Source organism: Taurulus bubalis, assembly GCF_910589615.1.
Source record: "Taurulus bubalis genome assembly, chromosome: 6".
NCBI classification, from domain to species: domain Eukaryota; kingdom Metazoa; phylum Chordata; class Actinopteri; order Perciformes; family Cottidae; genus Taurulus; species Taurulus bubalis.
This window is the reverse complement of record NC_136594.1, coordinates 10,743,183-10,887,361: the sequence shown is the minus strand read 5'-3', so window position 1 is coordinate 10,887,361 and position 144,179 is coordinate 10,743,183. Positions and strand designations below refer to the sequence as shown.

The window sequence follows — 144,179 nt, the reverse complement described above, 5'->3', positions numbered from 1 at the left end:
AGTCATTTAGCCGAATACAACATATATCAATACATCACAAGCTTTACAAAACTGCTTGAGATGAGTCACTGAGCAAAGCTTTCCCTTGTTGGTGGAGTCAGAAAAACTGGAAAAAGAAATGTGAAATGAGCATGTATGTATGTAAGTATGTCAACAAAATCAATTCAGGAAGACAAGTGTTATGATTTAAGAAGGAAAAGGTACCTGTTGGATTTACTGAATTTCACTACCGAGGATTCCTGTCAGTTGCCTCTTCTTACAGCGTCTGTTTGGTCACAATCCCATGAGACGCCCATGTTCACTGGTCCATAAGGACGATCAATAAGTGGTGTAAAGATGTTGGTCAGCAGGCAGTGAGCAAAAGTGGAAACAACAGTTTCCTAAAGGCATAAACCCCAACCCATAACCAAAGTCAGCATCATGGTATTATCTTATCTGCTCTTACTGCAACCCTGATGACAGGTCTTTGATTTTAGTGTGAATGAGCTCTTCACCTGAGACATCAAACAGAATGTAAAGCAATGGGGATTTGAGACTAATGTCGACGCTATTAATCTTCTGCTTTCTTGTTAATTTTCTTATTTAACCACTGGCTCGGCACCAGAAACAGATTGTGTTTATGGCCCTGTACAATCCATTATTAATTTCTTACTGTTAAACTCAGGCCAAACAATGTTGTAAATAATGTTAATCGCAGATAAAACAGCGTGATTTCAGCATCAACATTTCCTCAAACAGCTCTGTATTTACCCCGGCTACAACAAGCTGTTGAGCCTTAAAGCCTTGGTACTACACTGCAAGGAGAAGGAGTAATTGTCTACATTGAATTGCATGAGTTCAAATGGGAACTTGCTCACATGTGTTTGGAAGCTAATTGGGAGTCAGAAAACAGCAAACAGCTTTGGTAAAGGAAGCTGGGTCAATGTAAATTCAAATAGCACAAATACAGTTTAAATAATACGGAATGCATCTATTCAGATGTGTGTGTGTGTGTGTGTGTGTGTGTGTGTGTGTGTGTGTGTGTGTGTGTGTGTGTGTGTGTGTGTGTGTGCATGTTGCCGAGTGTGGCAGTGGCCAATTCATGAATTAATGAAACAATCAAGTCAAACTGCTCATTCATTTAAAGTCACAATAAACATGTTTATCTTGTTTATCTGACACATTCAGCAAAAAGCTGCAGTTCACTGACGGCCTGCAGCAGCAAAAAGGCAGACGGTCACAGTTTACGACTAGCTGGTGAAGAGACAGATATTTACCTCTCGAGTTGGAGACCACAAAAGAGCTCACACTAGCCGTAATGCTAAATCCATAACCTACTTCCGGCTGTCTTGCTCAGGCCACACCCACACTCAACTACACACCTTTAAAATCCGTGACTGCATCTTGCATGGTTACGATGCCATCACGGTGATGACATCTATCAAAAGACAGAAATCTAAACACATGGACAGTATGATTTGTGCTATAGATGCAAATTGTGACAGGTAGAAAATGCCTAAATTCTACTTAAACAAGAGTTTTTTTTCAGATAAATCAACAGTTCTCAACAGACTCCTCCCCTCCCCTTCCCTATTATCCATGTGTGTGTGTGTGTGTGTGTGTGTGTGTGTGTGTGTGTGTGTGTGTGTGTGTGTGTGTGTGTGTGTGTGTGTGTGTGTGTGTGTGTGGTACCAGATGTGTTAAATGAAAGGCAGTGAGTGAACCAAATCTGATGCACTCGGTCTGTAGATTTCCCAGTTTGGGAGCGGATTAGAAACCGGTGAGCTGCACATCCATCTTTCTATCTCTGTCTAATTGGCATGTCATAATTGCTACTCCACAAAGCCCAGTGAAGTCTGGACTGAATGACTAAAAGTAGTTTTCTTTGCACCCCATGCTGTTCGGTAGCAATTTTGGTGAAGAATGTGGTGTTTGAGGCCTGCAATTCCATAGTTCTGGAAACCAAACTGCTCAGATCATGGTTACAATTCAACATAATTAACACCCATCAGCAGCCAGTGACTCACGATTCCTTAAACTAGAAACATTATACTTGCATGGAAATCTGAAGATAATCAATTGCAGGACTACAAAAAGGCAGCTTATATCCTCAGCACAAAAAAAGTGGTATGTAACTATAAGGGTGCAACACAACTTTCCAGGGAGTTTATACTAGTTTCACATAAGTCATATTTGAGCTTGGTCTCAAGTGCAGTTTCATGAACATGATGAAATGGCCTTTTAAAGTGCTCTCAGAGGAGCCAGCACTTCAAGGGCTTCTTAGAACCCGCACCACTGCCTTGTATCACCCCGGGAGAGGGAGAGAAAAGAGGGCCAAAGAGAAATAGAAATAGAACGCAGGAGACAGCGAGCAAGAGGGAGAATACTCTGAAGCCAAAATGCAAAAGAATCATACGGGCTGAGATGAGCAGAGAAAACCCTCACAGAGAAAAATAAACTCCAAATGAAAGAGCGATGAGGCCCAATTTTGTTTTTATTCTGAGCTTATCCTCAGATCAGATGAGATAAGAGCACAGTAAGTTCACTCTCTGCTTGCAGCTGAGTTCAGGAATTTCTTTTTCCAACTTACTGAATGTAGGACTAAAAGGAGGACCAAAGGAAGAAGGAGGCAAGAGCAGCATGAGCGTGCCCACTAGCTTTTAGTCAGGAAGCCTAATGAGTTCCTGTGGGATGGAGCCTGGCTGTCAATCTTCCTCATTCTTCTCCAACACTATGTTGTGTCGTCCTGTACATGTAGAACCAAGGGGCATGAAATAATTAGAGATGGCCAACCAGCCACGATGTGACTCGGTTGTCTGGCAGAGGAAGGACGTCCACGAGTGTCTCTCTCTCTCTCTCTCGTGTGAGGGGACATTTTAAATGTGTTGGATTGCAGCGTTGGAGCACACCGCATACCCGCCTCCACCACGACGCTAAAATGTGACAATGAGGTAATAGTGTTACAGCATGTTGCATAATGTCACCGTGATTCCTGACTTATTGTGAGGATGATGAAAGAAAAAGAATGGTGAGCAATGGATTCAGCATATGATGAAAGGGAGCCCCTGCTGATAGGGCAGCTGTGAGCCTTTTTTTTAAAGACGGGATGGCAGAAACTGAGCAGGGAAGAGGGAGAAATGGATGAGCGCAGAGAAAGAATATCAGGCCTATTGTTCAGCTGATTTCTTTTTCTTTTTTTTAAAGGGGGGGGGGGAGCTGCATAGAGCAGATGGGGGATGCTGTACATACAGCTACACGCCTACAATAAAATATTTATCAGTCGTCAACTATACAGTCACCCAGAGCGAGCAAGGGTTGATTATATAGAACATGCAACCAATTAACATTTCAGTACCATCCACATTTGGGCTTAACCTCATTTTTTTTAAACGCAAATAGGAAGACACACACACACACGGAGAGGGAGCTGTGGGAGGGGGGAGCCAAAACAAAATGAGCCATCCCCGGCAAAAACAAGAAGAGGATTTACTAACATCTGCATGTGAATAGATGCTGCCTAACATCGACAGCGGCTGTAAGGGCTTTATGTAATTGCTGATGAACAATGTCACAGAACTGGCACACTGGGGGAGGGACGGTTTAGAGGGTCATGTGACGAGAACTGTCTTTATATTAGAAGCAGCGTTTGAGCCGTATGACTGTGCAAATCTAAATTATACTGTTCCACCTTCTCAGACGATTCACAGGCTTCTCTGTGAGCTAAGGTAAAGGGGAGCCGTGTGTTTTTGTCCGAAATACAGTATGAATGGGGTTGCAACTAACCATTATGTTCATTATTGATTAGTCGGCCAATCGTTTTGTCTATGAAATAGTGATATATATGGTAGATTATGGTACCTTTGTCGCTATTGTTGCAGTCCTTGGTTAAGGTCAGGAAAGGTGGGGAAAGGAAACTAACGGTGGTATCTGCATCTGATGTTTTTTGACCCGTCTATCCATCTCAATCCTTTCTGGCGCCATGGACTTTGTGGCTCAATAAAATATGTAAAACTGTGCTCTATTTTGCTCCAGGTGGACAAAATCATCATTCTTATAGTAAGATCGTTGTCACTTGAACGTAAGCATTTGCCGAAGCGACAGATGCTCTTGTTTTTGTCAGGACAGTCGAAAGTTAACTATTTCTTCTGACCAACCGTCCAAAATTCAAAGAGATTAAGTTGCTATAAGACAGAGAAATGGAGCAAATCTCATACTTGAGGAGCTGGAACAAGGGAATATTTGGCTTAAAAAATGACTTAATGATCAAAATTGTGATGGATTAATTTTCTGTCAGTCGTCAAATCGTTGCAGCACTCAGTACAAACATGCATAATTTATATTGTGCTGTCCGTAGCTTACATTGCTGAGATCCATCCAGAAGCCCAGGCTGAGTGAGCAGCCAGTGAGCCTCAAAGGTTAATGGATGGCTTTTTAATTAATTTAGCCCCCCTCACGCTCTGCTAACATTCTTGACACTGGCTAAACTGCCTTCCGTAACTCTCCACAAGTCTTGACAGGGAGTAAAAACACCCATAGTCCGAGGTTAATTACACATCCATCTCTTAACAAAAACACTGCATTGTGTCCCTTTTGGTTTGTGTAAAAAGCTGGCAGGGCAGGGAAAGGAGCGTCTGTGCCACGGGTGGCGGGTTGGGCATCGGCTCTGGGGACGGAGTGCAAGGCTGTAGAGAGTAGCCAAGGTTGACCTACGAGGCGGGGCAGGAGAATTGGCCCGGGATCTGAGGCGGTGGTGTGAGGACGCTGGGGAGCCGCTCTATCTGTGGGCATCGAGCCAGCTGTGATCCACTGTATTTCCCTGTCAGACAGGCCAGTAACGCACTGATGCCAAGAGGAGAGGAGAGCATTTGAAGCTTACAGAGATGGGGACGTCATAAAGAAAAGATGTGATAATTATTAACAGGATACTAGTTAAAAAACAAACGAGAGAGAACAAGCATGAAGACAAAACATACACAGTGGACACATAGTTGAAATGTATTCTGTCATATTGACCCTTCGTAGCCCGTTCCTCCTGATCTATCACAAAGTTAGATCAGATTGTTTGACTCGCCATAAGTCTGGTATGTCTACTCTGGATGAGTGTTCCCTCTGCTGTTGCTCCTCCATTTCTCCATTTTGAGGGGTTTCCTTATTTGGTTTTAATTTGGTTTTATTTTCTGGGGGGGGGGGTGTATTTGGTTCCTTTTTATTTGAATCCAGGGTCAAAAGGGTAGAAGGTGTCGTATGTTGTTCACACCCAAAGTCCTGAAAAATATCCTGCGCACACAAGATAATAAATAATGTGACTATTATCTATATATTATCTACCAAGTTGTGTATCAACTTTATCTTTTGTGCAAAGATAATAACTTGTCTGCACAACTAATAATAAACACAATTCTAAAGTTCCAGGATTTTATTCATGTTTTTTTTGTTGTGTTTTTTGGCACTCCAATATTATCCCTGAAAATGAAATTGTCACTTTGAACTTTGGGTATGATTTAAGCTGGTCATCCGTAACACTGCATGCTATGTCGGGGCTCCAATCGGCTGGGACGCACCACTATCTACTACACTTTCTCTCCATCACTCAGAGGAACAGTTCATAAATGCTCTTAAACTTACAGCAGCTCACGTTGTCTTCTCCTCTACAACCAACACTTTTTTCTCCCTTTCCAATATACCCTCTCGGCTCCTTCCCATTCTCTTCTCCCGTCATTTCTCCATTTCTCTCCCCTTTCTCCTCGGCCTCTGCTGTCCCCAGGGGGTATGAGACAGGCTAGAAGACTCGCTGTAGTGCCGCTGTCATGGCCTGAGCTCCCTACTTGAGGACCCTTTGATGGTGTTGGGGATTATTCATCCTGTTCGTTGGGCGGTATGCCGCTGTCACACAGCAGCAGCAGCATCACATGCATACACAGACATACACATAACTGCACCAATATTTCCTGCTCAGGATTTTTTTTACTTTTTTCATTCCCACACTTTGATGTTGGAACTGCCGTTGTTATCAAGATACTGTTATGTTATGCAGTGGTGATGGTGCAATCATTATTAAAACATGTTTTTAACTTTTATTATGAGGCATAAAAGAGAACTTCTGTTCTGTTTTGTTTTGCTCTTTTTTGTGAGAAAAAGAAAAGTCTCATAATATTAAAAACAGTTCCCACAAAAAGGAATCGCTACATCTACACATGTGTGGGAATCTTTTAAAACCAATAGCATTAAAACTAGAGTTGTTTTGCGTAACACTTGAGATGGGATGAGAGAGGAATTGAAACATGAAACCTCTTTAAAAAAGAAGAAATTATATATTTTATAGTAAATATTCAACAACACACTCACAGCGACCAAAATGTCTATTTTGGAAACGCAGCCCTCATCTGCTCCTACAGAACAACATCTACATAACAATGTGTGACAAAGATGTTGATGACCCAGAACCTCCACAGTTACTGTACAGCAAATGAGCCAATCCAACACATAGGTGGAGGGAGCTGGACATTATAAAGTTAGTTTTATTAGTAAGTGAGCTCTATCAAAGCCCCTAGGTCAACTGCTCGGCCCACTCTTTGTATTAATTAAAGTTGTGCTGATGCCCATATTATCCCTGAGTGGAAGTTGTGAATGTATTGTGTTCAAGTGAAAGATTATAAGATATCAAAATAGTTCAAGGAAGTTGATAATGCTGGGGTCAGTGATCTTGAGAAATTAGCAAGAGTATGCTAGATTCTAAGAATTGTCCAACCGAAAAACCCAGCCCACTATTGCCAACTCTTTCCAATGAAAGCAGCTAGTTGCTAAATCTAGCAGGAAAGTCACCAAGTCGGCAACACTTGGTTCCTCCAGAGCCACTCCCACCCAAATTATCATTCTGAACATAAACAACGAATATGGCTATTGTTAGTACTCGCAGCTGTGTCAAAAATATTTTTAAAGAGGATTACCAACCCGATACCTTTATTTTACCTTTAGAGTAAAGTACCATATGGAGTATTCTATTGTCATTTACACATTAGGTAATGGTAACAGCATAAAGACTACATTAGCCATAATGCCAAAGACCAGGAAAAGCTGACACTAAGGCCGCGGTTCCACTTATTTTTTCTTTGTGACTTTTGTCATCCGATCATGCTAGGACACATTAACTGTCAAGTCTGTCCACTATGAGATCAGATCTGGCATTATCTGTCATTGGGATCCAATCAGATTAGATCAGCATATGTCAATGAGGAGTCAGAATTTGGGCCGAATAATCTCCCTGATCATTTTGTGTGTCAGTTCTAAACATAATCATCTATGTCTAGTACATTCGTGATTGAGAGTAATACATTTCAATATGTAAAATCCTGAAAAAATGTTGAACTTTGCATTGGATATCATGAAACGCATCTCAACTGCAATCTGTTCCAAATACGTAAGAACCCGGGATTTATTATGGAGCATATTTATTGATTTGTGAGAGCAAAGTGAACCCACTGCGCTATCATCTTCATCACTGCATATGAATGTGTTAACATGTGTCACTTCAACTGGTGCAATATAAACACATGTTTAAATACATGGCATTCTGTCTGTATATATAATATTGCTATTGTGGATTCTTTACTGTTTTTATTACTGTACTACTGTTTATTTATATTACTTGTTTTTTTTTCAATTTAATTTTACTATGTGTCTCTTGTCTGCACTTTACCTGTCTGCTGCTGTAATCCTGCAATTTCCCCTCTGCGGGTCTAATAAAAGAATATCTTATCTTATGTGAATGTTTACATTATTGCAGACAGGAGCTCAGGCTCAAAAGTGCTCGGCTTTACAAAAGACAGTCGTGATACAGAACAATATTTGCTCTCAAGTGTGAGGAAGCATTTTCCTGCAGCATGCAACGTAGTCATTAGAGCTAAACCGACTTGTTGATCAATTACTCTTCTGACATAAAATGTATCTGCCATTATTTGGATAATCCTTTCATTGTTTAGGTCGCTCAACATTCTCCAGTTTCTGAAGTCAGGATTTGCTGCATTTATTTATCAGATTAATTCCTCTTGGTTTTGGACGGTTGGTTGGACAAAAAAAGCAATTTGGAGACGGACCCTTAATCCTGTTGGATTTGTAAAGAGAAATCTTCACTATTTTTGGACACACTAAAGACTAAAATATTGATTCATTGAGGTAACAACAGACAGACTCACTTCTGTAAAACATTGAACGGTGAACATTCAACTTTAGGTATAGAATATGAAAGTTTTCTTTGACCCTTTCACCAAAACATCTGCCCATTTATATCCAATTCATTTTTACGGTTGCTCAAACCTGCTGAAAATGAAGACCAAGAAACAGAACGCAATCAGAAGCAGAACTTAGCAAATCTAAACGACACCCGGCCCTGTCTCAGCTGATCTTATATGCCCCGCCTGGCATCATTCACCTCACTGGAGCAGACAGATGCTCCAGTTACTGCTGAGTGTTGGTCAGGAATACGTGTGCATTGAGTGAACGCCTGTGTGCTGGCTGTAGGGTGTAGCTGCTGGCAACTGGAGCGTACTTCTCACCCAAATGCCTCCGGTTTGCCAATCTTGATTTTTTTTTTTTCTTCATTCTTTTCTTTCAGGGTCCCTAGAGGAATTTGGCAGCATCTCCTTAATGATCCTGAATGGTGCAGCGGTGGCAGTATGTGGGCTGCTGGTGTGTAGGCGATGGAGCAGCGCAGCTCCACAGCACCTCATTAGGCCCAGGACTCCAGAGCTGGAGCCACATTAAAGAGCAGCCATGCCTTTCAACATGTGCCGGCTGGTCTCCCTTCCGCTTTCTACTCTGCTGGAGCAGTCTCTCACAATTCAGACGCATCCACACGTACACAAAATGTAAAGGGAAGAAGGAATGATATGGCACAGAATGAGGAAGAAGAGACCAAGGGGGACGGCATGAGGGAAAAAGGGGAGGGGATTTGATCCTGGCTCTTCTGGTGTTTGGTGTTATGATTGCTTTTGTGCTGTAGGATTAAAAAAAACATCATTCAGATCTTCAGCATACCCGCGGCCAATGATGCTCACATTCAAATAAAAAAATGTACAAAAAAGATGACATCAGGAAAACAATGATGGCAGCGATGGGTCCTCCTCATATCTCGACTTTCAACTAAGAGAGGCTCTTGCGTGCGCTTGCGAGGCAGGGATCCCAATAATCCAGCAAAGCCCTCCACCTCTTCACACACTTAACAGAAGTGGAGGGAGCTCCTCCTCCCTCTGTGAAGTTTGGCTACGGAGGCTTCAGGAGGTCACACCGTTGTTGTCGTTGTTGTATTGATGAAACACACTCATCTAGCAATCGACTCGCAGCCCGCAAAGATTTCAGCTGATAACCCGGCTCGCCTCTAAGGGGACAGAGATTAGGTTGCATCCTCCGCAAGTGCATGAAAAGAGTAAAAAGGGGTGTTTGCTGAGGATTGGTGTTCAAATTGCTGTGGGAGTTTAGCATGCATGTGTTTGCTATTTTGTGTTTACGATTTAGCAGGGTTTCGCTGTAAACAAGCAACCAGCTGTTTTGATGATTTGATAGAACGCGTGTCTCTTTAAAGTGCTGAAATCAATATCCCATATAATCATAAACAAGAGGGCATTAGAGAGCGATGTTCTTTTTTTGGTTGGAAGGACATAGAGTAAGTCATATTAATGCAGTTTAATTCAATTAGTTCTTTGCTGGGCGTGCCACGGAGGCCCAAAGGGATACTTTGTTGTTGGTGTGCAGCGAGCTAAAAGTGAGCCAAGAGAGGATTGCCAGTTAATATGATGATATGATGAGAACATTTGGTGCCATAACAAGCAACAAACTGAAAAGTTTTAATTAATGCCAAAACAAGTCTGCGATCTTTCACACACAAAGTCGGCTACAGTGAGTAGTAAGAGAAAGGAGGAGTGAGAAACCCCAAAGTTTTACAAAGGGCTGAAAAAGGGGTTTTAGATGGAAGCAATAATTAAAATCAGACTCTCCGTCTGTCTGTCTGTTAAACAAAGAACTCATTTTAAGGATGAAACTCTTTGTGCAAGCAAATTCAGGCAAAAACAGTGATCGTCAAAAGCATAAAAATACACTCAGGAGAGCCCAAAGGTTTTTCCTATGCAGCGAGTCCCTGTCACAAGTGACACAAGCACTTATTTTTCTATTTTCACTGTATTTCATTTAATTTTCCATTCGGTGAAATGAATATTTGATCTTTTCCCCCTGAACCTGTCACCGATGGCCCTTTGAAGCTCCGAGACATTGCATTGTGTTTGTGACACTGCGGGATATACAGGAGAAAAAGATCAAACTCCTCCGCAGAGAGAAAACATGAAATGGTAAACACTGTGTCCTGGCAGTTTACCTGTTTAGAGGCTTTGTTTCAAATGTTTTGACCACAAATGTTTCGGGGCAACAGTGTTGTACAATGTTGGCTTTTCTGGAAATGATCGTCTGCTTTAATGTTCTTTTTCCTGACTTGGACCGTTTGTTCTGTGAATGCTGCTGCAGTCGGCAGAAAAACTTTCTCTTTGAGATTTTCACTGTTCTTTATGTTCGGTTTGACTTTTCTTGTGTTTCTATGTTATGTACTGTGCATGCATATGCCTGTGTGTGTGTGTGTGTGTGTGTGTGTGTGTGTGTGTGTGTGTGTGTGTCCTGTTTTCTCTGCATTATGTTTTGATCCTTTTAATGGTTTTATGTGAAGCACTTTGAATCACCTTGCTGTTGAAACGTGCTATGCAAATACACTTGCCTTGCCGTGTGTGTGTGTGTGTGTTTGCAGTGGCAGAAACAGCAGCACTGGAGGTCTGCGCATTAGCAACTTGTGGAATTCCCCTATTTAAGATCAAATAGAGAGAAAAGATATATGGGCTCAAACTGCTTGCCAATTAATACTTCACCTGCGACGGTGAGATGAAATGTGATAAACAGAGATGGGGACAGCCAGGGGTTGAAAGAAAGTGTGAAACAGAGATGGCAGGAGCTTTAGAGTTTTTTTGGGAACCTTGAATGTGCTCTCATGTTGATCAGTAACACTCCAACATAACAGGTGTGGAGGAAATATACTCGAAGGTGTGTAACAAAAATGTTGATTCTATGCCCCAGATTATAGGCCTATGTAAAAATAGAGAAAGATATGATAAGCACGGTCTCACAAAAAAGTGCAAATTGAGCACACTAGTTAGTCATAATTGACTAATTTTGTTTGTAAGGTCACGATAGCACTTGAAGCCTCTCTGGATCCCTTCCCGCAGAAATGCAACACAGGCAACCCTTTTGTGTGCCAGCGAGCACTGATGTGCTTTCTGTTTCCATGCCAACTCACTTTCATCTTTCATCTTTCTTACCAGCTCATCCTACGCTTCAGATGAATTAGGTTTGTTTCAAATTCTTTTGAAGTGCACACACACACACACACACACACACAGCCCCCCTATACCACCCCACTTCAGCGAAACAAAACAAAAACACTGAGGAGCTACAAATGTAAGCCAGTAATCTTGCTCGTTTCGGCTCCTTGGCTAACCAATGGCACCACGGACAGAGAATTTCCACTTCATTTCAATTTGGAATACATCCCTCGCTCCATCTACCTCTTGGCTTCCATTTTCTGCTGTTGTGAGCTGCCCTGCGCCACACAATTCATTTCCATTATGAGACGGTCCCTAAGAGGGTTGCATTGTAGGTTGGTAATGATCTTCAATTACACTGATGCCTGTACCTAAGGGGTAAGAGAAAGGTGGGGGTCTCTTGAGGATCAAAGGTTTACACCTGAAGAGGACGTCTGTGCCCTTGCAGATGCACTTTCTCAAGATGCTCCAGCGAATTCTGCCTCTGGACACAGAAAGGCAATTTCCAGGCCCCGGGCTGTGTGTGTCAGTAATAGAGGTGCTGGAAAGTCTGGTATCGGCTCAAGCCCTGGCCTTTGAGATATCTGCGATAATTACGTCAACTTTGCCTCCATCTGCTCCTGCATTTCTGCTTTTATTTTGCGATTAAAGTTGATCATATTAAAGCTACGCAGCTGCTTTTTAAAATGTTGTATTATGAACGGCTTAAATGACGATGTGCATTGTGAAAAGTCTCATGTTTAGTGGCAGATCTCGACAGAGCATTTTAACTTCTGCCAGCTTATTGTTTTGGTTTTTACGGCAAGCAACTTTACAGAGTAAGCTTTTATTTTCCGGGTCTTGCAGTTTCTTAATAATTTCCTAAGAATGAGAGATAACTGGTTGCTCTGTGTAGTAAACTGTAGACCAAAATGTGGCAAGCGCTCTTGGAAAACTGGAGAAAAAAAATCAGGCTAAACAGGAAAGTCATCCAGGCACGAAAATAATCGAAGAAAAATGAGGGATGAAATATTAAAGTGTCTTTATTATAGTAGCTAAAACATTAAAAGAGCAAATGTGTTTTGACCCATGTATGTCTTTGTCAGGGCATTAAATTAAACATTCATTTTATTTTATTTTTACAGGAGAAAAAAAAATAATTCTAGTCATTTGTTAAATGGTTTGCTTGTCCCTAAATTATAAATACACATTAAGACACATTTTACACTCATGCAAACTCAGCTGACCTGCTAAAATACTATTAATATGTCATGTTATAATTAATTGGAATTAATAATTGAAAGGCTAACAATGAAACACCATTTTCACTGTCATACATGTCATGTCAGAAACTATACTACCGTGTAAATAAAGTGTTACCCTTTGTGATTTTTGGTCACTCCCACCGCTGCAGTGACAAAGCACTAAAATCTCTCTGTAGTTACCTTCACTGCAGCAAACAGCAAATAGACAAAGGGTGCGACTAGATGGTGAACACAGGGAAGCATTCAGCAGCTAAAGAGACATGCTTGAGTGAAGGCCAATAGTGGAGCTCAAAGGAAGAAGATTGGATTCATATTCATAGTGTCCAGAAACATGAATGCTATTAATACTATATTTCTGAAAAGTGTAAATATACAACTTGCTTTAAAAAAAAAGAGGCGGTAATATGTTTGTGTTGTGTTGACAGCTTGTTCTGCTGCCCCCAGGTGGACACAAATCTATTAATACTGCTTTAAGGAGAATCCATGATCATCTTTCAAAGCTTTGCATGTGTGTGAGTGTAAGTGTGTATTTAATTTATAGAGCCAGAGCTTTATTAGGAATAATTAAAACGTTCTACATGTGGTGTTCATAGCCTGTTGTATAGATTTACAGCACCATGACACACAATCATCAGTTCAAGAATTTAAAAAATGAAACTCCAGTGGTTGCAACTGATCAAATCTGCCTTTGAAGCAGAGCAAAAGTCATGGAACACTATTAAATTAGCAATCAAAAGCCACATAACTCTATTTTATGGAAGTTCAAACAGGAAACCTATTGCCAGAAAGCCCAAACACTCTCACAGCCTTCATGCCCACAGCCATCAGTCTTTATAAAGCGACATAGACGTCTATGTAAGTCAGTGTTTTGTCACTGATGACAAACACACAGAGGCACACAGAGGCTTATTTCTCAGCTAAATTCAATGATATTATGAATTGAATCTAAACTCTCATTTCAAAACACAAAGACACCATTTTGCCACATATGATGTACAAGCCCATCGTCTCTCTCATATTGAGCTTCTTAGCACACCTTCTCCCAACTTTACATCAGTCCCAGCTGCAGTGTTTGTCCCTGCTGACATCAAACGTGCTTCACACTATCTGGGTGTTTGTTTGAAGTTTCCTCGACTCAAGGAAAAGAAGGAGAAATAAAAAATAAAAAAAACTTGCTTTCTGGAGTCTGAATGTATCTAGAAATGAAGGTGCTGATTTCCTTTGCTCGGATGAAAATAGAGAAGAGACCAGCTTTGAGTAACTGAAGTTTAAGAGAGAAGTGAAGGGAAACAAATAAAGTCTTCAGGTTATCTCCGAGGTGAGCCAAAACAAAAGGAAAAGAGAAGAGAAGCAGTTGAGGAGAAAAATCTATCTGTACAAAACTTTTGTTTGCTTGCAGCAAACTCGTGCAGGTCAACAAATCACAGCACACATTGTAAAAACATTTATAGTCTCCCAGCCAGAGAGACTGCAATCTATTCATCAACGCCAATGTTGGCAAAGCAGTTTGCGTCTTGGTTGTCGTGACTGGACCCGCCTGCTTCTCTGTGATTTATTCTACCCATAATGTTCAGCCTCTCATTATTTTCCTATTTGTTTTAAAACACAGGCAGCATATGACCAGGATGGAGAAGCACGAACACGAGAGAAAGGGTAGATTGAGATTAATACAAAAACTAGAGTTGTAGTTTGCATCCATGTCTGCCATCACTTCATAATTGTATCCTATTAGACATGTGTGTGAATTTGTCATAGTTAGCATAACAGTTCTTGAGTCCTTGAGAGGTCACAGTGACCTTGACCTTTGACCGCCAAAATCTAATCAGTTCATCCTTGAGTCCAGGTGGATGTTTGTGCCAAATGTGAAGAAATCTGCTCTAGGTTCCCTTGAGATATTACGAGAATGGCGTGGACGTGAGGTCACAGCAACGCACAACCCGAAAACATCCTCCAGCCATGGCCGTCATAAAGACGGCGCAGTGACGGCTGCCAAAGCACGCAAAAGGCCCACAAAGAGAGATGTAAACCAGCTAAAAAGAGCATGTTGTCCAAACATCAGCCCATCTAACGCTTGATAACGCCTCATAGCGTGAGAGGAAATTAGAGGCACTCAACTTCCTTGGTCAGCCTTTCAAAACGGTGATGCTGTGGTAATTTACTTGATTGGAATACAATCTTGAGGTTCAATTAATTCCAAGCTGATTTAGGAATACATTACAGGAAGACTGATTTATTTAGGTTAAGCTTCCATCGGTGCCGTGCGGAAGAGTAAGGAGGCTTTAACAGAACGATATTTCATAGTACAGAAGTGAAAAATATTCATGCCCCTTGAAAAGGCGTTAAAGGAGCATGAAAGGAGCCAAGGGTGATACTATACCCCTACAACATTTGGTTAATTGGAGATTGGTCACGGGCTGTAATATTTGACTGTAATCTGAAAGGCCTGTGAAAGCAGGAGTGTGCAGCGAGAGAGAGAGAGATCAGCACAAGCTGTGAGGAGCAGCCAGTGATAAGATTAAACCCATTCACATCCTATAATGAAAAATGAGCGGCACCGGCTCCTTTTTATCGGCCTCATTTCTTACGTCGTCACTCCTCTCGCTCGTTTTCATGTAAATGACTGAAGAAGAGGCGCCACAGCAACGCGTTACATACTCGTGCTCCGGCATAACACGCAACAACATACATTCAATATGGTGTCGGGAAAAAAGCGGGAGGAATCAGAGGTGGAGAAATAACAGCGTAGATATCAGCCCTGGCCTTATTTTCTCCCTGTTCCTCCGCGTAACCAAACTGACTCATTATGAACTTCAAAGACACAGATAGGAGTTTTAATTAAGAGAAATGCTGCGGAGCAGTGGAGATAAGTAACACCCCCCCCCCCCACTCCCCACCCCCTCCATCCTCCTCCGCGTCCCCCCACATCTCCACCTCTCGGTGCTCAGACAACATCATTAGGACAGTACAGAGGCTGGTGGTGCGCAGCAGCCAACCGACGTCCCACCGCATGAAACCAAAAGCGTCGCGTGGCTTGGATGTGGTAATCCTAACATCACAGGTTCTTTGTAGTGATGTGGAGTGACACTGTGCATGTTTCAGGATATACACATGCAAACATAAACACAGGATTATCTGCCACCAGCAGATGCAGCGGCGTTTCCACCGGTACTGTCAGTCAGCTGTACCGTATACGTGAAACAGAACCAAGGTTTTTCCAGAGCAGCATCCTTTTTTTGGGGAGGGTTCTTGATTAGATTATGTAACTCTGCAAAGGTCGCTGCTCATCCATAATGCCAACCTTTTACCACAGGTTGGTAGAAGGTTGGTAAAAGGTAATAAGATCAGATCACTGGATTTTTTTTTGCCAGTGGCAAGTTGATGAGATTTTAGTGACCATGCTCTTGTCAGTGTTTGGTTACCAGCTGTATCTTGGAACAAGAGCTGGACAAATTAGTAGATTAATGCATTTAAAGAAAAATTATTAGGGACAAGTTTGATCATCAATTCATCGTTTCAGGCCACTCTTGTGTCAGCCTTGTAAATGTGCTGGTCTTTATCGTCTTCTATGAACTGTTTGACTAAACTTCATCTAATTTTTTTGTCTGTAAAACATTGAAAGGCAGTTTGTTCAACAAACAATCCAAAACCCAATAATATTTGATTTGCTAAAATGTAATGCAAGAAAAGAAGGTTAACAAAGTTGGTGCAAATACATTTTCTGGCAATCAACAAATCGATGAATTGAATAATTCCTGCAACTCAAACAAACAATTTCAATTTGGTTGGTCCCTGTGAGCTAGTGATGTCATTTCAACTTTCTACATTTATCAAATACCGATTTAATTCTAAAGCTTTGTCAAATATAAACGTGTGTGTAATGTACAAAGTATAATAGATGAAATATACTGTACAAATACCGACAACTATATTTATATCTCTTGTCTTCCTTTGCTGGTTTTTGAAAACTGTGTGGCTCCACTCCTGGTGGTTCTCATGTTGTCAGATCATTTAAAGAAAAAGAGAAGAGTTGAGACCCCATCCAGCTCTGGAGGGACTCCTAAAAGCCCTTTTTAAACCCATCGGATAATGTCACAATGCATCGTCATCAAAGCAAAACCCACAGTGTTTGACGTACATCCTAAAAAAAAGAAAAGTCGTTCTTTGAAGAGACAAAGTTTTCACTTTACAATAATAATGTATTTATTATAGTTCACGAATGAAACTTTTACTTTCCCCATGAGGTCAGACAAAAGAGCAGATAGTTATAACGACAAAAGGCTGCATGGGAAGAGGATAATGACGAGGAAAATAAACGTGTCATGACATTGCTTAACTTGCTTTCTTACGCTTAATTAGCCAACGATCACAACTAATCTAACATCACACTATCTCCCCTGCCAAGCCAGGTGAGCTGTGCCGTGGCTCGCGTCTCAGGTGGATCCCCCTCCTGCCTGAGTAGACTGGGTGAGCTCCCAGACCGCCCACACGCCCCCGGGCCCGCCGCGCGGCGGAGATCAGTAGCAGCAGAGAGAAATCTGCCCCCTCTGGGGGAAGGCCTGATGTCGGAGAGATTAATTGCAGACTACGAAGCTGCAGCATGCTGGGAGCACACATCGCTCGCAGGCTCAAATATATTCATCTGCTCACACACACACACACACACACACACACACACACACACACACACACACACACACACACACACACACACACACACACACACAAACACTGCCTCTCCCCCTCACAGGCAGGATCCATCAGCATGTTGAATCCCAGATGAACATCAACCCCCCCCCCAGAGGTGCTGCTCCTTTGTCTCCAGGTAGCGCTGCCTGGCGCTCTGCCCACCGCCTCCCGCTTTCATGTGGCCGAGGGAATTATCCCTCCTTTGGTGTGTGCGTGCGCAAGTGTCGGTGTGTATGGTTTTGCACTCGAGTGTGACGCCTTCACAGGTACTCTCTTTCATATCTGCTTTCTGTTTTGGCAACAGGCCAGCCAGCCTACCTCACAGGTGGCTGGCCGGCTGTGTTGTCCCGCAGGCTTCTGAGCAAGGCAAGCGCGGTGGCTGAGGCCGCAGCCAGCCGACAATTACGAGAAGAGCAGCCAGAGGAGGGACATAACTCTCAGGCTGCTACACTCTAGTTAGCGGTGGAGGGTTAGGAAGTGGTTTGCCATGTGTGTGTTGTGTGTGTACGCGTGTACAAGTACAGTAAGTCACTGAGGCTTTTTTTCATGTATACAGTGTGCCCCTGAATCTAAAAGAGTTTTCCTGTGTGCTCATGCATGGCTGTGTGTGTTTGCGTTTCCCCCATGTTTAGTTTTATTTGTACAAGGAGAAAAATTGAAGGTACAAACCCACAGTGTGCTGCTCTGCTTATTTTGGGGAAGCATAACAACTGGTATTTCCCACTCTTCAAAGAAAGCTATATAATACTTGGTTTTGCCGTCTTCTGAGCGTGCTTTGCGGAGATCCCCACTGTGAATCCAGCTTAAATGCTTTTCCATCCCGCAAACTCCTCTCTGAGCACAGCGGCTGACTGAACCTTGAAGATGGCTCTAGAGTCTGAGCTAACTTTTCACAACAAAGATCATCGGGAGCTTTGGCAGTGCCATTAGGTGTGTGTGTGTGAGCTTTAGTGTATATCTTTGGGCCTCGACAAGTCTGTCTCTGTGTGTGCGTGTGTGGGTGCGTGTGTGTGTGTGTGTGGTGGCTGCAGTTATTTGAATCACTCCATAAACTGATTCAGGTGATTAAGACATTCTGACGAAAGGGGAAAAAAGACAGATCTCATCACCACGAAGAAAAGTGTTGTTTTTGTTGAGCCATTGCAAGTTAATTGTTGACATATATATCCTGGCCGTGACTTGAACATAAAAAATGAAGTGCTAGCTAACTGCACATTAAAAAAGGAGTAAAATACTGGGCCGCCAGTTCAGCGTTTCCTGGCAGTGTGCGTGACTCACCAGCTCTTCTCACCACAGAGTCTTTACTGGAATCCAGCAAAGTGGATCCTGACACAAGCTGTCAGTATAACCAGTACCTGTAGGCCTCATGAAACTGGTCCTGTGCACTGTGTGTGTGTGTGTGTGTGTGTGTGTGTGTGTGTGTGTGTGTGTGTGTGTGTGTGTGTGTGTGTTTGGCCTCTCCTTGATGACCCAGTCCCAAAGTGCAGGTATGTTTCTGCTGCCGCAGAATGGGCCTGCAGGATCAGCAGCAGGATCAGCAGCAGGTGGACCCGTCTCTATAGTGACTAGAGCTGGGTCCCGTTTGATTGATACTGGGCCGCAGCATCCAGCCTCTCAAACTCAAAATCCCTACATTTAAACATTTAAGTACAGAGTTTGAAGTGTGTGTGAATACATTATATATATATATATATATATATATATATATATATATATATATATATATATATATAATGTATATAATATAATGTGTGTACATTATATATATATATATATATATATATATATATATATATATATATATATATATATATATATATATAATGTATTCAGCCCTGCAGGAGGCTGGTTTGGCCCTTCCACGTTAAGTACACTTATTCCAGTACTAAATGTGGAAAGAAAAAGTAGTCACATGTTGAGGCACTTGTCTTGAGTCATTATTTTTACTCCACCACATTTCAGAGGGAAATGTCATATTTTTGACCTCACTACATATATCTGAAAACTATAATCACAAGATGCTTTGCAGATAGACTTACGTAAAATTATTATGATCATCTCATCGTATATGATGCATTGTTGTAGTTTAAACTGTCAAACAGTCAGGAAAGTAGTTAAATCAGGTTGATCAGCTACATTGCAATTGTGTGAATGCATCAGTAAAAGCAATCCAGTAATAATATTTAAATTAATATAATAAAAACAGGAGCAACTCTGCATAATGAGTAATTTTACTTTTGATACTTTAAGTGGATTTTGTTGACCCTATTTCTGTACTTTACTGAATACTTTTGTTGTATTACTACTATTACTAAATTGAAAGGTTCAAATACTTATTTCACTACTGCTTATATGTTAAGAAGGGCTGCTCTTTTATGTTACATATCATTGGGAATTCATATATATATATATATATATATATATATATATATATATATATATATATATATATACACATGAATATATTAGTAATTTAAATATGGTCAGGTTTTGGACTATTGGGCAGACAAATTATCCAATTTGATCTTTGGCTCTTGGAAATTGTGACAGGCAATTTTAGAAAAAGAAACAGATACATTTGCAGATCTTTAAAAATACCCAGATGTAACATGAAAACAACCATTGATTGCAGCCCTGAAAGAAACCCAAATATCGTTTAACATCCGTACTGGTGAGCTATAAGCTCAGAGCGTACAATGAGAAAATAAACCCATTTAGGCTCGATCTCAGCCATTCAGTAGAAAGTAGCAGGTAATGCAAAACAGATCCAATACTTGTTTTGGCAACTACAAACACTATACCTACCCCATGATAGTTTCATTTAAAGAGAAAAATCAATTTTTAGATTCTGTAATATCACATAGGATTACGAAAAGCTGGACGCCTCATCACTTTAGTGCCGAAAGTCAATATTTCTTCCAAAATAGAAATCCATTCTCCCACCCCCCGCTCCCTTTGATGTGAGGGTGTCTGGGTCTTACATCAGACATCAGGGTCAAAGCCTGAAAAGGCAAGTCAATTTACAGACGCACATCAGAGGGAGAGGCTTCTCCTGCGCAGGTAGTGCCGAGAGAGTCGGGGCTGCGGCTCCACAACCTCCTCATCTGTCAAATTTGAACGGAACAGACAGCTCGGACAGCACGGTTAAAGCAGCTTCATTGTTACGTTTGTTACACACATCGATTTACGAGCAAGAGCGCAAACAGTTCAGCTTGGGGTCCCGGAGCGTGGATTGACGATGGTGTTGTCTTCACCAGCAGCCATAAAGGTTTGTATGTCGGTACATCAAAGCCCCACGAGAGCGTCCTCCAACAGCCTGTGAACTGCTTCATGGTATTAGCAATTTGCCCATGTGCCTTTATCTTCATGCTCTTAAATATCACTTTCACAGAGGCATGAGAGGGATATGATAGGAAGTGAGAGCTCACTATGGCAACAGCAGTTGGTCCAGAGTGGCTGATTTCTAACTTGATGTAGCATAAGGTACATTACACAAACAAAGCAAATCTTGTTTACATGCCTGTGGGTATATGGGAATTTGAGTTTGACCAAAGTCAAGATTTAACTTTTTCTGCTTTGATCTGCATGAGGAGCATTCAAACCACTGTAAGCCAGAAAGAAATACATATTTTGCTTTGAACTGCATTGAAGTCAAATGTAATATATGTTTTTGTATGAGGAGTTGTCAGACATCAAATAAATGCAGGAGCTAGTAATAATACTTTTTGTTTTTTTCTCGAATCAGCTTCAGTAGAATGTTTTAATCTGAACCCCACAGGAATGGAGTCTGTTTCAGAGAAGTAATTGCTTTGACGGTTAAAACACATTTAATTTCTTGACCAGCTTTGAAAATATGAAATGTGCATGCACAAAAATCTCTGAAGTGTTTGGCAATATCTAATTTCAGCGCATAAGAAAACTCAATTACACACTGATAGTTAAACACACTGCGTTTCATTTTGCTGCATTTATTTATAATTTCAATTTGTTGATGCACCCAAAATGAGATTGCATTAACGTTTCAAAGATTGTGTGCACATGTCTTTTATTCTGAATAAACTGTGGCATGAAATCTGAATGTCTCAGTGTTCAAAGCAGTTTGTCCACACTGTCTCTGTTCCTGGAGGGTCGAATGGGCATAGTTCTCTTGTAGCTGATGCAAAACAAATATGTAATATTACTGGCCAGAGGCCTCAAATAAATCTATTGATCGCAGTTAACATCAACACATTTAAAGTCTTCTTTAACACGCTTTACTTCTGAATTCTGTGTGATGCATATTCTACTATATACAAAGGAGGAGAGCAACATATGTACAGGACCTCAAATAAACAACTCTCCCTGCAATATAATGATCTGGCACGCACACATCAAATACACACATGGATGAAAGACAGAGGCAAAGCACCTCCAACACAGCTCCTGTATGTGCCGTTACATGCAGCAGAGTTCATTAAGCTGAGTATGTGAGGAGAGATAAAGGCCCCTGCATTGGGGGATTTCCCCCTGCTAGCATGCTGTCTGAACATGACTGCCAGTGTCTTTGAATACTGTACAGATGCATGGCTGAGGGCGTTTTCTCTTCAGGCCTCAGATCCTAGATCCTGTCTTCTTTCCACACACAGATTGAAGTTCATTTTCTTTCTGTCTCTTTTTTTTTTTTTTTTTTACTAGAATGCTAGTTAAACGGTACATACAGCGATTGAAATATGCCTTTGATAGGGATGCAGAATTGATTTATGGCCATACTTTTATCATCGCTCGCTCATAACCTGCTGCCCCGAGCACTCTATCCTTGTTGGGGAGGAAACCACCTGCTTTGGATTTATAACCCCCATGGTTTGAAAGTTGTAGCCTGGACGGCAGTGTGTGAAGTCCCTGACATCTCTTCTGGGTTCAGTTGCACCGCTTGGTTCTGGGCAGGCCAGACATAGAGCCTGATGGTCTAAATTATGAGACAGACTTGAATATGGGCTAAAAATGTGAAATAAAATCCACAGATGAGACAACTGGTCAGAATTAAAAGACCAAGTGTGATCCAAAGCAAGGTGGCAAATGGTTGCGAACATTAAAAAAAACACAACCTGTGTAGTAAAGGGACGTGAGAATATGAAGTGTAGCACACAGGAATAAATCAACATGATCTTTTCCCCATCTGAGGGCACAGATAACTGCATGAGCCAGAAGGTTTGGCGATCCAACTTACATGTTTCAGAAATAACTGTCAAAGCATATCCCTCTGTTTGGTTCAAACAGAGGGAGGCGACTGGGAGTTACTTCCCAGAATCCTCAAGAAAAAGCAACATTTAGAAAAAGAGATCCGTGGTAAGTTGAGACTATTTCTGAGGAGTTTAAAATTAGTACTTTTGTGATTTGATATTCTATGTTATGGTTATGGTTAGCATTGTAACAAGGGTTGTTACAATACTGCCTTTTGGGTCTGGTATAGAAATGACTATGCTTTTCTTATTTGGTGTTACTTTATCCCTATAACAACGTATAATAATAGATACATAGACAGACTTATATAAGACTATATGTATATATGACAGATCTTAGCCTGAGCTCTATATGAAATACATACTTTTGGAGGCACATGAATTGTACGGTTTTAACAAATTTTCTTTGTTTAACTTTGTTGTGTATTTGTGTACATATTTAGCCAAAAAAAATATAATAATCAAAATATTATAATGCAATAAAATTCCTTCAAACCGGAGCTACTTGGTTTGTGTATATACCTGTTTTATTCAAGAATTGAAACAAGGGCGGGCTGATTGTGACACGGCAACGTGCAGCATCATAAACACCAGCGAGCACCACATTATAATCATCATTACTGCTGCTATTACTGTGACTACAGGTGTTGTTATTGTTGCCACTATTACTCTTGTTATTATTTTTCATGTACAACTTACTAATTCCATTTTTCACATTTGTATTGTTAATTTTTGCCCGCATTGTTTCAGACACAATACTCCAACACATCATGTAATAGCATTAAAATGTCTTCATGCTTTGTTTTGTCTTTGTTAAGTCAACAGTTGTTTGTAACACTGAGCTACAGATGGGATTTCCTTCATTGAAACACACTGGCAATAACCCGACAGGGGCTTCCGATACTCTGGGATCTGCATTGGAAATGCAGTTCGTCTCCTAGGGCTACAGGCCCTCCTCCATTGTTTCACGGCTATCTTGACACCCACTCACCAGAATGGAGGCATACCGCAATGAACCCTGGGATCTGTGATCCTGCCACCGATAGGCACAGCAGTGCCACAGATTCCATTAAGCTCCAAATTAAAGCAGGCACATCAAAGGGCCTGTGTGGAGGCAGCATGGAGATGTGACAGTGAGAGGGGGAACGAAAATGAGTGAGGGGAGGAAAAAAAAAGAAGAAAAAAAAGGGAGAAGAAGAAGCCTCATTTACCAATCCCCGAACGTGACAGAGACTAATCCAAATCAATATCTGTGAGTGGTAGAGTGTTGTTACAATGCCAGTGTGGAACATATTAGCGTAAGATGAAAGCATCAAATTATGTCTTTTATATCACAAGAAATAATTGGAGAAATCTGGGAGAGATGGCATACATTTTTGCTAACATGCAAATGCTCTTACTGTATATTCAGCCGACCACAAGTGAACTGGAAGCAGAAGCCTTCTTTAGCTCCAGTGCCATTTTACAACCAAAGTTTTAATGATACTTGACTGACAGCTCAATGGTGACCGTTCTCTCACTGCACCAGCCAAAACAAGCAGACATTATGTGCAATAACAACAATGAAATACATTTACTTGACTTGATGACACGCCCACATTTCCACACAGTTTTTGACAGCAGGCATAAACATTTATACAATGGTATTAGCTTTATCTAGGATCTACAGTGCATCCAATTGCATTAACTGTTCACGTGATCCATTTCAGAAGCCTTTTTTTTTGCAGTCGATATCTGAGAGGTTTTATCTGTGTCCTCAATGCTGAGGGTAGAGTAAAGGGGGGGACCACTGGGATCATATTGTCTCTGTAGATAATCTCTATTTATTTTTCTGTCCAGGGTGGAAAATTTGCAACGAATCCCTCGGGTTTCTGTTAGCGTTGTATCACTTAGAGATTCTCCACAAGATTCTACTTGTTATTGGGGAAGGACTCTACGTGATACCGCCCGCATAATTCCCAAGGCCTCTCCTTGAGTCTCTGCTGCTCAAACAAAACCCAGGGCGCCTCGGAGCATCTCTCTCCGGCTTCGAATGGCAGAAGAGGGGCAAAGAAGGTTATTGGACTGGAGGGGTTGGTGGGGGGATGCGGCCCTACAGCAGTCTGCCTGATTGCATCGCCACACAAGCGTGCCTTCAAAGCCTTCCCCTCCCCACCGCCCAGTTTGACCAGATAAGGGCCCCCTCACGCTGTGGTTCAGCTAGGGGACAGGAAGACACACAGAGGGGTCAATGGTAGTGCCATCTGCTCCCCATGTACAAAAAATACTGTACATCAACAAACATTCCAAACACGTACAATGTCCTGCATATGGACCGGCTCCTCAGACTGCAGCTTTGGTCACTCTATGGGCTTTATATTGGGGCATATACTGTGTAACACATCCATGATGTTTACCTAACTGCTCATTCACGTTTCATGAGGACAATGTTGATCGAGTCAATATGTTTGCTCCCTCAATTTGGGCCCAAGACAAACAATGGAGGACTGTTGTTGTGCAGCAGAGAAGGCCGGTCGTGGCCGTGAATGATCTGTATTAAGGGCCTGCTGATGTAGGTTAGCTCGCCGTGACATTACATTCCTGCGTGTCGCTAACTGCGAGGCACAACGCACAAGACGTCTCATTCATGGAGCGACTGGCACGTTGGAATGCAATTTAATCTGCAAGTAACAATTCTAAAAATGGAGGATGGTGTATCACCTGCCTTGTGGCATTTTTGTATCGGCATGCCAACCCCGACCCCGACCCCACACCGCCACAACACAGACAGACAGACACACACACACACCCACAAAAAAACACACACACACAAGCATCCCCACTCCCATAGTTCTTTAATGCTACACAACCTCTAGTCTACACATCAAGCAGTGTCAGCAGCTGTCACAGAGGACATATCATGTTGCACACAGGCAGCCAGGCCAGTGCCTCCAGGTTAAGTTGGCTTATACAACAGCTATTCATCTTCTTTCTTGCTTGTATACCTCCTTGATACGTCTGTCTATCTATCTTTGGCTGCTGTCTCCATTGCTCGTCTGTGCCATGAACACAAAGTTGCCTTCTGGTGCTCACACATTATCAAGCCACTCAGGGGATAATCACTATCATCCGGATATATGCTTAATTAAGTAGTTTCCAGGACATTCTAACAGCACACTTTTGTTTCCCCTATCCTCCACCGCAAAACTGCTCTCTTATGACTTCACCTGAAAAGGTGCTTTCCACTGTTTGGTAGGTAGGACCTGAGGGAGTTTGCCTCTCAACAGCCATGCCCCCCCAGAATCAGTGATCGTACTAAAAACTTCAATTACATCTATGGTAGCAACAATTTGATGAATGAATGGTTTGCTTGCCGAGACAACAAAGGAGGTAGCTGGATACAGTCACCACGCCGGGTAATAAAACCAGGGAATATCAAAGTGTTTAGTCAGTTTAAAGACAAGCAGGAACTCTGGCGAATACTATGAGCTGTTCCCTAAGCATGAATCTCTGCAGTGAGTAAAACTGTCATGTGGGGTCTTGTCAAGGAGCCAAAGAAAACAGAATCAGCTTTGCATAAAGGAGAAAAGTTACACAAAAGAGCCTGTTATACCTGGTCAAACAAACGTATGATTGATGCAATTCAGACAATGGGACAGTTCAAGAGTGAATAGGTTCATGGGGCTGTGACCAAATAGTCTTTAGATCACTTTTCTGGGAGAGGCCTAGATGCGGTGAGTGCTTTACCCATTGGTAACCATGTTTTGTTTGGAAAACCCTTCCTTAGCTAATGGGAAACAAATTGCCCAAGCATGTTGCCCCCTCAAACTGAGGGATTTCCTAATCCAGATCCAGACAGAGGGAGAGAGAGAGAGAGAGAGAGAGAGAGAGAGAGAGAGAGAGAGAGAGACTACTTTCAACCACATAATTTATTCAGTTTGGTTTGGTTTGGTAGGGATAGATAATGACAAGGAAGATGGAGTTTACTGTGCTCGTCTCCTGGCATGGGAACCCCCTGAAATGAATAAGTCACGTTATAATCCAACACAACAAGGAGATGAGATGAAGAAACACTAAAGAGGGCCAAGCATATGGCTGCAAGAGAAGACCGAGAGAGAGGCGCAAAATGAAAGAAAAGACTGACAGATCACATACAGACAGAGTAGAACAATGAGGCTCTTTCATTGGAGTTTAATGATGAAGGGAAGATGAGAGGGAACAGGATAGATGAGGGTGAAGTGTCGGTGCAGCTTCCACGTACAGTGCGACGACGATCCAAGACTCCGAGAAACCACTGAATCAATGTCAGGCATGGATTTGGAGGCAACGTTTCTGCAATCTTGCAAATCTTTGGATGTGGTGAACATATGGTGGCTGTGGAGTACAATGTGCAGGGATTGATGACGAAATTACACGTCTCTCTGTCTGTGTGTGTGTGTGTGTGACTATGTATGTACACACACAAGCACAAGGGCGCGTGTGTGAGAGCGAGGGAGTGCGTGTGCGTATGGTGAAAGGGTGGGGCGTTGAACAGAGGCCCCTCTAGCCCAGACTTGAAAAGGCATTCTTTCATCATTGCTAATCTCCCAAACATAAACATGAGAGCATCCACACAGTCTCTCTCTCTCTCTCTCTCTCTCTCTCTCTAGCTCTCTCTCTCTCTCTCTCTCAGGGCCGAGGGGTGACCCTCCCATGACTGGAGATGGGGGACTGCATGAGCGCAGGACTGTGTGTGCTGCTGGCTGTTTGTGTTGTGGAGAGCTGCACCGGCGGTATCAATCAACATATCAGTTTCATAACAGTTGTTTGTGAACGCGTTTTGAGATTTTTGCTGTGTGTACGCGAACGTGTTTATGACTGCGAAGGATGTGTGTGTTCCTGTGCTGCTGGGTAAACCAGGCTGCAAACCTGGGCGCGACTCGACATGTGAGACAGTTTCCTCTGCAACGACTGACAATCAGTTATTTTTCCACAATAACCATGTAAACCATAATTGCATGTGGTTTCAGCGAGGGGAAATTATGCCAAAAGCACACATTTCTCAGATATGGGGACAAAGAGAGATTTTATATCTATATCTGGCGATTGAGAAATCGTATTCGAAGAAGCAAATCGGCCGCTGTGCCCAACCAAAGAGGGGGAAATGGGAACTGAATCATCTGAGAATGGCTGTCAGGCTTTTAAGGGGAACTAGTAAGACTGGGATGTGAACTAGCACAAGGGGGCACTGGGCGTGCTCCTCTCTATAATAGGGACACACTCAGGCCTGTATGGCTGGCATGAAATAAGCTCAGCTCACATGACACACACACACACACACACACACACACACACACACACGTCTGCGTACACACTCCCATGCATCCGATCATGTACACCCGCGCCATTCCCCGTGTACAAGCAAAAGCTGTTTTCGCAGAGCATTTAAGAGATAAGGCCAATGAGTTAATGCAGACGTACTGCCATAATCCAGTTTTCCCCCCTCTCCACTCTCCTCTAGCAGCTTCTCTGCGCTTCAGCTGCGTATCTGTGACAGATTAGGGCAGATCACCAAGGATTACCTCCGCCAGACACAGCCGCTACACGCTGACCATGGACACCCCCTCAACTCCCCCATAGAGAGGGAGAGAGGGAGGGAGCCAGATTTAAATGTAATATTGAATAGTTGCATTTAATAATCATATGTTAGAAGGTGTTTCTTTATATCGATCCATATTTATTTATTTATTTGAAGTAGAAATATTTTGATCATACTTGTTTTGGTCACATGGATGTTAATGCGTTGCTAGGAGGGCGCATGATGCCCGGGTACCTGTGGTTCCTTTGGGATGCAGCTGCAGAGTGAATATAGGTCAGACCTCGTTTTTGTTGTTATTTGCCTTTGATTGCAGGATAAAAAGGTGTCTCCAGTCCCTGTTACTTGCTAATGATCCCCCTTTACAAAGAACTCGAGCAACGCTCTGTACCCAAAGCCAAATATCTGACAGAGAAATCATTACTTTATTTTCTTTGTTCCAGACTCAACAACTTCATTTTTGTGTGCCGCACATTACCCAGTGGGCGGTTTGGGTACTGCACACTGGGATGGGAAAGGGGGGGGGTATTTGATGTGAGTGTGAGATAAAATGGAGCTGATATCTTACCACTTTTTAAGTGTGTTTCTTTTGGGCATTTTAAGGCCAACTTGAAATGCATTTAAAATGAGGGAAACTTTCTGCCCAACTTTCCAGAGTTGTTCACTGTTATAGAGCAGAGAGAATATTTTACCCATGTCCATGAGAAGAGAGTCTGAATAAATTAGCAAAATCCTTTATCCTTCATCTGTGCACAGCCGTTGACAGCAGTGATCTTGTTTGTAATCAATAATATATGATTGAATTAATATGTATATATATATATAATATGTTTATATTAAGTACAGCTCAATTTTTAGGTTATCAAGAGACTCAAAATACCTTCTTGTACATCTCTGAATGGAACCAAAGGATCAAACAGAATATTTCACAGTGTTATTAACATTATGGAGGGGTGAATCATTTCATGGCCAAAGTCAGATTTGGATTACAGGCGCCAAACCTGATATTTAACGGATCATTTTGAAAATGCTTTAAATGCTGTATATTAAATTACTCTTTAATCTGTGTTTGGATGCCTGAAAACAAAAAGGTGTATGTGAGAGTGGTGGAGCAGGTGTGTGCGAGATAGGCAGATAAGGGGGGGGGGGGGGATGCGACCCCACCTGGACCCAGAACAAACGGGGGACCGACTGGGGCCGCGGACGCCACTAAACACACACTACAAAGGGCCGGCGGGGCGAGGTGCACGGACGCCATAACACAGCCAAAGTCCCATTGTTCTATCCCTGTTTCATCTCCCCTCCTTCTTTCCAAATATTTTGAAGGACGCACTGAATAACATACTGGTACTGAGAATATTGCACTCTGTATATTGTTGAAAGGAACTTAGGCAGTCTGAGTTTTTCGCTCTTCAAAGAAGGTGGCTTTGTTTTGTTTGGGTTTTGTTTGCTCCTGTATTTGAATTGTGTACCGTGATTTCGTGGATATCTCATTGTCCCAGGATTGGAGATTGTTGGACAGAGAAGCGCCCACTGGCTCATTTATTTTCATTGCATCACGTGACTCATTGTCATTGCAACACATTGGGGAAAAAGCAAGCTGAAATTAGGCAAAAAATAACAACTGGCTCCTGTTTCCCACTGCCACTATACTGCGGTCATTCTCCTTCATTATTAGAGTTTCAATAAGACGGTTCCTATGTAGACTTCCAGGGTGCACATTTCCATATCCGAGCCAATGGGAAGTCGATTAAAAATACAAGACCACAGCTTTACATCAGAGTTCAAAAATATAGAGCTGAAAGTGTGGTGATGCGCTATTAATCATGTGATGAATGGGGGATGAGCTTGAAGCTCGACAATGCAGGGTTACAGCATCGTCTTATAGGGTCGTTTGATGGCCCTTTCCTGGGGACCCCGTCATTGATTGGGCCCTGAGGGTGCCCTGCGGCGCTGCCCCGTTGCCAGGGCCTGACTGACAGCTCTAATGACGCCTGCCATCGTCGGGCAAGGGACCGCTCCGGAGCAGGCATTGAACTTCAATCGGCCTGTGTGACGTCCAAAGAGTTTTGATTTCTCAGCAGTGGTGAGGGGGTAAAAAGAAGACCCCTGTGGGAGACAGGCAGCACCCGGCCTGCCTTTGAATATTTCTGCGTTTACCGCATGTCAGTTCTCGGTGTTGGAGACGCACAGAAGAGACGCGTAGGGGGGTGGCTGTGGTGAATTTTTCATAAGGGAAAAAAATTGAAGAAAAAAAAAGGCAAAGGGCCCCACGGACCCATGGGATTAGGTTTGGATGCTGTCATGTGGACGCAGACTTGGTGATTATGCGAAGCCGTCATAGTGTCAGTTTACAATAATGTTTTCTAAACAAACTTTTTGGTGATGGTTTATGTGTTTTATGACAAAAGAAAAACATGTCAGGAGGCTGGCCGGAGAAGTTGCAACCATCAGTGCTCTCTACGTCTTTCTCTCGCACATGCACATGCCCGTTCTCCCTGCGATGAAGGGATGTTGAAGAGCAGTAGAACCTCAGAAGACTCATCCTCACTTTGTTCTATTATTCACCATCTCTGGCTTCAGAACTCTCTAGGATCTCCATGGGGTTACACTCTCTATCCTGATGGAAAGACTCCCGTGCCGCTGAGAGCATGTTTACGCCCCGGCCCCCGACCCAGCGGCCCACTGGAGTATACAACCAGTTCCTCTACTTCCACGCTCACATCAGAGCCATCAAAAAAAAAAATGAAGAACCGACTGGTACAAGCCATTTGTTAATCTCATGTTCGCTGGCACTTTTTGAAAACCACTTGCTGAATCAAAAAGGTTCATTTTCGAGATTGGCAGCCCACTCCAATCGACCAGCGAGGACAAATGTCACAAAAACAAAGTACTCTGCTGTACACCGTCTTTCTTTTGTTCTTTGCAGTCAGCATGAATCTTTACATCTTCACCCACTATGCGACAATATGATCCCCTCTCAGAATGCTCATTTGTACCAGCATAAATAGTTATTTGAAAGATAAAAGCAAACATGTTTGTTTTTTGTTTGTGTTTTTCCCTCTTCTCAACTCCCCAAAGGCATTTATGAGCACTTTGGTAATAAGGACCAGAGAAGGATTTAGCTGAAGAAGAGGAGCATGGGATGCTTTGATGTACTCTTAGATTAAGTCTACGGCAATGTCTACAAAAATACATGCAAGTGTATACACTGAGCTCAGCAAGACAGATTCCTCTCTGCTGGCCCTTCCTCTCTGGTCCCAAACCGCCGCGGCATGAAAGACAGTCTGTATGCTCCGTGGTAGCAGGAGACTTGTATGGACCTTGTCGACAGCTTCAGATGAACCATTCCCCAAAGAAACACAAACTGTGGAGAGTTTTTTTTTTTTTTTTAACAAACTTGTTTTTTCCCCCCAAACGCAGATATTTCCCCCAACAAAAAAAAAATCTAAACTTTTAAAAGACTGGGTTCAGAGTTGCTTTGATTCTCTGATGTATGTCTCTGCTTAAAAGAGATTTATCAACTAAGGCAAGGCTCTGAAGACGAGCAATGCCCATGCGACTCGACACGGTGCCAGTGTTTGAGTTTGAGGAAGACCAAGTGGAAGAGAGTGGGAGAGGAGGGAGGAGAGCGTGGCGGGGGAGACAGAGAGAATGATTTTCCAAATTGTTACGAAACAGTGAAGATTTTCAATTCTAAATTCATCTTAAAATGTTAAGCACTTGATCCAGTGTGATGAGCCATTCAGCCAGAGCCAACAAAAAGTCTCAAATGCAACCTTTCCATATTTCATTTATTCTAATCTCTCGCAAACTAGTTAGTGAGCAGAAAGCTAAAGAGCCGGTCTTTGGCGAGGAAGTGCGATACAAACAATTCGACAATATACAGCAATACAGCAAGCAGGTTTGCAAATCAGCAAGCAGGCATTTTCTTAAGAAAGCATTCTTGGCACAGTGTGACTGCCATGATTCCCTCTATGCTGCTGTGCAATTTGTATTTGTTTAGAGTGTTAATGAAGGGTTGCATGAATAATTGAAGACACACAAAGCATGCGATTCCAAATTAACCGCAGCCCCACCAAACACGTGAAGCAGCTCCACAGTGTGCGGTGTTCCGGTGATCTGATGCTGACCTCTACTGGATGGCTCTGCTGCGGAGGCTGACATTATTAGACTGACATTATTAGACTGACATTATTAGACTGACATTATTAGCAGGCACATTCCACACCTAACTATTAATTAATTAATATGTCAGTTTAAGTGTCATTTTGCTATGTATTGACTTTAACAACAGTGAATGACACTTGCATAACTACCACATTTTTATTTTCTAGCGAGGCCTCGACCAATATTTGAGAGTTTCAAAATTGGACAATGATATTGTGTTCAATATTTGGATTGTTTTACATAACAACATAACAAATAGCAACATTGCACTTGATAGTGTCTCTTAAAGTGTAAGATGGAAGATGTACATTTTACAGTTAAAAAATGAACTTTTAGTTCTCTCTGGTGGATCAACCATCTACCGTTTCTCTACTGCAGTTTCTTGTTATTTATTGGATTAAATGTGTCTACAATAAATTATTTGCAGATGTATGCATACAACTGTATATGGCTTTATATTCACATTTCTGATTTACTTGTTGCCTTTCCTTTTGTTTTAGGATTTTTTGTTTTTGGCCGCTATTGGACTGGTGAGAGGCAGACTGGAAACACTGAGAGAGAGAGAGAGAGAGAGAGAGAGAGAGAGAGAGAGAGAGAGAGAGAGAGAGAAAACCCCAAAAGTAAATCAGAGCATAGTAGCAACTCTTCACATTTGAGCTGGAAAAATGACAATTGATGAACTATTAAAAAATAGTAACCAATCATTTTTCTGTCAATTGAAAAGATTGATTCATCGACTAACAGTTTCAGCTCTGCGTAGCAGCCGAAGAGCTTCCTAGCTCAAATGCAAAGTCGGTTTAATATAAAAATACAAATATGTATTTACCTCTCTTCCTACCATTTGCAAAACGAAGAATGAGAAGCTTAATATTATCAGTGAACTGTGTGAGGATTAAGATGTGAAGGTGCTTTTCAGCCCTTCACTACGATCATCATGAAGTCGACTGATTCGTTGCCCACACACACACACACACACACACACACACACACACACACACACACACACACACACACACACAGTAATGTCCAGTTGCCGCAAAGACGCTTCCCTGTGGACAACAAAACAATCCTTTTCTCTTTTTGGTTGCCCTACAATTTGAGGAAGGCCCACTTCCCATTTCCTCATTACTTTTTATGCCATCCACCATCCATCTACCCCCATGCACACAGTCGCACACCCACCAGTGCTGCCACCCCACCCGGCTCAATTAACACTGCGGGTCCAAGGGTGTGAATTATTTAGTGATGAATTATTAATAAATAATAACAAAGGGGCTCGGGGGAGACGCAGCCCGGTCAATTAGGAGAGAAGGGAAAAGTGAAGGCAAGCAGCGGGGGTTTGGACGCAGGGGATCTGCAGCTGATCTGATCTGCGCCTCATCATTATCGCCGACCGTCAGACACAATTACCTCGGCTTCGCACTTCAAACAACAGCCCCTCCCTCCGACTCTGACAGCCCTCCACTTTCTACTGCCTCTGTTTAGCCAACACACTCACAATACACATTCTACAATTACCTTGGATACTTATAACAAATTGTAATATGGCCACAAAAAAAACTTGCTGATTGGCTAAAATAATATATTAGGACACCTCAAACATACATCAGGTCATTAGTTTAACTACTGTTATGAATATGAGCAAAGTGCAGTGTCCATAAGACTTATTTACTCTCATGATTCATTGAAAAATAACAATGAATAAAGGGTAATTTAAAGTGACTTTTTTAGACAAAACCTTTAATGTCAAAGTGAAAATAGACCTATACAAATCTTTTAATGAATTACGAATAAAAGACATACTTGTGTTAGTATAAACTCCCCTTAGTTGGACAAACCTCAATCATTTTCTAGTGCAGCTAATTGAAAGTTATAATTAGAAGAATTGAGATCCCCTGTGTGTAGTCAAGGGTTTCAATTGATTGCAATACAAATAAACATGTTTGGAAGTTAGTGTTCTTTGATTTAATGTTGCAAGAAAAGTAAAACATGGATTAATGAAACTACAGTTCAAAATTGCAGCAACCGTGGGTTACACCAATTAACTCCCAGTGGTAAAACAAGCCGAACTAGAAGTTACACCGATTACAAAAACACTGTAAAAGGTTGACGCTGAGGAAGTTCTGTAATGTTGCACAGACCTTCTGATGGGTAACTGTGAACACGCGGCCCACTGAGGGACATTCTGTAGGTACAGTACTGAGTGAAAGTATCGGTATAAGAAGATTGTGCAGTAGTTTTCAAGCATTCTCTCTCTTGGTGTCTTTCCGTCTAATTAACTCAAATGGATTTGACTTCATCTATAATTTTCCACAAGCCTTTGATATTCAGTCTGCAGATATAAAAAATGCAGGGTTAACTTGTCTCCAAGCCTGCGTCTGTGTGTGGAAAAGTCTCTCAACACAGGGGTTTGGGTTTGATGTGATATGCAGAACGAGCTGCAGGAAACTTTTGTGAAAATGTTGGATATCTCTTTTTAAACATTATCAATAAACTGTGAATCAAATTACTTTGGAAATATATCATCCTTTGAAACTGCGCATGGTCTTGAAAATGCTATGTAGTTTGACATTGAGTAGGGCATGCGTGTAATTTCAGTAAAACCATGCTGTTTTACACAGGCATTCACTTAGTTTATGGAGTATTTCAGACATTGTTACATCTTTTTCAAACGGTTACTGAAGTGGAACACATTCAGAGCGTCTGACTGTTTGATACCACAAGATGGTGCAAAACGTAGCTTTATAAAGAGTACTGTGACGCTGCTCTTTTGATCATTTTATTTAATTCAAACAGCAAGACCTCAACAAGCTGATAGGAAGTTTTTTGCAATATAGAAGTGGATACCGTTTTGTCTTCATATGAGTTAAATGCTTTTAAAGCAGAGAGTTTATTCCTAACGTTTTCATTGTGCATTATGGTTTTGTAATGCCACTCCAAGTGCACAAGGGGGCAGCCTTTGTCTGTTGAACAAGATAGACCCCCCCAAAAGATGACAAAGTGCAGACTCACCCATCAAGCTGAGTCTGCTCTTATGTCTGTCAGTACCAGCAACAGTGTAGCCAAGAGACATCGACCTGCAAAGTGGAACAGAAGGTATGTCACTGTCTTTGATTCTTGAATGACAACACATGCAAGTCTACAGTAAAACCAGATGTGGTGATCATTTAGATTTAAAGCAGTCTGTCATCACAAAAATGTACTTACAGTATGCATCACAATAATATTTGATGATTAACTTGCTAACAAATATCAGATTTTGTTATTAAAGTGCAGCTTCTCTCAATGGCCTAAAGCACACTTGCCAAATCCTCAGAGAAAGAAACTTGGTGCACTTCCAAAAAAAATTACTTAATTACACAGGAGAGCTGAATGCGGTCTTACTCAGTGAGTTCGTGGCCAATATGAGAGGATAAATCTAGCAGCGGGTGATGGATAATAGCTGACCAGAGAAAAGAACAGTAACTGGGCAGAGGATAGTCTCTGTCAAGGGAAGCTTGCACATGATGACACTCATTAATACTCATAATACAGTGTTGTTTATTGAGTACACCGATGAAAGCAACATGTTCTGTCTCCAGTTAATTCTGTAAACATTATTAAAAAATGTCAGTTTCAAAGAAAGGTCAGTTTCAAAAGAAAAAAAATAAAGGAAAAAACTCCTTGCCAAAACCATATTGATTGCCTCAAAGCCTTTCTGTCATCCATTTTGTCTTTCAGAATATTGATGACTTTAACCAATCATACAGGGGGGTACAGTGAAGCAGAAAGTCTGAGAAACTACCAGCATTTTATGAATAATACTCGCCTCTCTTTTATATCTGTTTTAGTAGGAGAGGTATTGTGTTAGTCTGGGAGGTTCAGAGAGAGAAGAAGTGTCTCAATTTGCATCCGCTTCTTTAAGGGCCCTTATGGGGATTAACGGAAACAAAGACACACTTGCCATCGCAACACACGTTAGAAAAAAACTGATTGTATTGTAAAATATTTGAGGTACAGTTTGATAAAAAAAAGACCCAAATGTTCTCCAAAGTAGACACAACGATGTGTAGAAAGTTAGACATATTTTTCAAGAGTGTGCAGAAAGCAGCTGTCTAGTTTTGTTGAGCTTGAAGTTTAATAGGTGAGAAGACAATCAGATGTCATGCTGTCTGTCTGTTGAGCTCAGTTACAAACCCGGCTCAGCTTCTCTGTAAAATGCTTGAATATTAATGGGTAAACTGCAGTCACCAGAATCAAATGCATTTAAAATGTTTCCAGATTTCCATTTTGTCCACCATATGATGGCCGGTCATTATGTGGATTGAGAGCAACGAGCAATTTACTCATGATTACTATACTGAATACAAAAGTGAGGGTTCAATCACTAGTTGGAGGCAATGAACTAATGAGTCCATATCTATGAATCAGGGCAGCGTTTGGTTTGGGTAAAAACTCAAGTTATCAAGCTACTTATTAATGCATGCACAGAGGCTCTATGCCAAAAAAGTATGTTACAATAAAAACTAATGATTCACACAAACACTAAAATGAGATACACAATCACAAATATAGTTGTACATATTTATCAGTTAAATATTTAGTTTTACATATCTTGAACATTGTAGTTTCACCGCTAACGTCACTAACGCCACTAACATCCGCCTGCCGTCGCATTATAACTACGTCGCTTAGTGAATGTAGAGTCAATTTTCCTAAACTCCTCATGAATTCTCCTTCCCATCTTTCCCTGACCCTGTGACGTTTTCCACAGAAGTCAAGGAAAAGTGGTTAGACAATACGAGGTAATTTTATGGCTTTTAGACCGCAGCCTTGGTGACTGTCGTGGTCAGCCTTCCTCAGGAGAGCTCCTTCTGCCATGAGGTCCGTCAACAAAATAGAGCCAAATCGATAGTTCCAGTTACAATAAAAGTGATTTATAAAAAAAGTAAAGTAAACACAATTACAAATTGAATTACACTAATTCACTAATTCAACATAGACATACAACATTTGATGGGCGTATGTACCACATATACACTTACAAGTAACTCTCTTGGGACCATGCTCTAAACCGTACCAGAAGTCGGCTAATTTCATTTTCTTTGTTCATTTCTAGTTCAAATTGCCATAGTTTACCAGTAGGTGGCGCTTTGACTATGAGTTAATATTGGCATGCAGAAGTCTTCAAGCCATTACTCTCATAAAGCATGTTAACTTTGGAACAGTTGTGAGAAAGTATAGTTGAGTTACAACAGCTTGCTGTATGATCAAGAACCATTTGAAATAGTCGTCACACCACTTCCACGCTGTTCCATGAAACCTCAAGCTTTTGATCACTTTTAATACATATTTGTATCTTTTATATATATTATATACATATTTATATTAATAAAATATACATACATATATTCCATTTTCCAGAGGTCAACCTTTCTGCGAAAAAGAGGAAATATGTGTCTGTCATCACATCAAATGACAGAACTCAGTCTGCGCTTCCAAGATCTTTCTGCCATTGAGAAAGAATTCAAGCTGTTCTCGACTCCCTTCCTGATGATGCAGAAGAAGTGAAGAGAGTCTGAACTAGAACTGATGGAGATGCAGTGATGAATCTCTGAAGAACCAGCTTCAGTTTCTCTCCCTACCGACTTCTACTGGAGCTTGGAAAAGGCCCAAAAGGCCAAATTTCCTCTGATGTGATTCTTTTATATATATATATATATATATGTATATATATATATATATATATATATATATATATACATATATATATATATATATATATATGTATATATATATATACATATATATACATATATATATATATATGTATATATATATATATATACATATATATACATATATATATATATATACATATATATATATATGTATATATATATACATATATATACATATATATATATATATATATATGTATATATATATAATTGACCTCATTTGATTCATTTGGCCATATACCTCACCTGAGTAGCCCAGACTTTCATATATTTGTATATATATATATATATATATATATATATATATGTATATATATGTGTATCGATATATATATATATATATGTGTGTATGTATATATACATGTATATGTATGTATACATATATATGTATACATATATATGTATATATATACATATATATGTATACATATATATATGTATATGTATGTATATATATATATATATATATATATCCCTCTAAATTAAAGCTGCTCACAGCTGTGACTGAGCCAAAGGATCGCCGGCTCTCGCGGACTCCAACATCCGCCTAGCAGGCGAACGTTCTCGGACGGACGAGCCGGCGATCCTTCGGCTTACCCCGAGTGCTGGAAGCGAGGGCCCAGTCACAGCTGCGACCAGCTTTAATTTTATTTGTATTTATAATCCTTTATTATTCCCACAGTGGGGAAATTATTCTCTGCATTTTACCCATACTTAGTCAATAATTCAATTATTTTTTATTTTTTATTTTTAGAATTTGCCTCAGAGGGCTTTACAATTGGTACACATACGACATCCCTGTCCCAGGACCTCACATTGGATCAGGAAAAACAGAAACAGTCATTATCCATGGAAACTTGAGAGGCGAGAAAGCACAAAGACTGTGGGGAAGAAGTAGAATGTAGTAATGTGCATTGAAGAGACATGAATTGAAGAGACATGAATTCTTCCAGAAGGAGAGAGAGAAAAGAGAGGAACTCGGTGCATCCTAAGATGTCCCCCAGCAGTCTAAGACTGTAGCAGAACTTCTGAAAATTGGAGGGAAAATCTCTCTGCCGTTAAATGACGGGGGCTTTTTCGGAGGGTATCACTCCCTCTGAAAAAAGCTTCCCTAATCACAGGCGTAAGTGCTATCAAAGTGGAACATCTTAAGTCTACTCTTAAATGAGGCGTCTGAAAAGTGGAAGCTGTTTAATTAATTAAGAAGCAGTGGGGTGCTGTGAAACGCCCGGGGAGCTTCTGGGGGAATCACTCCCTCTGAGGGAATCACTCCCTCTGAGGACACTCAAGGACACAGCGTGTGCATGTGTGTGTTTAGTTTAGCCATGGATGAAGGCTGATCTGCTTCAAGGTAGGACGCTGATCAGGGTCTTCCATCAAACACGCTTGCAAAAAGTCCTGGCATTCTTCGGACAGCATGTCACAGATTGTCAGCGTCTCGTCCATGAAATTGGTGGTCTTAAAAATTACAAAATCATGGAGCGTTTCAAACAACACGACACCCATCTGCCACACCGTGGTGGGTCCGGCTTTGTATTTGCCACGGCCCTTCCACTCTGGAGGACAGTGTGAACTGGTACCACAGAAATGGCGGTACGAGCCCCCTTTCTTCACGAAGCGGCTCAGTCCAAAATCAATAAGACGAACCCGCGGGACCTCCAAGTCGGTCTCGATCAAGATATTTTCCAACTTAATATCCCGGTGAAAAATGCGGTGATCCTGGAGTTTAATGGCTGCATCCACCAGCTGTTTAAGTATGATCTTGGCCTCGTCCTCCGGTAAGAAGCCTCCATTGCCTTGGATGTAGCTAAGTAGGTCTTCGGAAGGGACTGGTCTCTCGTGTACCAGGATCAGCTCCTGGCCCAGATCGTACCAGTCCAGTAGTAACACAGGTGCTCCCGCTGATCCGCTTGTTTCCTCCTGCAGCCTCAACATGATGGCCACCTCTATGGAGAGCTGCCTCCCAGCATCGTCCACGTGTTTGAGGACCTTGTCCTCTGGTATGCGCTTGATGGCAACAGGCAGATTATCTTCTCTGCGATAGCCAGCAAACACACGCCCGCATCCTCCTTTGCCCAGCTGATCTTGTTGCTCGTATTTGGCCTCAAATTCAGCTCTTAGGACATCTATGGACACTTCCTGTCGTGTCTTCTGTTTGGTGTCCTTCACGGCCAGCCTTCTTTTCTTGACTCTGTTTTGTTTCCCATCGGTGCTGGCCTTCCTCTTACCGACTGCCACTTTCTCCACAGATCTATTGCAGCTTTCCTTGTCTGTTGAAGAAAGTCTTCTACGTTGAGCCTCCGGTGCTCCTTCTATGGCTTTCCTCTTTACCACTCTTGATCTCAGGGTGTAGACCGGTTCACTTTCAAGGAGCTCTGTACTTTCGATGAGGGCCCTTCTGTCACGACGCACCATCCTGCCCCGAATCATGACACACTCTTCAGAAGCTGACCTTGTTTGCTCATGACCTCTGCTGAAGGCTGAAGAACCTCTAGTCTTTGTCTGCTTTGCAGAGTCTTTTTTCATTTCTAATGTTTAAAAGAGTTCTTCACACGATAACTTCAGAGCAAGAAGTATGTTGGTCCAAGGTATATTGATATGAGGGACTTTCCCCTCAACATCAAAGCCCCATGGAATGTGATGTCATTAGTTCATGTCTGAAAATTCCGGAACACTTCACTGTGATGTCACAAAGTAGTGTAGTGTGTTGAACGAATTGTTTGTATTTGTACAGATGGAGGTTATCTACTGAAATGATTCACACAATGCATAAAACACACTGTACAATTTGTAGTACAAATTACCATTTAGACATCAGGATTTTAATTGCTAGAAGTGGATAAGCATAGAAATAAGAGAGTTGATCTTTACAGTTCAAAGCAGAGTAATCGGTCAATCTTTGTTTTCCTGTGTGTTTATTGGGTTGTCCTGAGACTAACAGCGAATCCAATCTCATTCTCAGGTGGTAGAGGGGTGGGATTTAAACAGATTAACCTCATCAGCAGGTGTTCTACAGCTCATATGACCTTGATATGAATACCAGCCCCTATTGTCCTTGATTTCTAAAGAATCAGCAACTCTTTGCCTTTAAACAAATAAAAAAAAAAAAAAATAAAAAAAAATATATATATATTTATTATTTATTTTCTGCATAAATATGATCAAAGTCTGTTTAAAAAATGCCTCCTCGATCGCTCCCCGGGTTTTTTTAATTGTATTTTCGGTGCCTTCCCAACATGCCACAGAGTAATACTGCACCTCTTTAGAAAGATTAAGATCTAAAGCATCCAACTAATGCCTTTCCAGTCCAACAATCCAGTTTTTTCGGTTCAGAAATAGAAAAATTAGCAATTTTGACCTGAATCTTGCTCACACCATGACCGTTGTGTACTTTAAATGGCCGTCTCCGTCAGCGCGTGTCATCTGATGCGCTTTCAGATGAGTCTGAGGGCCAATGAGATCGCAGGACCTCGAAACACGGAAGCCAAAATGGGAAAAAAAAAAGTCCTGTTGCTTTTTCGCAGCTCGCGACGTCAATACTTTACAAACAGTAATGTCTTACTCCTGGAAGATTGGTAGTAGATTGGAATTACGGAATTATAAAATATATAACAATCTTTTTTTTTAAATGTAGTCCATCGTTTCTCTTCTTACAAGAGTTTACAGTACTTTAGCCGTTTAAATGTATTAGATCGGACCTGTGGATGATGATCTAGAAGCATTTGAGTTTTTTAAAACTCACTTCCTCATTTCTAAAAAAGCAGTAAAAAAAAAACTCCGAGCCGATGAGAGGTATTGTGTCATGTGTTAGAGAGGCAGAAGCTAATTAGCACAGTTGAGTGAACCCTGAATATTGTATGAGAGCAATAATGTTCATAACTTAGTGGCTGACGACCAGTTATCCAATGGTTTGAATTTATGTGATCTACAAGAGGAAATTATAAGTGTTTTATTGTTTTCTATACTTTAACTAACTGTAATATTGTAAAACAATGTTGTGTTGCTAATCACGATTAGCATTAGCATGATATGGTTAGCTTTTCTTTCATACCGTTAGCTCTGCACGTGAAACCATTTTTTGAGACAAGCTATTGCTAACATGTCATGAATTAGCATATGGACTTGCTGCTTAGCTGATTTATCTGATTCAGGAGACAGACGTTTATGACTTAGAGAGAGAAGATCAAGAAAACTCCTTAGGACCACTATGGAGAACTGTTTACATGTGCTGTTGGGACAGGGGTTTTGTTATTTTGAGTGTGTGTGTGTTAGTGTGGGTTTACCATAAATTGATGTTCACATGTTAAAGATGCTTTTCAGTTATGATATTAGAGCCTAAGTAGAGGTAACCAATGCAAATGTGCAAAAGACTTGAAGTTCCAAAGAGAGAAAAAAGGCACACATGCAGGGCTCTCAAGTTTTTAAGACAGGTAAGAATGACATCTCTCTCTCTCTTTCTCCCCCCCCCCCCCCCCCCCCCGGACGGGGGGGGGGCCGGGGGGGGGGGGGGGGGATTACATTTCACCCAGATACAACAGATACGTTTTTCTGATTGGCTATTCGTGTAGCCCATTTCTTTTTATTGATTGGCAGGGGATTCGGGATTCGGGGGAGACGTGCTTGATTCCTCCATGGTGAGGGCAGCGCGACCAGGTCATGTTTGTGCGCTGCGGTTTGTGCACATTAAGTAGCCTAGAGTTTTTTTTCAGCGTGAGAAATACGATGTGTGGCGGGAGGGCGTGACTTAAGACCAAAATGCGTGACAGTCACGCTCAATGTGTGTCACTTGAGAGCCCTACACATGTCCCTTCAATGGTAATACACATCCAAAATTGTTTTACCCTCTATCACTAACGTCGGGTATATTTTACCCGAACACGTGCCTGTTGATAAAACCAGGGATTAGAGTAGGAAGACACGCCAACTTTCGATAGCGTCAGTGAGCAGGATGAAGCTACACAAGGTCCCACGCAACTCAGACAAAAGCAACACAATGAAAATCACGCAACCAAAAACGGACGGGTTAATATCACCCGACAGTAGTGTTCTAGGATTAAAAAGGGCTAAAATACAATTACAACAAGAGGCACAGACCTTTTAGATTACTACCTAAATTATACTGCAACCAGATTACTTGCAAGGTCAAGCAGGGTGAGATGCGCCGCGGGGCGGGGAGGACAGCAGGTCCAAGTGTTATACAGTGTCCACAGGAAAAGTCTGCAGCTGCTGCTGCTTCTTCTTCTTCAGTTTAATGGCGGATGGCAACCAACTTGACTAGGTGCATACCGCCACCTAGTGTACCGGAGTGTGAGAACCCACCATGCATTTAACCGGCTTCTCTACCAGAGAGAAACAGAGGTGAAATGTGATTGGACAAGAGCGTCAAGCTGGCCAGAAGCTGAGGAACAGACAAGGCAGGAGCTGGTCAATGAGAAAATAAGCTATTAGGGAAAAGTAATTATAATACATGTAGTGTATTTGTGATTTTTTTTTTTTTTATAAAATATCACTTAGAGACTTAGACTTAGCCTTGACGGCCCACTACTGGTGTGAACACAGCATAACACCTAAGGAAAATATGCAAGAGAAGGAAACAGGGATGCAATTAAGAGACTTCCCTCTCTCCTCGCATGGTTTCCTTGCGTCTCTCTGTGCATACCTGGTGGAAGGGACTAAGACGTAAGGAAAATACGCAAGTGAGGGGAAAGGAATGGAAATAAGAGACTTGGGATGCACCTCAAGGTCAACTCACGCTCCCTTGGGGCACATGGCGTCAAGCTGCTCCCTGCTGGCTGCTTCGTGCAAAACAGACCAACAAGGGGGGAGGGAGTGGAAGGAAGGGCTGAGAGGAAGCGGAGTCTGACACGGGGCGTGCATGTTGTCGGGAGGAAGTAGCATGCAGCTCAGGCGGGGCTGTTCCTCCCTCTGTCCCGTCGCTAGCGTCTCCTCTGTTTACATTTACAGCGACAACGACCCGTTTCCAGCCGGGACACCGGGACTGCGGGTATCTCTGACTGGCATGCCCCAACAGCAGCTCTGCTAACGCGGTTAACGGCGGACGATGGCTTCGGTGCGGATGGTCGGCAAAGTTACGGCGAGACTTTTAGGAAGTGTTCAGCCTCTTCGCTGCGGTCCCAAACCCGCCCGACCGCTGACGTTTCTTCAGCAGGTAAAACCAGCCGGAACGTAACGTCAATTGCTTTGGTTCGTCGTAGGTCTGCTAACATTACAACACCGTGCACCTATTGTATGGACTGCTTTCCTGCTTTTTCTTCTTCTCTTTCAACACAACGCATTGTACTTTGGTATAACGTTACTGTATCGGTTTGAATAGCACACGTCAGTTATTTGAGGGCACAGTTCAAAGACGGATTTTTTTTTACTCCTTATTTTCTGTAACATCAGTCTAAAATATGATGTAAACCCAACTAAAACACATGTTGGTTATTATAACTTGTGCTTGAATGTGATCCATTTTCACAGTAGCTCTAATGGAGGTATTCAAACTGTGGAGAACGGCAACTATCTCACTATCTGCCTCTGTCTGTTATCATCAGTTTTTAAAAATGTTAAATAACCAATACATTATTCATATATATTACCTACCTCTACTGGGGTTTAGGAACATGACCGTGAAAGACAATCAAAGTGGGCCTGACTGACCATTACAATACCTCCTCTCTCGACCAGTGCTCATTCAATTACTCCAAGGAGCTGTTACTGGAGAAAGAAACCATGATTAGGCTGCTATATATATATATATATATATATATATATATATATATATATATATATATATATATATATACTTCTAAACTTTAATTAGAGACTGGGCTTGCCCTTCACAATCCCAAGAGACACCACTAGCATTGCTGCACTCTGCAGCTGGCACTATGTTCAGCACCACGATCCATATCTTCTTAGCATATCCTAGAGTTGTGCATTAGGCTTGGCTGTATTTATCTTTCAACCCTGATCATCATGTCCAAGCCATTGCCAAAGATGCAGTGTAAATGTCAGCCTGCATGAATCATTAAATGCACAGTTGAGCGACTATAGAGCTGCAGAAAATAATACCCCACAATTCATCAGGAGCATCACCAAGAGGTTTCTGTGGTGTGGTCCCACTTACTCATGTTATTAATGAACTGTTAAATTGGCCAGTTAAATCTTAAATCTATTACCCATTCTGTCATCCATTGCACATTTTTTGCAGAGGTCAGCTAAGTCGTGAGCGAGCTGGTCCTGAGCAGACACCTATCTGTGCCAGTGCTGGAGGAACACTGCATACTGTATGGCTAAATGCCAAGATAGTCTCCATACTGAGGGAATATCAATCTACAGTTTGAGGGATTGCAGAAAATAACATAGTTTATGTCAGATGGGCAAGCTGCCACGAATCACTCCTGATTGCATGTATGACTAAGATGAGGTCTATTTTTAGACTGCATCATATATAACATGGCAGCTGCAGTTTTCTCATTCTCCCTTTTCAAATGACATACTGGAAGGAAAGTCTTGCACCAGCAAATCCAATTTGGACCTCGAAGGGCAAAGATCCACAGAGCGCTGGCGTTATATTAAAAAAAAACAGTACTCATCAGTATGCTCAGCATCGTATTTTAGCAACATCTGGTGAAAGAAAAACCTTTCAGTTTAAGAGGAGTGGCTGTATAACAGCTTGTTTCTGAATAGGCTGGTACAACACTTATTGTGAGAGAGTCATCGACAAGACAAATTGTATAAATACGACTGCACACAAAACCAGTTTTGGGAATCCATAAAGCAAGATGGCAGTTTTATGGGAGATTATCTAGGAGGCAGTATTAGTCCGTGAAATTGAAGGGATCACTGTCACCAGACGTGTTAAATAAGCAACTGAAAATGGATCTCCTTGAACTCTGACTTCACAGGTGTTTGCTAATTCAGTTGAGCACTGAGGATGTGCTTCAGGCTGCTCACACGACTGCTTTTTGTGATACCGTAGTCGGGGAAAGTGTCCTTTACGTCTGATTTTATTTAAATGGTTGTAAAATGAGACATCATCCCCTGAGAGCATGCAGGAGATAAAGCCTCAAACAACACCTGTTGTCATTCTTATAGTGCCCTCAGCAAAGGATGTACCTCTTGGAAAATCTTATCAAGGCAGACACTTTCTCTTTTATGAGAGAAGCTTTCGGGAGCTTTTACTGGCCTTTTCTCCCAGTGGTTTTGATTATGTTTCTCTTTGCTACACTCACCATGCTATTCAGGTATAACATGATGGAGCTTGTCTGCTGCTAAGCAGAACAGGAGTGCTGCAGGACTTGTGAGAGACCTGCAACGCATTCAAATAAGTGGCAGGGAGTTTGTTCTGCAGCCAGTCATTGTTCACTGCTTTTATACAGTAACGCATACAAGGACCAGTATGACATTTTGGGAAACACACGTTTGCATTTTTTGGAGTCAGAAAAGAGGATGAACAGTTGTATCTCTGTGCATCCAGTAATCAAAGGTCCAGGTGGTTAAATAGGATGAGGGATGGGGAAACAACTAGTGAACAATGACTGCACATGTGATGTTAAAATCTTCTATTTTCATATGACTCCTGGATGTGTGGATTACTACCAGTAGCAGGTTGAACATACCCCGAACATATTTCCCAAAATGTAATTCTTTTAAGCATAGAGTGACAACACTGCAACATTGTGTTATGGTCGTTCTTTCGAGGATTATTGTTAGTTTTTTTTTTTACTCCATTTACACCTGGTATTAACATGTGCTCTGGGTCAAGAAAGCATACCCTATAACTGTAACATCCCCAGTTTGATTCTAACCGGGGGCTTTTGTTGCTTGTCGTACTGCTTTCTCTCCCTTATTTCCTGTCTGCTTCTCTTCTGTCCAGTAAAAGTGAAACATGGATATAAAAAAGATCTGTAAGGGAAAATACATATTAATGTAGTAGGCTTATTGTGTGCAGAACCATTTGGAATGCTATCAGATACAACACATCTGGAGGTGGTCTGGCTCCCAGTGTAATCAGATCAATACATTTTTAATAGGCCATTTTAAAGGCCATCTTCACATTCCCATTAGTGGAATAAATCAAATCTGACTTTTGAGTTTTACTCCGTGTTCATGTTTTCTTTTTTTTGGTTCTCTGTCATTTGTCATCTACGCAGATGACAAATGTGTGTTTGAAGATTTTGGATGTGCACGGAGAGGCGAACCCTGCTGCACAAAGCACCCACAGGCCGTGCCTGATGGTGGGACGTCACTCATGTGGCGGCTGCAAGCATAAATCAAGCTCCACTCTGCCACTTCCTGCTCTCTGAAGCAGGGCTGGCAAAAATCTAGAGACAAAGCCTGCTCCTCTGCGGATGAAAAATAAGTCGGGAAAATGCGGCATTGCTTCCTTTGACCTGGCACAAGAACCCTTATTTATAGTCAACTTAAAAATGACAGTAAGAAACTAATATGCAGCACTCATAATAATAGTTGCATGTGTTTCCTGTGTGTGTATTTTGTTTAGCGCAGGCTTCAAAGCTTAGACTTGCAATCTGTTTGAGCCAAGTCAATTATTATTCCTTGTAGGAATGCGCATCATCTCGGTGCTTAAAATAAAACGTAAATGTCAATTACCGTTTTGGTCAGTCTTGTTATTAGCCCATGCGAGACATATGTGAGATTAATAAAGTATAATTTAATCCATCAAATTAAACCAAATCAGTTACAACGCCATGGCCACACATGATATTTACACACCGACTGAAGCCTTTAGCAAAAGAATCATGAAAACTACAGGTGTGATCATGATTAAAAAAAAATCTCATATCAGACCTGTTACCGTTCTTTGTATTGTATGATGATGTACAGTTTTAAGTGTGTTCATTGGACAAAGAACACACATTAATACATTTCCAGTCCCTTTGCAGACTTTTCTTTTTGAGTTCAAGGTTGTTTTTAATCCAACAAACTAGTAATCCATGGTGTGCACTTCTTGTCCTTGCATGACCCTGTGGTGATGCATTACTCAGCCATGTGGGGAAATATGATTCACCAAATTCTTGTGTTAGCTTTGAAGGGAAGTTGTTTTTTGCTGCTTTGGAGGAGTTATTTTTGCACCCTTTTTAAATGTGACCTTAGTGTCTACCACATGGATTATAAATCAGTGTCCCCGTCTTGCTTCAGCTCCTTGTTAAGGTAGGCTGCTTTTGGGTATTTGGGCTGAGTAATGATTAATTGTAAGAGTAGTCACGCATAGCTGCATCGAGCTCCACAGCGCCAAAGAAAGGTCTGGCTTCACACATTATCATTCTGTTATCGGGCTTGTTTGTATGTCTTTAAACCAAGCCCTTTTCTAAGCACAGGATGCAGTGACAGTACCCCGGCTAAGGAGATAGCGGAGGGGGAGGAGAGTGCTGCGCAGCTTAATGCAGGGAGCCAGACTATACTGTAAGAGCCAAAGCCTTTCTCGTATAAATATGGTGTAAATAAATACAAGTCCCAACTCATTCTGGCTTCAGTGGAGGCACATGGAAAGATCTTACAGACAATTAAGCTCATCTCACGGTAGAATAACTATTTGAAACACTGTAAGAAACTTGCCAGACTTGCTTGACTAAAAGCCATCTTTACATTCCGAGCACGGGTTGAATAAATTTCAATCTGGCATTTGATTTGGAGTTTTACTGCATACACGGTTTCTGTCTTTTTTTTAAATGTATTTGTAATCCCTCAATTGATATATATTAGGGCTGCAACAACGAATCGATAAAATTGATTATCAAAAGTGTTGGCAATGAATTTCATTATCGATTCGTTGTGTCGCGCGATTATTACGCCAGTTAATAAGTCGCGGAGAGAGAAAAAAGAGCAGAGCAGAGCAACTGGCCTGCCAGCGTGTCTGAGATTGGAGTGAGACACTGAGAAAAGTTGTGATCTTCGCAAAAATAGAACATCTTTGATGTGACGTGTCTTGGCCAATCAGCGTTAAGATGTCTACGGCGTCTTCATTTCCCTCAAACTTGTTTTTATGTTCCGTTACAGTTCAGTCTTGCTTGTAAAAAAACATAACGTGATGAAACATGCCGTAACCCGCCGGTCTGGTTCAGTTCACGCTGTCACTCGTTAACGTTTAATCGGCACACCGGAGGATCTGGATGCAGGTTTTTATTTTTTTACTCAAAGTAGAATGAAGCGAATCACGTAGTTGGGCTTAGCCAACAATGTGACGTCGTGGTCGTAAGAGACCCAGAATGAAATAGTTTAAGGAAGAGGACGCTCTATATGCAGACGTGAGAGGAGCAGTACAGTTTCCCTCTGTCCCAGTGTTTCATACATATTGATAAAGCAGGGTATGCTAAATGCAGCCTCTGCTCCAAGGAGATGAATTACAGTAAAAAGGGCTCACATTTGGCAGATGTAAAGCATACATGTGTATGTTTTTAGTGTTAGTCCATTTTTATTTTATTTTTTTAAATTAACAGCTCAGGAATGTTCAAGGAGTTCTGTTTTTGAATAAAGGGTTGGAAATGAATGCTTTTTTTTCTTCTTTTTTTTTTATCCGATTCTTCGATTAATCGAAAAAATAATCAACCGATTAATCGATTATTAAAATAATCGTTCGTTGCAGCCCTAATATGTAAAATATATATTTTACATATTTTTACAGTACGTGTTATCGTTTGACATTGTATTTGTCATGTTGCACAAACGCTCTCTCCAGTACTTCCGGCCGTCGTACTGCAGTCCTCTTCATGCGTTTCCTCTTTGTCCCCCTTCCCTGTCTGCATCACTGGATAGCAGAAGACAAATGCTTCCATGCTAATCATTTTCATGCTACAGTGCTGCTGTTCTCATGGCATCTGGGAGTAATTTATCTTGTTGGTAGCCTTCTCCCCCAGCCTTTTAGGCCGTTTATCACCCTCACAGATTTCTCTTTCCACCTGCAGCAAGTCATGCTTGCAAAATATCATGTGTGCGTGTGTGTGTGACAGAGCTTTAATAAGATTGGGAGGAGATGTATTCAGGAGGTCTTGATGCCATTTGTGACAGGATTCATAATGGAGTGACCTGCTGGGGGGAGTGCAGGGAAAATGAGGCTGCTTGTCACCGTGATAACTCTGATAATCATTGCTTGAGCAGAAGCCCCGGCCTGCTTCACTGCAGAGGAGGAAGGTGACAGTTTGTCTTCTCATGACTCCTCTCTCCCTGTCGGCGGGGCATCAATAAGAATCGTGCAGCTTAAGGGGTAAATATACCTTGAGCTGATTGTATTCAGAAAGAACGTTTGGAGGAAATTGTTTTCAGATGAGGAGCATGTGTGCCAGGTTTGTTCCCTGCAGCAGCAAATTGACTCCCGAAATGTGTGAAGGACAAAAGGACAAACAGCGATTGCCCTGCATTCTGAATATTAATTAGCTGGGTAATTGGGAAGTTTGTTTTGATAAGTGAACAAATGTTGAATTGTGGTGAGGCTGGTCGTCACGTGGAGTCGCATCACTGAATCCTTTCTGCGGGCCGTATTTGTGTCTTGCGACATGGCATGGGTGTGATCGCCTGTTACTTGTGTTTGTACAGGCGTGTTCAGGCAGTGCAGTCTTTAACCTGTGGTCTGTTACAGCCCTTTGTCATGTGTTTAATAATATATGGGTGTGTCTGCCTCTTTGCATGGGTGTAACCTCAGTGAAACCATAGAGGTTGGCCATTTAAAATGTAGTCTCCAATAATTAGCAGCCCTCCAACACACTAGCTGACGCTTCTTGCATTTGAGTGCCGATAATCACACATGCTACATGTCCCAACAGGTAGATAAACTAATCCGCATACCAAAATAAAGAATCGCAGCGAAGAGTGCACGACCTCAATGTATCTTTACATTTACATGAACGTAAGTTGTGAAATAGTGTCAATATTATTGTCACATAATCTTGGCCACGCCTGCTTTAACACTGCCACCATACGATGGTTTCAGCGGATGACACCGTCTCGACCGACGTCAGGAGAAGCAGAGATTTTTATTTGTTTTGCGCTTTGGTTTATTACCAAATACCTGCAAAATGAATTGTATTCAGCTTAGCTACTCATTGTGTTGAATGCTAATTAGCGAGAGTTAGCATGCCAACCCTGCTAAAATGATTAATTTTGCATTTACATTATCTACTAAACATCAATATGTTATTAAAAAAAAAAAAAATATATATATATATATATATATAAAACATAAAAAGATATTCTCTATGTTGTCTGCATGTGGGTTCTGGGCATTAGCATTCAAATTGTCCCCACAAGGAACATAAAAGCGTTATTGCACTTGCTCCTTATGTCTCCGTCATTAGCTGTAATGAGGCTAAGGGGCACAGTCACTGCTTCTCAATAGTCTGGAAGGTGTATTTATAGCACAGATGACTCCCAGAGTTAACTTTAGTTTTTCTATCAATTTGTTCTTTAATGTCATTGTAGGGCTAAAATCATTTGTAATGCAGCGTGCTACACAAGGTAACAACACAGGGCCAGCAGCACGGCTTTGGAAACGGACCACTATTCATCACATGTCTCTCAAGTGGCATTATCTGCCAGAGTCGCCAGGTTCTGTTGATTTAGAAGGGTATGGGTGTGTATGCACATAGCATACAAACTGCCTGGACTCAGCCATTGAATTGACTCTCTCAATGATCTCACACACACACACACACACAGACACAGAGACAGTAAAGAGACAAACAGTCAAGCCTTGCCCTTTATGCTTAGCTCCAGATCCACTGTTTACACATCAGCAATGTGAGCACAATTGGTGCTCAAAATAAACTACCTTGACGTGAAAGTGTTTGCAAACAAGAGTGACGAGGAAGAGGCATTATTATCTGGTGCACCCACTGTATGTGTTGGCAGCCAGCGCCTGTGTCACTCAGTTTAATGAGGCACTGTAGCTGCAGCAGTACAAGGGAGGCTTATAAGGTGCTGTCCCAGGCTCTTTAACAAAATGTGCATTGCTGTCTGAGGTTAAGAGTCATAGAATAACTGGACTTTTTGTCAACTAGCAGAGATTCATCAATACCATTTATTTTGTGGCAGCTATCCATTTAATTTCTCTGCTTGTATTAATTAAGGGCCAGTGGTTCCCAACTTGTGTGGCTTGTGACCCCCTCTAACAAAACAGCTTCTACTTGCAATCCCAGTGTGGACGTGAGCGGTTTAACCAAAGAGCAACATTTGCTTCTCGGATTGTTACATGAGAAAGATTTCTTAGGACTTAAGTATGCTAAAGCCGTGTCCGTTCGACCGACTGCTTGACCTCCGATAGGTTTCTCCTGAACCTCTCACCCAGTCTCGGCTCCTCAGCTATACACCCACCAAGGGAGAAGTCGGTGGCCGTATGCTTCGTTCTTGTTAACTGTTCCAATTTGTGATGCCAGTAGGCTTGTTTCACTGGTACGTAATAATTTATACATGTATCTCCTAAAAATAAGTTTTCCCATGGTCCATTGGGAGCTGGTGTGCTGATGTGTAGGTGGTAAAGCTCTGTGATGGCTGTACAATAACATCTGGAGATCTCACACAAGCTGAACAGCTTAAATTGCGTCCCATTGGGATCATTTTGTTTAGTTCTTTTTGAACAGAATATTTATAAAATAATGTTGCACGCTAACAAACACTTCAAATGAGTATATCCAGATCACAAAAACAGTTTCAAGCCTCCATTGCGCTCTGGTTCACCTCCTGGCTTCTGCCACTAAAGTCCAGCATGAGTTGTTCCCACACACAAAAGCCTCTGGTCATGAACACAATTACTCATTTCTGAATGGAGAAAGTTGTTTTCCTATTAAAGTCCCATTTCCTAACCAGTGGAGTGTGAGGGTCTTCTGCACATCTGGCGTCCACTCACTCACTGTGCCTCAAGGCCCGGCTGCTTTCTCAGTCCATGAGAATGGACGGCTCCCTTGCTCCTCTTTAATGTGATATTGATCGAACAAATTCCCCGCTGGAGGACAAAGGGGTGGATGAGAGTGGCTGCCGCAGCCATAGCTGTCAGCTGGACTCTCAACTCTGGCTCTCGGCTAAATAGGAAAGGCTGTAGAGGAATCTGTTGAGGTTCAGACGGCCAAGTGTTTCAACAACAGGAAGCCGGTGTTCAAAGCTCTTAGTAGGAAAGTGAAAGATAAAATATGTATCACTATGATCCAGAATTGGAACATAACATTGCTATTAATCCCGCTATCGCAATCACATTTGTACAAATCTGTTTGTTTGATCTTAATAGTATGAAGATTTTCAGCTAGATCTCTACTGTGAAGTTCTTTGTGTTTGTGGCTTCGTTCTAAAATAGTTGCTTTGCTGCACGTCCCAGAGCCGTTAAATATTGAGTGGAATAATGTGTGTTTGCATGTAAACCACCCCAGGAATGTCAAGTATAGTACAGAGTGGTTCTCCTGCTGACTAGAATAATGAGCGGTACCCGATTGAGGCTCTCTGTATTATCAGGAGCAGTTCGAGAATACAAAAGTACTTTTTCTATTGCGAAACAAACAAAGCGTTAAAGGCGGCGTCCTTTAATGAAGAGTGCATCAGCACAAAGGAGCTGGTTTAATCAGCAGAATCTGTACTATAGACTCGTCGGATAGATTGCACACCATTTAGAAAGGGAGTGCCAAGAGTTTCAAAGGGGATCTTTTTTCAGATCCTTCATGTCAGGACACTCTGGATCTGTTTACTCTTTAATGTCAGTTTACCCTGGTAGCTTGTTCAGATTTTTCTCTGTGCTCAAACGTTCGAGAACAGAGAACAACCTGAACTAGCTACTAATGCTCTTTTTGTTCCTTCTTTCTCTGTTTGTGTTTTGTCTCCATTTATTTATTTCGTCATTTTCTTTTTCAGGTTCAAAAGCGGCCGTCTCTACTTGGAAATTGTCACGCTTTTTTCTGCAGCACACTCGCACCCTCCAGTGGTAATATACAGTTACTACATTCACATGAGAATAAATTGCTGTCGCGCCAAGTTTGACTTGATAATCTGTAGTGCGCAAGACATGTAGTATACAATTATTTCCTCCTCATTGTGTTGCAGACGTGTCTTTGAAGTACAAATATGGCCGTTTGGTTCTGGAGGTTCCCTTGCCCTCCAGGAAGGAGAAGTGTCTGTTCTTCCTCAGACCCATGCTGATGAGCGTAGGGGACCTGATCGCAGATCTGCACAGAGAGGACCCCGGAACCACAACTTCGATTTTCTCCAAGGGTAGGACTCGACATGTGTCATCTTAAGGTTTTCGTCGATCAGGTTTAACCATTTTTGCTGCAACGTGGTTTGACAGGTTCTCTGTCGAGAGTGAAAGTGGTTTGACACCATGTTAGAGTTTGCACAAACCATGAACACATTTTCACCACTGAATAAATGTTAATGTTAGCGTTGTTTTTGTTTTTGTCATCTGAGGGTGTTTCATTTATAGGATTTTTAGAGACCTTTTTCGAGATAAAAGTAGCCAGTATTTTACAAAAAAAAATATTTGTTCACCTATTGTATCCACTATACAGGGATGTACAACCAACTGTAAATGGCAGTTACAAGGAAGCACAGTATTTTAGCTCTCATCATTGGCCCATAATGCAACACCACTGCAGTGCATTTTAAATAAGGGTGACTTGAGTGACTCACATTCTTCTGACTGGAAAAACCAGCACTACCTGAATTAGGCACTTTGTACAGAAGCTGCTGAAAAGTGTCATATATTATATTATGCAACATTGGCAGCCTCCATATTTTCCCCATTTGTCCTATTCCTTGAAGACCTAATGGTTTAGCAGTGATGAGTAACTTTGTGTGGGCTGCAAATGATTGACTGACTCTTTTTATGAGGTTCATGTCGCGCAGTGGATCCCAGCCTGTTTTCCTTGAAGCCAACTAAATAGCATCGCACTTTTCAGTGAGGATGAAAATGTACAATATACTTTTTAATAAATTATCAAGGGGATTATTATGATTTGAGTTATGATGGGTGATCTGTTGAGCTTTTAATCGTGTTGTTGTCTCTTTTTCCTGTGTTTTATTATTGAGCTCATATTGGCAGCCTGTTCAAACACTTTTTTCACTAAGCAATGAGAATATAAAGTTTATAGAATTGCAATAAAAGTACTGAGCAATTGTCCTCTTCTGACAGATGGAGAGCCTGTATCAAACACCACGCTGATAGAGGCCCTGTTGGACAAGGACTTCCAGCTCGTCATCAATGATGCAGTTTATAATGTCAGCGCTCCTGAAAATGGTACAACATATTTCTCTCCGGTCATAAATGGACTTCATGTTGTCTTCTTCGCAATTAGAATTTAACCCTGCTGATAAATAGCAGTGGTTATCCCTCAGGCGTGACTCATCTCTCTTTCTCTTTCTCGTTCACCTTGTTGTGCCTTCTTCCTCAGTGCGCACCAGTGAGCATGCCATGGAGTTGAAGGACATGAAGCATGTTGTGCATCTGCTGCACACGGCGCTCCACCTGCCTGAACACCACCTGCTGAAAGAGAGGCAGCTGCTGGAGAGACTGGACAACCTCAAACAGGAGCTGTCACCTCTGGAGAAGGTAAAAGATGCGTCTCAACATCTGTATGCCATTGAACTGCTCGTTCTCCCCCGTTACAGCCCTTTGACAACATATCGCACTGTCCTGTTAGGGTAGTTGGCTCATAACCCATCCTTTCTTGTATTATTGCCTGACCATGACAGATGAAGGCACAGCTGTCCAACACAGCAGGTTTCCACAGCTCCAGGGTTGTCTGGACCGGCATGGCCTTGTTATCTGTGCAGGGTGGCGCTCTGACCTGGCTCACATGGTGGGTCTATTCCTGGGACGTCATGGAGCCTGTCACTTACTTCATCACCTACGCCACAAGCATTGGAGTCTTTAGCTATTATGTCCTTACCAAACAGGTAAGTTTCAAAGGGTCAAAAAGAGAAAAACTTCTTGTTTTGTTCTTTTCCAGAGAGTTAGATAAGATTGATACGACTTTTATGTCCATCCATTAGGAAACTACAGCCAGCAGCAGTTAGCTTAGCATAGAGACTGAAAACAACGAGCCTGGTTCTCTCTGAAGATATGCAGACCAGCACCAGAAAATGTGGGGTTGAATACTGGATTATTTATTGGCTGGCCAAAGTGACTTCATGTCTCTGCTGCTTGCGGCCTCATAGTGAAGACGCGTCCCCACTGCGCCAGGCCCCGAAGTAGTTCGGCACAAGCCTCCAAGAAGATCCCCGGGATAATTTGTTTTACATAATGGGGGCCTACAAGTTGTAAAATGCACTAATGGCTGAATCCAAAGTTATTTTCCTCCCTTCATTCATGCAAATGACACCAAGCAGCTGGGAAGCAGAGTTAAAGGAAACACTATTGCACTTGCTCTATGGGCCCATGGACGTGAAGGTTCTGGGTAATTTTCTACCTGGAAGTCGAACATTTTTGTCTTCATGTGCTACTTAGAAACTTTGATAGGTATGAGCAGGGCCCCGCCCCTAACGCTGTCTCCAGTTTTATTTATACATCTATGGTTAGGCACCTAACCGCAAACCGTAACACCACAAACGGTTGATATCTACGGACAGAACCAGGCTAACGGTTTCCAGTCTTTACACTGAGCGAAATGCCTAACTGTTATATATTCATATTTAACAGACAGATATGACAGTGATGTCAATATTTTCACTAACTCTATTCCTTTAACGTATTTATTCAAACTTGAAGCTCTGTTGTACAAAATCATGCTTATGTGTGATGTGTTTTTCATCGCTACATTAATAACAATCCCACTTTTTTCTTTCCCTCAGGATTATTTATACCCAGACGTTAAAGACAGACAGTTCCTGCGTTACTTTTATAAGGCGGCCGACAAGAACAAATTCAACGTTAAGAAATACAATGAACTGAAGGATGAGATGGCTGAGGTTGGTCGACTGTTCACTCTTTCCAATCCAGCAGATGCAGACACTTTAGAGTCACAATCTACAGGATGAAGATGTTAATTGGACATGTTTTAAAATATGAAAAATGTTAGAGCAGAAATTAGATAATTATGTTTAAGCTCATGTTCTTTAAAGAAAAATAGCAAGTATTTGGCCATGCTAGCAGCTCTTTGAGGCTAGTGCTTTGAGCTAAATGCTAACATCTGCATGCTAGCTTGCTCACATGACAATACTAACATGCAGATGTTTAGCTATTCTAATTTTACTGATGTTAGTCGCCATAGTTTAGCATCGTAGCATGGTAACATTTGCTAATTAGCACTCAACCCAAAGTACAGCTGAGACTGGTGGGAAACATCAGGATGTTCTAATGAAATTCAAATTGTACTGTCACGCTTGCATTGTTTCCAGAAGCTATAAAAAGAATAAGCTGCTGCCAGCTGAATTAGTCATTAGTGACATGTGGGCTCTGTTTTCTGTGTCAGGTGGAGGAGGACCTGAGACGTCTGAGATATCCGACTGAATTTCAGCTTCCCCTTGAACAGATCCAGCCAAAGCCATGAACAAAGCCATGCCATGAATGATGGTCACTTCACGTAAACACTCCAGAGTAAAAATTAATTTTTTGCTTTATTTTGATAATGATGCCTTTCTACCGGAAATCCATATCATTCTGTGTTTTGTTTACAGTCTTGATAATGATGCCAATAATGTCTTTAAGAAAAGTAAAAACACTGAGGACTAATGAAATAAAGTCTCCCAAAACCTTTCTGCCTGATCTGTCTTGTTGTGGTCGTACTCGCTGCTAGAAGACAAATAATAACTATGTTCCTTTAGTGGATGGAGATTTTAGGGCACAGGAGAAATAAAGATATCACATGAATACACTTTTTGCCATAAAAATAGAAGTTTCATAAAATGCTTTCACTCAATGGGGAGCAAAACAGTAGCTGAAATGTCATATAGATTTTAATATACAAAGTCACAACAGTAAGATCACCAAAATACAGGATGAATGAATGGTAGCGTTGTTTTTCCTGTGACGAGTATTTCAGGTCTACAATACAGCTTTAAAAACGCCTCTCCTCCCTGAGGTACTTTACACACAGGTGATTGTTGCCATGTTGGGTGCAAATACGCATTATTAAACGTAGGATTGTAAATTGCTACAACAAAGAACAGCGCAAACATGAATTCCCTTTATAGTCTGCTGAGTATTATAAACTTTATAAACTTCAGGGCTGTTGTGTTCGATCGCATTATAACATCTACGATATGTTTACATTTAAACTAGAAAGCAGATTAGTGTGAGAAATCAGGTTCAGATGGGACCATTATTAGTATTCTGTAATGCGATTTCTCCTCAGATACAGATGCTTCTGGATTCCCCTATAGCCCTTTATAAACCAGGTCGCGGTTTAACCCACCCAAGAAATCTGGTTTCTTCAGAAAAAACTTAACATGATGAATGAGAACACAACTTTGAATGAAATGAGGTTGTAGAAGTGGAGTGGTAGCCTAAAGCCAGGAATAGTCATATTTCTTCAGTGCATGTGAATAGAAGTTGTGCCTGTTATTTTATAACAACTGATTTCACTGTAAATACTACAGCTGCCAATTCACTGATTGTGTGAATAATAAGTGTTCATGATCAAAAATGGAGACAAACAGTAAAATTAGGTTAAATCTCCCAGGAGACACTGTTTCCCAGGTATTAATATCACGACTGAGGTCTGAAACTGTTAATTCTTTTTTCGGAAGTAAAGTTTCTTGGTGAGCATCGAAGCAAAGCAAGGTACTTGCTTCTTCCCAATGGCATTCCGGTCAGTACTGTTCCCAACACTCCTCATGGACACCTTCCTGTTGACCAGCGTCAGTAGTTCTGTGAATTCAAGGGAGTCCCCGTACTTTTGAAGCAGCTCACCCAGATCCTGGACATACCAGGAGCCGTTGATGGTCTCCCGGTGGGAATAGTAGCCTGAACAAAACAAAACAACACAAGTGATAGGACATGATAGTAAATTACTCAGAAAACAGGTGATATATGGTGGCCCTGAGTGGTCAAAGTACATTAAGAAAATACATGCAAATAAGCAAAGCACAAGCATACTAGGAGAACGTCGTCACCACGTGGTTGGGGCACGCCTGTTGTTACCATGGTTTGTGGTTTATGAATTTATTGATTTGTTAAATACTCAAAACTAATTGTGAAACAGATTCACATTTTGTTTACTGGCTAAAACATTAATTACTTTCAGATCTCCTAACGCGACCAGGCAGGTTTTGCTGACATGACTTATTAAATAAAACCACTTAATCATAGTTTTATTCGTTGATCAGTTAACAATTGCGTAACTACTTCCGTATATTACGGAAAGGGTCTGTATACACTTTTAAATATGTAATAATGTCGTCAAAAAGCAACTTATGTTGATTTGTTTTATAACGTTTATATTATTAAACAATTTGCAATATGTTGAAAGTAACTGTAGCCAGCTAACACAACATTAGCTCTCGGGGGCTCTCGTCTCTAAATCGGATTACTGTTCAACATCGACACCGTCGTAATATGAAATTAAGTGTGAATCTTCCCATCATGCTGCCAAAGAGCAGATTAGGAGTTACAAACATCCCCAGGGGCTCACCTTCAGCCACAGAGTAGCACATGATGAAATCGGCCCCAGCAGGGAGGGTGTATACAGCACTGGCATCCACCACCACTTCATTCGTCTTCTGCTCGCTGTCCACAGCATCACAGGCCACCACTGGATCGTCATGCTTGTCTCCGCGGCATGCCTAGCGACATACACAGACCCGTTGGATTTTAAACTAAAACAGGTGTCGCCATATTTCGCTGGATTTGACTGGGTTTTGTACGCACGTACCTGTAATATAAAGATCTTTGGCTTTCCCACGAGGCTCTTGCACTTGTCTCCTTTGAACAGGGACGTGATGCTCTGAATGCTGATCTTGCCGTCATAGGTGTAAACGTGATCGTTCTCGCCGTGGCTCAGGAAGACGAGCAAAAAGCAGTCTGCGTCTGAATGGTTTTCTTCTGCGGCTGGTGGGACAATCGGGTATTTGTTAAACTTGCTACTGAACAGGTAAAATGCAACAGTTCGCATATAAAAAGGACCACAGGGAAGCAGGTAAGAATTTAAAAACTTCCGTGATGATGTTGTGCTGCCTCATGAACATTTATTCGGTAATTTCAGTGCCATAAGTGATCAGACATGTGCTTACCTTCACTGATTTTATCTAAAACTTCCACTTGTTTGTAGTTATCGTAAGCTCTCACTTCAAAGTTCAGATCCTTCAGTCTAGAAGAGAGGTAAAGAAGAGTCTTACAGTCGCGGAACAAGTACGGACAAGTTCTTAAGCACACAGTTGCAGAATTCCCCCTCTGGCAGCCGGCTGCGTAGTGATACCTTCTCTCCAGGTTGTAGCGGTCAGCATTGGTTCCATGCCTGTCATTTAACCCAAGGCGCCAGAAGAAGCGCTCCTGGTTAAAGATGAGTGCGAGGCCTCGTTTTTTGTTGTCCATCTTGTACTCCTCTGCAGGGTCCAAATCTAAGGAGCTTCATAAGGAAAAAGAGCCCAGAAACAAAAGACAATATTAGCTGCGTACTGGTGGGAGTTCTCAGCTGATGACTTAACAAACAAGCAAGAAACAGTTTACCTTCTGGTGTAGGCATCCGTCTCCGTTAGGTTCTCCGTGCGTTCTATTAAATACAACACATACATGAATACCCACACAACGACATAGAATATACTGTAATCACTATACAACATTGTACTGCAAAGTCGCGCTTTACAGCTTTTTGGAGGTTTTAGATTTCACAAATACTCAGAATATGTGATTGAAGTGACCAAAAAATACAGAGAAGCGTTTCAGGCTTCTTTGTTAAAGCAGCACAACTACAGGTGTATGAATTGCTCCACTGCTGCTGTTATGGGGTCAAGCAGCCATTGTTTCATCAGCTTAGGGTCCTCGTGGCCCTCAATAGCTGGGTGACAGGTGAAGAAAGATGGCGAAGGCTGCTAAAAGAACAGAGGCCAAAAGTGACAACTCCATACCCCACCCTACAGATATGTGGGTCAGACTTTGTGTGCTAAAGGCAGCAGCTACGGGCAGTTTTACCTCTTGGAAGGTATTATCTTCTTGTTAAAAAAGGTGTAAATCAGTATGTACTCCTATCTTTGCTTGTATACACTGAGCTGGCAGTTTATCAGTTACACCAAGCTGAAACTTCGTCAGTTGTACCCTTCATAAAAGGGGACAAGACTCAGTTTCTTTTTCTTTTTTTTATTGAAGTGTAGATTTGACTTAAGGGCCTATTGGGATGCTGTAGAGCAATGTTTCTAATATTTAGTGTCACCTCATTGACAAAAAAATGTGGGTGGACAAAATATAATAAACCACAAACAAACACAGTCCTGTTGAGTTTCATCTCACACACACAAAAAACAGTTTCATGCTGATCAGTTTCGAAATGACAAAAGAATGGCAGGATATATGGGGAAATAATATCCCGTCAGCGTGTAATACAGTAATAATCGAGGCAGTTTGAGTTAATGATTTATCTCACCCTAATAAAGTGACCTGCACTTCGGCCTCACAGGTAATAAAACCTTGTTTCTTTCACTTTTGCTTGCAAAAGAGCAAAGACAACTCACAAGAAACTTACACAATATATGTAACTGTGTAAAAACACTCACCCGCCCTGTCTGTTGCTGTCCAGCTGTGTTTAGCAACACCTCCTGGGAAGGTGAGAGAAAGATCAATAAAGTCCCGACATTGAGAACGTTTTAATTAAATAAAAACCAGTTGTACTAACAGACTGTCAAAGAAGACGTGCAGTAAAGGCGTGACAACTCTTCTGATGGAACAGAGAAAGCAGTAAAGCGAGCTTCTATCATGACACTGAGCCTTTTACATCCAACAAGAAAAGTAATTGTACTTATTTGTTCTAACTTTTAAAATGTCACGCGCACAAGTCTACAATTTATGTCTACTTGTAATGACAAACATTTGTGTAAATTCGTTACCGCCACATCTGTCTTCTGTCGTGTTTGACATGATCACTGGTTGACTCCACTCCAACTGGCACCGAAAAAGTGAATCGCTTCGGTAAAGCAACACCAAAGAGGCAGGGTTTAGCTCCTCCCCCTTTTAAATCCCATTGGCTGAAAGCGACAACCGGAGAATGCGATTGGCGCTCACGCCTGTCAGTCAAAGTTCAACAGACAGAACTTCCGTGTTTGCCACATTGCAACGGCGACTGATCAAATATTTAAGTACAGGGATATAATGTCATGAAGTCAGATTCAGATCATAAATGAGATTAGGGTTAGTGAGCCAAAGGAATTACGAGGGCTAAACTTCTAATCCGGACTATTGTCAGTAGTATTGTCTCACTTTATTCATTTAAAATGAAATATGTAACTTTGCTTGCTGCAGCTACAAACAAATTCTCCCCTGTCGATGAATAAAGTATATATATATATATATATAAATGAATGTGTCTTTTCACTGATGAAATATCATTGGGAGTTGAGTCGCAGATCCTTGGTGGTCTCAAGACTCTGGATGCTGCTTACAAGAAACACAGTTTCTACAATAATGTCTATGAAGACACCTGACACACAGAATTATCAATAGAAGCATGTTTCTTTATATTTATGACAGTTAAACACACATTGAATCCACAGTGTTATCACATTGGCATTAGTTGAGTGCATTTCCCATCATGTGAGAAACATTTTACACATTTTCTAAAAGACAGACAGTATTGACTTATTATTCATCACATGTTCCGATTTGGTTTATTGGAGAGGGGACTGTGCAGTAATGTTTTATTTAACAGTATTATACGTTCAATTATGTATTGCAAGTTTTTCTAGGACTAAATCAATTTGGTGATTATTACAAGGAAAACAGGTCTGAAACTGTTCATTTGGTCAGTTTAGTTTGTTGTGCGGAGTTGAAAAGCTGTTGCTGGTCTCCACAGGAACTTCCTTGTAAGACCAGCTCAATTTACATTGCTCTGTTTTAACAATAGTAAGTGCCAAAATACATAGTGTTATTTCTTTACCACAAACCTTCTTTGGGGATTTACTAACCCATAGAATAAAGTGTTCGTTGCTACTCAAGCATCTAAAAGCCAGGGAGACTGACCACCCTGTTTTCAGTCATCAAATGACAAACACGTTACACTGTACTAACAAAATATAAATAATTAACTGCATAGGCATATATATTAAACGTTCACTAGGTAGTTTCACATTCACTTCGTCTAATAGATGACTACATTTCTAAACTCCAATAAAGGGAGGCGATGGACACAAGTCAGTGCAGGCCAAGGACGCTCTATCCCTGAGCAAATCTGAAATAAAACTTTATTGCTGGCATCCTTCTGTCAGTGTTGTGCGTTGAATCAGTCCTTTCCACAGTCTTGATCCTGTGGCGATGTCACAGTTCCTTCTTCACTTCATACTGACACACACAGGCCTCTCTCTGGCTGTCCAGGTACGGCTTACATCCCATGTGCATAACGGCGTCAAACAGCAGAGTCACTGCTGACTCACAAGCTGCCAAGAAGGACAGAACAAAACAAGAGGAGAAACATGAGCTGATACACAACAGGGGAACTGGTTTAGTAGCAGGTAGCTGCTAACATCTCACTGCAGGTGAGTCAGACACATGTTGTGTGTATTTAAATACAGCATACATTACTGATGCAAAATACTGACCCAGCAATATCCTATTTACACTCACGCCGGCAGAGAGAGGAAAATAGCAAGACAGGTTTGACTAGACTAATCTCAAGCCTAAAATATAGTATTTGAGACATTTTCAAAACCATAGTCAAGCTTAGACCAATACAAATATACTCAGTTTGTGTATGACCGACAGGACAAGCGTGATTTTGTAGTTACGAGTCACAATTCACAGTGTGCTTTAAAAAGGAACTCTCTTACCCTCTGCTGGACATATTGTGTTTTACAATTATTTGTACACTTACTCACTAAACTTGCGCCAGCTCTGTAACTTCCCTTTTTATCCTTGAACCACAGCAGAAATTAATTTGCTGAATTTATAAGATAATTTCACTAATGTCTACCACTACTCTAAGCATAGCTTCTTCCCAACATTCTGAGCAAAAGGTTTTTCTGTAGCCCACCACTTTTTAGTAGGTGTCCTACACAGATTATATTGTATACTATTTGGAGCAGTAATTGTAAATATACAGTATCTAGATGTCATTTTAAAACTGGTCCTGCTGACTGAGTGCTAACATTGACTCAGTACAAACTGCACAAGGAGGGTTACAGTATATCTACAGAGTACAAAATGCAGGCTTCTCTCATAGCAGGCAGTAGGACAATCACAGGTGTTACTAATAACACTAACGATGGTGAAGTGTCCCGTAAGCCATGACAGTGTGAGTGCACAACACCAGAAACATTGTTATATTACTTACACCTGTGCTTTTCCTACAGCCACATGTTAACACTCACTTTAAAAAAATAAAAAATAAAAATAAAGAATCCAAGTGAACTTTGCACAAAATCTCAAAATGATAAGAGTCCATTGGCTCAGGCTCTTACCTTGGACACTCTGGGCCAATCCCAGAGTTTTTTGCACATTCCTGCAAATGGTCTCAAGACAGTCCTGGAACTGCTCATCGCAGTCGTGCTTCTCGCGGCCGCAGGAGTCATAGCAGCGGTCGTGTTGGTTACAACATTTGGTCATGGATGGGATTCCAATGTCAAACTGCAAAAAAAAATATATATATATTTTAGAGTTACTACTGCCAAGAAGCACAATTCACTCATCCAAGTAAGTTCTTTGAAACTAATACTCAAAATGAAACATAACACAATCGTTGCTCAAATATGTGAAACGTTATTTGTTTACCATTTAGTATCTTTAAGCCCGACTGATACTGGATGTTTGAGCACAATAACAAAATCAATAAAAACATATTTGCTGATATTTGTTTTATTTTTTAATGTTAGCGCACAACACTAAAAGACATTTTTGACAAGAACCCCTGACTGATCTGGTTATTAAAGAGTTGTTCATAGATGGCATGTCTTTTACTGCAGTTTCTTGTTTATTTCTGACATTGGTCTGATTAGTTTGAGATATAAAAACGACAATTATAAAGCTAAAATGTACAAAAAAAAGGCCGTTTGGGTTGCTGTTTACATCAGGAATTACCAGGTAACCACATGTGCTTGTCAGAAAACATGTAAGAAACCTCCCCAACTCTGTCAGACTACCTGAAATCCAAACAGGGGGGATCCACATCCGTTGGGTGGTGGGTTCTTGTATCCGGGTCGAGGTGCCGGCTTGTAACCTGTGAGAGAGGAGCAAAGGTGAAGATGTTTCTTGTTCTGTCAGTTATCTTGCTGTCAGAGATAACAACACCAGTACACCACAATTGAATGGCTGTCTGTTTGTGCAACCAAAGGGGCGATAATGTGTATATTCCAGCTTCCGAGTGTTGCACAAACTCAACATTCATTGTGTATCCATAGTTCTTTCATTTTGACTTGACATAGCAAGGAAAAGCTCAGGTTTGAATAATATATCCTTGGTGTTTAGATCAGTTTGCCAGCATGTAATCTACAGTCCAGGTTATCCTAAATGAAACTCAGCCACTGTTAGTGTTTTTAGTTGCACTTGTGTTTGACATTAATTGTTCACTTTGAGACATAATGAATACAGATGAAAGCTGGCTTACCATCACTACACTTATAATGACACAGCCCGTCATCGCCACCAAACAAGTCCAGTGCTGCGTTCAGGTACGTGTCAATCTTGTGTATTCCGTTACGGATTGTTTTCAGAGTCATCCGCCAGTCTGGAGTCTCTGGTTCTTGTTTGAAAGCGGACCCACCTGGGAGACATCCACAATACAAACTCAACAGAACAACACAAACGTGGCTGTGGTAGTGCATCGTCCACTTCATCCCTGAGCCAGAAACCAGCGTCTCCCGGCACATAAATCGGATTAAAGCTGGTTTATTCCTCAAAACGTTGTCTTGATAACATCTTAAGTTTTCCTTCTGGTTGTTTTAATTTCTTACAGGCACCTACTGGGTAAGAGCCCACCTGCCGCAGCTGTGAATGTCGTTTCCGGGATTGACGCTATCACGTGACTACTGATAAACCAATGGGGATGATATCACAAGTCGCCACGTCAGTAAAAGATAAACGCATGTCTATATTTCAGTGGTATGAACTGCATTTTAAATGTATTTGAGCGGTTTTAACAAATCTAGTAGTCAGAACAGAAAAACGAGTAGTGTATTCAGTTTCACGTAGCCCATCTCGGTATCCACAGCACCTGCATTCAGATACATAAATACATCGGTTTAATAACAATCAGATTATATGTATAGGCCCATTATGGTCTCAGTGCATGAGGGTCCCTTTGTGCTGACCACTACATTACAGGAAGCTATACAAACTGTCAGTACTTGGATTGCAGCTATAGACATTTAACACTTTCAAAATGTATTTGAGTCACAATTGGTGCATTGTATACCAAGCGCTTCAATTTTGAGCTACTTGTTAAATGAGTTTTACAATTTTGTTCTTTTCACGCCACCACCCTGACGTAAAGTTTTTTTTGTTTTTTTTAAATATGAGTTGATGTAATAAAATATATAAAGAGGGGAATTTTTCAAGTGTGAAAAACTCTTATGTGTTTGTGTGTGTATGCTCTGAAATGCACTTTCAAATTAGCCCATATCTCCTGATTTCTCTTTGATATTTATTTTAGCTACAGAGATTCCTCTAGCTTATTATTTAGTTTATGTAAATTCCATTGTTTTATAAGTTTGTAATGTGCAAATATTACTAGTGCATGTCTAATATCTTTCTTGTGTTTTTCTTTCACAAGACTATGGAAGTGTAAGAATTGGGCTTCATCAAATTATTACAAGAGACATGCATAAAGAGGTCACCAGCATATTCTCTATACAGTATACACACTCACAGCACTGGTAAGTAGCTCACAATTACACTTAATACTTTTGCAAATGTACTTTTGTTAAGTTTCACCATTGTGCGACATGTCACAGATGTCTCATTACTAAAGACTGTACAAAAGAAAGTTTGTTTCACAATTCCATTCGCCTCCACTAAAGCAGCAGAAATCTCAGAACTGACTAAACATTGGCAAATAAAACTGCACTATCTGCATGGCTATACTATATAGAAGTGTCTATTTTATTTTTTTACTTTGGGGGAATTGCCCCTTTGACATTTGAATCAGAGACACATACACAACCAGTAATGGTAATAATTTTACTTTATTTAAATGATTAGGCGAGCATTGAAGAAAATCAGTTTCTTCTATAGTTTCTTAAATTACTGCATAAATTTCAAACATTCAAAAATGAAAATGTACAACCATTTATGAATAACAGTTTCAATGTCCGTCCGAGTTTAGTCCAAACCAACTTCCCATTTTGAAGATTACGACACCAAATCCTCTCTAGTAGCAAAATCACAGGTCTCATCATGATCCATTGACCTTCATCCACACTCGAGGGTCAGTGGGAAGCTAGAAATCGCACTGCATTATTTTTATTTTTTCATGTGTTCTTCACAAAATGAAATTTGACTGGAGGACAGCACCTCCAAACAAACCTAAAAAGTCTCTCAGATTATATTAATGTCAAGCAGATGATGCAAAAAGCTGTTTGTTGATCTTAAAACAGTGATTTGTTTGGGTTCTCATGACTCAAAGCACATGCCTTTACAATCAAGTGTCCTTGTCCATCTTGTTTCCAGAAAAATACGAGAAAAACAGTAAAAAAATAAAAGAAAAAACAGGTCTGGGGCTTTCTACAGCGTGTGTAGATTGCTAACAAGGCGGTTCCTGGGGTCAGGCTGGAGTAAGGAAGGTGGCTGGGTGGGGGAGGTTATGAGGAGAGGGACATTTTTAAACTTCAACAATAGAGTTAAATAACTTCAGTACAATTTTGCTTCTAGTGTAAAGACTCTTTCTTAAAAAAAACATGAACATACACATCTATTAATTTACATTTACACGATCTAAAAGCATCCAACTCATCCTCCTCTGAATAGGTTATTTAGTCTGTCCAGCTCCCTGCAGTTGTCCATGGTCATAAGTTCGGCCTTCTTGCGCATCCTGTCATCCCTGTATACCTTAGCAGCATACAGCAGGTCCGTTTCTGGATGAGACAAGCAGATAAAACGTGAGTGACAAAACATTTAAATGAAAATAGTAGTCAAGGGAAAAAAAGTGCAAAGCAGAAACTACCATTGAATTCACTAAGCTAGTTCTGAGGGTGTATTATAAACACGGTTACTCACTTGTCTGTCTCTCCTTCCAACAGTTATTTCTGACATTAGATACATAATCGTCCTCCACATTTTTCTCAATCTGATTCAGCGCAGAGCCCTTAAACTCCGACTTGAAATCTCTAGCGACGTAGTAGTCGACATGCAGGTTTTCTGTCTGCCGCTTTATGGTCTGACCCGTGGACCTGGAGGAAATACAAGTTGTTGTGAAAACACTGAAATGCATTTGGTGCCCACATACGTTGCACCCTGAAGGTGTTTTATAGTATCAGGTTTACTGTGACACCAGGATGAACTGCTTGTGTCAACTTTTCATAGTACATCTTAAAAAGGCATAAAGGTGGATACTTTCTAGTTTCCAATGTTATGGCATTACATGTTCTACTGATGGGAAGTGAATGTGACATACAGTTGTTATTAGCGGCCTCAGTCATGAAAAACAGAAAATGTGTGTGCGTGTGTGTGTGTACGTACGGTCTAGAGTAGAGGCTGTAGGGTGGAGGGGAAACCATCATCTGGCTCAGTATCGAGACTAAAATCAGGACGACGATGGGCATCAGCTGGATAAACATTGAGAAACCACCCTGGAGAAAAACACTGCTAAATGAGGACTTCATTTTACACAACACACAATAATGTACTGGGAAAGCATGTTATTTCAAATTATAATGTAAATGTGCAAATATTTTTTTGAATACACTCTTTTTGGGGAGGGGTGTATATATAAATAAGGTACATACATCTCCCCTTTCTTCTGTTCTCTCTTGTCGGTTGTCCGTCTGCTGGCTAAAGCTTGTTCTGCTGTTGGTGAAGGTGTGTGCACTTGCTGTGGATACAAATATTGTGACTGAGGTCAGATACAAAGAATATGGACGACATCACCAATTACACTTACTCACAAAGATTCAGTATTTACAACCATATGTTCATGCTCTTCTACGCTAAGGTTCAAGGTTTCATTTATTGTATGACAGGCTTGCACAACACAATGCAGTTGCAGTCCCATTTCACTACATAAGAAAAGCACAAAAAAAGCTAAAGTAATATATGGTGTAGAAAAGAAAAGGTCACCATTCACCTACAAGCCAAAGTAACATGGTTATATTTCTCACTTAAACACTCCATCTAAATCAAAAGATAAAATTATTGACATAAGACTATATGAATAAAATGTATATATTTGGATAAAACACTAACTCAATATAAGTGGGAAATGAAGAACTTTATTGGCTCACTTACAGGAAGGGAAGCCACCTCCAAAGAACATGTTGAAGAGGTCTTCAGGAGTGATGTCGGCCTCAAAGCCCCTGTGGAAGTCAAAGCCTCCACCTCCTCCTCCTCCATGCGAGTGACCCGGGCTGCTCGGCTCCTCTCCTCCAGTCAGGTCATACTGCCGTCTTTTGTCTGGGTTGCTCAGCACTGCATATGAATTACCAATCTCTGGAGGAAGACCATGTATCAAGGACGGGAGGAAATCATGGACATACATTATTTCAAACTGTTTTTTCTGAGTTTTAAAGGTGCTAAACGTATTCAGAGATGTAAAGGAAGGTATGTAATTCCCATTTTGTCTGTGGTGAAAAGGAGGTGCAAAAACCTTTAAATAACAAAACAGTAAACACTCTTTTTTGCAGAGATCCAGGTTGCTCAGCAATACAGTTCACAAGCAGTATTTTATATCACATGCAAGCTACATTTTAAATAGATCAGTAAATAGCAATTATTTACTTTTAAAGGCTTCTGTCGCTCCAGGTGCGTGATTTTTGTCTGGATGGAACTTGAGCGCTAGTTTCCTGTAGGCTTTCTTTAGCTCATCCTCACTGACTTCTTTACTGACACCCAGCACTTCATAGTAGTCCTTACACCGCTTTATTCTGAAAGAAAGGGACAGAAAGTGGAGCAGATGAAAACCATTCAGTGGATCTTTTTGACCACTCCAAGAGAAAAGCAGATGAAGAAAATGCTCTGTCCTCGAGCTTAACATAAGTGGTACATTTCACTGTGTGAATGTCAAGCATATATACTTTATTTTTCACAATATATCAGCATATACACTGGCCTATGGTTGAAATCAGTGTGACAAAATTAATATAAATATCTTTCAAATATCGGCATGCATTGCAAAAAAAATCAAATGTATGAAAATTGACATTTTGAATAATTAAACTGATGGTTAATTATTCCACTGTTATGCATCAGTTATTTTATTAGTTCATGATTAGCATTTGCTGTAAAACTGAATTTTATTAAACGTTAATGATAAAATCAAATAATCAGGACATAAGTCGATAATATCAAGTTCTCATCCACTCTACCTTTCACTGAGTCATCACTGGAATAAGATTACTAATGAGGTCAGACGGGAGAAATGCTATTTTTATGAGAAGATATGATGTAATTTATAACCCACTGGAGCTTCTTTCCCAAAGGATTTAGTATTCAAACACAAGGGAATAGAATGATTACATATGTTAAAGTGCAATACACTGGGAGGATTACATAACAACAGGCAGCATGTTTATCCTCTAAATGCACTCAAGTTCCTTTTTGCGACTTTCTAGGATAAAAGATAAAATCTTTTATAAATAAAAGATGAAATCTAGATCAAATGCACCGACTGCATATCTTTCTCGGTAGTCCTATTTCGTGGTCTAAAATTATAGCCTTTTGTGGTGACCTGGTATCTATTTCACACCGCTAAACGTCTCTCACTTTATCCCCTCACGTACAAGACAACAAGCTGACGAAGTTCCTATGACAATAAGCTTTGTCTGCACAACACTGCAGTCAGAGACTACAGAGTCCTCCTGCAGCCACAGATGAAAGGGCTAATCAAATATGATGGAAACAGTAATGCTGTCACTGGACCAATTGTAGGAGAGCACAAAAAATAGGAGTGGGGCGGATTACAGTACCAATTACTGTACAAAGAAATAGTGTGAAAGGGAAGACCCAGGGAATCCTTAAGTTCTCACCTTTGCACACCTTCGACCTGGTCTTTGTTGAAGCCTTTCGTAGAGTCTCCTCCAGACTCTTGGCCTTCCCCGCCTGGCTGTGCACCGGTGCCTTCTGCTGGTCTCCTACGATATGCACCGTTACCCGCTGAGCTCCCATTTTTTGTTAATGCGTCCAACAAAGCTAAAGAAGAGAAGAAGAGGCATAGGATTGATAAATGACAAATAATTACCTTTAGTATCTTATGAGTGTCCAAGCATTTCCGATTTGGTGTCAAGATTCAATACAAAGCTGTAAATGATATCACATATTATTTACTGCCCAGCTTTACTCAGACACAAAAAACTACAGTTACTTACAGTAAAAAATGTCAAGTAGATAAATAGACGGCACTCAGGCACATGCCAGTATGTGATGTTGTTTAAGGCACTTTTACTCAACAATGTCCAGTTGGGAAAAAAAATGCCCAATCAGGCCTTTCAATAGTTCTTACTTTCAAGATTAGTCAATAAAGGAAAAGGCCTCACTTCAGTAAGGAAACATTTGTCACAGTACACTGGCTTCAAATCACTGAAGGATGACGCTTGCATGTATACGGACGGAGAAGATATGACTTGCAAGTACATCAAACCCAAGAGGAAGAGTCATACTAAAACTCAACATTGTGGAACAGTCCCAGGCACCTATTGGGGTGCAGTGAACAAAGGGTATGATGCTTTTCAGTGGGCCAGCTTTTACATATTGCAGCAACTGAAGCCAAAGGAAAATCTTGCAAACTGGTGATTCTATTTGTATCCATGACACATTTTTTTTTAATCAGTACTATGTTATGTGTTATAGAGACACGATTGTGCAATATCAGCATGTTGCAACATGATATAGGACAATGCAAAACAGTTTTGGATGAAACCTGTCATTCCAGTGTCATGGTAGTAGCCCATTTCTAACCAGATTAAATCCCCACATTAGTCAGTGCTGCAAAGTCAAGTAAAGATGCCCACATCAAAAGGATATAAAAGCATACGTTCCCAACAACTACCTCCACCTGACCAAAACCAAGTTGTCAATGATCAATACAATTACTGTTACATATTTACTACACTACAATTCTTTGACAGGACCCGGTTGACAGTAACAAGTATAATCTAAATGACTTCAACCCAAAGGAAGAACCTTTGTATAGACTCAGATGATTGTATTAATACAAAATATGCCGACTGTGCTCTAATGGCAGGTAGTGATGAGACTTCCAATTCATAAAGAATGGAAACTCAAAATGTGCCTACCGTATTTTACACAGTGTTTCATAAATACCTTGATTTAACTTTTCTTATCTTTAAGCCTTTATATTTACTCTTTTATACTATTTGCATCCTTTCAGTAGTCGGGCCTTTCACACAGAATGCAACAACGGCACCACTGCAATCTGAAATTCATTATTTCCAATGGCTTGCACAGCTCCACAGCGGCTTTTGCTGCATTGAGCAAAGCATGAGCGCTGACCGCAGCGCAAACCACGTCCTGAGTGAAAGGCACGAAAGGGTAAAATTTGCCATCGATGAAGAAAATATGGTCAGTGATACACAAATACATACTCAAAGACACTACAGCAACAGTAATAATCATCCATCTCTCTCAAATGCATTTACCTGTTCTAATGTTCCTTATTGTTCATTAATGCATTATTCATCATTATGCAGTCATGTAGGGCTGCAACAACGAATCGATAAAAATCGATTATCAAAAGTGTTGGCAACGAATTTCATTATCGATTCGTTGTGTCGCGCGATTATTACGCCGGGCAATAAGTCGCGGAGAAGAAGAAAAAAAGAGCGCAGCAGAGCAACTGGCCGGCCAGCGTTTCTGAGATTGGAGTGAGACGCGAGAAAAGCTGAGGTTGTGATGTTCTCAAAAATAGAAGATCTTTGACAAGTCGAGTCTTGGCCAATCAGCGTCTTCATGTTCCTCAAACTTGTTTTTAATGGAAGCTACTAGTCAGCTTGCTATCGCGTTAGCTAACGTGTTTGGTTGTGTATTGTCGTTAAAGTTCCGTTATGTTCCGTTACAGTTCAGTCTTGCTTGTAAAAAAACGTAACGTGATGAAACATGCCGTCACCCCCCGGTCTGGTTCAGTTCACGCTGTCACTCGTTAACGTTAAACCGGCACACCGGCGGATCTGGCTGCAGGTTTTGTTTTTGTTTTTTTACTCAAAGTAGAATGAAGCAAATCACGTAGTTGGGCTTAGCCAACAACGTGACGTCGTGGTCATAAGAGACCCAGAATGAAAGAGTTTAAGGAAGAGGACTCTCTATATGGAGCAGTACAGCTTACCTCTGTCCCAGTATTTCATACATATTGATAACGCAGGGTATGCTAAATGCAGCCTCTGGAGGGATCAATTACAGTAAAAAAGGGCTCACATTTGGCAGATGTAAAGCATAGATGTGTATGTTTTTAGTGTTAGTCCATTTTGTTGTTTTAATTAACAGCTCAGGGATGTTCAAGGAGCAACCTGTTTGTGCACTTTCTGAAGATGTTTTGCACTGTCACTTCTGTTTTTGAATAAAGGGTTGGAAATGAACGCTTTTTTGATACAAACATTTTTTTATCCGATTCATCGAAAAAAATAATCAACCGATTAATCGATTATTAAAATAATCGTTAGTTGCAGCCCTACAGTCATGTGTAAAATAACAAGCACACAACCATAATCCCTTTCCCATAGCACTCTAGTCTACTTGTTGACATGTTGACGAACAGTCATATTTACTGTATTTCTTTGCATACTGTTCAGCATGCTTTTGTCATGCTAAATCGTATGAGTTTGCAACAGCAACAACCTTATTTGCTTACAACGATCAATAGTTTAATATATTTATCTGTTGTTTAATCTATTCATTTGACCAAATGCACTCATCTTGGTGCCATATTGTGATATGTTATTATATTTACAGCTTGTTACAATGGCCCCTCTTTAATGTGAACACATTCACAGCCGACTGAAAAATGCCGGGTTCACTGAGCCAGTTGATAACCAGCCTACAGATGGTAGATAACTTAAATAGAGTAGGACAAATATGATCATTACTGTGACACAGGTACAACCCATCGGTTGAGCAACGCTGGTGTACAGGTGCTGTCTTGACCTGTCGTCTTCAGTCAACCCTTTATGTGGGATGCTCTGGATTGCAGAATTAGGGAACACACTACCTGGTCACTCACACAAATAGACACGGAAAAAGCTTCTTACCCTGAATGATCAGAATTGTGAACTCTAATCTTGCCAGTGATACAAGCTAGGGAACCTACACAGCCCACCCCTGCTCATTTCAATATGCACCTAAAGGTACATATTTATTTCAGCTTGCTTGCTTATCTTAACAGCAAATTGGTGTCCACATGTGTGCTGTAAAGAGACATTTTGTTTTTTTAAGTGACCACTTTGGAAAAAAATAGTTATCTATTATCTTCCTGTGGGAGCTTGAGAACTGTTACTCCTTAGACCTGAGGGTGCAGGCACATCACAAACAAAGACATTAACGTTACTATTGAAACTGGCAAGTTACAATTTAAACAACTGAGGAGCTCCTGGTCATCAATGTCAAAGTGTATCTACCCCGTTACAGTCACTCAGAATACTATATATAAAAGAGTCTTTTAGAGCTAACGTGACCATCCAAAACACTTTAGTCAGTCCCATCCTGACTGAGCTAACACCTGTTTACGGTCAGCTCACAGACAGTTGTGGATTAGCCTACACTCTCGGGTCAATCATTCAATTAAAGGATTGTCAGTCGGCTGGCCAGCATAAAGTAGCCGTAATTACATCCCTCTCCGGGCTCCACTTCCTTGTTCTGCCCTCATCGAAGCCCGTACGACCCCACGGCCTTTACGCAAACAGCAGTAATAACGCGGGGTTAACGTCCATTACTTGACGTGAATGTGAAACGACAGCTCACATAAATGCTCCTACGGTCAGCTACCTAGCTGGTCTGCAATATGTTACAATGAATGACAGCTAGCATGGACGTTAGCTGCTGAATCAGTGATGGTGGATTGGTGTCACACGATTCGCTTCCTTGTGTTTTTGCTCTGCATTGCCTCACCTATAGCTGCTAGAAGTAACGTGACAGGCAAACACGTATTCACTTACCGTCGCCACAAATAATCAAAATTAACGGTCCGCTGGAGCGAAGGCTAGTTTAGCTCACACGAAGCCAGGCCCACAACTTAGCTAACGCTAACTCGGATATGTGTTGCTTTATTGTCTTAAATAAACCGTTTATTCTCGACTACCGTTAACTAATCATGCAATACGTGCCCAGTGGACAACTAGACAACGGGTGAGCTGCTTTGAGCCCGAGGTGTGAATGCTGTTAACAAACGTCAGCTGTGTTAGCTAACCCTTGTTTAGTTATAGGTTAGCATTGACCGGTCAGAGACCAGTGGTCCTACCTTTCGCTCTGTCCGTTGGGTACAGCTTCTCTGCTTTGATTAGATACTTGGACGCTTTCTCTTTATCTCCAGCTGTGAGGGCTTTCGTCGCTATATTTATACATTTTTCAGCTTCGTCCCTGTTCCCTTCCATCTTTATCCCCTCTTCCTCCTCCTCCTTCTACCCCGACAGAGAGTCAGCTGATCATCTCTCTCACCACCACGTGGTCCCCAGCACTGACAGCCAGAGTCCAGTCAGTGATGAATGGGTGTAACGTTACGTGCCAAGTTATCTTTGAAAATCACGATTGGTTAAAGGATGTAATGAGTGAGGATTAAAACCTTTACATCAATGGTAGGAGTTTTAAAAAAAAAGAAAGTTCTATGTAGTTTCACAGCCTTAAACTTCTTTTTTTAACTGAAGGGTTGGATTTTTTGCTAAAATGTGATTGAAATTACAAATTTATCTTTGGAGACAAGTACTGTAATACTGGAAGATGATATTTACCTATCATTTGACTCTGCATGACTCCACCTTGTGCAACAACAGAATATTTACAACTAGAAAATGCATTTCCTGCTGAAAATGCGTTAAGAATGCTGAAAGGTGAAATATTTGAAAAAATAGCAGAAATTACAGAAAAGGGAAACTACCTGCTGGAAAAAGTGTGGAAAGACCAAAGGTATTGAACTGAACTGCTGAAAAACTTTGAAGTTGCAAAACTGAGGCAAATCCGAGATGAATTACAATCCAGCAAAAGCTGGAAGCTAAACGATGTTAGTGTCACAGTAATAGTTGTAGTAGTTGTAAATGTAGTAGTAACAGTGGTAGTAAAAGTAAAAACATAACTGATACAATTTGAAAATGTCAAATTACTTTCCTGAAAAAATATCAATCACCTGTATTGCTCTCACTAATACTGTGACTATTGCTGCTAATATTAAGATAAAATAAGATAATCCTTTATTAGTCCCTCAGTGGGGAAATTACAGGATTACAGCAGCACTGCTCACACGTGAATAAAGAGTAAAGAATAATAAAATAAAATCAAGTAATATGAATAAATATAAATAAGCAGTAAAACAGTAGAATATTAATATACAGACAGGATAGAAAAGTATATATAAAAAGTACTTAAACGTAAACTACCGATGTTGCTGTATTGGCTGGAGCAAACAGTTTTTGACAGTGTGATAATGAATGTTATGATTTATTTTTGTCTATGATTTAGGAAAATGGATTATGACAGAGAACGTGGCTGTCTTCTGTTTATGTTGGAAAAGATGCAATTGTAAGAAATAAATAGTCTTTATGTTGGAAACTGGACATCTCGTCGTGGCCTTTTTTTGGAAGGCAACGGTGTCACTACACCTCTATTACAAGTTTTTCATTAAAAATCTTTCTTTAGTAAACACACAGAAATATAAGTTAAATATACTTAAAATCTCAATAGATAAAGTACTATGAAATTATCAGTTACACTTACAACCTTCATAGCAGCCAACCACTGCATTTGTACTTCCATATTCTCAAGCCGATACAATGATGAAAATCATATTGTAATCACCGAAAATGTCCACCATTACTCAAAATACAGTGGAGGTGATCAGAAAGATACAGTTTTCCAGGATAATATGGCAAATATTAGACCGTTCTCCACATTTAACCTAACATGCAGTTTCTGTAAAAATAAGAGGATAGTTACCAGCATATTTCTCCTTTTATAAACGCACACACACACGCAATTAATTTAGGATTTGGTAATGTATTTATTCAGAGTTTAGTCATCAAATGTATCAACATTTGGTATGTGCCTTACATTTTGTGCCAGCATTAAATATAGGACATAATTTAATTAATTAGCTTTATTTAGATAACTTTATCAAAAGCAGACTTATTCAAAATTGCACAAAAACAAAACATATTTACAAGAAGATTATTAGCTGTGCCTGGATTTTACCAGAACATACAGTGAATCTGACAAGCTGTAGGGCTATTTATTAGAAATGACCAACTCATCGTCAATCTGCCAGCAGAGTCTCTCTCTGTTCAAGCTCGAGATTAAATTTAAAGAAATAAAAAAAAACTGCCCCGGGTTGTAACTGTAAGTTTGGGTGTACACAGTACCATTATCAAGGAGTGGACAGTGAGATACTCATTTAGAGCAGTTCAATGCACAGAGATGAGGGCAGCACACAGGGTTGAGACTTTCAGTTGGGTTTGCTTGCATCTATTTCTTGTTGCACTTCGTGCCGTGGACTCTTAAGCTGGCGTGCGTGAAGGGGGAAGTTTGGCTGCAAAGGAGCCCATGGTGTTGAGTGCTGCGTGGATGCGGAAGTGCAGCCTCGACTCCATGCTGTAGTCTTTGTAGTTCATCCTACAAATAAGATCACTTATCAGCTTTTTGTATATTATGGCAGTATATAATTTCACTTTATTGGGTAGACATATTTCATCAAGGCATATTGGGAATTGCCACTTTGACTTTAAGGGAAAACCACATCCAGATGCGGAACTAACTGTAACCCAGGATTGTGGATGAGTTAAAAACACTTACTTGACATTTTCCATCATTTTGATGGCTGTGTTGATGTCACCTTTCTGCTTGTGCAACAGGCCAAGCTCATAAATGGTAAATGGCACCAAGTAGTTGTCGTGCTTGATATCATGTTCACTGTACAAAAATAATAGCAATCAAAGTCAGTTCAGTGGGTCTACTCAGTAGTGTTCAAATAAATTACAGAGGCCACATTTCAGTTGTAAAGTCTTAACACCACACTGAGAGGTTAAATATTGTATGCACCATGTTCTCCAAAACAAGGTATATATGGATAAATACAAAATACAGTGAATGCAATTCTAATCATATGACTAAAATATATCCATTCTTGACCAGACGTTACAATTGTAGGATTTAAATAAACATCTTTACGGAGTCTGTTCAGATGCAAACTGTAGCCAGAAGACAGTGAAGGAAGAGTCATACAACCTTTTTCATATAGTAAAATGGACAAGAAAATGTGACATATTAGTCTGCCGAATGTGAAGCAAATGAGAATCAGCAAGTGTCATTAAGAGACCAAACAAAAAAAAACAGTTCAATGTGTTGTATGTTGTGTTGCAATGGCATCAAGATGGCCTCACCTGGAAATGACATGATTGAAGCACTGCTCAGCCTGGATCAGATGCCCCAGCTGTCTTAGACAGAGGCCCTTCAGCAGCTGAACAACACACTGGTCATCCAGGTGATACGCTGATGGATCTAAACATTAGATAAAATGCTATTAGTGTCACGTTAAAATCTATTAGTTAATGTGGTTTAAAGTTCTGCTGTTCATCTCACTTGGATCATCGCTCAGCTGCTCCTCTGCTTCCTCTAAGGTGGTCAAGATGCTTTTAGTCAACTCTGGTCTTTTGCCAACCACTGTGAAACCATTCCACACGTACATCATTTCCTGTGGGAAAAGATGTGTTGTCAAGCCAGTACTGTACAGTGTTGAGTCATTGAAAGTAGGAGTGCACATATGTCCTCACCAAAGCAGGCACGACTAGTTTCACAGGGTTAGAAGAAGAGTATCGCTGAGCCTTGCTTGCTGCAAACTTCTCAGTTGGGATGGACTTCCCAGCAATCCTCAGTCTGAGACCCTCCACCTGCCTACAAAAAAAAAAGCCCACCAAAACCATGTATCACAGTTACGAAACTGTGCGATTATTACTGAACTTACAACAGAGTCCTATACACAAATGATGGTTGTCTCCATCACACACCTGAATGTCTCTTCCACATTTTCTCCCAGTTTAGTCACTTCTTCCTCTGGTAGCATGCTCAAGATGGCAGCTTTCTGGAATGTATACGTGGCCTGCAGGAGAAGATTAATCAGCTTATAGCAAGAGATAAACAACATAGTAAATACAGAGAAAAGGTTGTATTCCGTCACCTGTGACCACTTGCTCTCTCTGCAGAGCAGATCAGCGTATCGATACGCCTCCTTCCATTTTTGTTCGAATGAGTACGCCCACATCAGCTCCCAGTAACACAGGTGGTGAATCTGACGCCACTCTTCCTGTGCTGCAATACAAGCTAGAAACTTTTCCTGGGCCTGCAGGAAAAACCAGACACACAGGCTTCCAGTTTTCTTAACAAAAAGAGCTGCATTTAAAAAAAAAACAGTTATTACAAGTACTCACAAAAGTGAAGTTTCCTTTGAGCAAAGCAATTCTTGCAACGTAGAAGAGAATGAGAGCTCCCTGTGAACGCCACACAGACACATTAAATATAAATAATGCCATTTCTCTGACTGAAAGTAGTGACATCTGCCGTGAGTTAGAATCAACGATAATCACTGCTCACATTAGGAAACTTTTTGATGTAGGGTTCCAGCAGAGCTTCAGCCTCAATAAGGTTTCCTTCACCAGTACCTTGGGAAAGAACATGAGCAGAGTAAGACTTTTCTGACGATTACAATCATAATATAATGACATAATGCTATTAAAACCTGGACTAAAAATACCCAGAATAACTCTAATGTAGAGATGAAACATCAGCAGCGTCAAGGTGCTGAGGATGGAGCGCAGGCTGTCGCCGGCTGCTCCCTCCCTCAACTCCGACAAACCCAATTCCTGAAAGAAAATTGTAAAATAAAACAAAAATTCTAACCATACAAAAGCTATCGGTATAGAAAAAAGGACTCAGGGCACCTACCTGGTCTCCTGAGAAGCCCAAAAACTCCATCAGTCTGAGGACTCTGGATGGGAGCAGAGACAACATCTACCAAAACAAAAAGAAGAAGAAGAAAAAAAGGTTAAATGTTTGATTCAATTTAACAGCAATACTTTGTTCGTTTAGTAAAATAACTGAACTAAAAAGATGTGGTAGAAAACCCTTTGTTCTATTGTATGACTCACCAGATTAAATGATCCAATGCCCATGTTGACACCGCCCCTAAAATGTATGTGCGTGCTCTTCTGTTTTTCAATGTCTTTTGTGACACTGGCCAAGACCTGGCAATCCCTGATTTGGGAGACAAAATATAATTTAGAAATATGCTCAAATATGATGACGCATACTATTTTCCTTTTCACAATATAATATGTCATTATGCCCCCAACAAACTCCCCCATTCAAGCTTCTTACTTGAAAATCTGATAACTGTTACGGATTCTCATCCCTCCTTTGATGAAGCCGATTATAGTCTCATCCAGGAATGTGAGAGCTGCTTTCTGCAGCAGAACTTCAGCATAGCACAGCTCTGCATGCATCTCCTCTGTTAACAAGAATCAAATGTCAAATGATTGGTGAAAACTACTTTTCAGACTTGCAAAAATGTAGCACAATAGACATTGACAATTTGTATAAACTGTAACCAGTGTTCTAGGGTAATTAATTACAATTGTATAAATCATTTGTACAAGAACAAAATAATTGAAAATGTGTCTGTAACTGTCTAACTGAAACAACACTTGCTTTTTGTGCTGCAACTCATATTTGATCAATAGCATTTATCCAGATGTTGATTGATTAATTGTATCGATTGTATATATTCTCATTGTCTCTAAGCTTGTTCCGTTTTGTATTCCATACAATTACATTTTTAAAATTTCTAATAACACTAAAATGGTACTTAAGGCTCATGTCACCTCCTTATCATAGATCCATAGAGTCTGCAAGCTTACCTTCTGTCAGGTTGTCAGCTGGTTGCCTCGTCCACAGGCTGGTTAAAGTCTCCACTATTCCAGTTTTCTTACGAAATCTAAGTTAAGGAATACACAGTATGGTGACAAATGAATAAAGACAATTTCATCAGGACGGTGTCTCAGCGCTTTTAAAGCAAAATTATCAATGACTTCCTCCCTATATGACTTTAATTTTCTAACTAAGAAATGCACCACATTTATTACACATTGTTGAAATGGGAACTTAAATCCTAAACTTTTATGAAAGTGTTCAGCCGTACTTTTGGCACGTCTGCAGGGATTCAGCGAGTGACGCCATGGCAGCATCCATGTCCTTTGGTTCAAAAGTCATGCCAGCCTGCATCACCAAGATGCTGCTGTAGCCCATTGCGTGGTACATGCTCTGACTCTTCCTGAAGGGGACAAATGCAAAACATGTTCAATAAACAAACTGCATATTATAAGTGTGAAATTAAAACAATATAACTAGATTTTAAGGTACAGCCAAAAAAAATGAGATTTTGTTTTAAGTGTCAGTGTACTAACCGGGGTTTTAAGAGCGCCAAAGAATCAGAAAACCTGTTGTTCAGAAAAAGGTTGAGGGCAGTGCAGCATTCCTTCAGTGCGGCCTCTAAATCCATTTCAGGTGATCTAAATGAAAGAATGACAAATTAATTTAGGCTTCTACATCCCAACAGAAATGCATCTGACAACAAGTCATGCATAAGTATCTGGGAACTTATGAGTTTCAAAGCCAAGGATCCCAGACAAGTGGCACTAAACTTCAGGCTTCCCTCGAGTCAAGCAAGATGAGATGCAAAATGTGTAGCATGTTGGCATTTCAGTGTGTGGAACAAAAGGATTTAAAGTATATGTATGCACAGTTTGAAGAATGAATACATTATAAAGTATCACTAAGATATATAGTGACCTCTAGTGGTTGTGTGTTGTGCAGCACAACAATAGATTTCATGAAATGACATCCCATTTGCAAGGATAAACGATATTACCTACAGGATCATTATTTTCACTACGTGGCAATCTTTGAAAAACATGCACAAATTCCGTTAAAACATATCAAATAAAAGCATAATTTCACTTACATTGAATCCTCAATGACTTTGCTTAGGTCCACCTGAAAAAAAAATATATATACAGTATATATTTTAAGTCCCTTTTTTAAGTGAAATGTTATGTGAGAGACGTTTAATCTAAACCCTAACAAGTCATTTATGTTGCGTTTATTATATTTATTACAAGTAGAGTAAAATGTGATATGTCAGTCAACATGCTCCCTTCATACATTTGAACATGATGCATTAAGGGAATAAAAACTTTTAACAACTCAACAAAACGAAGTGACAAAAACACCTTTAGATAAATACATAAAAGTAAACACACTCTGGTCATCAAACACACGTAGATACGTTGCATTCAAACAATACCTGTTGTAGGGAATTGTTCTTTATCGTCTCCATTTGATGCTGGAATGTAAGTCAGATGAGAAGAAGTTAGTTTCAACGTCGGGTGTCTTTCTTTCCTCGTCGACGAAAGCCCTCTTCGTTGCAAGATAAATCGATAATTTTGACTCCCGCGAGATTTATATGGTCAGGAGTGGCCTCAATTTGCAAGGCCAGCCCACAGTTGATGGTCCTGCACGTTATATGATCTTAACAAGAACACTATTTTTATTCAGATTTTTTATACACTAATTCATTGATAAAAACGAAAAAAAAATTGTGCACACGAAACCAATGAATGAGCTTCAGTACTCATTTATTACCAATACAATGTGAAAATACTACAATAAGTAGCACTCAAGTAAAAATCAGCAACATATACTTAAATAATAATAAAAAATGTAAAAGTGGGCTACTAAACACAACATATGAGATTGTTAATATTGATGCAACACCAATTAGCATTTTGTTTCTGTAGCTGGTTGAGATTCGGTTTGATATAAATATGATTAGTTTAGTCTGCTGATTCCCAAACTACTACAAATAGTCACACAATAAAGGAAATGATTAATGAGAGGAGGAATATTTCTACTGTACAAATCTGAATTCATTTCGCAGAATTTTTTTCTTTTAGTGTGAAATAACAAAATAAATTTGAAAAATTTCGAGGAAATCTCACTTTGTTATAACACATTTAACAAGGAGCTGACAGTATTTTGTAGGGGGTGACAAGCCAAAGGGGGTTTAAACCACCCGATCAAATTGCATTGTATTAGCTCGTTATATGTTTTTGTCTATAAGATCTTAATCTGAAGAGTTACTAGTTATTTCAGTTCTCAGTTAAATGTACTGGAGTAAGGTAGTACAACATTTCCGTCTGAAGCGAAGTGAATAATACAGTAAGACATAGTCAAGTAAGTTTGTCGAAACGGTACTTAAGATAAATAAATGTACTTCAGTATAAATAGTTTACATGTGAGAAATAAGCGAGGGCGAAGGCAGAGGAAAGGCGTTACCATCGCAAATGACCAGATGCCTTCAGGGATAAATTCCTCAAACTGCTCCATATCCAATGCATATCGGTTTAACTCCCTCTGACGGCACAAGGGGTGTTTTACGTAGTTTGGTTAACATTTCTGGTAATCTGTGTGCATGTGATGTCCCTGTCTAACTATTTATTGCTGGTGGTTTAGTTTGTTTCCGCAGCTTCTCTAGAAGCTTCTTACGCTCCTTTACTTTTGTTGCACGTCATAGAAATGGTCTTAATTAGATTTAGTTATTCAAAGTTTTACACCAGAAAATTGAGGATATTTGATATTATTATATCCCAACAATGAATAAGATGTGAATGATGTGGTTATCGTGACATTTCATTGTAATTGCTTGCTGCTCTTTTTTGAGTGAGCACATAAGTGTATTTTGTGAAATTAGTACAAAGGTCAAAGAAAATGTATTGAAATTCTTTTTTTATTATTGCAGTTTATATTGATGAAGCCTCCACATGCCCTGACGCTGCTTGTCGTAAAAACTACATTACCCATGATCCTCCACGCGGATATCTAGTCATTCAGAAGAAAAATGGCGGCGTCAGAATCCTCGACAGACCCGGACAAAAACATCCCAGAATATGAATACGTTGACGTTAACAGCAACAAATTTCATATCGGTTCTTTCAGAAGAGAGTGGCTAAACAGACTGAAGCCGAGTAACTACTCGTATCAGCGGGAAGATGAGGACACGTTTGATGCTAACTTTGCTAAAGAGACGGGGATCAGTGCGGAGACCCTGACTGACCTTAAGTCCATCTGCAGGTGAGCTCGTCACACACAACGTACAGTCTACGCTTAACCTCGGCACCGAACATTTAGCGACAGTTTTGTTTGTAGCAATCGGCTACAAGGATTTGATTGAATACGTATCGGTGTTGGAAGAAGTACGCAACTTAACTTAAAAGTAGCAATACCACAATGTTGAAATACGAATACGAGAATCAAGTTTCCCGTGGGCAGGTGTCGCTAATTAGCGTTTCGTGACATACCGTAAACGTAATGCAACTGGTCCTCGTGCACAAACGCACGAGGACCAGTAGCAGACCGTCCTAATGCTACTGTCTGTGATGTCCATATCAAATGAACTAATTACTATGAAAGGGGCATTGTGCATAGCGAGTGCTTTCATTTGTGATACTTTTAGTATATTTGAATGCCAATACTGTGGTACTTGTACTTGCTTTTACTTAGGCGTGAGAACAGTGCTGTTTATCTTTTGGTCATGATGTAGCACCACTCTATTGTGTGGTTGTACAGTGACTATATCATTTAATTGTTATTACTAAAGCCTTTCAAGGCGTCCCTTGGCAGTATTTCATTACATGACTGTATTTCATCTTTTCATTTCAAGTGTTGATTCACTTCGTTGCCATCCTGAAGACCAGCTGCCTGATACAGATGTTGTTCCTCCTGACCCAACGCTGAGAACACTAGTGTATGATTCTCCCTCTACTGTCATTATTTATATTGTGCCTCGAATAAACCAACGGCAGGTAAAAAAACAAATGAATGTAATGCTCTGTGTTTTGTTTTTAACAGCCAAAGAAAAAAGAGACAAGATCACAGAGCTTCTCTCAAATCCAACAACAAGAATAGACACGACCTCTACGCTGATGAACTGGTGGGTCCATTGGCGTAAAAGAGATATTGTACTGCACTGACATGTGTAACCTTTTATTGTATCTTGATATAATGAATTCTTCATATGATTCCCAGGAGCGTATAACCGCCGGTAGGAAACCAGAGACTGTGGTTGACGTGGTGCCTGAAGGAGAAGTCATTCTGACCATCAACGTGTACTACCCGGCTACTTATGAAAACGTGAGCTTTCCCCTCTCTCGTGGTAACAAGAACCCTCCATGTTATTCTCCATGGTACTGACATTTCCCCTCAGTTTTGCTACGCCAGACCCCACATAACTCTGCTGATGACGGGATCCCACAGCTTGGCAGAGTTCAGGGATGCCATCTGCTGCGTCAGTGACTTGCAAGTGTGCGGAGAGTTCAGCAGCACGCCGGACATGGCGCCAGAGTTCATCAGCAAAGTGAGCACATGTACAGTTCATCTGAAATTACATGCAAGATCTGAACCTAATCATTATGTACCCCTCTGTTTACAAATTTTACATGAAGCGTATTTATTGTTTGGTATTGATTTTGTTAATATTTGCGCACAAGACCAACTCTTCATGTTTTATCTTTCAGGATCATTTCAAGTCGGCTTACTTTTTCTTTGAAGGAGTTTTCTATAACGACATGCGATACCCCGAGTGTCAGGACATCAGCATGTAAGTTTAAACTCCCGACAAATTGAATGATTGGATAAAATAATCTCTTCTCCCTGTAATGAATCAGCGGTGAAGATATACTCTATGTTTGACAGAAATTCCTCTTTGCCTGATCAATGAAAGTTTGTAGGATACAGGGTGATCTATTTTTTGAGCATTGTTATTGTCCTGTTTCTAGTGAGTTTTGTTTGTTCCAATTTTTGGTCGAAATGTAAACACAAAATTCAGGCGCCAGCTGACAATTCAAAATACAATTGAATATAATGAAAGGCTGTGAGGCATTCTTCAAATATTTATTTGCCTGTAGATCAACTTATTGATTGTCATCTGCCTTTTCAACTGGTCTAACCAGATGGAGTATGTTTTGTTCTCCATGTACAAAACGCAACTTTTTTTACAAACCCTTTCAGACAAAATATCATATTTGTGAAGGGGACTTTCTACAACCTAAAAGCAAGCCACAGCCACATTTACTAAAATTATGAATCCTGCTCAAAAGTAGATAAGAGAAAGTGGTGAGAAATATTTGGGGCAGAACATTGCCCTTCCATCCACACTGGGGAAAGCATTGTTGGAGAAACGATGTGATTTGTTTCCATAAAACAACCACAAATATTCTCTAAATTACAGCTCAAAAGATGAACGTGGAATTGACCAGATACTGGAGGTTTCACGCCACATGCAACTTTAAAATAAGCAGACATTTCTTTGATAATCTTGTGATGTACCTTCTGCGTGTTTATGCTACAGGACTGTGATTGAATGGGCAAAGGCCCGCAACTTCCCACCCTACAGTCAAGCCATGATGCAAGACACAAGATTTGTGGATTTGAAAGTGAAAGTGGGCTTCCCGTACCTCTACTGCCATCAGGGAGACTGCGAACATCTCGTCATCATCACAGACGTCAGGTCAGTGCTGTGTGTTTTGACTTATTTTTCTGGATTCCCAGAAACTCTGGATTCTTTTTTTTTTTCTTTCTGCAATTTTTATTATGAAGTTGGTCTTAAAAGTCTAGTGTGTAGGATCTGGCGGCATCTAGCAGTGAGATTTCAAATTGCATTCACCGGAAAGTTCTCCCTTGTGCCAAACGTTTCGGAGAACTAAGATTGGCAAACAAAAAAACGTGAATAGCCCTTTTAGAGACACTGTTTGGTTTGTCCGTTCTGGGCATAGTCATGAAACCTAACAACTTTGACAAAGTTTTACTTGAGCGCCACCTGCAGGTTGACATTTGTCTAGTCTACAACCGCTAGCATGGCTGAAGACTTATTGCAATCTTGTTATACAGCCTACGTCATGTGACTGCTTCAATACATGATCTCATCGATCACATGAGAATATCGACTTAAATAACATGTTAATTAGTCAAACCTATTGCATACTTCTGTGCACCTAGATTAATTCATCACGACAATGTCGAAATTGTCTTTTACTGCCGTACTGACAAGATGAGATACACCTAGACACTTGTACAAGTATTTGTTGTCCGGTTCATAAACCTCATGAAGCTTTTCACTGACTGCGGTCCAAGGTCTTTTTTCTTTTTCACTTCATAAATAAGGTGCTTGTTTTGCGTTAGAAGCACATGCTGGTTTGGAAAATGGCATGATCAACCTTTTGAGCATGCCCTGTACCTAACTAAACTAGACCACCACAACAATTATATATGGTGGTTTGGTATATCGACACACAGTCTGCAACTTGATGCGCTCTGAATCTCTGCACTATTACTGCAACCTTTTGAAATGAAGCACTTCGTTGTCAGACAGGATTCGGCTGCTCTCACAAGACTCTATAGCTCTGAGAGATACGTGAACGTCTGAGGCGATTTACTGTTTGCATGAAAGCCACTCTTAATATCATGTGGGACAAATCTGTTCTTATATCTCAGGCTCTAAAGAAATGGGCCCTCTCTTTGTACATGTTACAGACTGATCCATGCGGATGACTGCCTGGACAAGAAGCTGTATCCACTTCTCACTAGCAAGAACAGGCTCACCACCCAGAAGTGTGCTGTCTGCCACGTCTACATCGGAAGGTGGGTAAAAAGCGGTGACGCACAAACGGCTTTGGTATTCTCAAACTGTGAAAAGGAGTTTACCATCCCCGACTCTTTCCAGATGGCTTACAACCAATGACCCGTTTGCTCCGAGTGACCCGTGTCTCTTCTGTGACAAGTGCTTCCGGATGCTGCACTACGACGCTCAAGGCAGGAAGATTGGAGCTTTCTTGGCCTATCCCTACGTGGACCGTGGCGCATTCAACTAATTAATTTCTTTGGATCAGTTCACTCATTTATGCTGTGTAATACACTGCAATGTTTTATATCTCAGAAAAATGTTTTGACATTTGGGAAATGTATATCATCTAAAAATAAATGTTTTTTGTACAGTAATGCTTACATTTTACTGACTGTCTGAAAACAGAATTTAACCATAATTCGTAAATATTCTTAAACAAACCCTCAAATATCCAAGTTAAAGTTTGGAACAACTTTTGCTATCTAGTAAGTTTAACTGTCGAATATTCAGGTCATGACCCAGAGTCCATAAAATGGCATTACATACAACTTTTAAATGACAGAATTTATCATCTGCTTCAAGATTGTTTAGGTGTGATCATTTGATTAAAAAAATAATCAAAAGCAACTTTCATCAGCTTGATTCAAATATGTGGATCGACTGATTAACATTTGTCGGACATTGCCCTTTTCCAATTCATTACCACTCACTTAAAACCTGTGAGTGGCACAAATATACAGAGGTTTTGTGAAAACTAAAACCAATCATTCCATGAAGCATATTCAGGAAATCCATTTATAGTAGCCTGAAGAACACATTTAAATTATGATTAGCAACACAGCAGTAACCTCGGTGGTAAAACAGTCTAGTCAAAAGTTCAGATATTTGTGAGTTGCTCTGTACAACCACAACAGCAATGCTTGATTGCCACACGAGCCCTGTGCAATCATTGAGAATATGATTAAAAAGACAAAGGAATACTATATGTACTTTATTATTGGATGCTGAAACAGGTCATCAGACAGGCACAAAAATACTCTTATTTACATCTACGTTAAAAACTAAACTTTTTAAACAAGACACTTGAACATGGTAAAATAAACTTTGGCAAACTCTAGAATCTTATTTGAGAATCTTTAAAATGTTAATGTAGCCAATATTACTAAACATGGTAATGGTACTTACTAACTACAACTAAACATCTGTACTTCAATACACTCCAAGTTAAGATCAAACTTGATTCTGTTAATGTCATGCATATGCAATGTTTGAGTCCATGGAAAGCCATCGACTCCACAATTGAAAAAGAGGACCAGTTGGTACTAACTGAGCATGCTCATCAAGATCTAAAGGTCAAGGTGCTGCAGATCTACAAGTCTTTACACAGTCATTACTCAAATTCAACAGGTGTGACAGAATGTGTCTTAATAGGGAAAGATTACACAAAATAAAAAAATAAAATATGCAGTCAGTATCTTGGGGGTGGAGGGGTTTGATGTGCAGAAAGCTCTAAGCAGCAACACTGACAGAAACAGTCACTAAACTGGAAACCAGTGATCACTATCTCATGGACAGGAGTCAGCCAACAGCAGTTGGTCAGCCTAGTTTGGACAAAGCATCAAATGTCTTCTCTTTTCTGCCGGCATGTAGGACATTCAAGTGGACTCTTCCTGAACTTTGGGGGCACTACAGTCAAAGGAAATGAAAAAAAAAAAGTTAAGGCAGTGCCAGCAAAAAAGATATATGTTTTTGGTAGGAACCAGTAGGTCTGGGGCTGAGTGTGATTTGGACCTATTGTCTCTGCAAATCAATCAAGGTGTAGTTTATATCCGTGCCGGCCCAAAATGTCATTTTATCCTTTTCGACAATTGTATGAAATTGTCATAATTAGCGAATGAAAGAAAAACATGTTAACTTCCAACTTGCAATCAGTTCAATGAGTCAAAGTGGATGTTTGTGCCCAGAGGTGTCAAGTAACGAAGTACAAATACTTCGTTACCTTACTTAAGTAGAAATTTTGGGTATCTATACTTTACCGGAGTATTTATTTTTCAGGCGACTTTTTACTTCTACTCCTTACATTTTCACGCAAATATCTGTACTTTCTACTCCCTACATTTTAAAAATAGCCTCGTAACTATTTCATTTTGGTTTGTTTTCACTCCGGCTTGTCATCGTTCAAAAACACACACACAAAAAACCTCTCCGCCCCGTTGCCCACAGATACGTGCGCGCACACAGGTGAGTGCTGAGCACACACACCAGCGGACAGAGAGCGTCGAAAAATATGTCGCGTGAAAAGTAGACCGCTATATCTGCGTTTTAAACGCTCCCAGGGTGAAGATGCAACAGCAGCTCTCCTGTGAGGAACACCGGAGTTTTCCTCGCACCGGAGCAGCTCTCTAAACCCGGAGCAGCTCTCTGAACCCGGAGCAGCTCTCTGAACCCGGAGCAGCTCTCTGAACCCGGAGCAGCTCTCTGAACCCGGAGCAGCTCTCTGAACCCGGAGCAGCTCTCTGAACTGTCACTGCAGCCACTAATACTGATACAACGTGATGGTTCACATATCTGCACTCATTCTGTTTTGTTTGGCAATTTTTTTTAACGTTTATTGTTTTCCACAATGAGCTATTTAGTAGTAACTAAATATGAGTAATTTTTTGCACAGATAGAACTTACACAAAACATTGTCTGATGGGGCAATCTGATTTACTTGAAAGTGATTGCAATTTTCTTTATTCTGTTATTTATAAAAGCACAGATGAGTCACACAATTATGTTATTTACAGAAAAAGTTTGAGAACCACAGCTTTAAGTGTTTATGTTGGAGTCGCCGCCTATTTTGCACTATTACAATACTTATAGGCAACTAGTTATCATGTCTTCCGCTCCATGAAACGCATGTTAATGCTCAGTAGTACACATATGGTACTTTAATGTATTTGCATTGTAATAAAATGTGATCATTTTAAATGGGCATATATGCAGCTGAAACGGGTAGCCTAGTGCATCCCACATTTTTAAACATAACATTTTAAAACATAGTCATTATGGCCTTTATAAAAATGATTGTTTTGGAGGAGGTGGGGTAGAGCGCTATAGGCCCCTGAGACGCGGCTTTGTCCTTAATGGAAAAAAAACATTCCCCTTACATTACTTTTACTTTTATACTTTTAAGTAGTTTTTAAACCAGTACTTTTACTTAAGTAAAAAGCTTGAGTTGATACTTCAACTTTTACAGAAGTATTTTTAAACCCTAGTATCTATACTTCTACTTGAGTAATGAATGTGAATACTTTTGACACCTCTGTTTGTGCCAGATGCAATGTTTTTCTTCTTCTATATCGCATTCACTAGAATGGGACGGATTACCAGTAAAACATAATGCCTCTGGCTGAGGCAGTCACCGGCGCAGAGGCATAAAAAGAAAGAATACACTAAATAGATTTGTGCCGATGTTGCAGTGTGTATGTGTTGGGTTAACTACCTGTGATTTTCGGTCACGGAGGCGTCCTCAAGAAGCCTCTCTCTCTCCGTGTCCTGCCTCTTCTCTTCAGGGCTCATATCACCATTTGTCATCTTGTCTTTAGGCGGTGCACAGAGAGACACACAGGCTCAGTCAGACAGAACATCACCCAAAACCTAAAACACCGCAGAGAGGAGAACTCACAGGAGCATGTGATGACACATGCTCCACATGCTGAGCGCCAGATCTTAATGGGAGAAACATGATTTTCCATCCATTTGACATGCCTTACTGTAGAAAGAGACCTTTCACAGAGACACTTTTTAGTGGTGGCACAGCACATACACAGATAAAGTGAGTCAATAGAGCTTGGATATGTTTCTACTGAGAACGTCAACCACAGAGACCCTATGATGTCCTCCTGAGAGGGACAGAGGAAACTAAAAGCGTCAATGTCTTCGTTGTCTAGTTGGTTTTCTTATTTAACTCAGCTGGTGATACTTGATTCACCAATAACCAGCAGACACGCATTATGACATAACTTTAATCATCTGACCTGGTCAACTGTACCAACTGCCATGTGCTGAAGTACTTCCAGCAAAAAAATACTTTCTATACATATGAACATTTGTATACAACAATTATAATCATCATTATCGTCATAAATAAAATTAACCAGCTCAAGTCCGTAGCGTGAGACTTTTTTTTAATGGCCAAAAGTTTTAAATAGTAAGGTTCCAGCCCTTGTGGACTCAGAATCCAATCACGGTGGCTCATCGTACACAATGCAGTTATCCCAATCGTATGGAGAAAAAAAAATTAGCAAAGGTAAGCCGTTGAACGACACAAACAGAGGGAGGAGCCAAAGTCTCAAGGAGTCACTAAAGACTTCAGTCGACTCGAGATCAAGCACTTCGCTCGTTCACCTGAGAGTCATGATCGTCCCTTGGGGCAGTAAAACCCTTTTTTTCCTGGAACCATTCACTTGTGTAACCAAATGTTAAAACAAGCAACTCCAATGAAATAGAGAAGAGCCAAGAAAGGACCAAGAATTTAAGCAGAATTATTAATAGCTTGGTGCATTGGCAGAAAAACCAAATCCGATAATTATCAATGTCAGTGTGTCATTGTTTTAGGTGATAAGAGGTCTTAAGTTTATTGTGTGTGCTAACAGTCATTTCTTAATAGAGAAAACTATTCTATTAAAACTATTAAATACTAGTCTGTATACAAGATATTACTTTGTTTCTAAACACATTTGTACATCAAAGGTACTTCCTGTACGACAGTAAAAAGTACCTGGGTTGTTTTCCTTGGCTTGTTCCACTCTCTTCAGCGCTCCTTTCTTGGCCTCCTCGTGCTGCCGTTGTTCAGCTAAAGACTTGTTGAGCACCTGGCTGAGCACACACTCGCCTTCTCCAACCAGAAACATACTCTTGAACTTGTTATACAACATGGTGGCCTTGTCCATGATGTCCTGGCTGGCCTTGAATCTGCGGATCTAGAAGATGGCGGGGGAGGAGGGGGGGGGGAGCGAGTGTAGGTTTGATAGTTGACAACTTGAAACAGTCGTAGTTTAACTGGATTCTGGATCGCGTACCTTCTTGAGGGTGGCAATGAGTTCGCTGTGTTTCTGCAGGTGCTGGGTTGATACTTGAAGGGCACCAATGTCATCTAATGCGTCCAAGCACTTCTTCACGTCCTAGTGAGGTGGGAGCAGGTAAAAAAAGTGACATAGAAGCAAGAAAGAATGAAAGACGTGGAGAAAAAAAATAAAATGCACATCCTTATCTAATTCAACAGTATCGACAACAGTTCTCTACATATCTGTCCTTCATTAAAGACAACTGACGTCTGTCGTTCTCCTTGTATCTGGCTGGAAGTACCACTTTAAAGAAGGTGGACAATAAAGGATGCAACTGGCGAGCGGCAATATTGAGATAAAAAGCATATCGAAGAAGAAGAAAATGCTTTTCCACATATGATTTTGGACGGATGTGGAACAACGTTAGAAACTGTGTCCTAATTCAGGACAAAACTATAATAATAATAATAATAATAATAATAACAACTTTATTTATATAGCACCTTTTAAAAACAAAGTTTTACAAAGTGCTCTACAGAAAAGCAAAGTATAGTTATACATAACTTAAATACCAGTAAACAAAAGAAGGACCATACCATAAAAGGCAATGAATACATCAAATTCAAACAAATAAAAAAAGAGCAAATGGAATCGAAAACAAACAAATAAATAAATAAATAAAATAAACAAACAAACAAACAAACAGGAGAATAAAATAACTGCAAAAAATAAATAAAATCATAAAACGGACATAAAAGGACGACATCACTTAAAAGCAATTCTATAAAAATGGGTTTTAAGAAGCGATTTAAAAGAAGTTATTGATTCTGCAAGCCTTATCTCCTGCGGTAAGTCATTCCAAAGTCGAGGCGACCTGATGGCAAAAGCACGGTCACCCTTCTCGGAGTGCTTCTCGGCAGCACCTGCTGCTCGCTGACAACAGAAACTGCATAACAATACGCTTTCACTGCAGTCGTCAAGTTGGCAACACTGCGTCAGCGTGCACGCACACATAAATAAATCGCCTTTAAAGTAAATGCAGTGCCGTTTGTATTGCATTTATGGCGTGCATCTTATTTATTTTTAATTTTTGATTGACCTAACGCGGGCTGGACTGGGAGAGCCCGCGGGCCGTAAGATGCCCAAGTCTGGTCTAAAGTATTTGTAAAATCAATAAAAAGATTAAATATCAGAATATCAGACACCTCTTTCTGCTTTAGACCACATGTGATGCATGTGGATAATATTAGTTTTTTTTTGTCATTTTTTAACTGTCCAGCCTTTGTTTTCAGGTCACACATTGATATCCATGCATGTTCTGATACCACATTAACTATTGCAATGGAACCACTGAGGAGAAGGCCCCATTGTTCACTGTGAATAACATTTAGATAAATGGACAAGGGAGATGAAACAATCCGAAGCAAAAGGCAAAGAAGGTTTTGTTCGTTTAGTGCATGAAGGGGAATATGAACAAACATTGATTTGCAAAGTTGACAGGAGAGAAAGTTGGAATGCAATATGTTTATGATGCGACTCCAGTTTGTAGAACTTACAGGGTTGTCTATTTTCAGTGAAATCTTGATGTCAGTGTGCAGTCTCTGGAGCTTCAGGTCAGTGGACATTTCTGTGGAAAAGAAAACATTGTGATGAACTCATTGTTTTTAACCCAACTTAAAATCAAGGGTGAATTAAAGAATGGTTTCTGTTTGAAAAACATGTTTTGTAATATGCAGCAGCAGCTTTTTACACTTTTTACATGTATTCTTTATTGACAATAAAGCTCTTTTCCCTTTTTTTCAGCTGCAGATGAATGTAATCAAACAACAATATATGTTATGTAATTTACTTTCAATGGGGAGATTTCAAGATTGCATTTTGATATTTAAACTTCAGTACTCACCCTTCTTCTTGATTCCTGTCCTCTCTTCATTTTTCTTCCCATCATCTTTGTTTGGCCTGCAAGACAGAATAATCAAACCACGTCAGAAATAAATAAATAAATAAATAAATATATATAAATATATATCTGATATATGTCTCTGCTAATGACTTTGTTTACATCTTAAATAGTGTCATAGAGTCAACATGAGAAGCTGATGAATGCACTTTGTTATTCCATTTAATATTAATGTTATTTCTCTATCGGGTTTTGTATGAATACGTACTCTCTCAATTCATCTGCTTTCCGTCGCCGCACATCTTTGTCCATTTCGGAGTTTTGGTGTTTCTTTCTGCCTTTGTTTTTCTGAGATGAAAAGAAATCAAAATCAGGCGCGTGACAGCATCATACCGACTCGACTGTTCACACAAATTTCTGAAAAGGAGGAATCATGCTGGACGCTTGCCTCTTCATCGTCAGAGCCCGAGGAGCTGTCTTCCTTCTTCTTCTTCTTGGCTTCAGGCTCCTTCACGTCTGCTTCCTTTCCTTTGCCGTCTTCTTTCTTTCTCTTCTCCTCGTCTCCACTCTTGGACTTGTCCTCCAAAGCCCTCTTTCTCTTTCTGTCGGACTCAGCAGCGTCCCTAAATGCGAGAGAAACGGTGTGATAAGAGGCTGTGGGTTAAGGGTCAGCTCTCTATAGTGCCAATTTGACCAACTTGTGATTAAAACTAAAGAACATAAGCATTCATTCTTCCCTGTAGGATCAGATAATAATAAAAAAAGGCACACAACCCAGGTGTAAAGAGAAACACACACTTTGAGCATTTGTACTTACATTTCACTTCCTGAGCCTTGCTGGTCCTGCTGCTGCTGGAGCAAAAGTAACTTCTCACTTTTGGGTTTCCTGCCTCTTCGTTTCGGACCTTCTGCACCGGGTCACAAACACACACATCCTAAATCCAGTTCATGCAAATGCAGAGCTGAATGATACAATTCTACTTACAGTAGAAACTAAAATCAGATACAGTGAACATGTCCTTACTCCAAAGTGCAATAGATATATATGCCACTGTGATTAAGTGTTCCTTCATATTTGTTGGATATGTGTATATCCATCTCCAGTGCAAAGTCACAAACATCTTTACGAGTACCAACATCACTGGGAATACGGCCTACCTGAGGCACTAACAGGACTAGCAGGAGCATCGTGTTTTTCAGTCTCCTGCTCAGCATCACTCTGAAGAAATAAAAAAGATAACATACCATCTTATAAAATGCTTCCAACAAACCATTTTCATACAGTGTATACTCACTGAAAGTAAACACATACTACCAACCTTTTTCTTTCTCCCTCTCTTGGGTTTAGGAACATCTGTAGATTCTGTCTGTGCTGAGCCCTACAATGAGACAACTTTAGTTAACGTTATCACACTATAACCATGACTTCTAATGGTCTCTACGGCTCTATTTGGTACATCTGTACATCTGTTTAAATGAAGGCCAGTTTTACATGTAAAGTGCTCCGCTTTGCAAACATTCAGTGCTTCTCAGACGATCTGATCGGTGCATTCCTACCTTCTGCGTAACAAGCTCAATATACATTTCTGGATCAAAAGTACCATCTAGTGTAGAGCTGTGATATTACACTCTAAAGTATTAAATGTACCAGTGTTTCATTAACAATGGCTGTGTCCAAATTCCAAACACACAAACATAGTATACTAATATTTAAAGTATACAGCATGTGAAGTTAGTGTACAAAAACAACAAAATATGTATACTTAACCGTCTATATATAAAAAATCATTTAACTATATATCTTTGTGTGTGTTTCCGAGGTCTTTGTGGAGCGGTTTCATCCTAATTCTGAATTTATTTAAATTGTTTGCAGTTCCATTTGGTTTACACATTACATTGCGGAAACAGCATTAACTAATAGCACACTTTTTAGAATACATACTTAAGTTTTGGGTATACTTTGTGTATCATGTTAGGAATTGGGACACTGCTTATGACTTATTAAATATAACAGAGATAAAAAGGGGAAATGTAAAAAGAGAGTCCATCTCATTTGGAGAAAAATACATACCGATTCACAACTTACCTTTCTCCAAAGTACACAGAAAGCCATGCAAAAATAAAACAACATCAACCAATTGCAAACGGTAGCTTTGTGAATGTGTGGACAGGCTAGAAAATGTAAAGCAATAACACAAGTTGTCAGGGTGGTCACCGAGAGATAAAACAGAGAAGAAGAAGAAGATACACGTCCCAAATATCTTTTGCCATCGTCACACAAAGAGTTAATGCCCCAAACCTAAATAAATTGAATTAAGAGACAGCTGTGCTTACCGGATGTCATTTGCAAATCATTTTCTAGAAGCAACACAGGGACTGACAAGAAATAATCACCTCAGTGACGTGAACACAGAAAACCCAGACCGGGCCCTCCAATCAAAACATCAAGCACCAATTAAAGTTTGTGGCTGCCGACGAGAACTCAAACAGAAACAAACCACCAATTGAAAAACCACCAAAGTGTTGCATGCTTTCCCACAGGGGGAGGCGACCTGCGCCGCTTTATGGGATCCCAACATGCAAAGTACGTACATCCTGGTTCTGAGGACCCTGCTCAAAGATCAGAGACCCTTCCTCCTCCTCCTCCTCTTCCTCATTCTCATTCTCCTGCTCAGCCTCACTTCCTGGAACCTGAATGCACCCAAGACACAGCATAGGACGCAGTGTGGTGGTGTGAACGGAGTCGTGAAAAGAAGAAAAGTTAGCGAGTGTCCTTCTCTTCCACATACTAACCTTAGCGCACAAGCCTTTTGATGTATTAATACAAAATCACGCTAGTAATCTATTGCTTGCACTAATATGTAATTCAGAATGATGCAGACACACAGAGGTGAAACAGCAAAAGAAGCTGACAGCACAGAAACAAACCAGTAGCACGTCAATGCAGTGAAGCCACTGTGTATGTTTAGTTGTGAATGGCAGGTTAGAAAAGCAAAAACTTACTATGGGTTTCATCTTGTCGTCTGATTCCTCTTCTCCCTCTGGGCTGCTGTCCGAATCTTTTTCAGTGAAACATTCATGGGCGACCGGCTTCAAAACAAAAACAAACAATTACTGTAAGACCCAAACTAGATTTTGTTTTTTTACTCAGCCCTTCCCTCAGGTAGCTAAAACTAATGAAAATATAAAAACATGTTGGTGGCCCACATACTGTAGGATTAGATAGACAGAGAAAACCCCTGGGCTACAATATGAGGATAAAAGTAAAGGCTCACAATAAAATGTTCAAACTCAGCTACATCGGGATCTGAGGTGCAGCTAACGGCAATATTTGGAGGATAAATAACCGGTGCTGAAAGCTGTCTTTGGAGGAGACTTACCTTGGGTGCAGTGAGCTCAACTTTTGGGTTGTTCTCAACTTCCCACAATCCTTCATTGAAGCCTTTCCTCTTGTTGGGCTTGGCGTACTTCTCTTTGTTTAGCTGGTACGGAAAGATATCTTTTGGGCCAAGAAACGCTCTGTTTGAAAGAAGATAATCCAGAATGTCTGTTCTTTCTGATCTATTAAACATGTAGTGTGTGTTTACTGTGAGATGGAGCAGCAGCACACAGACAAAAGAGAAAGGTAACTCTATTCAACCACTCAAACATTTATGGATTTAAAGAAACACCTTCAACAGCGCACAATGACAACTCATTTACTATTTTAAATAATTCTACTGCTATGAACTCACTGTATGAGCGTGCATACGATAACAAAAAAGCTAAAAAAAAATACAAAAGAATTACACAAAACAAATTACTTCATTAACCATTCATTAGTCCACTTCCTGCCAATCCCCTGAGGATTTAGAACAACGATGAAATGTTCACATGTATTGGAGGGCACACTATATTATGTATATTATAATAGTGTTTTTACACCTTTTTTTAATAATGGCAATACAGCATACAATACATATAAACAGTGGATTTAAGTGTGCCTTCATTTCCTGCAATACTTTATACTTGCCCATCCAACAAAAGAATAAATAACAAAAGTTGTTAGCTGTTGCCGGTTACAAACGTTTCATGGGTGCCAAAGAAGAAGATGGGTAACTTGATATTGGATGGCTTCACAGCTCCGTCTGGGACTTCATCAATCTGGTGAGGCAAGAGGGACACAGTTTAAAGTTACTTACAGCCATGAACGACATAAATCCACACAGAAAAGCCAACGTTTCTAGTTTCTCTGTCTTCTGTCTATGGGGGGAGAATCTGCTGTCTTCTGGAAGATGGGAGTTTGCAAATGAGTTTTTATTGTGAGGTTTAATTGTCATAAAATGTTCAATACATTTGCATTTGATGAAGATCCATACTTACTCTGGCAGGCCAGTGTGGATAGCCCTTCATCTTGGCAAAGATCAGATCGCCAGGTTTCCAGTCTCGAGTCATGTTGAACGTATTAGCAAGCTGGAAAAATAAGAAAGATGAAGTTAATACACACCATCAGATGTTAGCGGTGCAATTCACTTAATCAATACTGAGGTGTACTCAGGCATGTAACACGGGTACACAGCCATTCAGTGCAACAACCCCCTTCACCGAAGGCCGTGCAGGCGTCTATACGAGTGAATATTATATTATAATAGTCCAGTAAAGTGTTTTTGCAGCACAAATACTTACCAGGAAAACACAACGCTCCTCTCCGCCACAGTCGGATGCACGTTTTCCGCTCCCGCGCAGGACGTCGACAGACTGTACCATTACATGGCAGGACAGGGGGGGAGGCTATTTGAATTACACTTCGTTACTTGTGTTGTTTCTTTCTTACGAAGCAGAACCCAACTATGTATGGCACTTTAGGAAAATTATAAATGCTGGGAAGTTATAGTGAGTCATAATTATGCCAATTTGGATTTTGTGTGCGCGAGTATTTGTAAAAAAATAACCGCGCTGATCATCTTGGGACTACAACGCTCGTCAACTCAAGCCTTTTGGTTGACGTACGTGTTTGAAAAGTGGGCGTCAACTTCCACGCATGCGCTCTCAACCCATAATTTACAAATATCATATGATACAGCCACGCTAAACGTCGTTGCCATAGAAACTAGTTGGGGCACACCTACCGTGACATTCCTTCTAAAAATATACGACTCATACAATCTACGTTTAGTTGTATGTGTATTTGCGTTTTGATGTAAATCTCGGACGTTCTTGGTATCTAAAAAAAGCATCAGAGTGGCGGGAGATCTGCAGCTGCTCCTCTCTGAGGCTTGGTACTGATGCTGAGGTTCGGGGGTCTTATAGTCGATGGTCCAGCCTTACAGTGACATGTAGAACATGGCTCATATCTCTGGTATATATATATATTTTCACTGTTCACTTTTGTTACACTTTGATCTCAAATTCTTAATCAATTAATTGTTGAATCTATGTATGACTCAGTTAATGATTGCCATACATTGTACAAGAAGATTAACGGACAAAATTATAGACAAAATATAGAATAACATTTGGAATCCATCTGGATGGTATTCAGTGACCTCTAGTGGTGAGATGCATGAATAACATATGAAGTGGAGCAAATAAATAGCTGTCCATGTTTTGGTATTTGCTCCATAGAGTCAAGAGCGTAAGAATTAGAACAGCAAGTTCACATTCTGCTTTTCCAGATTTTTATTTAATTTAATATGAAGTTTGGTGTGAATGCTTAATACAAACTAATTGTATTGTATTTAACGGTGATTTACAGTGCATCTTACAAACCACCAAATGGGAAGAACTTTTTTAAATATTAATTTTTAAATTTATTTTCCTGGATCTTCAAATGTCTTTTTTTTTGTCGATCAGCAGTCCAAAAATCCAACAATATTTAAATTGCACCAAAAAAGCTGCAAACTCTTACATATGAAGAGCTGAAACTTGACAATATTTGTTTGAAAAAGAAAACTAAATTTGAATTATATGAATCATTTTTTTATTCCAAGGTCCTATGTTTTCTTTTTATGAGGCTGGAAAAACTTTTTATTTCAGGGATTATCAAGGGTTTAAGAAAAAAAAAGAATCTATACATTAAGACAGCCCCTGGGCTCCAACAAGCTTTATATTAACAAAACACTGCAGATGGTGAAAGTATATGAAGGTGACCTCGACATTTGGGACCTGATACAGATACACAAGCAGGCTTACATAAATCCAAATCTATTGTGTGTGTGTGTGTGTGTGTGTGTGTGTGTGTGTGTGTGTGTGTGTGTGTGTGTGTGTGTGTGTGTGTGTGTGTGTGTGTTAAAGACAATAGAAGATGTTGATAGTTGAAGGACAGGCTCATCAGCCACAGGGACCCAGAGAGGGGGATAAGGGAGAAGAGGAGGCCAGGATGGGCCAGAGGCGAGCGGATGAGACAAAAGGAGAAGAGAGAGGTGGAACCCGGGTCCATGCCCAGGAATAACTCACAGGAGCTACCGGGCCCCCTGCCCAGCCTGCGAGGTGAGAGACCTTGGTGTTGGACCCCAGCCAGCTTAGTGGGGTTCCTGCTCAGACACACGGCTGTAACACAGGCCATGGATGGAGCTATAGAGAGATGACAGTGTGTGTGTGTGTGTGTGTGTGTGTGTGTGTGTGTGTGTGTGTGTGTGTGTGTGTGTGTGTGGACATAAATGCGAGTGTGTATCCTTCACCCTGGCAGACGAGGTGTTGGCAGAACATCCCAACCCACTCTGTCTCCGAGGGCCACAAAGTCCTGCTATCCTTCCTCACTCATTTGTTAACCTGCCTCTCTTCTTTGCGGCGCCCTCGGTCACATGCTGAGAGGAGCTACTTTATGCATGACCAGTGCCATTCAAAATCACCTCCCCGTACTTTACGGCCGCCCTCTGGCACATTCCGGCCACGAGACAATCCAGAAATGGGTTCCAGTTTCATGAAAGACAGTAATTTGCCTTTCACGTTCTACATCACCGAGCATCTACTGCACAGATAGATGCTGTATAGCAGCTGATTGAGACACACAGGTGAGCGGCAGGCTCTCAGGTGAGCTCATTGACTGGTTTCCCCTTCTCAACTGTTCTTTGTCATACATGATAGTAATCTGAGTACTTTTGGGTTTTAGACTGTTGGTTGCATAAAACAAGACATTTGAAGACGTCACCTTGATGAGTGGGACATTACAGCAGCCATTTTCAATTTTTCAGACAAATTAGTGAAGTAATCATGAACAATTATTAATTTAAATTATTAGATTAAATCATTCATGGAATTTTTTTTAGCTGCATTAGTGCATTGGTAATACTAATCATATTATATAACATGTACACGTATAACACACAAAGTGGTACTTTTTCTGCATTATGAATACTTTTTCTAAAAATGTTTAAGTACATTTTTCTGATACAAGTTACACATACACACAACGTTAAAAGTAAACCTAAGCAACAACACTTGTTATTTGAAATATTGATTGTAATGACAATAGATATGTTGCTAGGAAATAACCTATAGGGCCAGTTACATTTTAATTATTTTTCCCAAAGTTAAATTTGCCTTAAAGGGCTTCCCAATCTGTACAAATTACAACGTAATCTAACTTTAAACCCTTTTTTTTTAACAAGAAAAATCTTATCAATACTGATGGAAATTTAAAAAGGTATCTCTGCTTCGAACTTTGCGCAAAATCATTGATTTGGGTTTTTTACACTTTCCCATGTGGCATCATCTGAAGGGCACCTACCCTGGACTCGAATGAGCGATGGTGTCCTTGAGCTTGTGTGTTTTTTTTTTTATGTGCGTGTCATACACATGGATTGGCATCTTTCCCCTTACTGCTGGCAACCCTTCAGCATGTTAGGGGAATGGACGGGGGTGCCACTGGAGAATGATAAAGTAGTCGCAGGACGGGTCAGAACATTCATTAACACCACACCAATGCTTGTTGATAAATACTGCTTCATTTGGCAAGGACTTGGCAGAATAGAATCTCATACGTCTGCATAGTTGTCGTACAGAGGCCTTCCTCTCATATAACACGTTGTAGGGTTTTTCTTTTTGCGTTATTATAACTTGCATTATTTAGGCAAAACAACTGTAAAACAAGCACGTTTGCTTGTGTAGACCGGCTCTGAGGGCTCTGGTTCATTAAAGAATGAGCATGGGAGACGATACAGTTTGGTGGATTTCTAAAGGAGGCGTCCAAGAGCCTTTACACATTCACTGAGAAAGAGGAGAGAGGCAGTTGCGAGGAGAGAGAGAGAGAGAGAGAGAGAGAGAGAGAGAGAGAGAGAGAGAGAGAGAGAGAGAAGGAGGAAGATAGAAAGAGTCAGGCCCTCGGACAGCAGGTGAGTGTGTGAAGGCAGGGGATGACAGATGCTTCTGTCAGCGTTCCAACAGTCGCCGCTTTGTGGGAGCAGCACAGATGCCTCCTCCCTTCCTCCCTCTCATCCCTCCCTCCCTTCCTTCCTCTCGACAGGCTGTGATGTGGGGATAACAAGACAGGAGCAGTCCTCTCAGCAGTAAAGTGACCACACTGGCACGGTGCTACATGTGGATGTGGGAGAGGGTGAGGTGATGGAGAGGTCCAGGCCTGGGCCCAAGGCTTGAGGAGGTCTCAGCGGGGGTGGGGGTTATAAATGTGGGGGTCAGCGCGCGAGGACAGGGGAAGGGCTCTCTCTCTGAGCTGTGGGAACCAGCTGAGACGTGGGGTCCGTGGCGGTCCTGCCTGTGAGGCAAGCAGATGTTTTCACTCGGGGGTGTGCCAAGTTTGCAGAGCAACCTTCAGCTGCTTGGAGGTCAGGTCTTTAATAAGGGGGCTGGGCGCGGGACATTTCGGAGGCAAATGCTTCAACTTTGATACAACAACATATTAATTATGAAGGTAGACCATAGGGCAGAGGGTTGTAGCGGAACATCCCACCCCACTGGTTCGGAGCCTCAATCAGGCTGGCACTAGCCAAGACTGGCTGGCAGCTTTACTGCTGTCCCAGCACTCGCCCTCCTTTTCAACCAGACCTCACCGATGCACAGGCAGCAGTTTGGGTCGCTTCAATCTCAACTGGCTGTTGTGTTTGAGGTGATATCCAAAAGCAACAGTTTATTTGCTTTGAAAATCAAATGTTAGTATTTAAAGCTTCATTACAGCTGCTCTTATCAACATGTTCAATTCAACAAGGAATCAAATGACTAGACTGGGAATGGGGTTGACTATGTATAAGAAGTAGTCACTGTGAAGTCACATGCTGTTTTGAGTACCACTTTGAAGCCTCAAGTTCAGCATTTTCATTATCGTTATTTAGTTTTTTTTGCAACCAGAAATGACACAAGAGGGTGGAGCCAAGTACAACAGCACACTGAATGAGGCATTTTTTGATGACCAAAAAGGTTACGATTAACTTCCATGGACTGTAAAACACACTGTGAATGAGTTGTAGGATGAAAACACGCACAGCTCAGAATCAGAATCAGAATCAGAATCAGCTTTATTGGCCATGTGTGTGTACACATACATGGAATTTGACTCCGGTTACACATTGCTCTCGTCATACACATGTACATATTATATACAAATAAGAAAGATAAATATAAAAAAGACATTAAAGACAACAGAGTAGAACACAGAAACTAAGCATCAACATTAACATTTAACTAGTACGTACGATATAAATATATATTGAATAATATATATGAACATAAGAACAACGTCAATGGACAATGCATTTTGGATATTAGTGCAGAAAGTTGTAATAGTGCGACCCCAAGACCGGCCAACACCGTGGCAGTGACCTGTCAATCACAATGTAGCCCCATCCTAAAGGATACACTACTTAATGGTATATTTTACTCGTTACTAAATACGTCATGCTGTATTGAAGAAGACTTGAAACAAGCAATACAAGTTTAAGGCACTTCTGCATTGGCTTTAGTTTAACAGACCCGGAGGTTGGCGCCTCGGAGTCACTAGCTGACAGAGAAGTATCATCTTTTACTGCTCTTAAAGTTGATTATATCACCACTTTACTCTCACCGCTCTCATCAGCTGTTTTCAGCAAAAGAAAAAACACTCTGCTAAACCCACGGTATGATACCTGCCAAACACCAAATGCAAATGCCGGGACTCTGGCTGGTGCGGAGCATTTAGCTGCATGTTCCCCTCAGGATTGATAGAGACCAAAAAAACAGAGCTAAAAGGAGGGTAAATATTGGACGAATATTTACCAGATGGCCAGACATTTTACAGAATCTAAATCTTGCTCCGTGTCTAACTTGATCACCAGAACAACTTTCTAAGGAGATAATGTGTCGATATTGGGTTTATATGCTTGTTACATTGCCCCCAAAATGCAAACAATTACTTAAGTGATTCAGATAAGACAACAACATTTGAATCACTTTTGATCGTTTTTGCTTTGCTGTGAAATCCAATTTTACTGGCTTCCACCAAACCGTCCATATGAATTGTGGGAACCTGTTTCAGCAAACAAGCTCACACAAGCCAACTGTATGATACCTGCCCTGCATGAAATAGCAGAGAGACAAAATAAATGAGTGTCTGGTGAAGAAAGTCAAACATCCAAAAGCCAGTGTGACCCAGATATTTTTCTCAGGAGCTAAAAAGTGAGTGAATATTGGGATGATATTCTACAGGTGGTGAGAAAGAGGGCTATAGGGGGTGTTAGTGTGGCTCAGTCACAAGTTAGGTAACAGTTTGCTGTCACATCAATTAACAACAACTTTGTTTTCCTGTCTTAACTAAGCCTTGGAAACAATAATACATTTTACGACTATAGCACAGCACCAGCACCTTCTTCTACTGTTTTCTAAGTATATTGACAAAAGACATTCAGAAAAGCAGCGAGTCTGCCTCGAAATAGGACAATTAGTTTCATCACGGAGACGCAGTGATTACAAAAAAAAAAGATCTTCAGACTTTATCACTTCCCAGCCCGATGACTTAAGAAGGGAGTTTCACCTCATCTCAACCTTTGCATTGATTTTCGAGAGAGTGGGAGATCTAGGGATTACTTTGGAGAGCAGCAATGAAGACCTAGCTTATTGGGTCTTTTTTGTATTTGGCAAATGGGCTTGACAAAGATGGAGGAGACAAAATCTAGGGCTTACAGCTGCGGCACCCAATCGGGGGAACTTGAAAGCAGCGCTGGGATGGGAAGCTGGGAGAGTTGGTACCTCATTTAGGAGTGTTGAATTTGGGCAGGGGGCATGGGGAAATGCTTAGCGTAAACCACAGAGGCCCCAACAATCGTCAGAAATTGAGACGTTTTAAACCTTTAACCGGGGACTGTGATCAAAGCGGCAGCGGATCCTCACTTGAGTGCGAAAGCGGAACCGGAGGGAACAGAGGGGATTGTGGGGGATCATGGCAGGTTGAAAACGTAAAATCAGCACATTAGCTTTATAAGGGCGTCAGAATATAGGATGATCAGGGGATCATTGGACCCGTGGGGGACCAGAGAGAATCCAGTATGTACCAAGCTGAGCGGAGGAAAAATGAGGCCACTGCTCACAGGAAAGCCTCTCTTGATGCTTTCCTGTGAGCAGTGAGAGTGGGAATAATGTTGCTCAATTCCCATAGAAAATAACTTCATACACAGGTTTGGCTTGAACACTCTCAAACTATCTCCACGTTGTCATTTGCAAATAAATCAAATGCCAGCGTGTACTTTACAGTTGAGTCACATTACGAATGAGCAGCTTTCATCATTACAAACTTTTCTCTCTAAAGTTCAGTTGCAAAGTCATTTACAACTCTGACAAGCATTTCATCTCATCAGAGAGAGAGAGAGAGAGAGAGAGAGAGAGAGAGAGAGAGAGAGAGAGAGAGAGAGAGAGAGAGATGCCTACATAACAGTTCATCCTCAAACATCTTCTATGATCTGACGTGTAGCAGGTCCAGGTATGGACCTCACGTCTCCTCCCCTTTAAAACCACCTCAAACAGAGCACAAATTACTCAGGTTCATCCCCCCTTCTCGCTGAAGCCTCTCCCAGTCGCAGGGCTAATTCAGAGGAGCACTAGCCTTGGGTAGCAGGGGTTCTCTCTATGCTGAATTATAAATCAAAGAGCACTTACATGAAACCGCTTGCTAATTACATGTTCACTTCGCTCCTTCTTTTCCCGACCGTGTCACTTTACACTATGATCACTGGGAGGCAGTGGAAGGTACAGAAACCTGTAACTGGCTTTGAGCTAATCACGGCTAAGTGACTGAGCAAAGATGATAGCAATTATTTTTCTCTGATTACCATGTGCTACATTGATGTTAATGCCCACCACTTGCTCATACTTTGGGCTCTGTCCTTGATGTTCTCTCCCCAGCTAATACACCCAGAATGGAGGCCAAACTGCACAGCTCGTGCGTCTCATCTCTTCTGTACCTTCAGTTTAAGATATTTTTATCTGTAAAATCCCTCCTGCACAGTATTTGTGACTTCCTCATCCCCTTCATGTCCTCTGAGTGTCATTCCCCCCCTGCCCCTCCATCTGCGAGGCGAACCAATTCATCACTGGCCAAAGGAGGGCCTTCACTTTGTCCGTGTTGGAGACACTCCCACCGTAAGCTGCTCTGCTAATGAAAGGGGGTGTTGCGTCCCGGTCAGTCCATGGAGACTTCAGGGGGCAATAAGTCCAGTTCCAAGTCCAACTTGGGGAGGTAATTACCCCTCTGGTGGACCGCTGAGAGGAGCCCCTGCAGCCGGCCAGAGCAGCTCACACTCTGTGGACTTTCCCGTATGTGGCCCCCATCGTTAGGGATGCCCCTGAAGCTGGATGTCATATGACCCGGGTGGGGGTGATGCGAAGGGGTCGTCCCAGCACGCCTTGGCCCGGGTAGCCGGTATTGGCGAAAGGATCGGAGGATCGGTGCCAAACTCAGCAGAGGAGGGAAGAAAATGGGGAGATGGAAGAGGAGGGGCTTTGACAGGAAGAGGAATGAACTGTCAGGGAGAGATAAATAACGAGGGGAAAGCGGGCAGCAGGTGACCCGCTGCAGGGCTGCCTCGTAGGGACAGTAACCGGCTGACCTCTGGGCTGGCTCTCACGGCGGCCACCCACTGGTCACCTACTTCTACACTGTCACATCATACGAGAGGCTGGGGGTGGATAGCCAACATGACAGAGTACAGAGAAGCAGAGATCATGATCACCAGCAGACGGCTTTTAAAAAAGAAATCCAGTGGGTTTTTTTTAGCTCTGACCAGATGAGGAGCTTTCGGTCAAAGAATTGGAGCACAGACACTCTCCGGACATTTTTTATTACATTTGTGGCCCATATTCCACAAACCACTTTGACTTCCTGTGAAGTATTATGCTTAAGTACAAATTGGAGGCGCTTGAACTTTACTTGAGTGTTTCCATTTTGTGCCACTTTAACACTTCAAGCTTTAGTTTCTAGTTACATACAGAACATATGCTGAGCTTATGGTGCTTATACATGAATGAATCCTGCAATTTCCCCACTGCGAGACTAATAAAGCATTATCTTATCTTATCTTATCAGAATTGATAATACAATAATATGACATTTACAGGGGCAATTTTCTGCATTTTGAGTGTTTTTACTTTTGATACTTGAAATATATTTAGCTAATAATACTTGCACACTTAAACAAAGGATAAAAGAAAATCCTTCTTATTTTTTCCTGTAAATATTCTTTTAAAATATATTATCCCATTGAAGGTGGTTGTTTAGGATGAACGATGAAACTCTTTTTAAAAACAATTCTCAAATTAATCACCATTTCAAACAAAGTAATGACTGCCAAAAATACTTTAAAAATGCTCTACTCCCCCCCAAATAAACAGCTGATCCTAAACTGAAAAATTGACTTCAGTCTACAAACGATAACCTGATATTTCTGGAACTAACTTATCCTGAAAGAACTCCCTCTGGCTGTTTTTTCTTCCTTCCTCTACCTTTTTCCATCATGAATCAGTGTCTCAGGTTCTAATGTAATTTACTTCAGTGAGAAGCCTGGGATGCCCATCATTCCCTCTATCCGTTTCTGGTATTGATCCTCCTCTCTGACCAATTTGAGATCTGCCTCCACAGGAGCTGTTGCATCCATATCTGCACCACTGGACCACACCCAGCTTCAGTCCAGCCACAACAGCACTCCTTCACTTATGGTATCAAATGAATTGTATTTTGTATTTGGGACTTTGGACTGTAGTCTCTAAACTCTTCTCAGTTGCTGAATAAAATGAACTTCAATGTTATCCATGTTATCCGCGATTATTATATAAAACTGTAAATCATAGCTTGTTTTATGAAAAAAAGCCCCAAACTGCTGTATTTGGATGTATTGAACACCATAAGTAATATACAAGTGAAATATATGGTTTGGTTCATGAAAACATTAAAATGTCACAGAATTAAAATGTCACAATGCAAATTTTGGAGACCTCGCCTGAATTGTATTTGTACTAAACCCTCTCTAACTTTCTTCTGCTTCACTTTATCAAAGTCAACTTTGCAGAGAGAATGTTCACATATTGTGTTATGATTTGGGTTAGACCTTACAGCTGCATCATTTCAAAGAAATAATCATCCTGAAAGTGCTTTTTTTCTAGGAGGACCTGAAACCTTTTCATTTTTGCCGTGTGTCATCTTCATTTACAGTAACATATAGACAGATATGCACACATCTGAACAAAATCTCACATTTGTACCTATTATTATAACACTCAAATGATTCAAATAGCCCTAGTGGTTGCAGAGATACACCCTTTTTAGTTTGGGTATGCAATTTTTGATGAAAGGGCCTACAAATAGGTTAGTTTTCTATTGGTTAAATTTGGGTCAATATCTACCTTTAAAAACCCGTCAGCATTTCCTGATATTTCGTTTACTGTAAAAAGAGTCAGTAAAGAAGCAATTTAAATGAAGTGACTTAAATGTGATAGGTCACAGTGATACGATTTACTGATGAATCAATGCAAGAGGATCCTGGAGAATCATATAGCATCAGTTTGGCTCACGGTCATCGTGTTGATTAGACTGTCGTTTGTGGCCTCGAGGGGCCCCGGGGCCCTGGCGGCACGCTGCTGTGAGACAAGAGGGCCCAGTTGAGAAGTTTATGATTGTGTGTATGTGTGAATGGGGCTCTGTGCTCTCCTCCAAGCACATCTTTGCCCAAGGCGGTCAAATGAACCGTATCCCATGATAGTCATGCTTCTGCCCCGAGGAGAGGTGACAGCAGGCCAGGCTGGAGTCGTCATGGCGATGGCCCGTATGGAAAGTCGATACTTGGTGAGACGAGGGGTTAGAGGGGAGTGTGCAGAGCAAGGGTGGAAGGAAGTGCAGATCAATTTTACTGTTTGATCTCGCACAGGCTCTGAATAAATGTATATTTTACGATGGCCTTTCTCTCTCTCGCTCTCTCTCTCTCGCTCACTGTGCAAACATTGACATTCTTCATGTTGATTCGTGACTTTTGTGGATAGAGACTTTATGTTATCCAACATCTTGGACTTGTTATTCCTGCAGTGGTTTTCCTGTACTTCTGTAGCCGGGCTCAGGTGGCTTTGCGCAGGGCAGGGCGCTGAAGGTTGTGGCTACAACGCAGACGCGCTCCTCTTGGCCGGCTGCTGCACAAACACAGACGGCAGTTATTCTGGCCACCATCCACCACCACACACACACACACACACACACACACACACACACACACACACACACACACACACACACACACACACCAGCACACTTCTTCATGGCGTCCACACCCAGCCAAAGTCATGTGGACCCACACTATCAAATAACAGTTTCCTCTCCATCAGTGGCTCCTTCACTCCTGACCACACAGACATAGATACTCCAAGGCACACTGTTTTTCTATCTGAACACTTGACTTATTTCTTACACGTATAGCTCAAGACACAGGCAGGAGAGAAGACAAACTTTATTTCTTTATTCAAAAGCTCACTGATGCAATCGTGACGAAAACCGCTCCAATGCTTGGACAGTGCCAAACACCAATGAACAAATGGTAAACAGTGTTGCGTTGGGTTGCGTTCGGCTGCAGCGGTACGATCAGACAAATTGTATGAATGTTGGTGTTACAGTAACACAGAAAGCCTCTTAGCCTGACAGTGTGAATGGTCTGTATCTGTTTCAACTATCCTGAATGGGTCACTGCTATCCCAGATTTACCGTTATCATTTCCCTGTCTGGCTATTAAATAGTTAATTGTTAGTACATGAAGACATGCATGGTGTATGGGTGTAAAATAAACCCTCCACAATGAGCCAAGGGTCTGGGAGGATTTGGCCCATTTACAGCTCTCTCCTCCTCCTATATGGCTATCCATGCAACATCCCTCCATCCCTGCAGTCCTTCTTGTCCTTGATCTGGTTTAAAAGAACAGCCACTGCTGCCATAATTATGATTTCATTCTCAACTCATTTAAAAACGGCGGATTAAAGTGTTTCAAGGTTGAACAGATTGGAAACAAAGAGGGATTTGAGCAAGAGTTAATGAATTAGGCCGACTGGACATTTGTCTAAATTATTTATTTGTCCGTATGATATTAAAGATATGTGGAGATTAGCAATTTAAAACTCTGAGGGGGGGTTATCACGTTCTATATAGGGAATGTAAAAGGGAAAATAAAACTACTTGTCAGGCCATGCCTCTGTAATGTGTGTTCAAAAGGCATATTCCCTCATTGCTTCAGATGCATAAATTATGTTGTTGACTGGGTGTGAAACTGTTTTATTTTCTGGAATACTTCACAAGTACTGCAACACTCTATGCGAGATCAAATAAAATTACACAAGTGGGATCTCAACAATGGTGACCATGGCTCCTCTGTTCAGATTGTACAGTTCAAATAAAAAAAACCTTTGAACATAAACCATTTTAATATAACTTGTATTTCCTTCCACTGACCAACAAAATGAATAATGAACTTTGAACCTCAAATTCAAGCCAGCACGAGTGAGATTTCTTTAAAGGGTTTAGAAAAAAATTGACATTTTTAAATCTACAACTTTATTACGAATGAGAAAACTCATTGATCGAAAGTTTCAGAACAGATTCTAAATGGTCTTTGAGTGGACATTGTAGCTAAATCTCTGTTACTGTTTTCTTATGCTGTTAAAGGACTGTTTCAATCACTAGTTTGCACACTTCAGTGGAATAGGAGTAACAATATACATAACAGATAACAGTCCTGCATTCAAAATCTATTATTAACTAAATTAACTTTAAGTATCGAAATGGAAAGCCTTTGACAGAAATTGGTGCCCATAAGTGTTAACTTAATATATATTGTATTACTGGATGAACATTACTGATGCATGGATCTATAATAATGCATCATATTTTATAACCCCACTACATGTTTTGTATTAAAAAATCTTTATTTGCAAATTAGCTGGCGGTTCAAGATATTTTGTCGAGGAAAAAGTACAATATTCCTCTGTAAAAAGTAGAAGAGTAGAAGTAGGTAGGATGAAATGAAAATACTCAAATACATTATATTGTACTATCTGTAGATCAAATATCTATATCAGATATATGAGAGGAATAAACTCAAATTGATATGGTCATAAAAACTAAGGATTGCTCCTTAATCTGTGTTTCACTTCGTCAGTAAAACCTCCAGAGAATGCATGTTAGTGTGTACTGTGTGTGTGTGTGTGTGTGTGTGTGTGTGTGTGTGTGTGTGTGTGTGTGTGTGTGTGTGTGTGTGTGTGTGTGTGTGTATGTGTGTGTGTGTTTATTCCACTGAAAGACTTAAATCTCTTGTGCAATTGAATTTTAAAGCAAGGTAATAAAACTGAATGATCCACACCTAGAGGAATATTTGACATATGGAGAGAACTGGGGTGCTTATGGGATTCTACTCTGTCAATATGGATCTTAATACCACTCAGCCTTTCCATTTTATGTGTATGTGTGTGTGCAAATTGTCATCATTTTCTGGGAAGCACTCTCTGTGTACTACATTTTGTATTCTACTGTTCACAGCTTAGCGCGTGTGTACTTGTGTGCGTGTCGGATCCTCACAGGAGCTGTGGTGGAGCATAGTGTGCGACCTGCACCGGCCCTCTGCAGCACGACTGTGAGCTAACAACGCGGCAGCAGGGCCTGCAGGACCACCTGTGTGTCGGCCCCTGTGCACCGTGCCGCCGGCGGGCTGCAGCTCTCTTCTGCCTGACCCGCTGACCTCGTCCTGGGCTAATGAGCAGGTAGGACGGCTGAGCTGGGGGTGGGGGGGCTTTACAGCAGCTGAGCTTTGCCTTGGGGTTCCAGATGATGACATTTGTCCCCGTGGCTTAAAGACTGTGAAGGAGGCGGCTCCGTGTGAATGTTTCACTCTCATAATCACGGGAGGCAGCGGGTAAACATGCAGAATCACAAGAGCTTGCACACACAAACATATCGAGTAGAGCCGCATGAATAATTCACGAACATTAATTATGACATGCCTGTATCTCAGTTTGGTGCCTTTGCTGAGGGCATGTTAATGCGACTATGTCTGTGAGGACAGCCCCTTCCTTTTTTTTTCTCGCCTCCATCCTTTTCTCCCTTCATGGACTCAGCCACTGCTACCAGCTAGCCACAGGGACCTAATTAACACAACATAAATGATGGGATGCTGATAAAGCAGTCACTGGTGCCATCACAGGGCAGCATGCCGCTGCGCTGGCTTTCGCTGTCCACACAGTAGACCGACGTGGCCGACTGTGTTTACTTGGTAGAGGGAGTCTGTTTTGCTTGCTAGCAGATATGTGGGAAAGAGGTGTGTGTGTGTGTGTGTGTGTGTGTGTGTGTGTGTGTGTGTGTGTGTGTGTGTGTGTGTGTGTTCATCTCTGGCCAATGCCACCTCAGTGAGGGTGTGATTATCTCTCGTCTGGCAGTTCATGGAGGCTGTACTAATTACTGCTTCACACATTTTAATAATATCACTGCAGACCCACCATCTTTCCATCTTCCTTCTTTCATTGATTTATCTATTTATGTTTTGTGAGCTGTAGGGAAAGTAGATATTTCTTGTGATTTATATTATATTGATGTGCTTGGTACGGAGAAGTTTGACATTTTGGTTGCTTTATTTTGCAGGTACATGAGAAGATCGACAGCATTTTTATGTCTGCCAGTTATATATTGTGTATACTATTTCTGTGCAGTGACTTCCTGACCGCCTCACGTTGACAACAAGACTCCAAGAAGTCACTGCCCACAGCCAAGAAATAGTCTGGCACATAACCTTCCACCTGGGATAAAACAACTCATCTCTTTTACACAAACTTTTAAGGTAGACTGCAAACTACTGAGTCAAGTCAGTTTAATTTGTATAGCACGTTTAAACAATCACATGCTGTTTAAGTTAAAGAGAACAGCAAGTCAAATATCATCCTCAAAGGCCAAAAAACTAAAATAGATTGCAACTGCACAGTTCTAAAACAGAAACAAAGCTACAAATAAACAATGTATAAAAAAATCTATTTTAATAATGAATATTACAACTTTAAAAACCCCAAGAGCAACCAAAGGCCGCTGACAATTAGGTAGGTCTTTCACCTTCTGTACAATCACGTGATATCTTACCCAGAACAGCCTCATGCACTTTATTTACAGTATGATCTGTAAAATGAAAAGATAGATTCACATTTTTCAACCCATTGTTAAAAGTGTGAAACTGCTTGGGGTTTACTCAGGCTGCAGTATGGCATACAATCCAGAAAAGTATTACTTCTTTTTTATTTGGCCCCTGTATTGTCCTCACTTTCCTCTGATGGAGAGCAATGCAGGTGAAGGGAAAGTGTGAGTTATGTTCTTTGGCTTTCAGGAACAGTAAATATCTGTATGTGTATACACAGAGACACTCACCTGTCAGGCAGAAGCTTGTCCTCTTGGACAGTGAACAAAGCAAGGCCTTCAGCCTTCCCCCAGCAGTCCCAGATGTTTGCGGTTTCATTACACAAACACAGCAATCCGCACTGGAAACATGGTGACAGTGTTCCTTTGTGGCTTTATTGCAAACACTGGAGCCACAATATTGCAAGGGATTTCCTGTGACACCTGTTTTATAGTTAAACATGTAATAAAAAAGAAAAGATCCCTTGTGGTATGTTTGCACAAGTGTTTGCCTCCTCACAGTACTTTTCTCAAGTGTCCTTTTGGTGCCGCTTCTACTTGACCCTCTAAAACAAAAGGCTATTCCACCCATAAAAATATATCAATGTTGCATGACCAAGCAAACAAAGAAGGGAAGGGGAGGGGAAATTCACAGTAAAATCAGAAAGGCCCAAAGGGCTTGTGTATCCTCCCTTGAAAATACTTCTAAATTGATGTTGAGCAGTGCAGGTCCAGAGGAAACATGTTAGATTATTGCATTTACTGCAGGTTAGAGCCCCATATGAAGGAAGAAATGGGATTCACTGACCAGTAAAATGATGTCTCGAGAAAGTGATTCTTCTCCTGCGCTCTTTAAATCTATGCCCTGCGCATTTCATGTCTGTCAGGCCAATGAACATTTGGTTCAGGATACAAACGCAGGGGGATTGGACCAATTATTAGTAAGCATTGTGGAAATCTGTCCGTCAGCAGTTGACAACAGAGGAGTTGTCGCCCTTTGTCTCACACAAGTGTACAATACAATACAAATACATTAAAGGATGTACAAGGCCTGCAAAAGTAAAGCAATTGAGGACATTTTGTAAAAAGAAAAAAAAAAAAGAAAAATGTATTAGGTAAATCTGTACAATTTAATGCAATCCAATACAGCTGCTCGGCTATTATATGAGACTGACGGAAATAGATAAAGGTGGTGTTGTACTGGACTGCATAATATTTGTATTTAAAATCATCATTTCATATTATATATGATGGTGGTTGAATATTAGAAACATATTTCAATATAATGCAATCCAGTACAACACCACTAACTATGAACTCAGCAACTAAAATATTGGAGTAATACAATGTAAGAAACAATAAGACTATTTTTACTATTTTAACAGAAGTATATGCAATATTTTTCTTTACATATTTTTTAAAATTATAATATATCTCTGTATGGCAACAAATAAAAAGAAAGGTTTTGAGAAAACAAGCCTATAAATAAAACTACACCTCTCTGCACACACAGGCGTATGTGGCAGTTAAACAAAACTGCGTGCTGTGGTGCTTCACAGTCGTCCCGAGGATGTGGGCAACTGTCCCAGACTCGCGTGTGCCCTAGAAGACCTGAGGTGACCCATGAATGCTCCCTGTCAACGACAGCAGGGAGCCAATCAAAAAGGGCACTTAAAGGATGACCCTCGGGTAAAAGTAGCGGGAGATCAGAGCTTTGAGTTTACTGAGGCCCCTCACAGGCAAGAGTGCATATACATTTTAAAAGAGTTATAAAAAACAAAATATTGCATTTCTGTTTTTTTTTGTTCCAGATCTCTGAATTACTGCCCACATGCAGATTATTTTACCAAATGTCAGTCTGAGATAGGCAGCAATAACAATGAGTTACAAACAACAGAAGATAGATAATATAAAGTATGCCACAAAATGTAAATTACATTCAAATGTGATTATTAAATTGTCAGTAAAATCATGGAAATTATTTCATTCTCAAAAGGACCAAAATGGCACCTTAACTGTCAATTATTTTTTTCAGTAATTACAATTATTTCTATTATGGAAAAATGAGCCTATCACCCTTTTGTAGGAAGAATTATGGGAATGTCTGTGTGTATGAGCAATAAAAGCAGCAACAACTTGCACCACCTTGGCTGAGGTCAATGCAGCAATACAGGTTGTTGTAAATCAACTTACAGAAATAACAACAAAAAATTAATAATTTAGTTTGCCGATCAGGCTATTTTAAGACAGTATGACAATCACATCGTCGATACATCGTCATTAAACATGCAGCGTACTGCACTTCAATGAAGCCAAGACAGTAAGGTGTGGACTATTTATTGAATGTCTTTTTTTGTGTTGCCTTAAACAAAACAATAATATTGAAAAATGTCTGCAGAATTGTCAGGAGCAGGCCTGGGAGTATACAGAGAGAGAAAAATAGAATAGTCAGCGAGGCAGTGGTCGATAAACTAAGACAAGATGAGAATGAAAGTCTGGAGCCGTCCGTTAACCTCCAGCAATTGAGGAGACAAACCTCAGCCGTAGTTAATGTAGACATGTTGGGGACCAGCAAAGAGAGGCAGTGGACTCAAACAACACTGAGGGCATAATAGCTAGTTCAGAGAAATAAAGTGAACGAACCAGTGGGCTAATGAGCCATGAAAAGATGGAACCCACTGGCACCAACAGCTCTGCCAAAAAAAAGAAGTGAGTAAATATAAAAAAACAAAGACTATTCCAGCAGCTCTTGGCTCTTGAGAAGAATCAGGCGGTGCTCAGGTAGCCTTGTTCTCTGTTTATCCAAGAACAACAGAGAAATGCGCCGAGGTGTGTTCCTCCAGGTGCATTGTGGGCATTGCCCACGGATGCGCTGTTTGATTTGCGCTCGGCCTTGCTGTTGTGCTTGTCTGTGGGCTCTTGACATGTGCACTGCCGCATGAATAATTGAGGCCTCGCACGCAGTCAGGGTCCAGCAAGCACTGCTTGCTCTCTCTCTTTCGCTTTTCCTCAGTCCTTTTTGCTCTCTCTCTCCCCCTCTCTCAACCTCTCCCGAAATCTCTTTGTCTCACTTTCCCTTCCAGTGGAATCAACAGTCAGTCCTTGACAAGCTCCGTCTTGAAGATGTTGTGACACTGAATTTTAGTGAGCTTATAACTGAGCCAAATTGTGTGTTGCCCTCTGTCATCCATAACTTCTGTTTTCCAGATAGTTCCCATGCGGTAAAAGCATGGTCTCACTTCTGATTTCATCCAGCTGGCCCCGTACTGAACCTGCGACTCCTATTAATAATACATTGATTTTAGAGATAGACAGCATATTATTAAGTCTAACTTTTCAATCTCAGAAACAAAAGACATCTGAAATACTGTTTTTTTTATAACAAATCTATGATAACATTTGAATATGGCGTCTATATGTCCCAATACATGATGTCCAGGGTCCTGATTAGTCCACTTTCAGCTGTTTTGACTGACGCACGCTAGGCGGGAGCTCACGTCAAGCCCATACCAGAGGTCTAAGCTGGAGGGTGAGATAACAAAAAAAAGCCATACCTGGGTCAGACTGTTGATGAAGACATGCTAAATCAATGAGACAAGACTAGAGGAGATGAGAATATATGAGTGGTCTGTCTGTCTGTATCTCCCTCCCACTCTCTTACTCCCTCCCCTTGCTTTCTGCTTCTTACTCAGGCCAGTGCAGTTATCAGCCCCAGCAGATAAACAAGTCTGTCTGCCAGATATAACTCCAATATATGAAACTCAATCATAACTCCGGAAACCGACTGGGAATATGAACGGAGGAAAGAGGAAAATGAAAGCTGCCATGCCCACAGGGCAAAACCCAAGGTCCCTTTTGGCAAAGTAAAGCTCCCTCTCTTCCGTCTTTTCTATCACTTATTTATCTTAGAAAGTCCAAAAAAAAAAAAATCACCATGCAGCGAACCCTTTTCTCTAACCCCCCTTTAAAAAAATGTTGTGAGCATGATCTCACGATAGTTTTTATAGTATACAGCAGAGAAGATGTGCTTGGTGTCTTCATTCTGGAGTTCAGGACACTGATAGCTGTAGGGTACACATCTCTGAAGTCTTTTTCACTCTCCATCTTTTGCCAGTAGGATATCTGTGATTTCCACTTGTCAGTGAGGGCCAGTCATGCAGAGGGGATGGGACCTGTGCATCAGAGGGAAAGAGAAAACTTAAAGGGAGAGAGGGGAAAAAAAACAAAACAAGTGTGTGCGTGTTGAAGGGGGGCGACTAGCTTTGACTGGACTCACTCATGCTTTGACATTGACGGCCCTGGGAGAGGAGAAGAGGACCAGCTACCCCAGAGGACCGTGGAGAGGGAGGGAGGAAGAGGAGGGGGTGAACTGCCAGAGGCTGCTCTCGGCTTTGAAGCGGGGACTAGAAAGGGCTGAGGGCACTGTTAGCCCCCTTGAAGTGGTTTCAGCACTTGTCACTCTTTCGGGCATCGCCTAGAGCTGCGGACAGCTCGGCTCTTTCAGGATGAGGTCCCACAATGGACTCCGCAGCACTGATGCTCACCTTGATGTGGTGCTTGGATCAATAGTCAGACCAGTGAGCCACTGGCACCAGCATGTTGTGATGTTAAAAAGTAGCTGAAGTGCTTCTCAATGCCTGTGTGCCGCGCAAGTGAGAGGAAGCGGTTCCTGTCAAGATCATCTCAGCAGCACACTGCAGGCTACAAAGTACTGGAAAGCCACAATGGATCAAGCCATACAAAGCTGCTCTGTGAATGAAAAAAAAGAAAACAGATCAAAATAACTGAAAGTCTCATCTGTACATTTTTAGAAGAAGATCTTAGTCCTCACTTGTTTAAAGTTAGAATCTACATGATGTATAAATAATCTTGAAACCTGCAGATTCTGCATATAAATGTAAAACATATACTAGACTCAGCAACAACGATGGTACTGCATCTTAACTTGGTTTCATTCATATCCATACCATCCATTAAGTCTAGTGAAATGAGACTAGCTGTAATCTCTGCTGTCTTCAGCCTTAATTCAACTCTGTCTTGCTGTTTTAACGGATGTCTGAACTTTCTGCAGCTTCTTGCTGAACCGAACAGAAGTAGGAAGTTCTGGTTTCACTGTATAAGTTGTGTTTCTGGCCACCAGAGGAAGCTGGTCTCCTTTAAGATCTGTTTTGGTCTCTAACTCTTGAGGGCTGCGTCTGGCTCTTTAGCTGGTAAGTCTCTCCCAGCCACAGTAACTATAGCGTTTTCGCAAAGAAAAGCTGCCTTTGCATCTGCAGACAGCAGATTTAACAAAATAAGTAAAGGTTGTGGTCTGTAAAACCAGAATAATGATCTTAAAGACAAACCTCAGGGAAACTGCAGTCAGAACTCACTTTTTTGGGTTGTCACTCTTGAGCATACAAGTCGTCCTGTGATATAGTATAAATGATGTAATATTAAAACATTGATGACATGCTGCTTTAAATATTTGTTTACCCTGTGTTGTAATTAATTCATCATATATTTCTCTCTATAAAACCTGTATCTTTGCTTTAGTAGCCCAGCTCAATAAGTAGCCTGAAATACTCCTGCTCCCAAAGTACCCACTAAGTACTATTAGTATTTACTGCCTGTGTTTCCTCTGGCCCCTCTTTCGGCCTCTCCTTTCCCCAAAGATAGATTACATCCAAGACAGCCTATGACCGATGGATAGGGGGCACAATGCCTGAGCCTTTGGAGAAATATGTGCTTATGAAATCATAAATATTATCTCAAACACTAATTAGCATTAAGAGCACTGGTGATTTTATTTATCAACTTTAGCCACAATTAATAACCACAGCCTTGAGAAGAGCACGAGGCAGATAGGCAGGACATGTTTGCCGCGTCAAGGCCGTAAACCCATTACACACATAGACTGATTGAGGCAGCCCCACTGGGGGAATAAGTAATTGTGCCTGAGAAATTTTAATTGCCCTGAAATGCATTCTAAATTACACTACCTTGTTTTCAGACAGAAGTAACATGGCTGAAGGGCTGGGATAATGGTGAAGTGCCGTGGGTCCAGTAATGGGTTGATAAACACCAGACGACCTTGCGTTTTTTTTTTTAATACAGATTTTACTCTGTGCTTCGAACAAAGCTCAGACTGAGTGTTCAGTGTTGAGGCCTGGAACTCAAGAGCTAATGCTTAATGTATAATATTGCACACTGTTTTATTGTTGGACAATTTTGGGAAATGTACTTATTTGCTTTGTTGAAGAGAGCGAGATGATAAGATTGATACTGCTCTTGTGTTTGACCTGTAAATATGAAGTATAACAGCCAGGAGGCGGTTAGCTTAGCTTAGCATAAAGACAGGAGGAAACAGCTAGCCTGACTGTCCAAAGATAAGAAAGTGCAGCTACCAGCACCTCTAAAGCTCAGCAATTAACACATTTAGGCGTGTTTGTTTAAGTCAAAACAAGTTGTATTTTCCGGTCTTTGTGCTAAGCTAACCAGCTGCTAACTCCAGCAATTAAGACAAGAGATACAATTATATTGATCCCAGCAGGAAATTCATGTTACAAAGACAAAGATACAAGCTAAGTGGCAAGAAGTAAGCAAACATAAAGAACCACAAATGAAAACATACACATGGATCAGAGATACAAGAAATAAGAGGGTTTAAATTAAAAAGTAAACAGATATGACCGTGGTAGCCATCATTTCATCTAACTCTGAGCAATTTAACAAATTAGATGTCTTTCCAAAATGTCCAACTATTAACAGTAATCTGTAAACCACTCCAATACTCCACTAGCTGGAGACATTACCACTCAGATGTGTATTGGACTGACAGATACTGAACATGGTTAAATGGAGGAGAGGAGATGGAGGGGATGAGTTAAGCACAGTTTGAGGATGAAGGGGGTGAGATATCAAGGGGATACAGGGCTAGTGATGGTGGTGGTGGGGCTACGGGCGGCAAGTGGTCTCATTGCTAATTATCTTTATTGTGCTTGGCTGGCAGTTTTTCTATGCAGGGCCTGTCGCTGGCTCTTGTGTGGGAAGCACTCCAGAGCTCTCCTTACTGGCCCCTGGCTAATAACCACTGAAGGAATCACAAGCCTTGGTTCGGTCGTGTTTTAATCCCTGTTGGATCCATCGCACAGCCAGGAATAAGTCAACGTACAAGGACAGATTCTACCTCTCATGCTTGACAAGCAGTCAATTATTGGAGTAAGTTTGTGGAGGCTCAAACTGCAAGATATACATCCAAAATGTACACTCTAGATATGCCTTAGGCCTGCAGAGTTCCTGCCCGAGAGCAAAGCACAATGTTGAGGTTGAGCAGAAACAGTCAGGGCCCAAAGGTGAGCCTCTGCCTCACCTGCTTCACACACCAAACCTCCTACTCTCAGATTCTCACCCTCACTGTGGGGGGGGATTACTCGAGCCCTCTGCCTTGAAAAGTGAAGTGACCACTGGGCAAAAACAAAAAAGGCTCTGACAGCTCCTATGCTGTAGGAGGCGATTGCTAGATGTTGTTTTCTTTGCGATCCATGACAAGCACCGTGTTGAATTACCTTTCATTCAAATGCTCACATACACGCTCTTTGTCTGGCGCTCACAGTGGAGTACTGTAGATTTTTGATGATTTATGTTTCCCAGAGATCTCACAACCCTCTTTTAACCCTCTGGTTGTTGCTGGGGTTTGCATCACCTCCAAATATTTGTGTGAAATTCAAGAGGGGGATCCTATCAGATGGATGAAGATTGGACTGATGTGTTTGCAGAAAATCAGTAAACAACATTAATTTCATATGAATTAATAGGAAAGTAAAAAGTAGCAATTCTCACGTGGCTTTTTTTTCAAGTCATGCGCTCATCAAGCTGATAAACTTTTGAGGTAGGAGTAAGATATTAATCAAAGTTTTGAGTCATTTGACAGCAAGAGCTCCTTCATACCTTGTACCAAAAATGTACTGAGTAATTTGCCCTTTTCTAATTTTTGAGAGACCTTATTCAGGTTGCGTGCAGAGCAACAGACGCTGATAGGGGAGCTAGCCTGCCAACTCTGCAGCGAAGACCTCTGTACTGTAAACTCCAACAGAATAACCCAAGAGCCAGTTCATCTTTGTCGCTTCAGGGGAAAACAGACACCATAAGTAAAGCCAGATATAGTTTGAAAGCAGCTTAAGATCATACACGATCTTTAACATCAAAAAAATGTCCACATGGATATTCTTAATGGGTTTAACTTGGATGAATTATTCAAATCATCCCCCAATGCCTCTCCCTGGCAAGTGAATCCACAATGTACACATGGTTATAGCTAAATGTTATCACTCTTCTAAATCTTTATTAGTCAGTTTTTCAGTGCAATCTGTCTTCTGAAAGTTGATCCAAATTCTCTATAACTAATTGGACTATTGAGAGTTAATAGAAATGCAAAGAGTTGCAAACATTTTTTCTTGTTGGACTGTGATATTAAGTCTAAATGATGCCTTGAAATTAAAAGTGTACTTCACGTGATGGTGTGACAGTGAGAATATATTTCACTCATCATCAAAGTCTGTCTTAAAACACATTCACTGTTTGAATTGTAATCTCCGTTGAGACAATAACTTGACACTTTCTTGTGTATTGTGGTTTACCCAAACACACGTGTAAGAGGCATTTATGTGAATGAATGTGTCTTTAATTCACTGATTAGGGTCATATCTTATTCCCTTTATCACTCAACATCATACGGTACATGTATAACATACTTTATGCAGAATTTCGGCTTGAATTTTTACATTAATACTATATTCATGTGCTGGTTGGTGAATACAATTTAAAGCAGAAAACAACAGTGAAGAATTGGTCTCAGAAATGAGAAACACAGCTGCCTGCTGTGAACTGTCAAATCATCCAGATTGCTTGACTTTTTGAAGATCTTACCACATGTGGACTTCTTCTTGAGGCAAATAAAGAGGATCTCTGCTAAAGCTCTGTGGGGCACCCACTTTGATACCCACCCCAACGTAGCTTACTGTGACAACACATTACAGGGGGTCTCTGTGAAGCTTATCGCTAATAAGGGATGAAACGTTGCTTCTGATGAAGCGGCTGAATGCCAGGTTGATCTTTACACAACTGCTTCAATAGTGACTGTTAATGATGATGTCTAAAGATGGTTGGAGAAGAAGTGTTAATCATGGACCTCTACTCATGGACCGGCTGCCTTTCACTGAGATGTTTTCCATATTATAAAATGTATGTTTTTTTATTCTCTATGAGAAACCAAATATAACATATTTTTGGTGTTACATTTATAGTAACAATACAAGCCATAATTCTAAAACAAATTCTAGATTTAATAAATATTTCAAAAAAGTGGTGATTGGCTGCCCATCTCTTTAGACCAAGTAAACAGTCTACACCCCTTTTTTTGTAACGCAATTGTGGCTTATCATTTCCGACAAAGTATCTAACAAATATATTATTGGCTCCTTCGTGTTGTTTTGATTGACAACGATTTTATTATAAAAAAGGCAGAATGAAAAAAAAGAGACTGGAAAAGAGTGGTTTTCAAATAAAAACTAACTTTGGAAGAATATAAAAAATAAATAAAAAATGCTGGAATAAAATTATTTGACATTTAACATGTTGGGTCTCTAATCCAGGACTATGAGCAATACATTATGTCTTTCCAAACAAATGTTCATTTATTTGATAATACTGTTGGAGCCAGCTTCTGGGTGAGCAACCCCTCCACCGTGCAGCATTAAACATACATGCTAACAGACAATAAAAGCATAAGATTATATATATATATATATATATATATATATATATATATATATATATATATATATATATATATATATATATATATATATATATTATTTTTGGGCTATGAAGGACAGCATCACTGCTCTTGCGTCACACAAACTGGAGCTGACGTTGACGGCCATCTTTGGGGATTTCCTTGTGATTAGCGGCAAGAAACACCAAACCTTTGACCTGACATAAATCTGGTTTTATTTCTCTAAAACACGAGGGAAATTTGGTGTGACATTTGAAAGACGGAGGCAACTTTGGACAAACTTACGCAGAGTTGTTTTCTGGACAAGCAATAGGTAAGCAACCTGTGAGCTAGTAAACTAGATAATATTGTTCATAAAATGTGAGCTTGCCAAAGCCTTTACTAAAGAACAGTAAGTTCACACTATTTTCACATAAGTTTAACGTAGAGTTAACTTTGGATTGTATCCCAGTGTTGCACCACCTACTTTTATCCATATGTACTCAGTTTTTAATTGTTTAATTAAACACAGATTTACGGACACAGTCGCAAGTTTATTGGGTAATGTGACACCTATAGATGAAACTAATACAGTCCTGCAATAACTCCTCCATTTTGTGAAGATAATCATGTTAAATATTTGTTAACACTGTTTTAGAGAGTTGCTGCTTAATCCATATGATAATTATGGTGGTTTGTGGTACTGTTGAATTATTTTGCGTTAAATTGACAGTTGTTGCTATTATTTTGTCCACAGCAATTACATCAATGAGGATAGGCTAGAAAACAGGAGCACCTGTTTCATGAAGTATAGGTCAACAGCACCACAGACTAAGTTACGTCCTTGAAAGTGCTCTGTAAAGTAGTTTAAACTTTGTGAAGTTAGACTTTATTGTAGGGCTATTGTGTTAGTTACCAGTGTACCAAACAAACTAGCCATTTAGTGTATATCTTTATAGCCTTTACAGTTACAGGTTCACTAGGTTAAAAGGTCACTGATCTACAACATCAAGACTTAAGTAACCCGCTGATATTGAAACATTTTATTATTGGTGTTCATTAGTGAGCCGACTACCTGCTGACCAAAATATAGTTTGTGTGATTATTTAATTTTGCTATTCATAGCAGGAAACCCACACGCAATATCTTTAACAACGGCGGAATTCCATGTCAGTGAGATTGTTTCAGGGTCCTGGTATTTTTCATGCTGGTTCTCTGTTTACTGGGACATTTGAAAAGAAGAGAGCTATGTTAATTTTATTAGTAACATGTGCTTTACCTGCTGTGACAAGTCAATATCTACAGAAAAGGGTCTGTTAAGGATAATTAACGTTATAGCCCCTTTTAATTAATTCTTCGATGTTCAGCGGTTATAAACTCAAATACTTAGCGTATGTGCAAGCACGTCGCTAAAAATGCGGAATATATTTAAACACATAAACTGGCAGTTCATCCACACTATCTAGAGATTTCCCCTAAGCTCAAAGTAGAACATAAAAAGGAAAAAGGCCTTAAAACAGTTTCTTTGGCATGACAACTTATTTCATGTTAAGCTGAAACAAGGAGCAAATAGACAATAAACGCTGCTGATGATCTCGCTGTCAGAGCCTGCCATTTCATATGTAACAGATCAAATTATGAGAGACCTTGCAGTGCAGTGCCGAGGCTCAGCATGGGATTAGGGGGCAACTATCTCAAGGCTGTGCTTCTCAGATAACCGCACCTAAAGCAACCTTTTCTCAAACACACAATTACCCGTCCGCTCCATCCCCCAATCCCCTTCACCACCTCCCTTTTGAATTTCATCAGGGGCTTAATTAGTATACAAATAAAACTTCCCTTATCTCCCTCTCGCCCTAATTGGCCTGTCTTTAGCTATGCCTGGTGAGTGTGTGTTAGTGTGTGAGAGAGCTGGGACCCCTGTAATTAGGGTGACCGTGTTCACCTTTCCTCTCAGACGCACGGGTGCTCAGGCAGCCCATGGGGAAGGTGGGGCTCTACATCGTGCTGTACGTTCACATCGGCGTGCGTGTGGGTGTCTGTGTGAGTTTTAGGGTATGTGTGTTGGTCTGGGGGTGTTGAGGTTGGGGGTGGGGGGTGCGCGCTCAGGATTATTGCTCTGCAATCATTCTTGGACCATCCCAAAGGTGTTCTCATGAGCCAGAAGGGCTTTGGGTGCTGCTGGTTCCCACTGAATGGACGGGGCATCTCACTTTTTTCATTCTCTCTCTTCTCTCTGTCCCCCCCTCCTGCCCACCACCCCCTCCACAACTAAAGTGTTTATCGATTATCTCGTCCCGCTCTTCAACAACTTAATATTGGGTGACAGTGCACTGTGTTCTCACCGTAATTAGAGTTCAGCTCCGAGGTGGGGGTGCGGGGTAGTGGGGGGCAATTAGAACCCTTTGTTATTAAACTTGATTCATCTTGCTTCTGCTCGGCTCTGCCCTGCTCCACTCTGGTCTCCACTGCTCTCGGATGCTTACCAAGGGTATCGGGCCATCCAGCCTCCTGAAATTGGCTAACCCGCAAATTATCATGTTTGCTGCTAGACTTCCCCCATCTGCCCCCTCCAACCTGAACCCTTCCTCCCAGGTCTCCTCTCCTTGCGATGCCAATAACACACAGTAATAACTGTAAAGATCCCCAGTCAAATCCACTCAGATGCCTACACTTACAATCACAACAGAAGTCCACAAGAGCCACTGAGAATACAGCCGTTACTGTATGGCTGCCCACAATGTTTGATCAACGTGTTTCATGTTTGATCGTGTTACTTATAACTACACAGTTTGTATTTACAGTCTCACTATGAGTCTGGATTAATTTTAAACCATTCAAATGACGATGGGGAAATTTGTACATATGCCAAGGGTGTTGTGTTTTGTTAGTTAGATATCAACAGATATCAATGAAATGTGGATGAAGGTTAGGCCATGATCCAGGGAAGAAGTGATTTGTTTTTGGTGGAAATCCGGATGCAGTTGCTGAACCAGGAATTTTGCCAAAAGATGGGAGTATTCTAGCATCTTTGCTATTTAACTATATTTTGGAGACATATGGCAAGTGTATCTGATTGTTGTCAAGATGAGTTTTCTGATGATTGATTTTGATGCTTTGAAGTTTATTTAGATCAAAAACCTAAGACCTAAGGGTCCAAAAAATAAGTATAATGTATACATAAAACTAAATATACATATATATATATATATATATATATATATATATATATATATATATATATATATATATATATTCGTTAACTGTTAGCTGTTAGCTCTGTGTTAGGGAGACCTGTGACCGATAAGCATTTTCACAAAAAAAATACATTAATTTGATTCCTATTCATTTGAATTGTGTGTGTTCTGAAAATGAAATGCTAACATTTAGGATTTTTTACAGTTTACATTGATTTTGAGATGGTTGAAATTATGCCATAGAGTTGCCATACTTGTGCTCTCCCCCTTCAGAAGCATTTTTATTGACATTTTAGGGAAAACGAATATACTGTGAAGTATACAGTTACTCTCCATGCTTCAAAATTACACCCAGCCCTATGTCAAGTGTGACATCCAAATAGTTCTTGTGTGCACAGTAATCTACCCTTTTGACTCAAACAGACATCTGGGAGCACACACTGCTGAGGATTTCAGTTTTAAGAATGTGGTGTGGTAGTCCTGGCAAGTGTTATACTGCTTTAACTGCTTTAATTTTAATACTACTACTAAAAATAACTGCTGTTAGGAGCACTAGCAAATGTAGTGGTTGGCGGTGTGGTGTCACTTTTAGCAACAATTTAGCAGAAAGAGTGAACTTCCTTCTACCATCACTAATAAAACTGTCAACTTTGTGTTCTCTATTCCTTCGCTACACCAAACATTGTTAGTTTGAAGAGGTGATGTGAGTTGACAATATTCTCCCTCCTCTCCCTTCCTCACCGTCCCTCCGCCCCTTTTTTGTCTCCTCCGGAGTCTCCAGGAGCTTGATAAGGAGCTTATGGGGAAAAGGAGGAAGATCAATCCTGGTGTCAGCAGCTCAGCGCACATCTCTCCCAGTAACGGCAGGACAAGTGTCAGCTGGAGGAGAGGCAGCCGCCATGCAGAGAGAGCGAGAGCGAGAGAGAGACAGAGTGAGTGAACGAGAGGGGTGAGGGGATGCTGGTGGTTGGGGGGAGGATGAGAAAGAGAGCCCTCTGCATGGCAGCCAAGCGAGTGAGCAAGCGAGCGGCCCAGCCCAAGGGAGTGCACCTCCAGTAGACAAAAGATCAATTCTCTCCATTTCACTCTCAGCTCCTGATAACAAGCAAAAGTTCAGCGAGCCCAGGAGCTGTCTTGCCTTTGAAATGTGCATTCTGGTGTGCTACACACATGCAGTTGCACAATTAGACTCTCATACAAATGGGATACACACAAACACAATCACAATGTAGAATTTAGAGGTATCTATTGGCAGAAATGGAATTTAATATACATTAAAGCTGCGTCAGGGGTACTGGCTGAACACCGGCTCACGCGGCCGAGAATGTCTGAGACCGTTGGATAAAGCGTCCACGAGTTAGACTTTTTTTTTTCCTGCATGAAGTGACGCTGGAAATTATGCTTTGCAAACAGTCCACCACTTCTTGTATCCTTTGGCACTAGACAACATGCATCAACATGCTTTATACTGCTCTATAACAAGTGTAAATGTCATGTAAATCGGATGCTGTATGTCACATAATACTGACTTCCTGTTGCCAGTAGGTGGCGCTATGACTCTTACCATGATTTTTTTTTAGCATGGCAAGTTTGGGGCAGATTCGAGCAAGTCCAGTGGAGTTACATGAGCTTGATTAATGGAAATTCACGTAAAATAGCCGCCGCGCCACGGCCAGGTGATGATCAGGTGACAGCTCGGCTCCTCTCTTCACCTGAGTGTCCAAAACATACGGCCGCAGATCAAAAGATACGACTACAAAGTCGATCATTGATCTCCGGCCTAAGGTGTCCTGGTACCAGATACACGAATGAACCACCTTATGCTCGAACATGGTGTTCGTTACGGACAAACCGTGGCTAGCACAGGAGTCCAATAACGAGACTGTATCGGGTTCAGATCGGGCCGCCAGGCCTCTCTGTTATTGCCCACGTTGAAGTCTCCCAGGAGAACTATAGAGTCGGCAGGCGACATCCTTTCCAGGACCTCTCCCAAGCAGGCCGGATACTCCAAACTGCTGTTTGGTAAGCACAAACAACACTCAGAGTCTTACTCCCCGCAACCCGCAGGCGCAGGGAGGCGACCCTCTGGTTCTCCGGGGAAAATTCCAACACAGCGGCGCTCAGCCGGGGGCTCGTGAGTTGGATTCAACCCTGGCTGACACGTGGAGAACATGTAAACTCTAGCGGGTCAGCAGTAGAGTTAAATATTGGGAACATTGGTTCTGAGGTCATAGTTATTGTTTCCTTGATGAGGATCTGCAGCATCTAACAATTCAGATGTGTTATATATCCTATCTGCAGTGAAAACAGCTTCCCTTAGTTGGCATGTGGTTCAAGATAATAAAATGGACAGTAAGAGAAAACAGCACTAGACCGGAAGCTGTTGCATTTGGTCAGAATAAAAACATCATTGGTGAAGGCACGTGCCAAGGGTGTGTGGTTTTGTTCGTGATTGCGGGTAACATTGTTATTGGCAAAAGGCTATGGTCAGTCAAACCAGAGACATGCATCTTGAAGAGCTTCATTCTGTTTTTCCCCCTGACGCAAGTGTTATTGATAACATTCTCATTTGGGGGAGTTTATGGAATATATTGTTTCCTTCCTGTTTGTGCTGGTGCTCAAGTCACAGCACTTGTTTTTGTTAGAGTTCCCTCAAAACCACATGTTTGTGGGTGAGCCCTAACATGTTTCTCATTAAAAGTAACAACTTTTTCAAACTTGAATTATTGAAATAAATGTGGGATGAGATGTCACATTCTTTGTCAAACACTGACACACACACTTTAAAAACTGCACTTCACAGTCTGGGAATCTAAACCTTTTTTTTTTCACCAGTTCCCATAAAACTTACATTTATCTAGGTCAAGTGAAAATAACTTCTCAAATATATTGCCACAGTTCTATTACTTCAGGACAATTACCAAATTTATTGCGAAAGCCGCTCTTATTTCACTGTTTGATGATTGGGCATTGTCTATTTTGATCGTTAATCTGTCTATGACAGTCTAGAAATCTCTGCTCAATTCCAAAGAGGCTGATGGTGTGTGACAGTTCTGTAGCTGGTTCTGTTTAAGGCCGCCACAAACAGAGAGCAGTTCTGTGGAGGTTAGACCCTCGACATTTCTCATCAGTGAGTGAAACCCAGAAAACGGGTCACTTTCTGTCGATATTCAAGACAGGAACTGACCCCCCTGTACCACAGTGGACTCTTTACACAGGTGCTGCTGGCCTTCTATTCAGCAAATGTTGATCGTGTTTGAAATTAGATTTATTTACATCCCCCCTTACAGTCCTTCATTTGGAGTCCAAATGTCATAACAGTGTCTGTGTAATGTACCCAATGATTAAGTTTCTCTCTGGGACCCATACCCATGGCTTTTAGCAGATGGCCCACACCTCTTTGTATATGGAGATTTATTCACTGAGAATGTTTACAGAAATCGTCATTACATGGACATCCATAGCTAAAGAGGCAGTAATTACGGCAAAAGCTGTCATCCAGTCAGTGTTGTTTTTGTCATGTTCTGGCTGAAAGAAACAACTTGCAGAGAGGGACAGCCAGTATCACACAATTGACCTTTTACATGATTTTCAATTACTGGAGGGAGGAGAGAAACGGAGGGGTCCCTGTAGTGCAGCTGTCTCTGCTGTCTCCTTTCCAGAACATCTGCCCATCGAACGTGGCAGCATCTCTTCTTTCTCCCCGTGAGGTCGCCTTCCCGGCCCAGGACGGGCAGGTGTGTGCTGGGCCCGGCCCCTCTGTCATTAAGCGGCCCAGCTGTGCTGTCACGTCTGGCATAGAGGCGGGTGTCATCCATGACCCTTTCTCAGCCCCCTTGGAGGGGCATACACAGACCTTGACAGGGCAGCTGAGGGTAAAGCCATGCATGGAATATCTATGAAGGACGACCGTGTCGTCCCCTCCTTGCACCCTGGTGGGCGCCACCGCCGCATGCTTGCCTACCCTCCTGCCAAAGTGCAGGATGGGCCCTCATCAGCCATGTCAGTCAATAAAAAGAGAGAACATCACATCTCCCCTCCTGCTGTGTCCTGTGTGTCTTTTCAAAGGAGAGTTACACACTTGGACAGAAGGACAGAGTGCTGATAGACATTTTCACTGAGGCAATACAAATATTATTCACTAACAATGATTTTGACTCGTTTCATTTGAAAATATGCTCCACAGTTTGTATATCTTTAAAACTACTTAATATAATTGGAGTTATAAATAAATCAGGGAACACCAGTATGTGTAAAATCTGGGATGAATAACACTTTACTATCATAGTAAATTATTTAAATTGGGACTGTACAGTATGTTCTTGGTTTTTGTTTCAATATTTTCCCTCTCCAAACTTGAGCATTTCTGGTAAATGCCTCTGATAAAACACAGGTATGGGAAGGCATGCACGTTGAACAGTTGATGGTTTAAATTAATATCAGCCAGTGTTGGCAACTAATTAGAGAAATGTGTGATGGTGGCAATAAAAAGACACAAGCACTGCTCCTGCTGATGAACTAATACCGCCTGGTGAACGTGTTGCCTTGGAAACTCGGCCCTAATTTTGCAACCCAAGCGCTCTTGACAGATTTCAATCAAACTTCGATCAAGTGCTTTTTCTGGTGCGGGTAACATCTTCGAACATATTGTCCGCAGGAAGAATGTAGAAAATATGACATGCCTTGAAACAGCTGTTTGCTAATTTAGAGAAGGATTTCTATTGCCTATCAAAAGCTCTCAACATGGCAATGGCTGAGCCGGTGGCTCGCAGCTAACGGTGCTACAGTGCTAATAGTGCTACAGTGCTAACGGTGCTACAGTGCTATCGGTGCTACAGTGCTAACGGTGCAAACTACAGCAAAAGTGCTGACAAAGCTAACAGTGTTTACCTGGGAGGTGAGCCACTTCCTTCCCGGTAGACATTACTCAACTATATCTTTACATTGTAAATCGTTGTTTGCTAGTATATTAATGCTCTGAATATGGTGTAGCCATTGCTACTGGTTGTGTCCAGTAGCAAGAGTGAGAGAAGAGAGGAATTTATCATTGTTTTTTTACCCTGTACTTCTCTTAAATTTGTTGACAGCTCAGTAGTTCATGATATTGTTCAGAGTCAGCGCCACATTTCATGTACTTAGGGTACCTGCTTTTGCTGTGACAAATATGTTGCTAATGATAGAGATACTGACATTCCTCAAACTCTGCTCTTTATTCAGTTCCTACACGTGCCATGGAAGAAACTAGCATCTCCAGTGAATAAGGGGCTTGACTCGGTCTGCATGCATTTGAATGGAAGGACCTGCTTCACCTCCGGTCAATGTATTTATTTACTCCACATTTTCTGAGGTGCTGATTCAGCTGCAGAATGTTAATTCCACTCAATAACTTCATGGTTGATAAGGCAGAGGAAGATATTCATGGGCGAAATACAAGAGATTGCGTAAAACAGAGCGAGATTGAGATAGACGCTGCTGAATACAGTGGTCAGCAAACACAAGTGGAGAAATCTTCCCATTAAGTGAACATCAGTGGTTTAGTCCAGTGTAGATCGTGGGAGTCTTAGTCTTACAGCAGTTGTTGCTGCACTGAGACACACAGACGTTGTGATCAGAGCTACGGTCGGAGCAGGAAAACAGATGGGTGGGAAATCAGTAACTGATGGTGGGAAAAAGCAGACGTGCATTTTTATTTAGACTGGCAATGCTGTATAGTCACAGCGGTGCCAAAAAACTGTGGAAAATCCGTGCAAAACAAGGGACTTCTCATATGCCTAACCTGAACAGCAGACATGTTTTGTGTTGCATTAGACAGTATAGAGGCAATATTTAACTTATTGGTTGATGTCAAGACATTATTTCTATAATAGTATTTCTTAAGAAGAACAATCAATAACGGCTCAGCTCCTTCTTAATTATGACAGGCCACAAGGCATTTTCTGAGACATTTCTTATGAACAGATTGCAGTCCTTCATGAATCTAGTGATGCTCAATGAAACAGATAAACACTTGACTTGATATTTACATCAACAATGGCCCCTCAAAGCTGTGTAATTAAGTTCACACATACTGTAGTCTCATCTGTCATGCATTTCAAAAATCAAAACCTTCAAGTGCATATTGCTTCGTCTAATCCGAACTGAATCTGCTTTTGACCAGCAAGAGATCAAAAATGTGATGTTGTTTGGTCATTCTTGAGTTATTGGATTTTAAGGTGTCAGTAGTGTTATTCCCAGCTTCACCTACAGTGCACACACACACACACACACACACACACACACACACACACACACACACACACACACACACACACACACACATACACGTGTTATTGGCAGTGCGCCTTCATCCACCGACACCTCCAGCGTCCCTGGTGGCCTTTGTCACAGAAGAAAGAGAATGATCAATATACCAGTTAAACTAGACTTTCAAAGCTGATCGTAGGGCCTCGTTCTGGGGCCATCTTCTTTAATGAATTTTCTTTCATTCCACACAAGTTTTTAAACATCAAACAATAAATCGGCCAGGGCACAGTAAAATATTTAGATCTATTGACTGTGTTTGAAAAATGTAGAGGGCAAAAACTCTAGTGGTTTGATGCTGATACATTCTGAACACTTTAATCCACTCGAGTGTTTCCTTTTATCTGCCTGGGTTTCTCCAAAAGAGGGGAAAAAGGCCTCAAGAATGTTCTCAAAGATCCAGCAACACTTTCTTAAAAGCTTCTTACCTTCAATTGCTCTTTTCTAACACAGCGATCTTCAGTGTTCTTGGTACCAAGGCACACTTTAAAAAAATACATCACACAATTATAGATTTTCTGAGATCAGTCCAATCCTTCAGTTATTGTTCACCTTAAATGACAGTGGTTACGGAACCTGTTCCGGAGAAAGAAAATAATTGTCAAGGTATCGTTACTTGTACTACGTGTATTAACCATAATTCCGCCATTCGTCAATAAAATCTCACATGTGGATATGTGTTTTGTTACAACATGGCAGTGCGACATAACAAAGGTGTTTTATAACGTTATCAGTTTATTCGTCATCCCCACCCCAAAACAACTCTTGAAACAAACCCTAAAACACACACAAAAAAACATCTGTTTGTAGTATGTTGGTGGAAATTTTTTTTGACAAAATATCTTTTTTCCGTCATGAAAGGTCCCACAAAAGAAAAAGACTTGAGTGGGAAGATGCTGGTAGAGTTATCTAAAAAATCTTCTATCTTTCAATATTGACAGGTTGTGTTCACAGATCAAAAAGAGCGTCTGAAAATACATTATTCTGGAGAAACATTTCATACGACTCAGTGAGTTTGAGGAGAACTATATTTCAGTCAGTGCATTGTGTGTTTTTAATTTCCATAGGTTTAGTGAAATCTTTCTTTTATCAAAGTCACATCAAGGTGAACATCAGCGCCTTGGTCTGACCCCTTGTGGAGCCACTTCCTAATGTAGTAATAAATTGTACTGTGCGGATGCATATCTTTGCATGACTGGTGCGTGCTTGTGCGTGTTTGGCTGGCGTGACAGCCCGGCCTTGACGTTAAACATCTGTTGGGTGATTCATACGGCTGCGGATGTGGAGTGACACCAAGGCACATCTGCCGAGGTGCAGGCGATCCCTGCAACCTGCCCCTTGTAAGGCCCCTGCCTCACCACCCAAACCACTTTTCTGTTGATTGCGTCATTTTCCCTCCTCTCCACCGCTGCTAGTTCATAAAAGTGACATCCTGCTTTCCCCCCCAGTTGTGCAGGCTGGAGAGCAGCAGATGCACAGCCTTGGGAGATTTAGAAATGGCAAACACAATGAAACTCACGCACCTGGGAAAAAAAGTAATCCCAGATAAACCTCATTGTGCCCTTTTTTTTTTTGCCATGGCAGAACTGCAATGCCTTTATGCATCGTGAATATACATAAGCTATAGTGGACAAAATGAGTGCTAAAAAAAAAGACCAATTAATTTATTAGTCAATCAGCATTAAATATATATCGCCAACAATTTTAATAATCTTGTAATTGAGTAAGTCTTTAAAGAAGAAGAATATTCAAATATTTGCTTGTTCAAGCCATGCGAAGATTTGCTGCTTTTCTCTATATTAGATTATAAATTTGATATTTAATTGTTGCACTATTGAGACATAAACAAGCAATTTCAGGCTTGTTTTTTTCCAAACATTGTGTAGACAAAACAATCGAGAAATTAAGAAAATAAATCATCAATAAAGAAAATATTTTTTGGGTTACATGCCTCAACAAAAATGTATTTAATTTTTGGCATAAAATAATTATCAGAATGTGTTGTATACTGATACACCTACGATAAATACATTTTACTGAGGGGAAAGATTGAGAAATCATTTGTGTTTTAGTGACAGATGCTTCTCTTCACTACTGTGCAGGCCATTGTAATCACTTGAATGAATACAGCTTGACTAATTAAGGTTATGCAGTTGGCTGGCTCTCTCCAAACAAGGCCCGAGTAATGTGGACTGTGTAGCAGCGCTGGCAGCCCCCGTAGTATAGTGCAGACAAGAGCCGCGTTGATATGCTGTTCAGTCTGACATGTCAGTTGGAAAGTGCTAGAAAGATCAATCAGTCTAGCGCTTGATCTTCAACATCACGTTAATGTTTCCACTTAGCTAAAGATATAATTTTGTTGTGGAATAATAAGGTTATAAATTGATTTACTGTATTTTCTAGCTGTGCTGCTCTCAGCCCTGCTGTTACGCATGACAAAAACCCTGAGGAATATGACTGTAACAAATTAAACAGAAATAGCTGATTACCAACAAACACAGCCAGTGCAGATGATGATGACTGAAATGCGCTGGATAGCCGCTCTTGAGCTTGCTCTGCATGTTTGGCACAGATAGAGTCCAAGGACGCGCAAGGCCTTTGATCCAGTCTCTGGGGCGTCCCAGATGTTCCTGCACAGGGCAATGTCAAGTCTGGTTTATTTGCAGAGGTAATGCCCAGCCATTATATGTACAACCCATCCATCAAACTAGAAGGAACTTTTCAAGAAGGCATTTTTTATTTTTTTTTGCACGACTACGCAGTTGAGGTCTGTCAGTGAAGGGAGTCTTGATAGGCCGTAACCACATCTTCAGCTACACGTGCTTTGAAAGACCCAGGGCACGATGTTTAGTCAGGGCACCCATGGGACATTTCCTCTCCTAGTTAATGCAGATGTCTGATGATATTAGCCATCATTTGAAGTAAAACTAAATGTAATATTTGATTTCACTAGATGTCATTGAAGTATAAGTTGTCCTTTCTAAAATCACTGAATAATATTAATCACGAGGAACTCATTTAAGAGCATTTTGACTGACTGAACATCTCTGAAAAAAGGCTCAACCAGTAGGTGGCAGTATGATACCTGAATCTACAACTTCTCAAATCAAGACTCCTCAATCATTACTAAGAATAAGCACCATGACTATTTCAATTGGCAACTTGAAATGAACAATACAATCTGCTAAATGTTTTATATACAACATGGTAAATTATGATTATGTACTACTATTAAAGATACAATATTTAAATGTAAAGTCTGATTTTGTCACAGCATATAAAAGCAAGCATAAGCAAGCATCCACGTGTTTCCTTCCACAAAGATATGATATTTTACTGAGCAGTGAGTTCAGCTTTAGCAATAAATTTGAAAAGCAAAAGGAAAAAACACATGATATAAAATAAAATATAACTGTAGCATCCGACTAAAAGATCAACCTGAACTTTAGGATTCATTGATTAAACTCTGAACGGCTTGCTCCAGAGTTTTCCTCTCTGACTAAAATAAGTGCTGTGCTTAAAAACCCCAGCTGTCCTTGGGCTAAATAGCTTGTCTTTTAAAATATAGCTTAATGAGATACTTATAGTTTATGATACTGAGAATACTTTTTTTTATTTAGTCTCGAATTGTGGGGGATTTTCTAAAAGTATATTAACTCAGTAAATTATAAAAAAATCATCTAAATAGACAAATTCCTCTTGTTCTGTTTTTCGTCAAAAACAGGAAGGGAATTTTCTTTAACTTCCCCATGTGTAATATAGACCTTAAAACATTTTCATTCTATTGATTTGAATAAAGCTATTGGCAGTGCACCTGCATTTTCAATGTCTTCTTCCACTTTGTAAACCCAGTGCAGAATTAACACTTATGCCTGAAATATTCTGTGAATGCTTTCTTCCGAAATTGAGGGTATCCCTCTTCCAACTGGCAGGGCGAAGGCACACGGAGCTCCTATAAATGCATATGTGACACCATTTCCAGTCCAACTATAACTTCAATCCCCACTGAAAGCAATTAAAAGGTAGCTGAAACCCAGAGAACCTAATGGGTTAATTTCTGGGCTTGTTGCTCCAGCAATCCTCACCACAATGCATTTTCTTTGTTTGTTTAGCGACTGTGCTCAAGATGGACTTTTCTACTAACTCCTGTCACAAAATGATACAACTTCGTGGCTGCACTGAAAACAGGCGTCCTGGATCAGATGGTATGAGAGAACACTGAATATTTGTGTAGCTCATTAAGTCAGTTCTGGAAATGTATTTCCTACAGATAAAAAAAAAAAAAAGGAAGGTGGTTGCACAATCTGCTACATCCACTGCCTCTGCTCAGAATTAGAGATTTATTTTCTAAGGAGGAAAAAAAATCAATTAGTGCTAAATTTATTCATGGATTTCTGCGATCAATGCGAGTCCACTCACAGGGGCTCAGTGGGACCCAGTTCATCCCAGTTAATGTGTTTGAAGGGGAATTACCATTGATGTTGTTTTCCCTTCCTCTCAGGTCAGAGAGCATCCCGGAGCTGTCACGGCCAGCCCGCCACACAGGACGAACTTCCCTCCAGTCCTCATCGTTACCAACAAGGCACCGAGACAGCGGAGCGGATGGCGTGGAGTGGCGGTGGATGGGAGGGAAAGACAATCAGGTTGGTTGGCTGTGTTGAATCCCACATACCCACTGTCAGGGAGTCTCAGGCTAATTGCGACTCCAATCAAGGCTGGGAATACTGCCTATTGATTTACCCCACTAAGCACACACTATAAACAAATACAGAGGGAATACATTATGTGTAAATTCACTCACAAATGGCTTTCACGTCCACAGAATATTCATATAATCTACAGTAGAGCTCCGTGTACTCCTATTACATCAGTCTGCTAGGTGAAGAAACGCCGCTCCTCACTTTCTCTTAATTTGCTGCGAACACCGCAATATTAATTCACATGACCTTTCATGACTTCTTGATTGTTTTCATAATTCTTGCATACTTCACAATGCCGCTCCGAAAGACATGCGGTGTGATCTTCTGAAATGCTCCTTCAAGGATATTCTTTTCGCTCTTCATATTGATTTCAAACAGTTCCTGCACACAGGCTATATTTCAGGTCAATTAGACATATTTGGGCATTTGCAAATCATTTTTTTCTTTCAGATCCTGGGGCTCTAAAACTGCACTTTTGGCCCTAACAGCACTGCTCAGATTCTCTGTGGAGCTTGACATTTTGATCCGCAACAGAGACTAAATGATAACAGTTTCCTTGTAAATACGGTTGCCTGCGGGGACGGTTTGAATAGACTAAGAAGGACTTTTCACTTGTTTATATTCACAACTCATCTAAATATGGACAGCTAAAGCAACTATGACAGTATATAGTGTGAGGCTGCAGAGTAAGTAGTGCGAGGGGAGACCCACAATTACAGCTAATTATTGTTCATAATTTTCTAAATTCCTCTGCTTTTACGTTTACAAATTATGCAATTATGACCATTTCCGAGAAAGACAACAAATAGGTTTTGATTGTTCGGTTCGGACTTTCTTCACCATATAACATAATTCCACTTTTTCTTTCTGTCAGTCTCTTTGTTTTGTTTTGTCTTTAAAGAGAATATCTTTAAAGGTTTTTTTAGTTCATGTATGAAAGAACAAGCTGCCTTTGTTTGAAGTGTTTGGACTTGGCATCTGTGATCACTCTAATTAGGGCTCTCCTCTCACTGAGAGCAAAAACACGTCAATTCATTTATTTTTATTTCAAACATATCATTGACTGCTGTCTGAGCTCGCATCCACATCTAAGAGAAAGTATTTATTTGAACCTAACAAACGCCCCTCTCTTCAACCATTTTAAATATAAATGGAGGAGGAATTGATTAGTCAGTCGCTGATTTTTGTGTGTTTTCTTCCTATCACTGGAAAAACATAAAACGAGTAAATAATTCCTTTTTACCAATAAGTGCGAAGATTGAATGGAATATTTATTTTGCCTTGAGAGACAGTCAGTGCTAAAGTTTGACCCCTGTGTATTGTCATGGCAACCTAACACTGACACTTTATGGCTACAGATGACAACATCCCCCTGCTGCAGAGTACATGGTGAACCGGTAGCGCCCACACAAGGGGAAGATTGACATAAACACTTTTTAATTGAGCCGCAAATGTTGTCAAAAGATGAAGCCATTATTTTAGCATCCCTGAGGGGAAAATATGCTCATGCAAAAAGAAAAAGAAAAGTATAATGAATACAGCCAGTCGCATTATGCCCAATGTGAGGCTGCACGGATTGGATAATATTCCATTTTTACTGTGGCACTCTGAGCCTTTCCCAGCTTGCTGATAGTGTTCAGTGCTCAGCGGCTGGCTCCGGGGAAAGATTGCTCCTTGTCACATCCTTATCAAAGAAGCGTTTTGTTCCTTCTTGCACACACAGTTCTTATTCCACAAGAAGGCCTGTGTGATCTCTTATACGTGTGTAGATCTTTCTTCAGCATCACCCCCTCCAATGCTCCGCTGAAGATCAATTGTGTTTGTACTGTATGTGAGTGTGTATCAAAGAGTCCCCACAGTCAATGCCTCCACTTATAAGGTAATGTACTGACACGGGAGATTCCACGGGGACTGTGCAGAGCTCTCCGTGTACAGAGGCTGTGCAGCAGAGGGAAGGCTTTGGAGGAGGGGGAACTCGGCAGTCGTATAGCGTGGGAGGAGGAAGCTGGATTGATACACACACCACCACTTACACCATACTATCTTCACATGGAAATATATATATATATATATATTCCTACATGCACGGCAACACAAACACATGATGTATGCACATACAATGTTGTTAGAGGATGATGGGATGCTAGCCGTGCCCATCGAACACCTATTCTGTTTCACAGAGCCATGAGGGGATACGCTGTCAGTGAGAACTTTCAGAGCCGCAAAAAACACTCCCCCAGTTGTTTTATTAATCCTTCAGATTTATGAAGGTAGCTGTCCATGCAGGGGGGGAATTATTCCCATGCATTTCAATATTATATTGACCTTCTACCTAGCCAAGTTTAAGTCAGAAATCCATAGTTGCTCTTGTCTGAAAAGTGGGAAGCCCGCTGCTCACCAGCTCCTCCTTCCTGCACTCACTCTCTTGCAGCTGAGGTGGGAGGCAGGTCAAACACAAGGCTGGGCTTTTGCTGGATTTAACCCAGCCAAAGGAGAGAAGTGGGAGGATGCAAGTGATGGGCTGTGCCTGCGTGTGAGAGTGTATGGGTATTTAATAGCAATAGGATGTAGGGCGCATTGTCCTTTTGATGTGTATATGCGCTTGTCAATGTGTGTGTGAATGTGAATGTGTGGATACATAGCCAGTGACAGAAGGTGACCCCTGTGCCAGTGGCTTATTATGTCCGGTTCATTTGCTAGGCCAGACTCCATTGGCTGTCAGTTTTACTGTCTGACTGTGTCAGCTGGTCAGTGTTCAGTCTGACGGAGTGTTTTTGCCTCTGAAGTCATCCTGAGCAGGAAGGCAGGGAGAGCTATATAACAGGCTCAGTGACAGGTTCTCAAAACAGGCGGGCCATGAATATGCAAACTCTTTCACAAACAGCCGGGGAAAAAAAAACTGCTTGATGTGGCTGAATCTGAAAATAAGCAATTTTGCCATATTCAAGCAGCAGCATTGACACTTTCAGCATATTTCTCTGAGAGTCTCACCGTCTCTTCAATTTTATTTCTGTAGCACAAATTAGAGGAGAGAGTTTCTTGCCTGTTTCATCACTACATATTAAATAATGTTTTACTTTACTGCCACAACATAATGAAAACGGCATGTGCTATGGGATAAAAAGAAATCGTAATTGGATATTTTTGAGAAGTTATGATATTTTTGCATTTTTTATTATGTGATTTTGCACAAGTAACATGTCTTGATTGATTGGGATAAGGACCTCCTTTTAGCTCCAACTGTGCTTCCACCCTCCCCTGTTTAATGCAAATTAAGCAAACATGTGCCTTTGATATTGAAATGATCTCACTGCTTTCCTACAAACATTTTAGCAGACGAAATGGAACTGTGTTTGCACTTTCTCTCCGTAATGTAATTACATATACCTCACAGTTATGATCCATGTTGTGGCCCAGACTTTTGTTCATAAACAACTATTATAGCTAAAGATCATCTAAAACCAGAATAATACAATTGTTTTGTTAATCGTTAAAACAAATTAAAGACGAGACCAGTTCACTCACATGAGATCAAAACATAACAGTTGGAATAAACAACATAATAAGTCACTTTTACTAAAACAATATCAGGCTGCAGTAATTGATTGCTTTCATTTCAAATGGATCTGGCAAATCTTTCTTGATTAACAGTTATATTTTTTAAACATCAGACAATTGTGCCTCAAATTTCAAATTCCTAAAGCCAAAGGCGATACCTTCAAATGTCTAATTTTTCCAACAATTACTATAATGTAAAACATGAAAGAGCTGAACATTACCACGTTTGTAAAGCTGTAATGATCAAATTATTGGCATTTTGGTCCTAAAACATTCCATTCTTCTTTTAGGGTGACAGTGGCGCTGGAGCCGATCCCAGCTGACATTGGGCGAAGCCAGGGTTCACCCTGGACAGGTCACCCGTTTATCGCAGGGCACAAATAGAGACAGACAACCATTCACGCTCACATTCACACCTACAGGCAATTTTAGAGCCCCCAATTAACCTGAGCTGCATGTCCTTGAGAATCTGGGAGGAAGCTGGAGAACCCTGTAGGGAACCCACGCTGCCACAGGGAGAACAGAACGCACAGAAGGACCGCCCGGGATCGGGGTTCAAATCCAGACCCCTCTTGCTGTGAGGTGACAGCCACGGTACTTAAACAATCAACCTGAAAACAATGTGATCAAAGGGCTTATAAAGATGAGTAAGAATCTCAACAAACATTTGATTCCAGCTTCCGGTGCTTGACAGTTTTTGATAATAGTTTCGATAACCAACCTTGCAAATGAATCATGGTATACAGAGGAAAAACGCCGTCTGGGGGATTTACTAAAGTGGATTCATGCAGAAGTTTGTAAAACCATGAATTCAATAATATTTCTTTGGTACACTTAAACAAGACAAATACAGTGGTTACATTGTACATGTCATTTTGTGTGCTTCCCAGGACTCACAGTGTAGCTAGGTGATAACAGGACAGTGTGTGTGTGTGTGTGTTTGTGTGTGTGTGGATAAAAGTGTCTTTGTATCACAAGCAGGCCACATGGTGAATGCTCGCAGGCCCAGTGAGAGAGACCTCTTGGCTCTTCTGGAGAAACAACAAATCACTAATTACCTGCCGTTGTCGAGATGAACAGTGGTAGAGTTATTGGCTCGTCCTTCCCACAACTGTCTGCTTCTTCTGTCTTCTGATGCCGAGTTCACATCTTGAAAATATGGCAGGCAATATCATTTTGCAGAGATATTGGGATATAGGGATTTTTCATGTCTCCAGCATAGTGCTTTGTAAACAGCAAATTTGAGGGGGCACCAGGCACCGTTCTGTATGAGGGGAAAGGGGTGGTGACGCTATTAACTGTACTCCTTTCCTGTTTAGAGGAAGGGGCTGCACATTCCAGGACACACACACACACACACACACACACACACACACACACAAACACACACACTGGCACTTATAAAGAGATTCTTGATTCACAAATACTTTAATGTGCACCACCAAAACAAACTTTATACTTAGTATACATTTTACAGCACATACACATGAGCGTGCACTCACACATCTAAATGCATGCACGTGCCTTCCTGTTCCGACACACTCGCTCACTCAATGACTCTATCTTCCTCTCCTAATTTGTAATTTCTCTCTCTCTCCCTTTCCCTCTTCCTCTCTCTCTCCCTCCCTTTACTGGAAGGCCACTCTGATAGGCCCCCTCATAAGGAGAGACACACCATCCCAGCTGATTCCAGAGGGAGTCCTTCAGAGGGAGCACTTCCAGTGGCTTCAGTGCATTAAAGCTTTTACCTTTTGCTTCTAAAGGCATCGGGACAAAAACAGGCCGAGCTCTTTCTCTCCACCAGGGAGAGAGGGAATGCATTGTCTTGTGAGGACACTGATTACTTAGGAATCAGTCATCAATTATTCAAACGATGGCATACTGTATGCCTCCACCTTTAGTGACAAGACGGCCTTTCAAGGCTGGGAAGTGCAGAGACACACCCTGCCTGGTCCACAAGAATCAATACAGGCCTGGGTAGTTTGCTTCCTGTTTTTATTTTAGTGTCTCACTCTTCATACCAATGTGATTTTGGGGCCTTGGCATTACACATTTGGGAAACCTTGAAGT

General features: G+C 40.9%; 8 protein-coding genes across 8 annotated transcripts; 2 read left to right on the top strand and 6 right to left on the bottom strand.

Annotated features, from left to right (window-relative positions):
* Window positions 1–39,237: 39,237 nt before the first annotated feature.
* LOC306738158 (serine/threonine-protein kinase pim-2-like) lies at window positions 39,238–40,338 on the bottom strand (the record flags this gene model as incomplete). Its single annotated transcript, XM_079219987.1, has 1 exon — window positions 39,238–40,338. One exon carries the CDS (start codon window positions 40,336–40,338, stop codon window positions 39,238–39,240), a length of 1,101 nt encoding a protein of 366 aa, XP_079076113.1.
* A 3,554-nt stretch (window positions 40,339–43,892) lies between these two features.
* LOC306738179 (calcium uniporter regulatory subunit MCUb, mitochondrial-like) lies at window positions 43,893–57,620 on the top strand. The gene is made up of 8 exons (XM_079220005.1): window positions 43,893–44,092; window positions 53,779–53,848; window positions 53,968–54,135; window positions 55,055–55,159; window positions 55,314–55,471; window positions 55,615–55,818; window positions 56,713–56,829; window positions 57,333–57,620. The coding sequence occupies exons 1-8, from the start codon at window positions 43,985–43,987 to the stop codon at window positions 57,408–57,410; spliced, it is 1,008 nt and encodes a 335-aa protein (XP_079076131.1). The 5' UTR covers window positions 43,893–43,984; the 3' UTR covers window positions 57,411–57,620.
* A 178-nt stretch (window positions 57,621–57,798) lies between these two features.
* Window positions 57,799–61,946, bottom strand: LOC306737672 (caspase-6-like). Its single transcript, XM_079219427.1, has 8 exons — window positions 61,897–61,946; window positions 61,567–61,608; window positions 60,527–60,569; window positions 60,276–60,425; window positions 60,091–60,167; window positions 59,733–59,908; window positions 59,493–59,643; window positions 57,799–58,825 (listed from the first exon to the last, which is right to left on the bottom strand). The coding sequence occupies exons 1-8, from the start codon at window positions 61,925–61,927 to the stop codon at window positions 58,590–58,592; spliced, it is 906 nt and encodes a 301-aa protein (XP_079075553.1). The 5' UTR covers window positions 61,928–61,946; the 3' UTR covers window positions 57,799–58,589.
* Window positions 61,947–62,525: 579 nt separating this feature from the next.
* pla2g12a (phospholipase A2, group XIIA) lies at window positions 62,526–65,817 on the bottom strand (the record flags this gene model as incomplete). The annotated part of the gene is made up of 4 exons (XM_079219428.1): window positions 62,526–63,438; window positions 64,459–64,624; window positions 65,137–65,213; window positions 65,601–65,817. The coding sequence occupies 4 exons, from the start codon at window positions 65,815–65,817 to the stop codon at window positions 63,320–63,322; spliced, it is 579 nt and encodes a 192-aa protein (XP_079075554.1). The 3' UTR covers window positions 62,526–63,319.
* A 1,352-nt stretch (window positions 65,818–67,169) lies between these two features.
* dnajb14 (DnaJ heat shock protein family (Hsp40) member B14) lies at window positions 67,170–75,738 on the bottom strand (the record flags this gene model as incomplete). Its single annotated transcript, XM_079219089.1, has 8 exons — window positions 67,170–68,064; window positions 68,207–68,379; window positions 68,669–68,778; window positions 68,935–69,020; window positions 69,434–69,634; window positions 69,923–70,068; window positions 71,170–71,332; window positions 75,606–75,738. The coding sequence occupies 8 exons, from the start codon at window positions 75,736–75,738 to the stop codon at window positions 67,940–67,942; spliced, it is 1,137 nt and encodes a 378-aa protein (XP_079075215.1). The 3' UTR covers window positions 67,170–67,939.
* Window positions 75,739–77,847: 2,109 nt separating this feature from the next.
* LOC306738157 (tetratricopeptide repeat protein 39B-like) lies at window positions 77,848–81,646 on the bottom strand (the record flags this gene model as incomplete). The annotated part of the gene is made up of 15 exons (XM_079219986.1): window positions 77,848–77,962; window positions 78,143–78,259; window positions 78,730–78,847; window positions 78,929–79,040; window positions 79,120–79,240; window positions 79,354–79,445; window positions 79,524–79,685; window positions 79,774–79,833; window positions 79,937–80,004; window positions 80,097–80,205; window positions 80,288–80,353; window positions 80,491–80,596; window positions 80,720–80,849; window positions 81,259–81,335; window positions 81,540–81,646. The coding sequence occupies 15 exons, from the start codon at window positions 81,644–81,646 to the stop codon at window positions 77,848–77,850; spliced, it is 1,560 nt and encodes a 519-aa protein (XP_079076112.1).
* Window positions 81,647–84,296: 2,650 nt separating this feature from the next.
* On the top strand, window positions 84,297–88,444 carry snapc3 (small nuclear RNA activating complex, polypeptide 3; the record flags this gene model as incomplete). Its single annotated transcript, XM_079219858.1, has 9 exons — window positions 84,297–84,529; window positions 85,119–85,202; window positions 85,307–85,388; window positions 85,484–85,588; window positions 85,662–85,811; window positions 85,972–86,054; window positions 86,805–86,963; window positions 87,986–88,093; window positions 88,176–88,444. The coding sequence occupies 9 exons, from the start codon at window positions 84,297–84,299 to the stop codon at window positions 88,321–88,323; spliced, it is 1,152 nt and encodes a 383-aa protein (XP_079075984.1). The 3' UTR covers window positions 88,324–88,444.
* A 640-nt stretch (window positions 88,445–89,084) lies between these two features.
* psip1a (PC4 and SFRS1 interacting protein 1a) lies at window positions 89,085–99,461 on the bottom strand (the record flags this gene model as incomplete). Its single annotated transcript, XM_079220004.1, has 16 exons — window positions 89,085–89,762; window positions 91,564–91,660; window positions 92,842–93,043; window positions 93,143–93,244; window positions 94,684–94,754; window positions 95,031–95,086; window positions 95,296–95,375; window positions 95,476–95,650; window positions 95,845–95,935; window positions 96,186–96,246; window positions 96,347–96,406; window positions 97,620–97,718; window positions 98,031–98,117; window positions 98,408–98,546; window positions 99,094–99,170; window positions 99,390–99,461. The coding sequence occupies 16 exons, from the start codon at window positions 99,459–99,461 to the stop codon at window positions 89,732–89,734; spliced, it is 1,500 nt and encodes a 499-aa protein (XP_079076130.1). The 3' UTR covers window positions 89,085–89,731.
* Window positions 99,462–144,179: the final 44,718 nt, after the last annotated feature.

Bases quoted from the DNA above. Each gene is read 5' to 3' on its own strand.
- LOC306738179 (XM_079220005.1), top strand. From the start codon at position 43,985: ATGGCTTCGGTGCGGATGGTCGGCAAAGTTACGGCGAGACTTTTAGGA. The intron at 55,472-55,614 runs GTAAAAGATGCG...TGACCATGACAG, and splicing joins AGCTGTCACCTCTGGAGAAG to ATGAAGGCACAGCTGTCCAA. The intron at 55,819-56,712 runs GTAAGTTTCAAA...TCTTTCCCTCAG, and splicing joins ATTATGTCCTTACCAAACAG to GATTATTTATACCCAGACGT.
- LOC306737672 (XM_079219427.1), bottom strand. From the start codon at position 61,927: ATGTCAAACACGACAGAAGACAGATGTGGCG. The intron at 61,609-61,896 runs GTAACGAATTTA...TCACCTTCCCAG, and splicing joins GACAGAAGACAGATGTGGCG to GAGGTGTTGCTAAACACAGC. The intron at 59,644-59,732 runs GTACGTGCGTAC...GTATGTCGCTAG, and splicing joins CAAAGATCTTTATATTACAG to GCATGCCGCGGAGACAAGCA.